Genomic DNA, 144,179 nt, shown 5'->3' with positions numbered 1-144,179 from the left:
TACCCATATAATTATATAAGCATGTTATCACATAAGCATACAATACATACTAACGTCTCAACCAAGCGAGACAAACCTATTGTGGTACTAACCACTTCCTACGTATCCAAAGTATTCAAACCCAGTACGCTCTGATACTAAGTTGTAACGCCCCAAAATATTACAGCAAATACAATCCTTAAAGCATGGAAATAATAGAAATAATATTCTTTCATTCATCAGAGCTCGTTTACAAAAGTTAACACATGTGATATACATTCACAAATTTTTGTCTTGAATCTACAGCATGTGTTGCAATGTTAGGAGAATTAAAACTAAACATATAGTCATCTGCCCTATAGGCTTACATCTTTCCAAGTCATTACTTGGTTTCACAAAAGTGAGCCTCAGTACAATTTAAGCCCTTGGCTATACAAAAGAATAAAACAAAATAAAGAAGCTCTTGCTCCCAAAAGTCCTTCAAAGCAATTGCCTTGGCGGAGGCATGTCACCAACACCTGAAAATGGTTTTCCCAAATAAGGTGAGCCAAAACCCAGTAGGAGTATATGAAATTTAACAAAGATATAAGTACAATGTGCATATACAATGCTGGTGACAAAATATTCACATTTTATATAACCGTAAAGCACCAAAGTTCATATTTCAATTCAGTCTCCTTCAATTCATTTCAAGTTCATTTATTCTTCTCAATTTATGAGTCAAGTTCATTATCTTTCAACAACTCAACTGAGACTATAACTCAGTGATTTTTTCAATTCAATACGCTACCACACAAACACTTCAAATTTTGCCATTTTACGAAAATTTCGTTTGCGGGATTGGCACCCATGTATACATACGATTTCAGGACTTTCACCTTGGATACTCTGGCCAACTTAATTTCAATGGAGTCTATCTCCTATGTCCTTCTAAACAATGGAGTACATCCCTTTTCTCCTCCTAAACAATGGAGTACATCCTATTTCTCCTTCCAAACATTATACATATACAATGTATTTAAGAACATAATCATATTCAATGATAACCAACATTAGATTAGTTTCGATTTACCTAATCCTCGTGCATTTTCTACAGCAATCATTGCTATCCTCCACCGATATCCCAATACAGATATTTCTAAATAAATATACAATCTTCTCAATAGATAAATTATTCAAATTTCCATAGGTGAGAGACAACACATGTCCAACTCCACCATTTACATCAACAATCATCTAATTGCACAATACCATTATCAATTTTAGTTATTTGTACAAAATAACAATTTGACCCATTTATGGCAAAACTCCCTCTGTTCATATATCAACCCAAGTGTCAAAATTAACTATTTTAACACAACATAACCTCATATTCAAACTCCATACCCACTTATTTCACATCCACCAAAAACCTCTCTTTTTATTTCACACCCAAACCCTAAGTTTGTTCAAACACTCCCAAATCCCACCATGGTTACACAACAACAAATAACCAAGATAAAAACCATATGAAAGTGTAGAAAAATCCCTACCTCAAAGAGAGAAGACAAGCCAAGCAAGAGTGAACCTTCAAGGATGCCCAAATCCAACTCTAATCGGATAAAAATGAAGATCTTGAGATGATCTACCTTTTTATCAAAGAGATTAGGGTGAAGAAATTACTAGAACTAGGTGAAAATGTAGAGAGAGTGTATTTTAGAGAGAAAGGGTCCCAACTTTAGGTTTTAGGGGGAAAAGATTTGAAAAAATGATGTAAAAAGTCATTTTCGCGACCTGATATACGCACAGTCCGCTTGAGTGCAAGAGTTGACGCTCAAGTGCAGATACAATAAGTTGTTCTGCTCGAGCGCAAGAAAGGCCGCTCGAGCACCAAGACACAATGAACAAGACTCTTACTGTTCGAGCGCAAAAAGTGATGCTCAAGTGTAAAAAACACACATCCAGTAGTTTTGCAGACAACAGACCAACGTTCGAACGCCAACCCGCTCGAGCGTAGAAATGACTCTCCCAGTAGTTTTGTAGACTTGCAAAAGTACTGAGAGTTTGCAAAGCCTGCTCGAGCGCAGGAAGTATCGCTTGAGCGGAGGACCAAAATTTTGAGCAACATAAGGTTTGAAAAAAAAAGCAACCAACCTGCCCAAACGCAACCACAACAACCCAAAAGAAAATTTCAAAGAGACACAAAGGTAGCAAGAGGTAAACAACAATATGAAAGAATTAAACTCGAGTCCAGGATACCACAAGAGTCGGGTCAAAACCGGATTGCTATAATAAGTATGCTATGAAGTAAAGATAAATGTATTGAAAAACTCTTAGTCGAGTTGTTGTTTGAGGATCTTTTAAATATTGCACTTAGAGCCTTTATATAATGTTGGAAAAATCCTTATTTCTACTTAACTGCAAGAAACGTGGCAGTCTCTCTTGGTGACATGTGTTCTTGATGCTAAGCTTGATCCCCCAAGAATAGAAATGGTTTTGACCTCCACAGATAATGCCTATCTTTATAACTTTGACTTCATCTATCAAGCTCCTTGAAGCCACCACGTGTCCCTTAACAATCAAATTGGAATTTATTTTGCATGATTTAGGGGGAAAGCTCCTTTGTTGTAGCATGAATTGATCCTTAAAAGCCTATTCTCTTATTGCATATGTTTATCCACAAAAATCCTCAAACTCAACCTTGCGTGATTTGGAGAATTTGGTTTTATATATTGTAGCCTTGTCATTGATTTGCCAAATCTTCAAATCACATGTAATTTTTATCCATAACAGCCATCTGGCAACAAACTAAGAGATAAGACACCTTGTTAGGTAATAAGCCTTAATAACCTCCTAATCATTAGGAACAATTGAGGCTCCATTATTCTTAAATAATTATTTAATTAATAAGTCAACCAAAACTTAGTTAATTAATTAAATTTAAATAACAAAATAATCTCCCTTTTCCCAGCCGCCACTTCCTGTATCCTTGGTAGTGAGTCCCAAAAAATCTTTGATTCCTCATCTTTCGTTGCCATGTGGCATTAAAATTTAGAGAGTTGTCACGTGGCAAATTTGTCAAAAAAAAGGTGCAAACACAAACATAAAAAGTCATAACTAAATATCTTAAAATAATGTCATAATTAAATAAAAAAATGACGTAACTAAGAGTACATATAGTATGGAAGTGTATATAATAAAATTCTCCTTTACTTTATAACATCTTGAACTTTGAATTCCTAATTTTGTCACATTAAACTCCACAATTTTAAAATGGTTTTCACCTCTCCTTTTATTTTCCTAGCTACATTCTACTTACTTTTCTATCACCACTATCATCATCTCTTATTTTCCTTCTATTTCACATATCTATTTTTCTCTTTCCTACCAATGCTACATATTTCCCTTATATTTCTCCTACCATCTCTTTCTCTTTCTATTATGGTGATGCTTCATATCTTCCTTTATTTTTCATATTTGGAGCTACTTTTCCATGCTCTTTTACTATCTTTTCTATCTAATAATATTGATATTGTCGCATATATACGATTTGTACATAGTAGTGAAAGGAAATGGAGTGAGGGCGATATAAAGAAGTTGCAACTTGCAAGTATGGGTAAGGAAGGAAGAGAAAGGGCTTTCAAGTGATGGCATTAGGTGTTAATAGTGTATCCAAAAAAAGATAGGAGTTGCATTTGGTAGTAAGGAGGCTTTGCTTATGCTACAAGACTTGTTGAGGTAAGAAAAAGGAGAGATTGTGGCAATTGGCAATGGAGATGCCGATAGTAAGTGGTTACTAATAGGAAAAATGGTATATGTAGAGATAATTTATAAGTCAAAATTTTAAAATATATGTTGTTAATAGTAAATTTGGTTAGGAGATAAAATTGTAATAAAAATTTAAAAAAATGTACCCATAAAAAATTAGGGGCGCTGCTATTAGAACTATCTTTTTTTCTTTGGACCCTTATCTCTTTTTTATTTTTTTTAATTCCAGTTTTATCTAAACATGAAATTACATTTTCAACCACATCTCTAACATTCTAACCCTAATTTTCTAAACCTTAACCCTAACCATTCCCATCACCTCTAGCCATCGCCCACCCTCCCCATCATTGTTTGCCACGATCTCCGATCGATCATGGCGACACTTCATTCCAACACAATGGTATTTCTTCAACAAAAAAAAAAAAAAAAAAACAATAATTCAATCCAAAAAAATCAACAAAGAAAAAACAAGCCCGCTATCTGTTCTCTCTCTACCCATTCCCTATACTCAGATCCCCGTAATGGCCACTACCAAACCTATCATCATCACTCTCTCCTTCATCTTATTCTTCTTTTTCTTCGTCATTATCTTCAATTCTCAACAGTCCAATCTCAACCCGGATTGCTCCAACCATTGGATCCACATCCGAAACCTCTCCACCCAATTCAACCTTGGCCTCCTCTCCACCTGCTTCGATTTCCCTCTCTTCACCGACTTCTGCCTCTACCTTCCCAACCACGGCCTCGGATCCAAGACCTAAAACCATAGCCACAGTTGGTTCCGCACCAACCTATTCATGCTCAAACTCATTTTCTACTGCCGCATGGCGAGACTTGTATGGAATTTCAGCCAACCCATCTCGATTGGTCAACCGCTCATTTTCCGTCGGAGAAACCAAAGCCAATCGACCCCCGATCTCTATGGTAGCGAGGGAAGTCCTTTATTTTTACCCATTCCATTCCCTTCTCTTTTTTTTCTTTTTCTTCTTCTTCTTCTTCTTCTTTTTTGTTTTTGTTTTTGTTTTTTTTTTTTTCTAGGAACCATTGGTAGCTCTTATTCTATTTTTCACCGTGGATGGTTTATTGTATGTAGCTCTTATCTTGGCCTTGGTTGGTTGATAGTGGTCAAAAGTAAGCACTAGGGTTTGGTATATAATTGGTATTAAGATAGGAAATTCATTTTGTTAGGTGGGGAGTTTAAAGAAATGGAGTCAAAGTAAAGAAGTGGGTGCTAATAACATATTAAGGTCAAGTTTAGAAAGTTTTAAATAATTTATTTTTTTATCTTTTTATCTTTTTATTTTTTTTTATTACATCACCTCTTTACTTTTCTGCACATATTTTCGTAAAAAGATAAAAAGTACACTTATTTAGGTCATTCCAAACAACTCCTAAAAATATGAGTTAATTTATTGATTTTTCGAGTTATTTAGTTTATATTACTTTTTTTTTTATTTTTTACACGTCTTTTTATAATAAATAAAAAAATAATTTATTTAATACTTTCAAAACAATTCTAAATAGAAGATAATGCAAACTAGTCAATTAACTTTATAACAATAACATAATAGGTCGTGCACATAATTTTTCCGGTAAAATTTTTTCAATAGGCACTAACAATTAGTTCAATTTGACACATGGTTCAAAATTAAAGGAAATCTTCATGGACATATATCATAAAGAGCGAAGCATACTATAGGACCATCAATTTAATTTGCATTTGAAGAAACTAAAATGTCAAGAGTTTAATTTTTTAGGACGTCAAGTAGGTTATTTTTTATTTTTTTTATTTTCAAATTTTCACATACATTTATTTCAATTTTTTATTTTTTAATTGTGACAATCAAGCAATCAAAGTTTAACTATAATTATGGTCTTTTAATCAGTTATCATTAAAAAATTAAACATAAAATTTCACGCGAGTATTATGTGTAGAGAAAAAAAATTGAAGACAAATTATATTTTGAGGAAATTACAAAAAAAAAAAAAAAAATTCCTAGAGTTTTTTTTTTTCTTGATTAGAAAAAAAAAACCCTAGAGTTTGTTCCTTGTAACAATATAAATTTTTAATTTTTAATTTTCTCAATTTAAATTTAAAATTTTTCATTTGTTTTCAATCTAAGTCATTTGCCTATTTTAATTAAGTAAAATCGATATAAAATAGATATTTTAGTTATTAAACTCAATTAAAATGAATGTTTTAGACATTTTATATATACCTATATTGATTTTAATGATTAAAGTAAAATCGACATAAAATGGATACTGTAGTCATTAAACTTAATAAAAATAGATATTTTAGACATTTTATATATACTTATATAGAGTTTAATGATTAAAATATTATTATTTTTTTTGTTGATTTTAGTTAACAAAAGTAGGCAAATGATTTAAATTAAAACAAACAAAAAGATTAATGTTCAAATTGATAAAATAAAAAATTTGGCCTTTATATTATTAAAAAAGTCAAATCCATAGATTTTATTTATTTGTTTATTTATTTTTTGTGTAATTGTCTCTAATATTAATATAAAAGGTCCAATCTTGAGATATTTTTATTCAAATATACTTGGTAGCCCGAAAAGGAGGGGCTCAAATGGCCCGAATAGGTGTTAGTCGGACGTCTGCCCGGACGACTGGGTGAAAACTTGTCTACCGCGGTTGTCATTTTTGTCGACTGCGGCTGTCAGCCTTCTCGCTGGACAACTGACAAGACGATCGAGTGGACGTCCGCCCTAATAACCGGCAAGATGAATTTCGAGTAATTCGAACCAACCTCCTTTTCGAACTACCAAGCATTGCTCTTTTTTATTTTATTTTATTTTATTATTTTTATAATTGTTCCTTATATCTTATATCTTTTAATTTTCACTTAAATTTTAAACCATAAAATGATGGAATGACCCTATTGCTAGGGGTTGATTTGGGATGTGGGCTGACTTTTTGGTTATTTTAGTTTGAGGCTAAAAAGTCTTGTTTGTGATGATTTTTTTTTTTACTTTTTTAACTTTTGTGAAAGAAAAAATATAATGATTATGAGTTATATGTGATGTTTTATCTCATTAGAATAAAAAGTTTATTTTATTTTTGTAACCAACAAGTCCCAAACTTTTTCTTCCTAAACGAACCCTAATAATTGTTTTATTTAAATTGGGAAGGATTAAATTGAAATTTCACATTAAAATTTGAGGGGTGATAGTAAAGATGAAAGTAACGCCGAAAGATGTGAAAACTCCTCCAATTCAATGTTATATCCTGTTAGGCTGTTAGCCTCTCAACCAAGATTAAAATATCGTTACAACACTTCCGTGTCTCCATCTCTCTCGATCTATATTAATACCCATATTTCCATGTCCCTCGTCTTCTGTAAAATCCTTCAATTTCAGGTACACAGTTTATAAAAGCAAACCACCTTTGGATCTCTTTCTCTTGGTATGCTTCTAAATCTTTTTTATTCATTCATTTCTCTTTCTTCCCGGTATTCAAATCGAGGATTCTAAAACTCTATCGAAACTGCTTCGCTTACCACATTGATATTTGTCTTTCCGAGACGTGAATGCATTGGAGCTGTTTCAGATTAATTGATTGTTCGTTTAATTGTCTTCTTTTGAATTTGATGCTTAATCAACTCTTCTATTTATTGAAGATCCAATTTTTATACACAAACTGAATGATGTGAGGTTGATTTGGGTTAGGACTCATGGAATTTGTACACGCATGGATCTATTCAATATCATTTTGTGTTATTACAGGTAAAGTTGGGATTTTTTTTTTTGCAATTGAAGCGCGTAAATTGGTGGGTTTTGACAGAGTTTAGTTTATTCGATCAAAGTGGCTTTTGAGTGTTAGAATTTGAGGTGAAAAAATGGAGGACGAAAAGAAGAAGAAGAAAAACAAGAAAAAGAAGAACAAGCAGACTAAAACAACAGGTGATGTGGTCACCCATGGTATTGGAGAATCGACTTATGAAGATCAGAATCATGTCATTGAGCATAATCATCACTATCAGGTTTTGGAGACTACAGATGTTCAAAATGAGGGGCCAAAAACTGATGTGGATCTGGATCTGGATAGACGTTGCATAAATGGTACCAAAGATGTAAGTTTGGTTTCAACTGAAATAACTTTTTGATCTGTACTTTTTTTTTCTTTTTTTTTTTTTTGAACAACCAAAAACTATATAGAAGCCATCAAGGCCAAGAGGAAGTTACATCGTCTCTAAGAATAGCAGTAAGAGCTCCAGGTGGGTTGGCAACCCAATCCAGAGCCAAGCTATTACAAGCATGAGCTTTTGCCAACCAGTTGGCTGCCCGATTGTTTACTCTAGAAGTCCATCGCGACTGCACAGGTTAATTTAGTTAGCATTGTCTGTCTTGTACATAGTTGAGAACATTCGGATATGGTCGCAGCTCGTAAAAGTTTATAGTGTCTTGATTACTATCTAGTAATTTGTCCTCTAGCCTCTAGGAATCTTGCAACTGTTTTTTAATGCACAATTATTTTATAATAATAAAGTTCCTTTGCACACATGCATCAGATGTAAATCAAATATTAGACTTGTATACAGAAAGTTGGTGGTGAAATCTAGTTCTCCAGTTTTATGCCTATTGTCTGCTGAGGACAGGGTTAGGCCCAGATCCAAAATATTGTCATGATCAGTTCTAATTGTGTTCTGAACATCTAGCTATGCCTGAATTTTTGTTGACTCCAGTGTAAGTGAGTACTGCTATTTCTGGTTGAGAGAAAGTCCTGTTATTAAAATTTTAGTAAATATTTGACAGAATTGTTTGTGTGAGCCTCCATGCAGTTATATGCATTCTGGCGTAAACATTAAAAGAAAGCACAGTTTTCCCCCTTCTTTCGATTAAAACGCATAACTGAGATGATTTGTGCTATTTATTTTTCATTCCCTAGAAACTAGAATCTCCTTGTGTTTTGACTCTCTATTTTTTGTGATAATTTGTCACCTTCTCTCATCTGTTACTTTATCTGTACTTCCGCAAACTTTTGGTACAGTCATCAGTATTTTCTGAAGCAGAGAAGCTGTATTGGATGGACAAAGGGGTGAGAGTTAATCAACCTGCACAATGATTTTTCTCTTTCCCATTATAATCCTGAGATTTAATTTCTTTGATTTCAACATTTATTAGGTAGAATTAGTAATCCATTGGTTTTTTTACAGGCTAGCTTGGAAGAGACAATCAAAAAAATACAAAAAGAAAATGATACACACATACAAAAAGGGGTAATAAATTTAGTGGGAGGAATAGATTGGTAATGATGTGATAAAGGACTTAGAGATGTGCTTTATCTTTTGGTATATGAATTGCACTTTTCTTCTACTTGCGTTAACCTGCTGGGTGTTTGACGGGATGTAATGTACAACTTACAGGCTTGCTTGGAAGAGAAAATAACGACATTACAAAAGGAAAATGCTGCGCACATACAGAAAGAGGTAATAAAAATTTAATATAAAAGGAGGAATAGATTGGTAGTGCAATCTTTCTTCTTCCTGTGTTATCCTGCTAGTTGTCCTATGGGAAAAGAAATCCACTCTTTTGTATGTCTTACAGGCTAGCTTGGAAGAGACAATTAAAAACTTGCAAAAGGAAAATGATACACACATGCAGAAAGAGGTAACCAAAATTTGATTTACTGGGAGGAATAGTTTGTTAATGTGACGATGAACTTTGTAAACATATTGCATTTTTCTTCTACTTGTGTCAACGTGCTGGTCATCTGACACGATGATAGATCCATTCTTTTGTATGACTTACAGGCTTCTTTCGAGATGAAACTTTTGCAATTACAGAGTGAGAGAGGTTCTTGGCTTCAGAAAGAGGTGTGTGTGCTTTATGTTGGATAATGGGATTATCTTGAAATTTGTAGATTTTTGGTAGTCAGCAGTTTATTTTTTACCACAGTTTTACCTATCAGAAAGTTCACTGCCCATAATCATTTTGTAGTAATCTTGTAACGGCTACTCCCCTTCCCACAACTCTGAAATCATCCTGGTTGCATCTTGAAACCTGGTTTTTTGCGGTCTTGAAAATTTTCAGGATGCTAGTGTAATCTAAAGTATTGTTCTGTACAGGCTGGCTTTGAGGAGAAAATTAATAAGTTGATAGATGAAACAGCTATTTTGAGTTTGAAAGGGGTAATTGTTTTTTTACTCTGTAATTTCATTGGTAGTACTTTTACTTGCCTCATTTCACAAATTATTTTTTGATGTTTCTCTGTTTATTATCATTGTTTGTATTCTACCTTTTTGCAAGTCATTTATGAGAAACATGTATTGCATAAAAAAATTTTACTGTACAACATTTTACAGTTGAGCTTAGAGGAAAAAATCAAACAAATGGAGGGGGAGAGAGATTCTTGGGTCCAAAAAGAGGTAACTTTTTCTGTGTATGGTTTTTGGTATGATTTTCTGTGTATGGTTTTTGTTTTTGTTTTTTTTTAATCACTTTGAAGTACAGTTAACTATCTAATGAAAAAAAGAAAGAAAGTATCTAATGAATTCAAAACTTGTAGATGGAATCAATAGTTGTTCCCCACCCAGCAATTCATCATGTTATCTTTTAATACTTTCTACATAAAAATTGGGCCTTGCATTTTATTTTGCTTTAATATAATTTATTTATTCTTCCAAACTGAAAAGAACCGGGCATATATTACGTATATGGTTTTTTAAAGGCATATATATTTTACATTTCATATTGTCTTATGAATCCCACTATTCTCATATGGCAAGTAAATAGATAGTTTATTGTAGAGATCCATCTCAAAGACATGTCCCTGAACTCTATGCTGCTTGTATGTGTGAAAGTGTTTACACTTATTTGGCATGACAGTTTTGCCAAGTGGATTTTAATTTTTTGCTAAAAAATAACCAAGTTCCCATAGATTTGTTTCCTTCTTCCTAACCCACTCTACTTACTCATATGAACTGCATCCAAATTGGGCCTTGCCTTTTGTTTTGCATTTATATAATTTACTTAATCATCCAAACTGAAAAGAACCATGCTTATGTTACTTATATTGTTTTAAGGTGTATCTATTTAATATTTCATATTTTCGTATGAATCCCAGTGTTCTCATGTAAATAGTTTTCTGTTTCTAAGACTTGTCCTTAAATCTATGCTTTGCTTCATGTATGTGTGGAAGCATTAACACTTGTTTGGCATGATAGTTATACCAAGTGGCTTCTCCCTCTCTCTCTCTCTCTCTCCAAGAAAGTAGTCAACAATTTATGTAAGATATTAGTTTGGTTGCTGTGCCTTATGAATTGTTTATCTCTGCAATTAAAATTGCTTGCTTTTTCTCTTCAATAATTCATAGAAAACTAAAATATAATGACATTTATACTGTTTTCTATATTTTATTTTGTGTTCCTCGTTTTTGATAGAACTCAACGAAAGAAACAGTTGATAGCCTTAGTGGTGATAACACAAGACTGCAAGCAAAGGTACATAGCCTTATTGTCAATATGAATGCAACTTGCCTGCAATCCTTTAAGCTTTGTATATGTTGCATGCTTTCATGGTTACTTGGTTCACCTATCAGAACTTAGTAAAATCAGATCAAACTAATTAAATGGTTCTGCCTCGTTTGGCAACCGAACTTTTTAGCCAAAAAGTCAAAAAGTTACTAAATTAGCCAAAAAGCTAACAACCCATACCAAAAAGTCAAAGATTCTCTTTTCTCTCTACTTTTTGCACATCTTTTCGTAAAATACCAAAAAGTCATCCCAAACATACTAGTTTTTTTTAGCACATATTTTAGCCAAATAGCCAAAAAGTTACTAAATTAGCCTGTTCCCAAACGAGGCCAGTGGTGATAACACAAGCATTTTTGTGCATGCAGAGAACAATTTGGTGGCATTACGATATTAGGTGTTTTGTTCTTAAAATTGTTTGGACAAATTTTGTCCAGAAATGCTTTGCATTTTATTGTTCTTTATTTGGAAATATAAGAGAATATTGATCTCCTCCTAACTTGTATAACAATAACAGGTAGGAACATATTGAGAATAAAAGCATGTTGGTACTTTCATGCTTCTAAGATAGATAGAATTAGACCACTAATTGGTGGCATTACGATATTAGGTGTTTTGTTCTTAAAATTATTAAGCCTTCCCGTCTTAGCTGTACATTTTCTGCATTTACAAACTGCTGATGAGGTTAGTAAAGTGTACAATTCTGTGGGATCCTTTGGTTTCATGGTCTTTTTTCTTTTTCTTTTATTTCTTTTTTTCCTTTTTCCTTCTTATATTCCCATGCCTTTTTGTCTGTGTTGTTCTGTTGCCTACAACAATCGAGCTGGAAAGGATGTCATAGTTCGTGTACAACTTATCACTCATTTACAAACCATTTAGAGCAAGCAGTAGTATTTGTTCTGATATGAATATTGAAATCAAAGCCTGGCAGGTGATGGAGTTGGAAGAATCCGGTAACTATCTCTTACGAGAAAACCAGCAGCTGGCAGAAAGCATGTCTGGTCTTCAATCTCAGATCCAGAATCTTGAGAAGAGTATTGCTTCTGCTCATACATCAACTTTGCAGCCAATGGTATGTTTCCAGTATCCTAGCTGATTGTCATATTTTGGACTGGTCATCTGTTTCTGCTGTATGTAGTTAGTTCTGGGCTTTTGGCGCCTGCCACAGGACCCGAAAAAGGGGGAAAAAAAAAAAAAAAAATACTAGAGGAAAAGTAGTAGTTACTAATAGAAACCTTGGCAGCACATCGGAGTAGTAGTTACTAATAAATAGTTCATCTGTTTCACAAATGAACATTGGAGTAGTAGTTAGATGAACTATTTATTCTGTTGAAAATTCATTCTCTCTTATTGATGTCTCTCTTCGTATGTTGATATTTTTACATGTACTCGTACTATAGCATGCTTTTGGAGGTGAGGACACAAACACTCAGATGGATGCTGCACAGCAACTGGTTGAGAAATTGGTTACCGAAAATGCAGAGCTTGTTGAGAAGGTGATAAACAATCCCTTTGAGATTTCATATATAATAAAATTAAAAAAGAAAACTTCTGAAGACAGTGTCTCCTTTAATCGTATTAGGTTAGTTTTGTTCACTTGGTCTTTGTGCATTATTAGACTCTAGTTATATACCCTATGCTAAAATTTTACATGTATATTTCCCTTGTTTTTCTTTGCACATTTTTTAACAAATCAGGTATAGTTTTTTTGATATATTTTTATTAGATTTACATAATTCTTGTGCTATTTTCTGTTTCAGGTGAATGAATTATATGTCAAGCTCGATCAACAGGGCGTAACATCTGACCTCTCTCCAGATGTTGGATCTGAACCGACTGCTGGAACTGCCGAAAAAATCTATGTTGCCGATTCTATATCTGAATTTAGCAAGAGGACATCTGCATATGATGAGAGACCAGATTCCCCCAAACATGTTCTGATTAAAGACACGAGCGATTGTGGTGATGGTGTGAATGCCGAGGATATTGCCCATATTGCTGGCTCCATAGCTGATTCCATGGAAGATGTTGCTATTAAAGCCGAGGGGGACGATGGTGAATATATTTATGCAAAGGACACAGCTGTTATACCGAACTCTCCAGATACAGTGGACTCTGAAGAAATTGTGCAGATTCCGTTGGATGAGAACGAAGTTGGGGATCCTGGGTTGCAGCTGACCCATGATGATCAAACGATCCATGTCCCAATCACCGATGCTCCACTAATAGGGGCTCCTTTCCGCTTAATATCTTTTGTTGCTAGGTATGTTAGCGGTGCTGATTTGGTAAGCAAGAGCTCTGTGAATTCAGAGACAGTAAATTCGCACGAGTAATTTGGGATGATTCATTCATTGTCATTGTAGCGAGAGTGAAATTTCACGTACCTTTGATTAGAGAAGGACCCAAATGTGGTCATATACATTGTTTTGTGATAAACACATGATAGCTGTTTTGGTAAAGGATATACTGCTAAATTTTACGAACATTGTTTTGACTTGTACTATCGTTGGATTCCCTTGGTTTTGCAGTGGCCCAATATGTGATATGTAATGTATTGCTAGTGAATGTGAAATGATATATGTTTGATGTGATTGTGTATGTTATTGGATTGCTTAGATTTGGATTCAGTGCAACAAACATATATGTTCAGAAAATGACATTGAATTTGTTTTTATTTATTTATTTATTTATTTTTATAGCATTAACAGTACAAACAAGCTGTAACAAGACTCCAAACAAAAAACTCAACTAGAAAACAAACCAGAAACTGTAGTAATACTATGCTCTCACAGCTACCATTTTTGAACTCACACAATGTTATTACCTTAAAACATAACATCAATGCTTTCAAATGACTGGCAAGAATTGGAAAACAAGAGAAATTATTGGTAAAAACTAATTTAAATTGATAACACATCGTAAACAATCTACCTGTAGGACACATTTCATTGTCAGAAAGAACTCGCATATGATGTTTTGAATACAATTCACTGTTGAAACTGAACTAAAAAGAACTGCTTTAAGTACAAACCTACGAATATTGGGCAGCAGTATCATTGCCATCATCAAGGTGTGTTTGAGTAGTTCAAGCTGGGCTTCTGTTCTGTGAGTCAGATGGTCGGATTTCTTCAATCATCCGAACAACTTGGTCCATCTTAGGCCTCATATCTGCCACCTTCTCCACGCAAGCCATTGCAATCTGAAGCATCTGCACCATCTCTTCTTCAATATTCTGATACTTCATTAGCTCAACATCAAAAACTTCAGCTGTCCATTCCTCTCTAACAACAGACTGGACCCACCTTGGGAGATCGACCACATCATCATGGCCCAGTGACTGAACTGGTGCTTTCCCTGTCAGCACCTCAAGGAGCAGAATGCCAAAGCTGTAAACATCTGATTTTTGAGTAAATTTCCTAGTTTCAATTGTCTCGGGGGCTCGATAGCCTGCAGTTCTAGGTGAGACGGTAGGGAAGCCCATGAGAGGAGTTAGTCCAAAATCAGAAATGCAGCCTTGGAGGCTTCGGGTGAGGAGGACATTGGAGGATTTGATGTTTCCGTGTGTGAGTTTCCCACCACCAGCAGAGTGGATATGGGCAACACCCTTTGCGGCTCCAAGGCAAATCTTTACTCTGGATTCCCAGTCAAGCGTTCTTCCACTCTCCCTGTTTCCTGTAGCCATTACAACACAAACAAATGGTTGATTCATGTTTTAAAGTGATTCACAAATTAGAAATGAGAAAAACATAAAAAGAAAGTAGTAGTGTATACCATGCAATTGTGCGGACAAGCTGCCAAGCGGCATGTTGTCATAAACCAGAAGTTTCTCATCCTTGGAATAGTAATAAGCACGAAGAGTCATGACATTTGGGTGCTGACCGACCACCCTCCCCACCATCTCCATCTGTTGTTCAAACTCTCTTTTACCAACCACCACTTCCTTCAGCCTCTTTACAACTACTGTTGTTCCCTCTTCCAGAATAGCCTTATAAGTTGTCCCATAACTCCCCTTTCCAGTAACTTCAGCAGAGGCTCTCAATAAATCCTCAAGATCAAAAGTATGCAAACAGCCTTCAAAGAAAACCAACTTGTTCTTCTCAGCATCTTGCACCCCACTGCTGAAATCCTCCTTAGGAGGCTCATTCCTTCCAACGCTGTAGGCCACCTTCGCTTTCTGCACACGACCACTTCCACCATCTTTTTTCTTCAAGCAGCATAGCGCCATGATCAGAAGAGGAAGAAACAGCACTGCAAAACCCCCAGTTGCAATTGCGATAATAGCTCCTGTAGTCAATTTCGTTTTGGTTTTTTGTTTTTGAGGGAGTGTCGGTGAGGGTGGCAAGTAAGCTGGGGCAAGAGAAGGTGGCAAGTAAGTTGGGGATATAGAAGGTGGGAAAAAAGATCGGGAAGGAGCGGGTGAGGGGCTCATAGGGCACTGGTTCAGTGGTGACCCACATAACAAAGAGTTCCCTTCGAAAGAGGAAGCAGGAAATTTCTTGAGGGAAGATGGAATTGAGCCATTCAAATGGTTGTTGCTCAAATTAAAATGCTTAAGATTTGAGAGATTGAGATTGGGGATGGTTCCAGTGAGGGAATTGTTCTGGAGATTCAGTCCAGTGAGAAATGTCAAATTCTGAATAGAGTTTGGAATGCTGCCCGTGAAGGAATTGAAGGAGAGGTCGAGAAAGTTGAGTTGAGGGGGGAGAGAGGAAGGAATATCTCCTGAAAAGCTATTCTGTTGAAGGTATAAATAGTGGAGGGAAGGAAGGGAAATAACATCATATGGAAGATTCCCATTGAGGTTGTTGGATCGAAGGCTGAGGATCGTGAGTGCATCCAGCTTCCCAAGGGTGTTGGCTGGAATTGGACCATAGAATCCAACACCAGGGAGCCGTAGAGAAATTACTCGAGCGCCATTTGGGTCACAAGATACACCAGCCCAAGAGGTGCAGATTGGTGATCTAGAATTCCAGTTGAGTTTTCGGCCATGGGGAACAGCGGCAACAAAATTAAGGAGGGCTTGTTTGTCTGTCTTGAGGTCAGCAATAGTTTGGGAGACAAGAAACAAGAATAAGAGCAAAGGTAATGCTGCAAAAGAAGAGAGTAGCCTCATGGGGAGTTGTTGGTGATGTGTCTGTGGAGATGATGATTATTATGAGTCTAATCTAAGCAATTCCTCTTGCTCTCCTGGGACAGCCATGGAATATTACTACTCATCTTCCACCTTCCTCCTACCACCATCAAACCATAGTAGCTGAGCATACCTAAAAAAAACAAAAACAAAAAATAAAAAAAGATGTAAATACATATTAAAACAGATTGAAAAGAATTATTTCTTATTTTGCAGAAAGCAAGCCTTATGAAGTTGATCAATGCCCCCATAGTTACTTAATAATGAAGCAAATAGGATGCACTTGATAGAAAGAATGATTTCTAAAGAATGGAAGTTCTTAATTTTTCACCTTAAATGGTTGATGCTTTTCTATGTTATGCTAACCATAGACTTGAAATCATGACTGCAGAGAGCTACCTTTCAATGAAAACTGAACTATTCAGTACAGAATCAAAATTTAAAGGAAAATTAAAATTTTGGTTTGGCATTTTCACAATGTAATACCAATAAATCATCAAATATATAAATATATATATAAAGTGGTATAGTAGCAATCTATACCGTCCTTTTCTTTAAAACATTTTGTGCATGATGACCTGATCTTGTGAAGAAGTAATTTTATTAGTATGCGTGCTTTAGGTGAGGATATACAAGTCCAATAGCTTTTGGCTTGTGTACTATAAACAAGAACAGGCGAGGGAGCTGCTACACCATATTCTCTCAACTAAACCAAGAAAAACACAACAGAAAACAACAGACAGCCCCTTGCCCCACAAACCTTAAATAAAGAGAGGAAATCAAAAGCGGCACACGTCATGGCTTTAAAAAATTCAGCTGAAACGTCAGATGTGGGCTTTTCAGTGAAGCAAAGTGTGGAAATAAAAAACTCCAGAATAGCTAAACCCTTTGTTTATGGCGGGGAAGACGCAACAAAATTGTCTTTTCAACCCAAACTCTTTGTTGAGCTATTCAGATTAAAGACATGTAAAGGAGAAGGCAAGTATTATTTTTCTTTGCAAAAAAATTCTCCCTTTAAGAACTCCTTATTGTTCCTTTTAAATACTAAGAAGTTCATGGTCATGCATTTTCTAATACGAATTTGGCATTACCAGGGACAATATAATGGACAAATTAACAAACGGCCTTGCTATAGATCAATATTCTTACACTAAACAAAAATTCTTACACTTAAACACTGTTGTTTTGCTTCGGTTGCCTTGGCTCACTCAACTCTATCCCAATACAAAATCAACCAAATCAGCCCTAAAAAGTAAAAGCCATAAAAAAAAAAATCAATTATTCTCATACAAGTACTCATTCATCGAAATAACAACCTCATAGTTCGCACCCCCTTATTTTCTATCGAAAGTAATTTTTAGTTCTAGTTTTCCTGACAAGAATGTGAATTCCACTGGTGAAGGGAAGTATTAACACTTATCCTTTCAAGCATTTGAATCTAAATCAAAGTGTCTGAAGAGCAAAGCTCTGGCTCTTCATTAACCATAAATTGTATTGTGATAATTTATCATTCTATTTTTCTTCATTGTTACAATCCCTAGTTGTGGAAAAGTGCAATCAGTGAAAAACAATTGGATATGCCAAAGTTTTTGTCAAGGTCAAACGAGTGTAGAACGCAAGGTTTACCGTTGATTTACTGGCATTTACTTCAACTGAGGCTCTGATCATCCACCTCTAGATCGAAGACTGAAGCAGAACAAGAGACATTGCACAGAGAGAGAGAGAGAGAGAGAGAGAGAGATGTGAAGTGTAATCAGAGTTGAGAAAGCTAATGCTATGTTTTGGATCTTGTTTTGTAATTTCTTATTATTCATATTGAGTAAACAGCCAAAATTAGAATTTTCTTTTTTTTTTTTTTGACAATTATATATTGTTGATTTTCTTCTCTTTCACTCAATCCAACCCAAAAAAAAAAAAAAAAAAAAAATTACTTCTTTCACTGAGTTTTCTTTCACCATCTTTTCATTTTCTCTCAACAAATCTAAGATCTAAACATAACAAGTCAAATTTTTTAGCGAGACAGTAAAGACATTCATATTTCGTACAAAAACTCTCTTGGAGGCATGGTGAGCTACACCAAACCTCAACAAGAAGCTTCGCAAATTAAGACTAGTACAAACCAAGCAAAATGGAGAGAATGCAAAATTACTAACATTAAAAAAAATAATAATAAATAAAAAAGCATACAAATACTCATAAATTTTAAACATTCACATCTACATATGCACACAGAGAGTGAGAAAGAGAGAGAGAGAGAGAGAGAGAGAGAGAGATTAGACCTTGAATTTCTCAAAGCTTTAGTGATCTGGAAATCTAAAGCTCACAAAAATCCGGAACAGAGAGAGGCACTATTATGTATCTCTAATTCTATATAAATATAAATGTATTTTGGTCACTAACTTCCAACGGCATTCTCATCTCTCTCTCTCTCTCTCTCTGAGAACAGAGGGGGAGAGAGAATATGAGTGATGAGAGACAGAGAGAATAAAAGCTTTGGATTCAAAGGTTAAAAAGACACTTGCTGAGAAACGAAATTCCACAGCTTCTTCGTCAAGCAAACGGAGGAAGACACAGATCTCGATGATAAATTACTTTATGCCTCAATATGTATATATATTCTCTTCTTTCTACAAGCTTTAGCCATCTCGCTTCTCTCTCTCTCTCTCTCTCTCTCTCTCTTAAATTGTTGGCGAACTACATTTTGAAGAAAACTAGTAGCGCCTTTGCTCTGCTCATAATGTAATCATTCGTCTTGTTTGGTGAGAAAATAAAAATAAAAAAGAGATGCAGAAATTAGTTTATTGACTGTGAATGAATGAATGTGATAATAAAAATGAATTATATATATATATATATATAAATGTAGTTTTCGTATCCCTGTGGATTAACCATTTGTCTTCGCTGCCTCATCTGCCACTACCCCTGCCCCCAAGCAACCAGGTACGGACTCCACGTTTAAAATATAAAAGGGTGAATATATAAAAATTCTAACATTGATAGAGATCCCTTCGATCACCATCCCACTACCCCTCCTTCTACACACACATGTGGCAGATAATGATTGATAAAGAAAGAAAAAAAAAAAAAAAAAAAAATTAGCCAATTGAAGGGAAAGGGGTCAAAAGGGACGGAAGGAAAAAGGAATTTAAAACATTTTTCATAAAAATTTTAAGAACAAAAACAAACAATTTTTATTTGTAATGAAAAGTAAACTTACCTTCCGTTTGGCATGTCGGGTTTTGTTTTTGATTTTTTTGATTATTTTAGTTAAGATAAAATAAATTTTTTAATTTAATAAGATAAAATATCACATTTAAATTATAATTATTTTATTTTTTTTCTTACAAAAATTTAACGTTTTAGCCCATGCTAAAATAACCAAAAAGTCTAAAAATCAAAAAACTAACTCACATTCCAAACGAACCCTTAATAATAAAACAAAATTAATTTTCTTATATTCACGTTAGAAAATCAAAGCAAATGTTGACAAATAGGTTAATATTAAAATTAAGTTGGGTTTGATACTCCATCGACTGTTTTGGAAATTTGGTGATTTTTAACTTATTTTGAGTTGTATCACTTATTTATTTTTTTATATGTTTTTTCAAAAAAAAAAATTAGAAGGCCAAAAAATAAGCTTTTAACCTAGTATAATTAATATTAAATTTTTGAATAATGTATTTCTTAATTGATGGGATCAAAATAACCTGTTGATTTCTCTAAATTTTTCTCCAACAATGCTAGAGGACCACAATTTTTGTGACCACAATGGCTTAAAACTGCCAAAATAACGTCGTTTTGGGTGCAAAACATGCCAAAACAACGTCATTTTGACAATTTTAAACCATTGTAGCGATAAAAATTATGACCCTCAAATATTTCCCATTTTTCTCTTATCTGCAGCTTAGGATTTGTAAGTGTCAGAGGGTTATGAAAAGCTTTAGTACATATTTTTTTATTTTTTAAAAAAATTATACTTTAGTCCACATGTTTCATAATATAAAAGGGTAGCCACTTAAATTTATTTTAAAAACTTAAAGGGGGGGGGGTTACTTAATTTTAAAAATAACTTGGAAGGACAAACTTATATAATTTAAAAATAATTAATAATAAATACTAATATATATATATATATATATATAATAAAAGAGTTTTTTTTTTCAAATTCTAAGAGGGTGATGTCTCCCTTGGGCCCTATGGGTACATTCTTGGCCCAAAACAATTTAACACAACTTTAGCTCTGTAGTTTTAAAGTTTGAGGTATAATAAATTCAAACCCTAGCTAAATTGCCATCTCATAAAAACTAAAAAAAAGGACAAAAAAAACAAGAAGCTTACATAACTCAATGGCAGATCTTAAGAAAAGTCTATGCATATGCATGAAAGCCGCACAATGACAATGCATTATTAAAAGGTCATATAATTTGCAAGTATTACTACAATTATTTACTTTGTAGAATTTTATGTGGATCATTTATGAAACATTCAAATAATTTGATATTCATAACTATATGATTTTATTATATTTTTGTTAAAAAAAAAAGAAAAATTAGTCTAAGGTCCCTCTCATATTTTTAATAATGAAAGAGACCCACAATATTATTTTTTAATATCTAAAGTCCCTAAACCCACACTCATATATCAGATCAGAGAAATTTGACTATCTTTCTCTCTTCTCGATCTTCATTCTATCCAAACTAAACACTCTCTCTTTGTGCACATTCCTCTCTCCCTCTGCTCATTTCTCCTCTCTGTCTTCATCTCTGACGTCGCCAGCTTCACTGTTAAAACCTATCACCTACTTCACCCACTTAAACCTACTCCACTAAACCTAACCCACTACACCACTACCACCTCCACTTCACTTACTCCTTATCTACTACACACTCACCCTCTTCTATATATAGGAATCATGAATCATTGTAATAAATATAACATTATATCAATCAATAATATCAATCATCAATACATATTTCATTCTCTCTATTTTTCCATACATCAAATTTAACATGGTATCAGAGCAAACATCCTCACCTTACCCATTGCATAAGCATTGACAACAGCATTTTGAAGCTTTTGTCCTCCGCAAGCTGCAGTGTACTGCTGCAATATATATTGAGCAGAGGATGATTCAATGGGGGTGTCTTTGATGCTAAGATGAGGCAAAGGGTCATTGATGCTAACGTGCACCGGAGCCAGAGGCGCACCCAAAACACTGAGCAGCAACCTCAGATCGGACCGTTGATAGGCAGAGACCGAGCTGGCCCTTCATCCAGTGGCCCCACCTCTCCATCCTGGAATCCCCACCGTCCGATTCATCAGGATCAGGCCCTTCCATTAACGGCGACAGCGCCTCCGCAGGCCTCAAGCTCTCGGATCTCGAAATGAACACGTCTGGGCCCGCCACGTGGTGGCCTGCGGCGGGTCTCCTCCGGCGCAGAAGACCCGACCCCGGAGAAACACTCCTGGATGGACTCCTCCCCCTAGACCTCCCCGGAGACAGGCCCCTGCCGACTTCGTCTTTCAAAGCCGAGAAAATCCTTGTTTTCTCTCCATCTTTTGGTCTCCCTCAAACAGCAACAAAACTCAGCGGGCACTATAAAAAGAGGTGCAAAAAAAAAAAAAAAAGCGAAGCAGGCACTCACGCTCACTGCACTGTTCTTTCTTAACACAAAAAAAAAAAAAAAAACAAACAAACAAATATTTGCACATATTAATTTCCTGAAATCAAATTAATATATCTTTCACTTTGCTTAAAAGCAGGCACTCACTGCACTACCCACATTAAAAGCAGGCACTCACTGCACTGCACCTATTCTCTCTCACTTTACTTTTTTCATCACCCATGTGACCCATTCTACAAAACTATATCTTTTGCCGGAGCAACCTGTACTCTTGTTTTCCTGAAATCCCCTTTCTTTTCTTTTCTTTATTTTCCACTTTCAAACCCTTTATTTTTTTATTCTCTTTAATCACCCCCATGGCTGACCCAACACCACTCTTCTATTATTTCACATTTTTTCTTTTATTTTAAGATATATATATATATATATCTATATTTTTTATTATACTATATTTCTCCTATCCCTACTTTTATTTTATTTTATTTTATTTTATTTTATTTTATTTTTATCTTTCTTTTTCCCTTATCTTATTATTATTTTTTATATTCCACAAAAAAAAAAAAACAAAAAAACAAAAAACAAAAAAAACAAAAAAAAACAAGAGAGGAAGAAAACGAACTGCACACCATCTTATTTTATTCATGTCGGGGCTCACCCCGATCACAATTTTACACAAAAAAAAAAAAAAAAAAACCACACAAGATCACCATCACAACAACAGATTTGTTTTCTTTTCTGCAGACAGCTACCCACCGACCTACTCAGCCGCCGGTCTCTTCTTTTTGCCTCCGTCCTGGGCGGCCCTTGACGGTGCTGCTTCCGTATTTTTCACGCCGCCGAGCACGTTCACTCCCCCATACTCCTCCACTGCAGCATATGGCGGCCCTCCAAATCGAAACATCACGGTGGCCTTCCGCTTCAGCTCCTTATTTTCCGCCTTTAGCACACTTATCTCTGCTCGCGCATCCTTATACATGCGTTGGAGCAGAGCCAGTTGGGCGTTTAACTGTTGCACCTCATTTGTCCTACTCTGCAGCCGGTGCGACAAGTTTGTGACCGCAGTCATGGTTTCCACACATGACTTCAAGGTATACTGATTGGCCTCAATATCAGTTTGCACCGCCATTTTTTGCTCCACCGACCACATCGGAAAGTTCAACGGAGCAAAACCAGAGGCGCTTGGTTGAGGTTCACTGGCCACCGCACCAGTTATCTCTCTTGTTGACTCGTTGAGGTCGGGAAAGAGAGTGAGCAGACCACGGGACGAAGAGGCCATGTTCTGGGTAGCTAGACGGGAAGAAGAGGCCATGTTATGGGTTGCTGAGTGTTTCAGAGAAGGGTTGGTTACAAAATGGCAACAGAGTGTTACAGAGTATCTCTCTCAGAACACAAAGAGTTTTTCAGAGGTTTCAACTGGTTTGTTCTGCTTCCAAGCCTCAGCCTCCGCTTCGGTTTATAAAGACCATGATGAAGAGGCCGACATGCCACTCTGTCGCTCACGTGCCTCGCCGCGTCTCCGGCTCACCTTTTGATGGCTCGACGCTTTCTGTCGGGCACGCCTTTTGATGAAGTGGGCGCGCCTTTTGAGGGCGCGACTTTTGAGGGCTCACTATATATATATATATATTCATATATATATATATTTGGGTAGCCTATATACACCATCATACAGTGTATTTTTTAGGGGTCCGACAAGACTCTGTAAACTGTCCCGACATTGATTCCGGTTAGCTCCTTCAAGGGTCCGACAAGACTCTGTAAACTGTCCCGACATTGATTCCGGTTAGCTCCTTCAAGGGTCCGACAAGACTCTGTAAACTGTCCCGACATTGATTCCGGTTAGCTCCTTCATGGGTCCGACAAGACTCTGTAAACTGTCCCGACATTGATTTCGGTTAGTTTCTACAAGGGTCCAGCAAGACTCCGTAAACTGTCACAACAACTATCACAACATTGTCTGCTACAACGGTCCGACATGACCCCATAAACTGTCTTCTACATCGGTCTGACACAACTATCCAGTGTCCTCTACAACGTTATGACACCACCATACAGTGTCTTCACCATTGGTCTGACACGACCATACAGTGTCTCCTATCCGCTTTTCTTTTATGTATTCGTCTATTTTCTTGTTTTGTTACTCTCTCCAAACTCAAGTTGGCTAGTTCCTATCCCCCTTGAGTTTGCGGGGGGCTGTTAAAACCTATCACCTACTTCACCCACTTAAACCTACTCCACTAAACCTAACCCACTACACCACTACCACCTCACCTACTCCACTAAACCTGACCCACTACACCACTACCACCTCCACTTCACCTACTCCTTATCTACTACACACTCACCCTCTTCTATATATAGGAATCATGAATCATTGTAATAAATATAACATTATATCAATCAATAATATCAATCATCAATACATATTTCATTCTCTCTATTTTTCCATACATCAAATTTAACATTCACCTTCGCCCTTGTCTCTACCACGCCGTCGTCAAAATATCACAATCTGAGCCGGACCACAACGATCTGAGCTGCGAACCACCATGATCTGAGTCTAACTATCGCGATATGAGCCGCGAACCACCACAATCTGAGTCAGACCACCGCGATCTGAGCTGAAATCAACGCTGACGATCGAGTTGCCTTGTTGATGTCGTGGCTGTCTTCATCGCTGCTGCCACCAGCGCTGTTTTTGTCGCCGCCGAGCACCACCGCTTGATGGTGGTAGTGGTGGGGTCACGACCCAAACCCCCCCTGTAGGTTTAGCATCGTAACCGGCCAGTAATCCTTGGATTACCAAAGGCCTCTGACAAATTAGCAAATAGTAAGGGGTTGCGGAAGTAATTATACAAAATAGACAAGGTCCAATGAGCTGTGATGACATACATGGGACAAAAGATTTCAAAACTTATATATATATATACATGAGCATGCCGGTTGAAGGACACCAATATTTACAAACATTTACAAAAGTGTAATTCCCAGGACCCGACTTTACAAAACAGACAGAGACTAGCATAAGTACAAAAACAGCCATATAACTAGACTTCGATCGGAACCTCCTCGAGAGGCACAACAGTTGGCTAACAAAAACAGAGGTGAAGGCCGTCAACTCTAGCCCTGATCATGCGACGGCTCACCTACATATATAATATAAACTGTGAGCGAAAGCTCAGTGAACAATAACATAGTAAAAGGGTTTCAATGAATGAGTCCGTACAGATTCAGAAATCATAATTCATAATTTGTCCAGATCATATACAGAAATCATGAGGTATACATAAATATACGTGATACATCTGTTAGCATTAACAGAGTAGATACAGAACAGATGCAGACACGTGAGGGTTACGAATAACCAGTTCCATAAAGGAACCTCCGGATCCGGGTAATAGAGAGTAAACACGTTGAGCCCCCATGACGGGGCCTCCGGTACGGGTAATAGAGTGCAGACAGATTAAGTTCCATAAAGGAACTTCCGATACCGGGTAACAGCCAACAGATATCACATGATGCTAAGGATGTCACGAATACATAACAAAAATTGGACAATTATTCATTGTACAGAACATATCATTTCAAAAAACAGTCTTAATTTATCACACAGAAAATAAGTAAAGTTGAACATATCTTTACTATGTTATTACTCACAATTGGCCTTGAGACAGATAGACGGTGCAGGTTGGTCAAACAGTACGTAGCACGTGACCTACATAACCCATAACAGATACACACTTGAAGCACACGTTCTAATTGTTCATAACTACTTTGTTGGCTCTTAGTGTATTTCTAACCTTTAATCCTCATTATGGAATCTTAAACATGGCCTAGGAATGTCTAGGATTGGATGAGGAAACAAGAGTGCATTGGAAAACATTTCTTAAAATTTGTTGAAAATAAAGTCCACGCTCGAACGTGGGTTTTCCCGCTCGAGCGGACATGCAGACAATGAAGCCCCGCTCGAGCGCGGACTTCCCCGCTCGAACAGACTGTAAACCTCAACAGAAGTACTGGATGTGTGTTTTCACGCTTGACGGGCGCTCGACCTACGCTCGAGCGTGAGACTCAGAACCTCGCTCGAGCGTGGATTCCCTCGCTTGAGCAGACTGTAAAACACAAGAACTTCTGGGTATATGCATTTTACGCTCGAGCGTAGACTTCCACGCTCGAGCGGAGTGCATGTACTCAGGGTACACGCTCGAGCGTAAAGTTCCACGCTCGAGCGTAAATCAAATTTCTGGAAATTCCAGATTTGATCACCAAGCTCAAATTCGACCTTAAATGCATCAAACTCAATTTTCTTGGACCAAAACTTTGGAAAACACCTAGAAACTCATAAAACAACATGTTTACAACATCATTTCAAGAAATCATGGCCCAAGAGTAAACCAATTGTACAAAATTCAGCTTTAAACTCAAAATCAATTTATAAACATGACATGCATGTACATTTTTGAGCTAAGGCTCTCCAAAACATGATCAAATGCTACTAAATAACATAAAACTCATTGTTTTCCCAAAATTAAAGTGAACTCAACACATGCATGAGGGAATTCTTGAAAATCATCCTTCAAAATGCTATGAAACATGCATGCATGCATGGATTGACCTTCTTCTCTAGCCCTTAAGCTTGATTCTCATATCTTATAGCTCAATTAACTTGAATTCATGCATGAACAACTGAAATTCATAAACAAAATGGTGAATTTCCTACCTCAAGCCTTGAATTCTAAGTGTAAAGGCCCAATCTCCCAAGTCTTCTTCAAACTCCTCTAATTTTTAAGCAAACTTTCTTGTTGTCAATTCTCCCAACTCTCCCTCTCTCTCTCGGTTCTCTCCCTTAGAATGAGCTCAAATATGATCAAAATAAATAAAAAAGGTGAGTTGGGCTCAATTAGCCTAATAAGTAGTAATTTGTTCAAAAATAAACAAATGACATTATTTTAATCAAATTTAATCGTTCCGAACCGAATTTTAATCAAACCTACCATAAAATCCTATAAATCCTAACTAACACATAAATCAAGTCAATTTCTGATTCGGTCGTCGATAAGGCTTTCAATTCACAACCTGAAACTAAAATGTGAATAGATCTTTCCACACCGTACAGATAAAGACACAAAAATAATGCAACACACATGTAAATTAATTCCAAATCTCTCCTAAATTACTGTTAGGCATAATTAAATACGAACTAATAATAATCAGAGGTCAGGGTTGTTACCAGTGGTAAGGTGGGAGTTTTGGCCATCTTCTTCTTCTTCTTCAACCTCCTCTTTGCAAGTACATGTGTGATAGTGATCATATTAATTTCTAGAGTAGGCAATTTCTGGAGATAATCCACATGAGTGTATGGGGTAAGACACCGTAAAACACTATTGCTTTTCGATTTCATAGTTCATTGTTGGTCTTGCTGATCTTCTCTTTGATGAGAAGAAATTGATGGGTATTATTATATGTAGTTTTTGAAGAAAACCCAGATGGATAGTCTCAGTGAAATTTGTTTGTTTGGTACACTCAGTGAAATTGGATTGAATTTCTCTAGTTTGGACCTGAGAAATTCTCTGACTTAGATTGAATTTTCTATGATTTTGATTGATTTTCTTTGATTTGAACTAGAGAAATTCTCTGGGTTGGATTGAATTTTCTTTGGTTTTGATTGAATTTCTCTGGTTTGAACCTTAGAAATTATCTAATTTAGATTGAATTTTCTATGATTTTGATTGAATTTCTCTGGTTTGGACCAGAGAAATTTTTTGAGTTGGATTGAATTTTCTCTGATTTTGATTGAATTTCTCTAGTTTAGATTGAATTTTCTTTGGATCAATTTGAGAGACTTTAGACATTATGAAAAATGAAAAAAAAATCCCCCTAAAAAAAGTAGACGAGGAAAGTAATTTTAAAAATAGATATTCATTTTTTAAGATAAATATCATAAAACATATAATTATAAATATAGGATACTTATTAGTATTATTATTTTGATGAATGATGCACACACAATACCTTACAATATGCATAAGTCAATATCATATCTTAAGTTCGATTTTATGCACTTAAATGTATCCAATATTCTTATGAGAAACTTATTACAATAAAATATGTATAGACAGGGAGTTGTCTTGCCAATGAAATATTTGAGATGGTTGACCAAGTAGGGTGGTGGTTTGGGTTTGTTAAAGTGCATGCTTCTATTTTCCTTTCTTAAATTAGTTTTAAGAAACCCAATAGTTAAGGGGCTGATCCCGCTGAAATTATTATTAACTTCTAAAAAATATTAACAATTGCGAGATGATTTCAAACAATATATAGTGTACTTGCTCACCCACTTTGATAGAAAATTATTCCAAGTGTTTTAGGTAGTATAATCTTGTTCACAATATTAGACTCCTTCCATTTTCTAATTATTTCTAGGATTAGCTTTGTAGAAATATATATAAAATATATATATATATATATATAAAAGATAAAATAATTAAGGGAGAGGCCATGATGGCCTAAGTTCATGGGAGAAGATCAATACATAGCACTATTTTACTCACTCAAATGAATACACATAAATATAATCGTGTTTATCCATCTTAGAGATGGAAATACAATTGTTTATATTTACTATCTTTTATGCATTGTCCTTATTTATTAATCGCTAGAGATAAAATTAGCATTGTGTAGATCAAGTTTCTCACCAGTTAATTGAATATTCGGTTTAATTTTTTGTGAGAGAAGCCAATCTTTTTTATTTCTAAACTATACAAATGACAAAAAATATAGATACAAATTTACACACATGTCAATGTTGAAAACAAGTTAGAGTTCTCATTTCATTTGATTGGGTTATTTGTTGCAACTATAAGTTGATTATAGCTTATTTTAATTTAGAAGTCTGTGTCAAACTGTTTGGTGTAGCTTCTGTTTATAACTTATTAGGCATAAATAGCTTAAATAAGCTGGAAAAATTAATTATTTAGAAGCAGGAGAGGAGTGCTTTTAATTTCTGCTTTCTAATTATCAACTTTTAGGTTTAAAAAAAACACTACCAAACAAAGTTGATATCACCATGTAAGTCTCTCAATCCAAAGTTCAATACCATCCTTTACTAGTCAATTTTTTTGTTGTTGTTATTGTTGTTGGTGAACATAAACTAATACTATGATTTTACTATTATTATTTTGTTGTGTGATGATATGATGGGGTTAATTTAATATATAGACATATAATAAAATTCTTGCATCATCCAACATGGTTGAAATTTTTGATTTTGAGTTTTTGTTATAGTATTAATTGACTGACTTTAGCTTTGTGTGTGCTCAAAGCCTCAAACTAAAATAAGACAAGATTGAGCCTTGCTGTTATGGGTTTGAATTCCAATTAACAAATTAATGGCCTATTAAACTAGCTTAGAATCTCGGAGATGGACCATACATGAATTTTGGAGAAACTTTGACTAATTATTATATTTATAAGGGAACATCTAATGGCATATATGGACTCAAATCAATCTGATTCAAATTCATTTTAAATATTAGTTAGTATTACAGTGTAAGAGTTTAATTTGATCTACACGTCACTTTTTTACTAGTACAAATTCTGGATATATGTAGTTTTATGCCATGAATTAGATAGCATTGACCTAAACATTTTGTCTAGTTCATTTAAGTATAATCTGGGTGCAAGGATATTGAAACTCTACATTAAAATAGCATTACATTAGCATTGTTTAGATGTGCTACTTCAAGCATGAAATATATATGTAACTTATTAACTTGGTAAATGGTGAATTGGTAATCCGATTCTTACCAAATTGGATAAGGGTAGACTTGGCAGCTCACCCAACAAAACCCACCCATTGTTCAACACATTTTCCAACCCTCAAATTAAGCAACTATTTTAAACCCAAAACTTCAAATAAAATACTTTTCGTTACCCATTCATGTTATATTATATGTTAATGCCATTAGTGGCTAATAGCTATATATATTATATGTTAATACCATTAGTGGCTCCGTTTAGGAAGAAAAAATTTGGATTTTTTTGGCTAAAACAGTTACAAAAAATAAAATAATTTTTTTTATCCAATAAGACAAAATATTATATTCAACTCATAATCATTACATTCTTTTTCTTACAAAATGTTAGAAAAGTCAAAAAGTCTTTCCCAAATCAAGTTTTTTAGCCCCAGGTTAAAATAGTCAAAAAATCAAAAAGTCAACCCACTTCCCAAATCAAAAAGAAAAAAAAAAAAAAAATTACACAATATAGAGGAGAATTGAACAGTGAGCACCAAAACATAAAAAAGGCTATGACTTTAGCATTCTCTTATTTCAAATCAATTATTGCAGTTTGGTTTTTGCTGAAATGATCATTATTTTTTTGGGTGGACTATTTTAGTAAACAAAATTTGGATGTTTTGGGAATCGGTATTCCAAGTTGAAGCCTCGTTTTGACTTAGTTACTAGATGTATATGATTCCTATCTTAATGTTCCACGTATATATCAACTTACATAGGTACACATACATATAAAAAAACGGTATGGCTTCTGTCCAGTCCGGGATCAGATTGGATCGTACTGTTGGGCCTGTGAGGGTCCACCACAGGTCCCGTTTTGATAATCTAAACCGTTCAATATGTAGAAATCGTCGAGTACTATATATCTGTAAAAAATCACGTTGATCGGATATCGATAGTTATGTGATCAAAACAGTTTTTTGTCAACCGTTAATTTGTTCACCGTCCAATTTTTTTAATACGAAACTGATTTGATCATATAGCTATTGATATCCGATCAACGTGATTTTTTACAGGCATATAGTACTCGACGAGTTCTACATATTAAACGGTTCAGATTAACAAAATGAGACCCGTGGTGGGCCCCCACGGACCCAACAGCACGGTCCAGTCTCGGACTGGACAAAAGCCATACCCTAAAAAAAATATTTGGAAACTCTACAGGAGTTCTAGAGAGAACTTTAATGGTAGATTCTACTATGTAATGTGAAATTTTAACTTATATTTTTATTAATTTTTTTACTTTGTCACATCACTAAAACCTATATTAAAACTCTATTTTTAGAATCCTGGATGATTGCTCTACATATAATTCAGATTCTGGGTAGAATCATGGAGAAGGGGAACAACACATGAATAAGGGGTGCATGTTTGAGTGCTATATAGGAGTATTTATTTAATGGGGTCATTGAGTGATTGGGTTTGGATTCATGTGGATGTGTGTGTAGGTGTGGCACATATGCACATGCGGTGGCAACTTGAAGCCTGGATTTATGGCCATGCTCTTGCATTCCCTCCATCCTCCTATATTCATGTCATGTGGCACATGCTCACAACATGTTGCTTTTACTTCTTCTTCTTCTTCTATTATTTTTTTTTTTTTGTTATTATTCTTATTATTATACTATTATTTTAAGTGTCAAATACTTTAGAATGAATCAATTTGTTTGGTTTCAGAATTGGTTTCTGTTTTTTAAAAATTGAGTTTTTTATTTTTTACGTTTTTTTTTTGTTTTTAGCGAATATTTTTAAAATTTTAAGTAATTTTTTTTGTTAGATGCACATTATTTAAATATATCTAAATATATTTTAAAAAATTAATAAATACAAAAAATATGAAAAATATATGAGAAAATTATTTATAAGTCCTATTAGGGAGACTTATACTACATATGATCCTACTAAAAAACTTATGTTCCCATAAGTCATGTGGGAAGTTTGTTGACACATTTACCCTCAATATTAGTTGTTAATATCATAAATAATAGTAAAATCATATATAGAAAATTGAATGTTACCATAGATCATAAGTGTCACGTTACGTTTATGTAGGTGTCACGTTACGTTACGTTACGTTTATGTAGATCATATCAACATAAACCAACAACATTTTCACATTCAATTTAAAAAAATAAAAACTCATTAAGTTTGCGAAACGTAACATGACACGTTACGTTACGTTTATGTAGGTGTCACGTTACGTTTATGTAGGTGTCACGTTACGTTTATGTAAGTGTCACGCTACGTATAGGTATCACGTTACATTTATATAGGTGTCACGTTACGTTACGTTTATATAGGTGTCACGTTACGTTACGTTTATGTAAGTGCCACGTCACATTACGTTTATGTAGGATCTTGTGAAATACATTTCTATCTAAATAGGACTTCAGACTCTGTAAGAAATTACACAGGACTTAACCTAGCATAAGTGTCTGAAAAATAACTTATAAATAAGTCTCCCAAAATATATTGAATTTTCGTATTTTTTTAATATTTTTGGAATTTAATGAATTTTTTAAAGATTTTTTTCACAAATATTATACTTTTTAAGTGTATTTATGATAGGTGTGTCTAAAAATTCAAAAAATTGCTTAAAATATTAAAAAATTCATTGGAAATAAAAAAAATTAAAAATAAAGAAATAGAAATTTAAAAAAATATTTTCTAAAAACCAAAACTAAACAAGCTGAATGGAATTTTTCTCTAACAAAAGGAAGGAAAGTGAAATTCCTTATACAACAATAAAGATAGATTTCCGTGATTCAGTGTCTTAGAGCATCTCCAACGGTGACTCAAATTTTTCATCAAATTTGAGTTAAAAATGACCCATTTCACTAAATTTGATATCGCTCGCTCCAACGGTTCATCTTTCACCAAATCTATCCCGGGACAACCGGGTGGTCGACCGGCTGGTTGACCGGTTAGGCAAAATTTTTTTTTTTTTTTTTTTTTTTTTTGCGAATTGTCTGAACTTTTTTTTGAACTTTTTGAACTTTTTCGGGACGACCGGGGTGGTCGCCTGGCCGGTTGACCGGTTAGGCAAATTTTTTTTTTTTTTTTTTTTTTAACGGTTTGGACTTTTTTTCCTGAACTATTTGAATCTTTTACTGGTTGACCGGTTGGTCAACCGGCCGGGCAACCGGCGGGTTGACCGGTGTACCTCTTTCAACGGTTAGTAACAGTGATTTGGTAAAATCTGTGTCTCGTTCTCAGTTTGATACTTTTTTTGCTGAAATCTCATTTTGATATCAATCTGGTGCAACGGTTGGAGCTTGAAAAAGTAGGTTTTTCATCAAAATTTGAATTTGATGCTGGGTTTGGTTCACCATTGGAGATAGTCTTAGAGCATCAACATCAAACCCATACTTATTTGTTAACTATTTTATAACGCATACTCACGAAAGGTGTATTCTATCAAACTCATTATATTTAGAATAACCTAAATAAGTGTTGAGAGGGTGATTTATGATCTGGAGTTGGGCCGAGGTATCGACCGAGCAGGTTGAGAGCCCAGCAGTGCATTGGGCCGAGATGATCGACCGTTCGCCCAGAGAAGGGCTGCCAGAACTTGGGCCGGGCAGAACTTGGGCCGAGTGCGTCCCGCCCTAGACCGTAAAGAAGCAGCTCGGTAAGGCAGAGCTCGGTCGGACCAGGATGCTCGGTCCGAGGTTAGCCGAAGCCAGACAAGCCGAGTGACCGGCGCCCGGAATGGCACGGTCGGCCGAGGTTACCGTTTGACCGACATGAAAGCTGACCACGGGGTGCTTCGGGCTAGGCTTTGCCGAGATGCCGCCTAGCCCGGTCCCCCCTTGGAGTTTGCCAGGGAAGTGCTTGGGTATGAAGCACGGCACGGCGCAGCAACGCATAGGGCAGCTCGGCTGCCGAGCCCCAGCTGTGATGACAGGCAGTTGAGATTAGGTGATGTTCAGCAAGATCTATGCTGACAGATGGGATAGCAGAGCCACGTGTCAGGAGATGACTAGGAGTGGATATGGGGCTCAGAAGGTATATAAGCATGTCTGCGCCCCCCATACACGACACACGAACATCTCTGTAAGGAATTCTTACACTCAAATACTCTCTCCCTTCTCTCTATCCATCCTAAGGTGTGTGCTAACTTGACCGTCAGAGGGTTTGTCCAGCCACACACCGCCGGGTAGCTCACCGTTGCTTGCTCGCAGGTGATCGGACATCGACGGAGCTCGGAAGAAAGGAGTACGGGCTAGCCGAAATATTTGCCCCCCGTACAATTGGCGCCGTCTGTGGGAAGCTTGACAGACAAAACCTTGTCTTCCAAGTTCATCTGATCGCCGTCCATGGCGAACAACGACGAGTTTCCGTTGTCCGCCATCGACGGAGCCACCCCGGAGTATACCCGAAGGAGAGAGGGACCTCCTGCTGTCCATCCAATGGCTGACTTGGGAACGCCCACTGGCGGACAGTCAGGAGACGCGCGGGACAAGCGCAGACGAAGTCATGGACATTCACGGAGTCCAGACGGTCACCGGCGGAGGAGAGACTCGCACGCCAGGCGACTGGAAAGCAAGTTGAGGGATCAAGATGCTGTCATCCGGCGAATGGCGGCGGAGATGGAAGATCTCAAGCGGCATGTTAAAGGGAAGGGTGTAGTTGGAGTGGGAGACCACAGTGAGCGCACCCCATCCCGCCGTTCAGGCGGTCAGAGTCAGCGACGTACTCAGTCAATATCCATTACCAGAAGTTACCAGGTTGGTGATTCCGACGTGGGTGCAGGGAAGTCTAGCGTGCAAGACAGCACCTACAAACCCTTACGTCCGGAGACGACGTCGAAGTACTCTTACTCTGCTCAGTCAGAGGATTTATGGGCGATCTTAGAGGAGCGGGCCCGCCGGTGCGAAGCACAGAGAATACCGGCGCTCCAGCGGTTATCTTATGGGGTACACGCCAGTGAGGATGTCGGAATGCCTCCACCCCGCCAAGCAGTGCCGCTCTTTGAAGATACGGACTTGGCCAGGCTGAGCGCCACCCCATTTTCCCTGGATATAGAAACAACACCGCTTCCGGCAGGCTTCCACCAGCCAAAGTTCACACTTTACGACGGGAAAACCGATCCTTACATGCATGTGAGTCACTTCCGACAGGTTATGGCCGGACATAGGCGGAATGACGGACTTATGTGCCTAATCTTCCCGTCAAGTTTGGGTGAGCTGGGCTTAAAGTGGTTCGAGTGGTTGCCGGAAGGGAGCATACAGAGGTGGCATCAGTTGGCCGAGTCGTTTGTTACACGCTTCAAAACCAACACAAAAACACCAAAGGAAGTTGATCATCTGCTAAGTGTCAGGATGAAACCGTGCGACACACTGAAGGTATACAACTCAAGGTACTGGGAAACCTTCAACGAGATCTTGGACTGCCCGGTCAACCTTGCAATCACACAATACAAGCGTGGTCTCCCGGTCGGACATAGACTGCGGGACTCGCTTACCATGCACTAGCCGACCTCCATGGGCCAGCTCATGCAGCGCATTAATGAGCACATCCGAGTAGAGGATGACGCGTCAGCCTCTACCGTGAAGGCCACTCCGGTAGCAGCAGACAAGAAGACAGCAGGCAAAGTGCATGCAGTTGGGCAAGAATCCAGTCGCTCAGGTGACCGAGCAGAGGAATCGGACCGTGGCTCGAGTCGTAAGAACCAGGGTAGAGGACGTCGTAATGACCGGGATGACTACCCCCGAGATGATGTAGCGGACACGAACAGAAGGATGAAGGCAAGGACTGGCATAACCACGGTCTTCAAGATTCCAATCTATCGCATACTCAGTGAAATCCGAGACGAGGAGTATGTCCGGTTTCCTGCTAAGTTGGGTGATGGACAAAAGGGCTATAATCCGCGGTATCGTTGCACGTTCCACCGGGAGATAGGCCACCGGACTGAGGATTGTTTGCCTTTGAGGCAACACTTAGAAGAGCTGGTCGCGGCCGGGCATCTAGACCTTTACATTGATGGCGGCGTGAAGCCGAATCAGGCTCCGGTCGATCCCAGGGGACAGGATGACCAAGACGCTCCACCACAGGGAGTTATTAATGTCATCCACGGCATTGTGGAACTAGAGCGTGTTTACAAACTCCGGGGCATGATCAAGAAGGCAGAACATATGAGGGAAGTTTTGTCGGTACAGCCTGCCATAAAAAGGGGGAAGACTGAAGAAAAGGATGTGATCAGTTTCACCTCAAGGGATTTAGAGCGTATCCAGACGCCGTACAACGATGCTCTTGTAGTAACACTACGCGTCAAAGAATTTGACGTTAGACGGATCTTGATCGATCAGGGAAGCTCGGTCGAGATCATGTATTATGATGTGTTCATGCAGCTCAAACTCCGTGAGACAGACTTGGCTCCGGCTACTTCGCCACCGGTTGGATTCAACTCGCAACCGGAGTGGCCTTTGGGAAATATAATCCTGCCGGTCAAAGCGGGATCCGTGGTCAAGCAAGTTGAGTTTTGGGTGCTGCAAGTGCCTTCGACGTACAACCTTATCCTTGGAAGGGGATGGCTACTCGCCATGCAAGCCGTGGCATCGACTTTTCACCAAGTAATGAGATTCCCCTCGGCTATGGGGGCAATCGAGGAGATTTGGGGCGATCAGGTCATGTCCAAACAGTGCTTCGTGGCGGTCAACGGAAGCCGGGCTGCCAAAGGATTCGTTCAAATGATCGAGGGACCGGAGGACCAGGGTGTCTTGGATGATGTGGGCACCAAGGCCGAAGATAAGGCTGTTGAGGAATTGGTTGAAGTGCGGATTGATGCCGAGCAGCCGGACAAGTTCTTCTTGCTCGGTTCAAGTCTCACGGTCATAGAGAGGACCGAGATGATTGAGTTTTTGATGGCGAATATCGAAGTCTTTGCATGGTCGCCTTACGACATGCCTGGCGTCGACCCAAGTTTTATCTGCCATCACCTCAATGTCTTCCCTGGAGCAAAGCCAGTCATCCAGCGAACAAGGAGATCGGCGTTGCATCACGCCGAGGTAGTTGCTGAGGAGGTAAAGAACCTGCTTGAGGCACGAGCAATTCAGGAAGTGCACTATCCTCGATGGATTTCCAACATTGTAGTGGTGCCTAAGAAGAATGGGAAGTGGCGAGTTTGTGTCGACTACAAGACAGTCAACCGAGCTTGTCCCAAAGACAGCTTCCCATTGCCGCGCATTGACCAGCTAGTGGACTTAATGGCTGGACACAATAGGCTCAGTTTCTTGGATGCGTACCGCGGCTATCACCAGATCGCCATGCATGGGCCTGACCGAGAAATCACCTCTTTCACGATCTCCAAGGGGACTCTTCTGCTACCGAGTTATGCCCTTTGGTTTGAAAAACGCCGGGGCAACCTTTCAGAGGATGGTGACCAAAATGTTTGCTCCTTTGCTCGGCCGGACCATGGAGGCTTACATCGATGATATGGTGGTAAAGAGCCGACATGAGGCAAACCATTTGTCTGACTTAGCCGAGATGTTTGCCATTCTAAAGAAGCACAAGCTGCGCTTGAACGCCTCAAAGTGTGCCTTTGGCGTGGGATCCGGCAAATTTTTGGGATTCCTAGTCACAAACCGAGGCATTGAAGCAGACCCTACTCAGATTAGAGCCGTGCAAGAGTTGAAGCAGCCCAGCTCGGCTAAGGAAGTGCAGTATCTGGCCGGGATGGCCGCCGCGCTTAATCGATTTATAAGCCGGTCATCAGATCGCTGTTGCCTTTTCTTTCAAGCATTGAAGTCAAAGTTTTCATGGGATGACGAGTGTGACCGAGCTTTGGCCGAGCTCAAGGACTATTTGTCTTCTCCGCCGCTGTTGGTTACACCAGAGCCGGGTGAGGAACTCTACCTTTACCTTGCCGTCTCCCAGCACGCAATAAGTGCGGTGTTAGTCCGGGCTGAAGGAGTCAAGCACCTCCCAATTTTTTATGTCAGCAAAACTTTGTTGCCAGCAGAATCACGATACTTGCCGTTGGAGAAGCTTGCCCTGGCCTTGATGATGGCTTCAAGAAAGTTGGCGCACTATTTCCATGCCCATACCATCATCGTACTGACCGAGTTTCCCCTCAAGGCCTTGTTTGAACGCGCGGACTTTTCAGGCCGAATTCTAAAATGGGCGGTCGAGTTGGGACAGTTTGATGTGAAGTTCCAGCCGCGCACCGCAATCAAAGCCCAAACCTTGGCAGATTTTGTCGCCGAGTTCTCACCTGGCACTCATCCGGTATGCCCGGTCGACATTGCCGAGGCAGATGATGAGATGCACGCAATGCCAACCGAGGAACAACCAGTTGAAGGAGGTAGCGCCGTGGAGTTAGCGCGCACCATCGAAGTTCCCTCAGTTTACACGGTCATACCACCCGGTGATGCGATGACGGAGTTGTGTATCACCAACCCATCCACTCTGTCCGGTACCGCATCACCAAGGGGGGAAGAAATTGAACCACACCGCTCAGAACTTGATGATTCGCCTACGGACTTGGGCATTTCGAACCAACTTGCTGATTCCGGTGCCGAATCATCAAGGGGGGAAGGAATGGTTCCACACAGCTCAGAACCTGCGGCCGGCTTCACACCGCAACCTGATGATTCGCCCACGGACTTGAGCATTACGGAACAACTTGCTGAGTCCGGTGTCGAATCACCAAGGGGCACTGAATTTGAACCGGTCAACACTGAACTTGACACCGCACAGCCAAGTAGTTGTGATCCCATTGACCTTCGCAACTCTCAGGACCCATCTGACTGCTGGAAGCTTTTTGTGGGGGACATGTGGAAGCTTTTTGTTGATGGAGCGTCCAACCGCCATGGTGCCGGCCTAGGTATTGTTCTTATATCCCCGGATGGCCTAACCATTGAACATTCTATCACGCTTGGCTTCCCGGCGTCTAACAACGAGGCTAAGTACGAGGCACTTCTCGCCGGGCTCAAGAGCGCAATTCAAATGAAGGCTGCCGAGCTCCTGGTGTACAGTGATTCCCAGCTTGTGGTTAACCAAGTTTCTGGGATTTATGGAGCAAAGGACGAAAGGATGGCGAAGTACCAAGCTCTGGTCAGGGAGCATATCCAGCAGTTTGAGGCAATTAGAGTCCAACAAATTGGCCAGGAAGACAACAGCCGAGCTGATGAACTGGCCGGTCTCGCTTCTATGGTGGATAATACTTTTCCAAACCCTCTTTTGATTGACTTTCTTCCGCGGCCAAGCATTGAACTCGCCGGGCAGACAGATGTACTCTACCCCGCGCTTGGTCCCTCTTGGATGGACCCCTTGATTTTGTTCCTCAGAGACCGGACTCTTCCAACTGACAAGAAAGAAGCACACAAAATCCGGGTGAAGTCAGAGCGGTTTTGGCTCTCTTCATCTGGTGCGTTATATAAGAAGTCCTTCACTAGTCCTTATTTAAAGTGCGTGCACCCGAATAGTGTGGAGGCCTTCTTGTACGAAATTCATGAAGGCATTTGTGGCAGCCACATAGGAGGCAGGTCCTTGGCCTACCGTGCTATTTCGCAGGGATACTGGTGGCCGTGCATGCAGGCCGACGCACAAAAATATGTCCGCAAGTGCGAAAAATGCCAGAAATTCGCCCATCAGATCCACCAGCCTGCTAGGGAACTTCTTCCCCTCACCAGTCCTTGGCCTTTCGCCATGTGGGGGCTAGATATAGTGGGACCACTGCCAACAGCACCGGGCAACCGAAAATTCTTCATCGCGGCCACAGATTACTTCACAAAGTGGGTTGAAGCTGAGCCCTTGGCAACCATCAAAGAGAAAGACGTGAAGCGATTTGTCTGGCAGAACGTGGTCACGCGGTTTGGCATCCCCAAGATTTTGATCTCTGACAACGGCACCCAGTTTGACGGTCGCCTATTCAGAGGATTTTGTGAAGATTTGAAGATAAAATTCTACAACTCTACCCCGGCCTACCCGCAGTCCAATGGTCAAGCCGAAGCATCGAACAAGACTATACTGGATAGGTTGAAGAAACGGCTGGAAAAGGCCAAGGGCAAATGGGCTGAGGAATTACCTAGCGTCTTTTGGGCATACCGAACAACCCCGCGACGTTCTACCGGGGAAACTCCATTTGCTTTGGCTTATGGCATGGAGGCGGTCATACCCGTGGAAGTTGAAATGCCCACCCTCAGAAGCGAGAGTTTTGAGCTCGAGCTGAACACCGAGGCTATTGCCTTGGAGCTGGACCTAGTGGACGAGCATCGGGAGAAGGCCCTCATCCATGTGGCCGCCTACCAACAGGAGCTCTCAAAGAAGTATAACAAGACGGTGCACCCCAGACCGTTCAAAGTTGGTGATTGGGTTTTGAGAAAGATTATGGGCAACACCCTGGTGCCAAGAGAAGGCAAACTAGGGGCAAATTGGGAAGGTCCCTACATGATCACTGGTCTGGCGGGCAAGGGGGCTTACCACTTGGAGGATTTAGAGGGAAGAGCAATACCCCGGCCATGGAATGCGGCCAACTTGAAATTGTATTATTTTTAAGCTTCTGCTTTCTTTGCTTGTGCAAAGCAATTTTTTGGCTTGCACCACAGCATGTAATTCTTTTTGTCAATTTATAGAAGTAATTTTGCTTTAGCACTTGGACTGTTGTTTTAATGTTACGAACCGAGATGATGTACTCCGGTTAGAAGAGTTGGTGTTTTGTCCAACTTAGGATTCCCAACCGAGATGATGTACTCCGGTTGGAAGAGTTGGTGTTTTGTCCAACTTAGGATTCCCAACCGAGATGATGTACTCCGGTTGGAAGAGTTGGTGTTTTATCCAACTTCGCATTCCCAACCGAGATGATGTACTCCGGTTGGAAGAGTTGGTGTCTTGTCCAACTTCGCACTCCCAACCGAGATGATGTACTCCGGTTGGAAGTGTTGGTGTCTTGTCCAACTTCGCATTCCCAACCGAGATGATGTACTCCGGTTGGAAGAGTTAGTGTCTTGTCCAACTTAGCATTCCCAACCGAGATGACGTACTCCGGTTGAAAGAGTTGGTGTCTTGTCCAACTTAGGATTCCCAACCGAGATGATGTACTCCGGTTGGAAATGTTTTGTTCAACTTTGTTACAACCGAGATGGGTATTTCGGTTCATGAACTCGTTTTGCTGAAGTGCTTCGACCGTGTTATGGATTCCGGTCGACAAAGTGTTGTTCAAACGATGAGTTATACCGAGATATTTTGCTGAAGATGGAATTGATTACTACCGTGCAAACACTTAGAAAAATTTCGAGTTTCTCATTGAAAAGAAAATCATTACAAAAGGTGGGGACAGAGCCCGGTTACATCAAAAGAGTTGGAAGCAAAAATACAAAAACAAGGAAAAAGAGAACTAAACTAGGGGGGAGAGATTGGTGAACTCGTCCTCGCCAGCATCAAGATTGATGGTAGGGCTGACGTCTTGGGCACCGGGCTCAGCATTGCCGGGTTGCTCTTGCACCTCGGCCTCCTCTGCCTCAGAATCTGTGTCATCCTCTCCATCTTCAAGTCCTTCCTCGGCCTCCGCTTGCAGAGCGCTGAATACGTCGTTTGCGTAAGGCACAAGGTAGACCGGTAGCGAAGCTGGAGGAGGGTTGGCAAATACGTCGGTGTCGGAGCCTTGGCCGAGGTGTTCGCAGGCAGACTTCCAGCCTGCTTTGAAGTAGATGTCTTGCGTTGCAAAGACTTGCTTCTTGTAGCTCTCCTCGGCCTCGTTAAAGCCGGCGGTGTTTGCAGCCCGGCAAGCTTTCTTCTTCGACTTCTTCAGGGAATCCACCTCGGTCTGGAGCTCGTTTTGTTTTTTCTCAGCTGCATCCAGCTGGCCGAGCAGTCTGTTGTTGTCGGAGTTGGCCATCTCAAGAGAAGACTTAGCCCGGCCGAGCTCGGCTTGAAGGCTTTCTACCTGGCTGGCTGTGTCGTTGGCCTTCTGCCTAAGTCTGTGGATACGCTCCAAGACCAGGTGTTGTTTTTGAATGGCCTGCAAAAACAAAAGCAAAATTGATTAGATAAGAGACCGAGCAAAAACGGAACCGCGCAAACACTTGCAAAATTTTCAAAGGAACATCGACTTACCCTGGCCATAGACTTCACCGACGACTTGACCAACTGAGTGTCGGGGACGTGGTCGCTGCCGACCACGTCGCTCGGTAGTAGCAGAGCTTTGGATAGATCGAAGGTGAGCAGATGTTCTTTGTCAGCCTTGATCGAAGCCGTTGCCGGGATATCTTGACCCCAATGCTTCAAATGTGGGCGTCAGGCCGGCACTGGGGCGGGGGAGTCTGTTGGATGTTCGGTGGTAAGCTCGGTGACTAGCTCGGTGGACGGGTCTGCCCGAGCTCTTTTGCCGGCACGTCGAGCAGAGGGTTCTCGGCTGGATTGCCCGGCGGATTGAGTGGCAAGGGCAACCACGGCGCCACTGGATTGACCGGCGGCTGGCGACCGAGTTACTACGCTCGGCACCTCGGCGGATGTGGCGGTGAGCAGATTCTTGATTCTGCTGCGCTTGGCCATTTCTTGTTCTTCGGTCAGGCGAATGAGGGGAACGTCAGGAAGGGAAGGATCGGGAGGCGGCGAAGGAGCGCGAAGGAAGTCAGTTACTCTACTCCGGCGCGGAGCAGAATACCTGTATGTCGGTGTATAGCCAAGTAAATCGTTGCAATCTCGGTGACGGTACCTAAGCACGGTCCGAATTGCTTCGACGTTGGGGAATTGATAGTTGGCTTGCAAGGCTTGGATTGCTGCAAAAGAAACAGGAAAACCGGTTAGTGACAAAGTAAAGAATTAAGCTAACCAAGCAAGTTTGAGTGGCTTACATGAAGAACCGAAGTCCTTGTTTATGAACCAGCCCGGCACCTCAGCTGTTTCGTAATTGCCCGACACCCAGAAAAAATCATCGTCGTGAAGATCTTTATCCGGGGTGCCGGTCACAATTTTTTCTTTGCCCGGTCTAATCTTCAAGTAATAAGCCAAACCGTCCCCGGTATGGCCCATTGTGTATTGCCTTAATATCTTGGCTAGACCCAAGTTGGTGCCTAGCCGATTGTTCAACTCGTGAACGCCGTTGATTATTCTATAGGTATTGGTGGACACTTGGGTGGGTGCCAGCCCGGTGTGGCAAAGGAACTCGGTTATAAGAGGGTTGAGCGGGAAACGGAGGCCCCCTCCAACGATTGAGAGCACGGTGAAGGGGCATTGGTCAACTCTTCCCCAGGGTGTGGTCTCCTCTTCAGCCAGTTCGAGATGAACATCGGCCGGAATGCCGTAATCCTCTCTGAAAGCAGCTAGCACGGCCGGAGTTTCCACTAGGAAGCGGAATTTCCCCATTTGTGGCCGGCTTAGTGTATCCCGGCTGAGGGGTTTGGCACTGGTTATTGGATGCTGCTCGGTCCTGAGAGCCTCAGGAATGACAGTGGTCCCCTTGGACTCTGCAGGAAAAGGATGGCAAGTGTTAAGTGTTAGCGCGGTCGCACAAAAGGAGCTGGATTTTAGCTCGGTCATTAAGGCTGCCAAACCACCTCGGTTGTTTATTCTATCTAAGGAGCCCGGTCGCCCAAGCAGACCAGATGTTAGCCCGGTTGAGCGACCAAGTCCTTTTGTTATCTCGGTTTTTGCTGGGGTCGAGACAAACTTGTTATTTGCTCGGTTGGACTGGTTTTTTGGATCAAAAGATGATCAGGAGCCCGGTTCACCCCAGTTTTTCAGTGTTCTTCATGAATATGAAGAACACCAAGAACAATGGGAGGTTAGGTGCGGATTCTACGACCTATGCCCTAATAGCTATGTTTTTGTGCCCTAATGTGTGTATTATGAAAGAAAATAGCAACAAAGTGAGGGTGGAATGACTTACCAGTGAAGGGCAGGACCTAATCCTTCAAGCACGAAGAATGACAGCAAGTCTGGATGAAGATGCAAGAGCTCTGAGGTCAAATATCGAAGTGGCAGTAGGAAGATTTGGAGTTTGAGAAGGGCATGTATGTATAGGCGAAGGAGACCGCCCAAATTCAAATTCTGGCAAAAACGGCGGGTTGGCTGCCCGATGACCAATGGCAGCCCGCCACGTGTCCCCATTTATGGCTATGACAGGACTGAAGCGACGGGTTGCAAATACGAAGAGCCAACCGAGCTACTTTCGACGAAGAGGATGTCAGCCGAGGAATATAACCGGGCAAGTTCGCAGACAATTATGTTAACTAGCCCGGTTGAGGTTCGGCGTCTTGAAGACCGGAGAAGTGTTATCTCGGTCGAGGTGAGTAATCCCAGTCACGCTTTCGCGGACGGAATTAAGGGGCAATTGAGAGGGTGATTTATGATCTGGAGTTGGGCCGAGGTATCGACCGAGCAGGTTGAGAGCCCAGCAGTGCATTGGGCCGAGATGATCGACCGTTCGCCCAGAGAAGGGCTGCCAGAACTTGGGCCGGGCAGAACTTGGGCCGAGTGCGTCCCGCCCCAGACCGTAAAGAAGCAGCTCGGTAAGGCAGAGCTCGGTCGGACCAGGATGCTCGGTCCGAGGTTAGCCGAAGCCAGACAAGCCGAGTGACCGGCGCCCGGAATGGCACGGTCGGCCGAGGTTACCGTTTGACCGACATGAAAGCTGACCACGGGGTGCTTCGGGCTAGGCTTTGCCGAGATGCCGCCTAGCCCGGTCCCCCCTTGGAGTTTGCCAGGGAAGTGCTTGGGTATGAAGCACGGCACGGCGCAGCAACGCATAGGGCAGCTCGGCTGCCGAGCCCCAGCTGTGATGACAGGCAGTTGAGATTAGGTGATGTTCAGCAAGATCTATGCTGACAGATGGGATAGCAGAGCCACGTGTCAGGAGATGACTGGGAGTGGATATGGGGCTCAGAAGGTATATAAGCATGTCTGCGCCCCCCATACGCGACACACGAACATCTCTGTAAGGAATTCTTACACTCAAATACTCTCTCCCTTCTCTCTATCCATCCTAAGGTGTGTGCTAACTTGATCGTCGGAGGGTTTATCCGGCCACACACCGCCGGGTAGCTCACCGTTGCTTGCTCGCAGGTGATCGGACATCGACGGAGCTCGGAAGAAAGGAGTACGGGCTTGCCGAAATATTTGCCCCCCGTACAAGTGTATTTTTTATCTTTTTATAAAAAGATGTGTAGAAAAGTAAAGAGGTGATGTGATGAAAAAAAATAAATGGATAAAAAGATGGATTATTTAAAGTATGCCAAACTTGGCCTAAGATTTTATAAGATAATGGATATATAATATTTTTATAGAAGTTAAGGTTCCTCAATATTTTTATAAAGAAAATTTGACTCAGAAAAATTTCACCCCAATTTAGAAAAATTTTAATCGGGTGAAATTTCTCTGAATTGGACAAAATTTCTCTAAATATAATTTTTTTTTTGTGAAAATGTTGAGGGACTTTAGCTAATAAAAAAAAATATCTTAGACCTTTCATACTACACAAAGTTAGAAATTGATGTTTTATTAAAATTTCCAAAAATAAATATATGAGATTATAAATGAAATATAATATAAAAAAAAACTATAGAAAAAGAAAAATAAAAATAAAAAATATTTTAACAAAATAGAATTTTAGAATAGAGTCTTATAAAACATGTATATAAAAAGGGGATTAGTTAAAATATAAAAATAAATTATAATTTATCTCAAATTTTATTGAAATTGATACGAATACTCTTAATATTAGATTCAAAATATGAATAGTTAATTAATAAAAAGTGCCGACATGACAACTATGGGTTTCTCAATTGAAAAATATTTGGATTCTCACAATGGGGGATTCCCACGACCTGATGTATTTAAATTTTTTTGAAGTTATATACAGTAACATAAATAATTTAGATTATTTTGAGAATTGTAAAATTATATTTTGTGAAGGTCTCCATTATTATTGTTCTTAATGTCAGTTCTGAACTGGAGAGAAATTTGGGTCGGCTCAATTAATAACAATCACTGTGTTTGATTTGAGTTTTTTGGATTAAAATTTTTTGAAAATTGACTTTTTGATTTTTGTGTTTTTTTGTTTTTAGTGAATATTTTTAAAATTTTAAACTTTTTTTTTACTTTTTTAGATGCACCTTACTTAGATGTATCTAAAAAGTAAAAAAATTGTGAAAAAATATTTTAAAAAATTAATAAATATATAAAAATACAAAAAATGTACTGAATTCTTGTATTTTTTTGTATTTTTGATATTTAATGAATTTTTAAAAGATTTTTTTTATAATTTTTTTACTTTTTAGGTGTATTTATGTTAGGTGTGTTTAAAAAGTAAAAAAATTACTCAAAATATTAAAAAAATTTAATAAAAACAAAAAAATACAGAAAATAAAAGAGTAGAATTTTTTGAAAAGTGTTTTGAAAAATTGAAAACCAAGCAAGGTTGTTTTACTTTTTTCTGGTTGTAGGTGAACTGATCGTGAACTCTATCTTGACATGTATGAAAGCCAAATCTAACTAAAAAGTAGGTGATATCTATATATATATATATATATATGAAAAATGATTTAGACCTTTAAAAAGAGAGTTTTAATAGAACATTAATTTGTCTTTTTTTTCTCCATATTTTGTCTTTTACCTCATTGTTTTTCTTTTCTTTTTTTTTTTTTTCTTTTTTTTTTTTTTTTTTTTTATGGCCAGCTCATTAGAGCTGCACTGTAGCAGCTCTAATTAGAGCTCTGCAGCAGATCTGTATATATATATATATATCAAAAATGGTTTAAATCTTTAAAAGAGGAGCTCTAAATAAACATTAAATTGTCTTTTTCTTCTTTCTATTATGGTTTAAATCTTTAAAAGAGGAGCTCTAAATAAACATTAAATTGTCTTTTTCTTCATAAACATTAAAGAAAAATGCTTGGGAGCACTAGAAATGGAGCACTAGAAAGACTACTAATGATGTGACAGTGGGCCCCGCCCACTTTTTATGCCTTGTTTCTTCATTTTATTTATTTTTTTACCAATCCCAATGCATTAGTGCTATTAGTGGTGCATTTTTTAGTGGTCTAAATCATTGTTGAAACATTAAATTGTCTTTTTCTTCTTTCTGTTTTGTCTTTTACCTATATATATATATATATATTTAAAAAGTGTGGTGCCAGCTCAGTAGCGCTAGTGCTCTGTAGTACTGCTATGTATATATATATATAAATTTTGATAAATTATAGGAAAATATTAGGAATTTTAAATATTTTATTAATATTTTTATTAAATATTTTAAATAAGGGTGAAACTCACATCATGTGAATCTTATGTAAATCTTATACTTATGTGAAATATTTTGTAAAAATATTAATAAAATATTTAAAATTTCTAATAGTACTCTAAATTATAATCATAGACGGTAAGAAAGGAGATGGTTGGTCCCCTGCTATATAGTCTTACAACAATGCTTGGTAATTTGAATTTTTATGGTCTGAATGGCTCAAATGTCTCAGAACGACATCGTTTTAGAAGTAAAATGACGTTATTTTAATACATTTAAGATATTTAAATTATACAAATTCAAATTACTAAGTATTTTTGATAGTCTTAGGTACTATTTGTTGAGGGAAACATTAGACTGACAATTGCGATGTTCTTGCTTTTTAATTTCAACAATTGGATGAACCTCTCCTTTTAGATTTAAAAACAAAAAACAAAAAAGTCTGTCAAAAAAAACAACACTAGTATTCTGACCTAACTGAATTACTAAAATTGCCTTCAACGATAATTCATTTAACTTAATTTTTTAATTGCATACAATGTACATTCTCATTTGAAGCACTTCATAATTCTCACCTCAAATACTTTATGATCTCAAGCCACATAGTCATAACCAACTTTATTAGAGCATTTCTAACGTTATTTTTTTCTCTTTCTTTTTTATTTATTAAATTTGAGGGAAAATTTAAGTTAAAAATCTCAACTGATACCAAATATTTCAATGTCAATTTTTCAATTTTTATTAAACAATCGGTCAACTGGGAAGATGTCCGAACAGTCGATCAGCTTGTATAAATTGTCTGGAAGGACATCTTCCCGGTCATCCGTCCTTTTGATTTTGCAAGCCAAACAACCGACTAATCGTCCGATGTGCAACTACCTACAATAATTTGATGAAACGCTAAAACTTCTCTCAATTTGATAAAAATTTTGAGTTTTCTCTCATTTGATATTGATTTGATATGGTGGTTGAAATAACAAGACGGTACTTATTTCATTAAGGGTTGGTTTGGAATGTTCTAAAAAATTGTACTTTTTGACTTATTGACTTATATGGGTTGGATTTGATGTGATGTGTTAAAGAGGTGATGTGATTTAAATAAGATGATGTGACTTAAATAGGATAGTGACTTTTTGACTTTTTGTATTATTTAAATTATGCCAAACTTAGCCTAAATTTAAATTTGATAAAAAAAAAAAAGAATAAGCATTGAAAACACTCCTACTTCAAGCCATATATCAGTATGTATTTGACTATTTAAAATAGAAAAATTTTATAATGCATGTCATAATGTCCTGTTATTTTTTTTTTTAATATTCGGTCTTATCTTAATGAACTTCTAAACGCACAATAAGAATTGTATAAAACAAAAATCTAGAACAAAAATGAGTGAAATCCCAATTGGGAGTGACCCCCACCACCCTTAGTGAATGTTGATTGATCCAAAATTTTTTTTTTTTTTTTTGTCCTCTCTTTAACCCCCACGTGTATGTGAGAGTGGCAAGGGCCTGTATCAGTTTTGAATCTAGAAATATGATGATTCAACTGAAAAGTGCAACACAAAGGCTTGGGAACACACACACACACACACACACACACACCAAAACAAAAAAAAAAAACAATTCCATACCAATTTGGTGCTCTTGGTCTCTCCTTGGTATATGGTTTTTGCCTCAGCACTTAAAATCTTCTTGTATTTGTTTCGTTTCCTACCAATCAATAAAGTTGATTGACAACAATTTTCCTCTTTATTCAAACCAAACTTTCAGTTTTTCTGATCTTACAAACATGCATTGGCTACTCATTCTTACTTCACCTCCCCACCCACCCACAAAGGACTAGCAGCACACACCACTTGAGCTAAAATCCTTTATGCACAAACAGGGACACATACATACACAAACACTCTCTTCAAAAAAATAAATAAATAAATAAAGGGAAAAGAAACATACTCTTGCGACATTCCAATGCCATCTGGTGTTAAATACAAGTGGGAAACAGCTGCTGTCATACTTAAATTGGAAACACAATTCTACTTTGCATCAGAAATTGAATAATTCCAAAAAAAGGAAAAAAGAAGATTAAAAAAAAGGATGCACCTCACTCTCATAGTTGAGGAAATAACATATAAAGGGCAACAATATATATAGAAGGGAACCCTCTTATCACCTTAGAGAGAGAGAGAGAGAGAGAAGCAAAATTGAAAGATTTTCTTTAAAATCAAGCAAGTAATTTAAAAAAATAAAATATTGAAAAATGCATAACATCAAGAACAAACACTTAACATGGGTTATAAGACGTCAAAAGGTTCAGGCAGATGCTCAAATCCATTATCAAAGATGGGTCCTTGATCAGACTTATCATCAACACTGTGCAGCCAGTTTGTGTTCTTCAAGTCTTCCTTGAGTAGAATTGCATCATACCGGGAGCTCTCATAGATGTCCCCTTCAGTGAGTTTTGCTGAAAGTCGACACTTCTCTTCTTTCGTCCCATTTTCAGGAGACCTATTGAGATAGTCTCCGTTTTCTGAAATGACACCATTATTGCTTATAGGCAGGTTTCCGTTGACAGAAGCTGGAGCACTAAAAGCACGACCGGTTTGGCCTTTTTGTTTGGCAGACCGAATGCTCTGAGGGAAGAGGGTGGTACCCGAAAGTGGACGAATGGCACCGTTACTATTTCTGATGTCCTAAAGAGTAGAACAGAAACATATTTAAGATTTTTATCCGACATGATAAAGCTTATGTCCCCTACAACAAGAAAATGGTAATGTATTTTATAATTTAGATTCCTAGAATTACTTTGAATTTTGAAACACCATAGAAAGACCTGAAAACACGAATATCAATCCACGCATGAACAAGTCTCCTTTTTGTATAATGTAATATAGGCTAGATAAGTGCAGATATTATTTCCCAATCTATCACAAAATGCCAGGAAGAAAGAGTATGCATACCATATGTCTGATAGCCATGTCCAGTGATTTCTTTGAGATAGTCCTCCCAAATCCTGAGCTATCTGTGGATGTTGCTGAAGTCTTTATAGGTTTCCGCGTTGATAGTTCTGAGACAAGTGATGATGCCTTACGAGACTCCACTGTATCAACAGCTTGCCCATTGGAATGTGAATGGCCCCTTACGGAGGGTTCTGTGAGTCTTCCCCTAGAGACAATGGGTGATGGTTGTCTTCTTGGTAAATTTCCAGGAGTTGACATTTCTATATTCCCCTTCACAGTAACAGCCGCACCAGGCCTGGACCTACCAGCAGAAAGTGGCCTGTCCGGCAATGTTGTTCGTAGGTTTGGTGGTGTCTCAAGTGAGAAATCAGGAAGAATCATTGGCTGTGGTAGGGGCCTAACTCGTGGACTAGGGGAGCTAGGCCTGGATGATGTTGATGCATTGCGCTCATTAGATAGAACACGCCCAGATGATGTTGAAGGTCTTGTTGCTGGAGATAATGGAGATGAAGAAGGTACTAAATTCCGACGAGTAGGCGTTGAAGGCCGAGAAGCTGACCGTGTGGTTGGGGTATTCAAGTTTGCAGGAATTTGGGGCCTAGAACTTAGAGTTGAAGGCCTTGAATTTTGGGATGGTTTGGTTCTCTCAATGGAAGAGCTGGTGGGTGCTGGACGAGCTCTAGAAGGAGTTGAGGATCGGGATGTCACTGAACGGGCAGATGGAGTGGAAGGTCGGGCAGATGGAGTGGAAGGTCTGGAAGATTGAGTGGAAGGTCTTGCAGTAGATGAGGAGCGAGTCGTGGGGGTAGAAGGTCTTGTGTAAGATGAGACTGAAACTGAGCTTGTGTTGAGGATTGAGGTAGATTTATTTGAGTAGGTACTATATTGACTACTAGAGATTGAAGGGCGTGTCGCTGAAATGCTTCTGATTGATCTCATGTGATTATTGCTCTCTGATTGCGATACTGAAAGCTGAAATTGAAAGATTGGCCATTTATAATTTCTAGCTCACCAACCAATTTATGAAATACCATTTACCATAAACAAATCTTTATTGAATAAAGATCTATGCTAAAAATAGATAATAAAAAAGAAAATTACTGAAATAGGACCTCGATTGTTTGAAAAAGGGAAAAAGGAGGTATTACGTTAGGTTTACAATCTACCAAAGAGAGATGGTACTGGCAAAGGTTTACAATCAACCAAAGAGAGATATTACTGGAGAAGCCATTAGTTAATTTACGTGGGTAATCCATGGTGACATACAGTGCTTTGTTCAGCAAGGTTGGCTTGCAGCCAAATTAGTGGAAACGTAAAAATAGAGAAGCAACCTAAGACAGCCTAAACCACATCAAAAGAGTCAGTTTGGATTAGTACCATGGTTGACCAGACCCCCAGCTGGTCTCCAATCCATTGTGTGGATTTCACCCCTTGACAAAAAGAATGTCTCCACTGTCCATAGTATTCACTTTCATAATTTTCTAGTTCCTACAGACCCTTGAGCCCTATATATGTTTTTGAATGCTCTCAGAAATACCAAAACAAATAATTAAGGCTAGTCTGGAAGTCAGCTTAAATACATCGTCTTGGACAAGTATAATCTCTCAGACGATATACCAATTGACCAGTTTTAATAAGTTCCTTAGTATTAGATTCCCACAGGAAACCTATCAGTCTCAGCCTTTAACAGAAAGGATTCAGAATTCACTCTTTCATGATCAGGCAAGGACAACTGTACTATATCAGATCAGAAGAGACAACCATTTAATACTATCACTGCACCATTGTCTCTGAGAGACCAAACCAGTTCTATAGATTGGACAAGCTTACTAAAATAGGTTGGCTTTAGGATCAGCAAGTTCTGATATCAGGCAGATTTCTCGGTTTCCAAACAGCTAGAAGAGGGAAAATTGTCTGGAGGTGGGTTACTCTATATGCATCACACGCAGATAAAAGCAGAGGCAAACGCACCAGAAATGTAGAAGAAAAATCTTATATAACTTATAAGAAAGAAAACACAAAGTTATACCCTTGAAGCCTTAGTTGTAGAAATTGATCTAACCAAGGAACTGCTTCTTGGAGCTGCTGAGGGTGGTTGAGACTCACTTCCATCTGATGAAGGAAAAAGAGGAGTTCCAGGAGGAGTGAGCAGCCTATGAAATGAAATGGTATAACAATAAATCAGAAAGCCACAATAATGAGTAGTTGCTTGGTATTTCAATCAAGTTTCACCAAAGTAACTATCATAGCACAAGAAAGAGCTTCATAGAGATGTCAAATTTCCAATTAACCAAAATAAGGACATCCAGTTTTAACTTGTTTGTATCCTCAAAATACTATATAATAATAAATAAAAATAAAAACTAGTATCTTCAAGACAATTGCGAGTAGAGAACTTATGCATTAAAGATATAAAAAAAAAATAGAAAAAGAGCAGAAAGATGTATTTCAATTCCAAAATCATCATTCAGAAAGAAGTTCATACAGAATTATGTGGAGAAGGCTTGAAATTTTTTTAAAGTTTACTGGGAGACATGCTTCAAGGTGTTTATCAAAAGAAGACCCTCTGAACAGCCAGAAGCATTAGAACAAAGTAAAAAAAATAATTGGCTGTACATCTGTTTCCCAAAGAAAAAGCTGTGTGATGTTAATGTGAACATGCCAGGCGAAACTTGGTCTGGGTGTGAAGATTAGGCAGTTTGACAACCAATCCCCAAAGTTTTGTCTACAGAAATTGCCAACACAAAAATATACTAACATGACCGAGGTGTAATTATTACCTTCTTCCTCAGTTCCAATAAAGTCTCTCAAGAAGCGAGTGCATGTGTTGAGGTAGGGGGAAGTCGGATAGCGCATTATAGTCTGACCCAAATTCTATCTTTAATTTATGACCTTTAGTCCTTGGCTCTATCCCATACAGTATACATACTTATCAAATCTGCACCTGAACACCTTGAACTCATTCCAGGCCCTAGGCCACGAAGGTACCACTGTCTACCTCTAGGCTTTTGACATTCACTTCTAGGCTTATTTTGTCACCACTACTAGGTCTTGATATTCTGAACATATTCTCTGTTAAGGCTTTAGGAAGAAAAAAACCTCTCCATTCCACCCCCAAAATGACATTTTCTTTGCAACTCTCAACCTTCTATGTGAGGGGTGCCGTTTTTCGTAAAAAACATCTCACAACTAGCTTCATCTTTCCAGGGGGTTCAACAGTAACATTTCTGTTGTGTTTTATTTCATCTCTGGATTATCTTATATGGTTGTCTATTCCTGCCCGATTGCCAGTATGTCGAACTTGTGACAATACATTTAAAATAATATCATGGTCAACTTTGATTATGTTGGGTTTTTGGGAATATAGGCTAAGCCATAGAATATTGTTCTTTATAGAGTGGAATAGCCATTTAGAATTCAAGTAAGTGACCCCAACTGATTGGGACACACGACTTTGGTTTGGTTTGGTTTGGTAGAGGGAACAATTGATAGCTCTCTGTTTTGCAATTGTCTACTTTTCAATGGTTTCATTGGCAGGAAAAAAAAAATGCTTAGATTCTGCGAGGGTTTTCTACATTAAAAGACAAACTTGAAATAGAAAGCTCACTAGAAAAGCAATTCTCATTAAAATCTCTACCCTGCTTCTAATACATTCCCAATTCCTACAACTAGTGCCAACTGTTGGAACTACACAACAATCAATTCAACATATACACATTCTTTATGTGGCAGCTTAGCAAAATCTGCCTATTTAAGAGAAACTATTGCTATTTATCATTAGTTTCAGAGTGACAACTGGGGACTCTGGATGTTAAAATAAATTTCCCAATCAAGATAGCAAGAGTGGCTTAATAATCGGGCTTCTGCTAATACCACATATACACATCTCGAGTGGTTGAATAAACTTCGTATCACATATAAAATTGAGAGCTGACAAATCAATTGAAAAAAAAAAAGTGCATACTGAGAAAGGTTCTCTACTTGACACCATCAATTGAGTCAGTTATGCTTTCAACCAAAGCAGACAAAATACAAAGAAGATTTGAATCTTAAAATTAACAGAGATGGCCCCTGATCCTTTCATAACAAGTGTTGTCTCTGAAGGTGTTGTATTGTTAATCATATAAGGCACGAGTATAATTGAAGAAATTATTGTGCCAGCACAATCTCACTTTAGCATCAGTGATTAAGAGAGATTGAACAAGAAGAATAAAAGCGATTTCCTAATTTCCATTAGTTCAACTCGACATGATCTATGATATTGTTGACGACAATCAGGTATTCAAGAAGTCAGATCTGAATTTAGATAGTGCAGTTAAAATAAAATCAAGGAACATATTTGGGATGTTACCAATCATAGTCATGCTTTCCTCCTTCGGTCGATGACAATAGATCATCCATTCCACTCCTAGCCAATTTTGCAGACCCAACTGAAAGTCTCCCAAGTTTCACTGAAACACAACACAATAGCTATTCAATATAATATAAACCATTTCCAAGTCTAAAATAAAACCAACAATTGGAAAATTTATGTTAATAATCCAAAAAAATATATGTATATATATACATATATATTAAAAATTAAAAGTAATTTGGATTCATTATGAACAACCGACTCAGAAACGGCGTCGTGATAGACGTTTTCCAATGAAAGAGGACACCAGAGAAGTATCATTTTCAGCTTGTTAAATCACCCAATCTCTGTGAAAAGAAGCAAATAATGCTAACTGGAAGCCGACAAATCAAATCAGAATTAAAATGAACAAGTTTACATGTATTTTATAATATTATCAAGTATCAACGGACCAGTCATCCTCCAAATTAAAACAAATAAATCAAAGTTCATGAGCGTGTTTCATTCAGTAAACAATAACGAAACACAGTGAAATGGATGAAGATTCGTACAGTCCGATTCGTCCGAGGAAGCGACGGAGAGACTCCGACGGTTCCGAGAGAAGAGATCCAAGTTCTCGTCGGTATCCCTGGAGATACCGGTGAGGCTGAGACCACGTCGGTGCTGCGCTCTCGTCGGAATATTCCTTCCGGCGGCCAGAGATTCCTTCAAAGTCCGATTCATATCTAGGAATGGAGGACCAAAACCATCTCCAAAGCAGAATATGTGAAGAAGAGTACGAGAGAGAATCAGTTATTAGAGAGAGAGAGAGAGAGAGAGAGAGAGAGATGCAGTAGATGCAAAGCCACACACGGAGCTTGTTGTGATGTTTACGTCACCAAATTTTGAGAGAGAGAGAGACAGAGAAGAGAGAGAGCGAGTATAGATCTATACTGGGTGGGAGGGAGCGGTTGGGAGTTTTTGAGGGCGAAGAGAATAATGAGAGAGAGAGAGAGAGAGAGAGAGAGAGAAGTAACCCCTAACCCAACTGTATGGGGGTGGGGTGGCATGGTTACATTACAGATAAACTTTTGATAACCAAAATAGTACCAACGTGTCACACACACGCTCTCTCTCTCTCTGCTAAGCTAAGCTGTCTCCATGTGATTAGTACTTCAAATCTCAGATCCCCAACCTTACTGCTCATTTGATTTTAATTATTCTTATCAAAGTATTAGTAATAATGTATATCTTCACGGGTTTATTTGCATTTTTGTTATCATATAATCATCATCCTGATTATTTACACAAAATCAATGTCAGCTGTTGTCATCCTAACTAGTCGATTGAGGTTTTGCTCCACATGAGTTATTTTAATTAAATTAATAAATAGCAATGTTAAGTATTATAAAAAATATTTTATGAAAATGGTCATGAAATATTTTTAATCCTTAGATTAAATATATAATAAATTACAAAGTGTAATACAAGGATGAAGATTTATTCATGATCATTTTCATGAAGTATTTTTCATAATACTTAACATTTTTCATAAATAAATAAAGATAAAATGTATTAAAATTATATTATATTTAAATTATAAGTATGTTATTTTTTTTCTTTAATAATTATCAAATCAATTATTAAAAAATTAAAATTTATCTTAAATATAATTTTTTTAATCAAATTAAAATAATTAAAAAATCAAACTAAATTAACTCATCCAAACGAAGGCTGAGTTAGGACCATTTATTATTTATACTTTTTTAAGTTTTTGTAAAATTTAAAACCAGAGAAATTTGAGATATATATTTGGCGTTTAGATTAAAATAGTCATAAAATGACAAAATAAATTAAAAAGTAAATAAGATAAAATATCACATCCAAACTATAATTATTTTATTTTTCTCAAACAAAAGTAAAAAAAATTAAAAAGTATATTCCAAACGAGATTTTTTAATCTGAAACCAAAAATTAAAAAGTCAAAAAACCAATCCACATTCCAAATGAAAACATAATTGTATAATTTCAGAAAAAAAAATATTAGTGATTTTAATTATTAAAATTGAGTGTTTTTCACACAATATAGTGTATATTTAGACACAAAGAGGCCTTGTTGTGTAACTTATAACCATGGGATCAAAAATTGGAAAAAACCTCTCATCGTTTTTTGAGCATTTAAATATTTTATGAATAAAATCGAAATTAAAAAATGGAGATTTAGAATTACTTTCCATTGCAGTTGAAAAATCAATATGCATGATGATGGCCCATCAAACGACTTACCCCCATGGGGCATAGGGGGTGACTTTATACGCTGCAATAAAAAATTGGGATTTTTTATAGGCAGTATGACTTAGCTTAACTTAAAATGCTTGACTACTTGTGGTTAGTAGGTAAAAATAAGGTGGATGGTAGCGATAGATGAAAAGGACAAAAAAATAAAAATAAAAATTAAAAAATTAAAAAAAGATAAAAAATAATAATACATTGTGAATTTGAAAAAAAAAAAAATCAAATCAATGATAAAATTTATGAACTTTAATTATTAAAGTGTTAAACTTTTCCAACAATTTGTAATTATTTGAATCAAGCGCATCACTTATTTAGAATTCTTAACCCCTATCTAAAAATCTCGGGATTCCGGTATTATCGTACCATATCTCGGCAATACCATAACCATCTCGGCAATCTTGCTTGTCCAGGTGACACCTTGGCCAACACCTCAACCACGGCACGTGACGCTAAAAATACGTCCCCACAACTGCCTCCTAAGTTCCATTACCTCGGCAACCTAAAGTGATGGAACCTGTATCGTTTGATCTTCTAACATGTTGGCTAAATAACATGCTCAAGATGCTCCTCCAGCCGAGATCATGACTAGTGAGTTCAAGAATATCAAGAATCCCAACTGCACATAAGCTGTCACACATAATTATCTCAACTGTTTCATCCACGTGTCATCACCTGACTGGTTTGTACTTGTCACGCGTTAGGTGCATCACATTAATTCTGTCTCACGCCGCCTGATGTCAGCATAGGCACATCTTCCCAAACATTTGAAATGATTCATTGCTGCCTTTTCGTTTTTCAAAAAAACTGTTTCCCCTTCTCTCCGCTTTTTCACTTTTGCATTCACCATTCTCTCTTTTCTCAAACTTTCTCTCTCCAGACCTCCATTACCAAACTTCGAAGCTCTCTGCAACCAGGCCGCTCCACCATCTCCAGTACTTGTTCAACCATCATGTTCCAATCAAACGCACCATTTGACTTCGGCAAGCACGGTTCCGGCATTCGTTTCTTCAATTTCACTCTGTAAGTCTTCCATTCTTCTCAATTTCAGTTCCATTACACTTTTTAATTTCTTTATGTTCTTGAACTTGCCTCCATGTTTTCTAGGGAAATCAAAACCAATTGAATCCCGAAATCCCCTTAGTTTTCCAAAACCTTCATCCTAGTATTCCTTGGGGTTTTGCCGAGGTTCATAGGTCGCCACAAACACTTCTGAACAGAAAATCGTATCAAACTCACTTGACCAAGGTCATTGGTATGTTCAAATGAAGGGTAGATATAACAACCCCGACCTGTGATTAGCCTATAACCTATGATTAAGAATGCCTAATAAGTAATTAAGAAGAAATTCTGAATTAATTACATGTGTATTGCATTATTTGTGTTTATATCTGTTTGTTATAGAAAGATCTATCAGTGTTTCTGTTTCTTAATGCGAATTGAAGGCCTTACCGGCATCCGATCACGAAATTGACTCAGTATATGTGTTATTTAGAATTTTTAGAATTTTATGATAGATTCAATTGAAATTTGATTCAGAATCAAATAATTAGAATAAAATAATGCCAACTACTTAGGCCTAAACCAAGCTTAATTAAGAAAACATAATCAAGCCTATATAAGGCTCCTAGATTACAAAACACTCTCATTTTGTCATCCTTGAGAGCAAAAACGTGAGAGAGAAAGAGGCCAAGAGAGATTGAAACCAAAAAGGAAGAAGAATAAGGAATTAGCTTGAACTAAGCTAGAAACTAGAAATTTGGAAAGAACAACTTGGAATTCTTGCAAATTAAGACTTAAAGGTAAGACATCAACCTTTTAGTTATGTAACTGAGTTGTAAAGCATGTGAAATTAAGTGAACTAGGTGAGTTAGCATGAGAATTGAGCTTAGATTTAGAAATTTAGGAATAGTTCATGCATGCTTGCATAATTCATGAAGTTTTGAATTCAATTCCAAACATTCACACATGCATGAAGCTTTACTTGCATACTTTGAAGAATCCAACTTGGTTTCGCTTGTATTCCTTCAATTGTTCATGTTTTAGAAGCCTTGAACTTGCATCATTACATACATGTTGTATATACATACAGTTCAAGTTTGTTTTTGGATAATTCACTTGCTTTTGGGCCTTGATTTTGCAAAATGATCTTTAATTCATAATGTTTTATCAGTTTGTATATGTTTCCTCAAGTTTTGGGCCCAAAAGGATGTGTTTTCTTTGTTTGAATTTGAGTTTTGAAGCTTGGAAAGCAATCCGGAAATTCTAGAATTCTGCATTGCTGCTCGAGCGACCAAAGCTGTGCTCCAGCGACCACCCTTTGCTTTTCATCTCAACTCGTGCGAAAAGAAGTTGGCTCGAGCATAAAATTCATGCTCCCAGAAGTTTTACAAAATTTTGCAGACCACTTAAGCGACAAAAGTTATGCTCAAGTGAAGACCTTATTTACTCAGTCTTGCGCTCGAGCGACCGTCAAGCATCCGTCGAATGGAAAAATCATGCAACCAGTGCTTTTGCAAAGTTTTACAAACCGCTCGAGCGACCAAAGTTGCGCTTGAGCGACCACCCTTATTTTTGAACCTTAGCTCAAGCAAAGGAAGTTGCGCTCGAGCGATGATCCTATTTTCAGCAAATTTGACTAAGTGTTTCAAATCACATTTTGGCACCCTCATTGCATCATAGGTATTCTTAAGTCCTAATTAAGACATAATAATGAGGATATGGCTTAGAAACACACTAAGAACGAAACGTAATGAATTAAGTATTTTTCGAGTATATGTTTCAGTGTGCATCTGTTATCTGTCTGTGTAGGTTACACGCCGTAGGCTATTTGATTTGTCTGCTCTGTCTGTTTACTTCTGGAGCCATCTGTGAGTAATAACTTAGTAAAGCTATGTTCAACTTTATTTATTTTTTTATGATAAAATAAGATCTTTTTTCTAAAATGTTATGTTCTATACAATGAATGATTGTTTAATTTTTGAAATGTATTCGTGGCATCCTTAGCATATCTGTTAGCTGTTACCCGGTATCGGAGGTTCCATTATGGAATTTAGTAAATCTGTAATCTGTTACCCATACCGAAGGCTCCATCATGGAGCTCAGCATATCTATTATCTATTACCTGGATTCGAAGATTCCTTAATGGAACTAGTTGCTTATAACCACCATCTGTTCTATATCTGCTTTGTATTTGTTTTGTATTTGCTCTGTTAACGCTAATGGATGTACCACGCATGATTAAGCATGAACTCTAATTTCTATATATGATTTGAATAAGAATGTGAATATGGATATGCTTTTGTTTCTGAGATAAATATGAATCTGCTTTCCGAATTTGATATGGGACATCATTCATTTAAGTCCTTTTACTCTGTTATTATTCACTAGGCTCTCGTCCACAGTATTATTTATATATGTGAGTGATCAGGTGCGCAACCAAGCCCAATGATGAATCCTTGGAATTCTATTTAGTCGACCAACCTTTGTGCCTCTTGAGAAGGTTCTGAAAAAGTCATGTGGTCGTGTTTTGTGAACTAAGTTTAAGACTTCGCTTTCTTTTTGTAAAATTTGAACAAGTTTCTATTTATTTGTATATTGGGCTAAGTTCCCTTTTGGTTTTACCTGTAAATGTGTGTGACATAAGACTAATGTAAATCTGACATCACATGTGTGTACATAAAGTTTTAAATTTATGTCTCATGTATGTCTGTAAGGCTCAATAGACTATGTATGTTTCATATATCTGCTTCCACAGCCCTTTATTATGTGTTAATTTGTTCACAGGCCTTTGGTAATCCCAGGATTACTGGCCGATTACGGCGCCAAACTTATAGAGGCGGGTTTGAGTCGTGACAGTAGATTTCCCAAGTAAATTAGAGTACTTTCGTCAAAAGTTTACATTCCAGCCAATATCCACATTAAGTTAGTAGGTGAGAACGATTTCATAATGCTTGGGGACAACTATATACCCTTTCCTGCTGTAAGGCTCGGGAATTTTGTAACAAATTTATTAAATAAAAATTATTTTTTTCTTGAAGAGTTATTCTAATTTAATGCATAAGGTATAGAAGTTTGGCACACTTTAAATTAATCATTGTTTAGAGGCCTTGATTAAACTAAATCCTAATTAACACTAATCCTCATAATTAGATTAAGGAAGCTTCTAAAGGCAATATAGAATTTTGTCCTCACTTGATTGTCTTATTCATGAGTGTGTATATATAAAAATAAATAAATAAATAAAAAGAGAGAGGGGAGGCTGGCCAAGTCAACTCTCATGGAGAAGGGTTGATTTTGTCTTAAATAAAGATTCATCTCAAAAGTTGTAGACGTCCACGAACGTCCCGGGAGGATGAGTCCCGTTCTGTTCATTTGGGCTCACCACAGTTCAGGACTCAAAGTCACGGTCCTGTATCTAATCTCGCAGAATGCAATGCATGATCGATGAATCATCAAAGAGTCCAAGTCCGGCAAATCGTTTTTGAAAACAGATTTTTTGAAAGAAGTGCCAAACATGGACTACTTTGCCAGATACAGAGTCCCCACCTAAATATTTTATTTTGGAAAATTTAGGAAACCCTGACTCGTTGCCTAAGGCCACGTGTCCGTCATCACCAAAGTTGTCTCGGCTCGGGAACTTGGATACGATTGGGGAAGGTCACTTCGTGAGCACCCTCGCTCGCCCGATCAAAGATCGGCCTCTACTATCCATGATATCAAGTTTTGAAAACGTTATGCATTCTTATTCCGGTTATTAGCCTAGATTTACTACGTGATGCGCACAGCATACAAGTATAGACTGGGTCACCTGAATTGGAACGAAACATCTCATGTTTGTTTTGAAAACGGTTTGCTACTCGCAAGCAGGCTAAAATGTGGATTTGTCACCCTTAGGTTGGCTTAGAAAACATGATGATTTGTCACTCTCAAGTGGGCTTAAAACTCACAATTGATGAATTATTCCAATCCAAATAACCCAACCTTCACCCACAGGCATTCAGGCAGGTATATCACATAAGCAATTAGCCTCATGGTAAGCATGCTATCATGGCAGTCACTCACACACATGCGGGGGTGCTAAAGCATAAACACTTACCGAGTACTCCAAGCCAAAACAGAAACTAGTTAGAAATCAATGCATGATCCTAATTATACAAAAATGCCTAATGCAACACATGCAAAAATGCAACTGCAATAGGCTCGGCTATTCTAAGATGGCATATGATGATGCTACAGCTAACACGTATTCAATTTGGAATTGAAATACAAATGCAGTTAGTATGATGCGCCGAGCCCTGGTGCATGCAAGACTGATGAATGATGCAAACATGCAAGCATAAGTATGCTAATTGAAACATGCCATAATCTAACCATCATAAGCTGGTAAATAAAATGGAAAAAGACGTGGGGTTGGAAGACATACATCACACACACGCACACTTATTACAATTGTGCCCTCGCTCGGAGGGTCCGAAAGAATAATACAGTCCGAATAAATAATTAAATATTACAAAACTCTAATTAATTAACAAATTAACTAGGAAAGCGGATAAACTAGCATGCAAGCTTATGGACCGCCTCAGCTCTGTTCCGAATGATGAAAGACGCATGCTTGAGTTGCCTGGCGCGGAAATCCATTGCGATGCCCCGATTCGCCTCTGTTTGTAATTAATCCCGGAATGCTATGCAAAGCTCTGGAAGGCTGTTGATTTCTGATTTGCTGCAACATAGAGCAAGAAAGGGGCACAACAAAGTATTTTCACATATGTATGCATGACTACTCTTTAGGGAGTGTAGTCCTCGATCCTCATGCCACCAATCACGCATCTCGATGCATGATGGCCGAGGAGTCGAATTACACGACTTGATGTGATATGAATGCACATGAAAACACAGCAAGACCTAAACTCCATCATGGGTAATCTGGAGTGTCGGCGACCGGGAATTGAGACACATTCCGTCACTCGGAGTACAAAACGTCCCTCGTTTCCCGTGCTTGGGCTAACTCCTATCCCAAACACAATGCAAATGAGAAGGCATACACAGTACGACTAACATACAAACTAGCATACGCAATGCTATGAAATGGCATACAAAATGCTCGATGTAACATGGCATACACAATGCTCTAACATGCAACCTAGCATACGCAATGCTATGGACCGAAATGGCATACACAATGCACGATGTAACATGACATACGCAATGCTATGGACCGAAATGGCATACACAATGCACGATGGACTTACACCAAAATGAGTGGACCTCAACCACACTCACATCAGTGGCCATTAGATGAAAATGAGACAACCGAAATGCGTGCACACATGCACAAATACCAAGGACCGAACCTAAGGCATCAAATGCCACTCTTCCAAAGCATGGCAAGGGATGAAAGATGGCATGGAATAGCATAAATTACAGCTCTGAAACAGCATGAAATATGGCACACAATGCAAGCTAGGGGGCCCGGGTACCGAAACTAGTGAAGTGCATTACACTAAGGGTACCCAAAGCAATGCACCAAAGGCAAAACCAACCCCAAAAAGACCCTAGGCAGGTCTGAAACAGTGGGAAATTGAACTAAAATGATGACTCAGAATACAACGAAATGGAGCTCATTCAATGGTCGGTAAATGGGGTATACAAGCCCGACTCTCAGACGCATTTATAGAGATGAAAACATGGCAACATGGCATTCAAACAAGCTTTGAAATGTGATGAATAATAGGCTCAAAACATGAACACACCTCAGTATATGCATGGAATGGATCTCAAAACTCAAAGCTAAGCATGGACCTTGAACTACAAGCATGCAAAACTAACATCATCCGACCACAAGACCCAAAAACAGACTAGGGCAGTCCAAAATAAGCACATTATCAGTTTAAGGCATAGCCAAAATATGCTAGAATCAATGGCCTATAAAGCATGCAAAGAAAGTTAGTGAACCATGAGTTGTTCTACAACTATATGAAGCATATGAGGGCTCACCCAAACAGCCAAAAACAGAAGTATTTCATGCCAAAATATGCCCAAATAACCACTGAAACTCAGTCAACACATGCAAGAATGATGAGCCCCTTTGGAAAGCCATGCGAGGGGTTGTTCTACACATACATGATAGACAAACAAAAGGGAAAAACCACCTCTAGAAATAAGTTATGACAGCCCTAAAACTCACCAAAAAGGCCCTAAAATTAGTCTAGGAAACATGCAATGAAAGGCCCCTTTGAAAGGCCTTGAATGGGATTGTTCTACACATGCATCATAGATATAAAATATGGCCAAAGGGGCTCCTGACAGAGCTAAGGCAGACCTCAAAACTCACATAATAGGGCCTGAAACAAGACTTCAAAGCATGCAAGATGGGGCCCCTTTGGAAGGCCAAAAAGGCCAACAAACAAGACAAGGAGAGAGGGGGTCACCCCCTTCTGATTTTGGAGCCCAAAAGCACATATTGGCCACTGAAAATCCATTGGATTTCAGTGGCCAAAAGGCCAAACCAAGGCCAATGCAAATGCTCTAATGCATAGCCCTAAACATGAGGAAATGGAGCATACAAGGGGGAAGATGACCCCAAACAGAAAAAGGTTTTTAAACAAACATGTTTAGAAGATAAAAACAAGACTTTTTTCAGTTTATGTCGAAGTCCAAAAATGCTTGCAAATAGGGCCAAAGAATGGAGTAAAATAATGTCAAAATGGGGAAAATGGAGACTCACCCTTGTAGCACAGCAATGCAGCAACTTCTGGACCAAGAAAGTGAGCTCTCAACCTCTGAAAATCAGTCCAAAGGTGGTTGAATAGATGGTGGAGGTGGTAGGCTAGGAGGTGTAGTGTAAATGGTGCAAGAACAAAGGGGTTTTGGAGCTTGGAAGAGAGAGATATGGAGGGAAGTGTATGTATGCTCTAACCAAAGGGTTTAACCCTAGCAATGGAAGAGGGCCCTTTCCTTTATAGAGGAGAAGGTCTAAAGCTTCTCCAAGAACCTTCAAAGCTAACTTAAACATCCTCCATACACGTGTTTGGAGGATGCATTCTGAGGCTTCCAGCTGGCACAGCTGGCTTCAACTCAATGAGACAAAAAAGGAGAAAGCTGGCTAGCCAGTTCAGGTGGTCGGCCGACCACTTGCCTTGGTCGGCCGACCAGGTCAAAAGGTTTAGGTGGTCGGTCAGCCACTTTTTGTGGTCTGCTAGCCAGGTCAAAAAAGTCACTTTCAAAAAGGTGGTCGGCCTACTCATATTGGTGGCCTCCCAGATGAGCACAATGGTGGTATGAAAAGTCAGAAATTGTGGCTCAAAAGTGAGAAAAATCAGCTTTCTGTCAGAAAAATCGACTTTAGGAGAGAGAAAAAGAGAAAACTGGTTTCCAAGGGAAAAAGGTGGCCTCCCACCATATTACCACATCCCTAACAATGAAAATAGGGTCCCTACCAAAAATGGACCAAGACGGATGCAAAACGAGGGTTCGGGGGCCAAAAAGCACAGTTCGGGGCTCCGAAAACAGGCTGTTAGGCACCGGAAGTGGCGTATGACTACGAAGGTGGTCTCCCAGGCTACAGTGTCCCTCTAAAGGGAGGAAACAAGGTGTGTGCCAAAAATCGGAGCAAACGGAGGTAGTTAAGCGGTCCTGAATTGAGGCACACGGCCGATGGCTCCGAAAATCGGAAACTGGTCTCCAAACGGGAAAAATGGCCTACGGCCACGAAACGTAGCCTACGACCACTGAGAGATGGTCTATGAGACCTCTCCCTCCCTTCGGGAAGAGAAAACAGAGAAAACAGGACCTGGTTCGCAAACTGAGGCAAAACACAAAAGAGCCCCGAAGTCTGGAGGTAAGGCTCGCAGCCGAGACTCTAAAACCTCAGAACAAGCACAATATGCATCATCACCGAGCACTCAATCGGTGACGTCTGAATCTTAAGGTCGGTCAAAAATGTGGTGTCTACAAAAGTGCAGCCCTCTTAGTATACTTAACCAGCTTTTTTCTTACCTTTGATTGAAGAGATGGGTTGCCATAAGTGTGCTTGTTGGGTAGGCAACCCCCTCAATGGCCATACATGCATGGATTCTTTTACCAAATATTTTCTCCAAACTCTCTCTCTCATTTTAGTATGTATATGAAACACAAGCTCCCCCAACTCCCCACTTACAATTTTCGGCTGGAGCTAGAGAGTAGAGAGGGATAGAAAGAAAAAAGAGAAAGGAGAGAAAGAGAGGAAAAAAGAGAAAATGAGGGAAAGAATGACTCATCACTTGAAAGGTCTTCAAAGCTTCACTAAGGTAGGATACTTAGAAATACTCCACTTCATTAAGTTTTGGAAAAATGTATGCAAAGCAATATGATATGTCTTATAATACATAAAGGAAGCAAGAATAAACTCAATAGGAGAGGTCTCTCTTGCATGCCTTCGATGAACTCACTTGTCTTATTTCTTGTTGTTATTTTTATATTCTCTTTGCTCTATTGTCATAACCTATAGTACCTCTTGAATGCAAGAAAAATACCTCTCCATAAATAATGTAGCCTAGCATGCCTAAGTAGGGAACTAAGGAAGACAACCCATTGCTCATTCGAACAAAAACGGCACTGTGCAGAATCTGTTTTCACTTCAAAACCATGAAATAAATCCCTTATTTATTATTTTGAAAATCTGAAGCTACTAGAATTATTTTAGGGTCTTATTTATATGTGAGAATTCTGCGAAAATTATTTGACACTATCTTATAGCCAAAATATGCTTTATGTTCACCTCTGTTGTTAATACAGCAGCAAGGCCTACTTTACATGGCCACGGTTTCTTCCACAGAATGAAATTTTGAGTGATTCAAATTGAAGATGTGAGGTTTTTAAGTTATCTTTCCAATTCCACAGGTTTCAACTCATTTCATAAAGTATGGGGTGAGATATGTCTATTTTTCAAAAACGTAACAAATCTGGAGCTACCTATTGTTTTTAATTTATTTGGACATCTTCCAATGGCCAAATGACTTCGTGCCCTCTTCAAAAATGTTCCCAACTTAATAATCTATAACTCCACCAAAAATCAAAATTTTTAATTATCATTTACTATCATTTCTATAATTTTATTTAAGGGAAGAGTTTGCTGGAAACCGTTCAAAATCTGGAATCAAGTTGGTGATGGTTTAAAACCTTTTTGTATTGCCTCATTCTTACATATTTTGTCTTGTGTGCACTTAAATATGCTTGATCAGTTGGAATGAATCATGATATTTGTATTTTCATCAAGAGCTATTATAACCATAATATGGGAAAAATGAAATGGGTGGTTTTGGACCATGCGTATGCGGATGAATACAAGGAAAAGGTATTTCGATGTTTTGTTGGTGCAGGGTGCGCCCTGGTTCTAAGGAAATGTGATTATTTAGCTTGCGAAGCCTTGACATGGCCCGGATCGTATTCTGACCTCACAGATTTGGTTTTGGGATAAGGGTGGGAGTGAAGGTCTCACACAGAGAGAGTACCTCTGATGGCCGGTTCTCTTGAGAAGACCACTAATGATACACCCTGAGTATTTAACTCAGCATGTAGCATCTTTAGATCCAGTGCCTCATGATCAAAAGGAGGTGCAGAATAGTCCCTAGCCAAGGTCAATGGTTGGGTAGGACGACACTCCACGGGGAGTCACCGTAGGCTCACCGAATTTACAATTAAATGAGATTACATTATGAACTCTATGATAACGTGACATTTGCATTGTGAATATATTCGTGATGGATCATGTCTATATATATATGTTGTTTTTGCTGTGCTATTATCTTTTTCGTGATGATTGTATATTTTTAAATGTTGTTAACTAACTCCACTGTGTTATTATTGCATAAGTTTTCAAACTGTAAGAAGTGGCTAGTTTTTTTTTTTTTTTTTGGTTTCTTGTATCCTATTGGGCTTTGCAGCTCACGGCGTTAATGCCAGGTGAAGAAGAAAGAGAAAATCTTGGGGAAGATTTTGTCTAAGATGCCGAAGTTCAACCATGGTTCACTTCAATACTTAAGGCCTGGCGATTAAGGCATGTCTTGCCCACCTTCTTATTTATTTTGATGAAATTTTATATATTAACGTAACAATGTTCGAAGATGGGTATAATAAATCAAACATTTAGGGTTGTATTAATATTTAGCTTTGGAACATACTTCTTTAACTGTTATATCGAAACTTGATACTTAACCATGTTGAATTATTTACATTAATATATGATGCCCAAAAGTGGGAGTGTCACAGTTTGGTATCAGAGCTTAGGTCTAGAAACCCTTGAGACCTTAAGTAGACTTAAGCACATGTCTCTTGGTACACTTCAATTAAAAACATTTTATAATCTAAAACCTTACCAATAGTATAATAGTGTTGTATTTTTTTTGTAGGATGTCGAGCCCACCCCACAATGATGACTGGCTCTCGGATCCAAAATCTGAGCCAGAAAAGGAGCCATTACTGAGTGATCCAAAAATAGGGGCAGAGACTTCAGAGTCTAAACTAGAGGAAGAGGATCCAGAAGAATAAGTGAGGAAAGAGGTGAACGAGGAGGTTGATGTGGAAATAAACTTTGTGGAACCCTTAGTTGTCCTTCCCCCTGAAGAGTCTGAAGGAGAAAAGAGCGACACGGAGTCGGACCCCATCTCCTCCATAGAATATGTCTTCGAAGAAGGAAAGGCGGACTCGGGAAATGTGGCACAAAATATGGCATTCCCAATTGGACTAAGGGTGGATATTAGGCTAGAACCAATAATACCTTGCGAGTGGAAGCATCGAAAGGATGACGACAAATATGCAGGACCTGTAAGAGTCATCCGGCAATTTGCTGGGACCATGTACGAGGTCGACCCTTTACCACCAACCTTAGCTGACAATTACACCAACTTCTTCCACCAGCGGGACATTTTCTTAGCAGCCCCACTGTAGACTCGACTGTCTTCGCGCGCCCCCCTTTCGGAGAGGCGTGAATTGGTCCTCTACAATTCGGACTCTTGTCACGGTTCTGAATCTAATCTCACAAAGTGCAATGTGAGACTGATAAACACCAAAGAGACTAATCCGGCAAATCGTTTTGGAAAATCAGATTTTAAATCAAATAATTCCAAAACTGGACTGCTTTGCCAGATTACAGAGTCGCCACCTAAATATTTTATTTTGAAAAATTTAGGAAACCCTGACTCTTGCCAAAGGCCACGTGTCCGTCATCACCAAAGTTGCCTCAGCTCGAAAACTTGGGTACAAGAGGGGAAGGTCATGCAATGAGCACCACTGCTCGCCCGATCAAAGGATCGGCCTCTACTACCATGATATGTTGTTTTATAAACCATGTGTTCTTATTCTGATTATTAGCTAACTTTACTATGTGGTGCACACATACAAGTATAGACTAAATCGTAAGAATTGGAACAAAACAACTCATGTTTGTTTTTTAAAATAGTTTGAAAGTGCCACTCGCAAGTGGGCTAAAACGCAGATTTGCCACCCTCAAGTGGGCTTTAAAACATAATTTTGCCACTTCACAAAGTGGGCTTAAAACTCACAATCATTGAGTTGTTCCAATTCAGGCAATCAAGCCTTCACCCACAGGCATTCATACAGTTTATCAAGTAAGCACATAGCCTCATGGCAAGCATGCTATCGTGGCAACACTTACACTCATGCGAGTATGCTAAAACATAAAACTTACAGTGTACCCCGAGCCAAAACAAAAACTAGTTAGAAATAATGCATGATCCTAACTATGCTAGATGCCTAATGCAACACATGCAATAATGCAACTAAATAGGCTTAGCTATCTAAGATGGCATATGAATGCAACAATGTGATACACGTATTTAATTAAGTATTGAAATACGATGCAGTTTCAATGATGCGCCGAGCCCGGTACATGCAAGACAAATGAATGATACAAACATGCAAAGTATAAGGTATGCTAATCAAAATGTGTCCTAAACTAACCATCGAAAGCAGTTAAGTAAAAAAGAGAAAGAAGTGGGGTTGGAAGACATGCATACACACACGCACACTTATTACAACATTGCGCCCTCTCGAAGGAGGATCCGAATGAATAAGCTAAGCTAAGCTACTAATCTAATTAAACTAATTAGACTAATTATTACAAATCAAAATAAAGAAATAGCTCAGCTAAGCTACTTAATTATTATAACACTTAATTAATTAGCAAACTAATTAATTAAATTACAACATCATGCTAACTAACAAGTAAAGCATTAAACTATACTGTCTTAGCTCTGGCTTAAGAAAGTTGAGCATGCATGCATTCAGTTTCTCGCCCCGAAAAGCCCACTGATTTGCTCTTGAGAGGCTCTATTTGCAGGGTTACTCCAAGAACTTTCTGCTCTGCCTTACCAATTCCATGCTGAGGAATGCACCAGTGGCTTGTCGGCCATGAGAAGCTGCTGCCAGCCACCTGCTGGCCAAAAAGAGGCACTGCCGGCCAAGGATGAAGCCTTGCTGGCCATTGATGAAGCACTACCAGCCACTGTTGTGCTGAATCACCATTCTGCAACAGAGCTCAAACAGAGGAAAATGGAGGTTGTACTGTGCCATTCCTTATCATCTCAAAACATCAAAGGAGTGGTACTCTTGCATCCAAAACCACCAATCAAGCATTTTCAATGCATGATGGCCAAAGATCCAAGTTGTACGCTTTCAATCAATGCACAAAAACAAGACTCAAAGAGCCTCCACCCTATCATGCATGATCAAGGGTGTCGGCAACCAAGAAACGTGACACGTTTCATCACTATGAGTATGAAACGTCTCACATTTCTTGTGTTTGGATTAATGTCCGATCCAAACACATGCAATGCAACACAAATGCGTATCTTGCACAAGTTTTACTTTGCTCAATTCTTGTTTACACATTTTACATTACCGATTAATCCTTTAACCGATTAAGTTCAATGTGAAAGTCCTCTAATGAGAGAGGGGTTAACCAAATGATGGTCTAAGACATGAGAGAGATCATGCCTTTAGCTGGGAGAAACCCTCAAAAGAGAGTTAAAGCCATTGAGCACAAGCTCGATCTCAAGCTTAAACACAATCATAAGGTTAACCAACCCTCAAAGCAAATCAAAAGTGAAGAAATAAGGGAGGTTGCAGAATTTCAGTGCTGAAATGGCATGGAAAATAATACTACAACATGCAAGCAACACATGCACAACATGTTAAGAGCCAAAAGCATTAAACTAGTGAAGAGCACTACACTAGAAGCATGCAATATCAAGCTTAAATGACCAAACCAGCCCTGGACAGAGCTTAATCATGCCAAAACAGTGGCTAAAATATGTTGAGATGGAAGCATAAATGACAAGAAAAACATGCTCACATGTTGACTCACAAACGAGGCACAAAGCACGACTCTCAAAAGTAATGAAAGAGTGAACTAATTGAGAGTGTGATAGAGGTATATGCAATGAAATCACATGCAAAATGATGCTATATCATGCAATCATCTCATACAAAGCATGTTAGAGGCCTTAAAACACTAAGCTAGTGAAGGCATTTGCACTATAGCTATGCAATACATGGCTCATATAACCAAGACCACTCAAAACAGAGTTAAAGCATGTCAAAACATTAGCAAAAATGTGCTAGAGTCAAGCTAACACAAGCTACAATGATAGGCTAACTAATTAGGCATGCTAGGCTAGTAAGCATAATTACACTACAAGTGCAAGAAACAAGCAACAAGTGACTAAACCAGCCAAAAACAGAGTTGAAACATGTCAAAATAGAGCCAAAAACATGCTTGAATTAAGCTACAAAAAGGTAGAAATACATGCCCACATGTTAGGCTATCTACACATGCAAACAAAATACAAGGAGGGGAGGCCACCCCCTCCTATTTTGGACCTCAAAACATGGTTTTCACCACTAAAATTCCTCTAGAATTCAATGGTTAAAAGGCCAAAAAAAATTGGCTTGAAATGTGATGAAAGATGGCACAAAAAGCTACACAAGCTAAGGAACAAAAGGGGGAGACAACCCCCTAACACAAAATAGGCTCAAACTACCATTTTTAGGACTGAAAAACAAAATTTTTTGTAGTTGAAAACCAGCTCAAAAATAGCACAAAAGGATGGCAAAAACAAGTATGAAAACAAGCTTAAAGGGTGATAGTTATACCTCTTGAAGGGAAGAGTGATTCTTGGCACCAATTTAAGCCAAAAGCCACCTAAGGAGCTCCAAAATAGCTTCAAGCAACTTCAGCCCAAAGATGAACCACTTTGGCTAAGGGTTGATAGGCTAAAGTTTGATGTATGCAAGTTTCTAAGCACAAAAGCTCAAGGGAGAGAGAAATGTAGAGAGAGAGAGAATTGTAGAGAGAGAGACTCCCCAAAATATTTCACTCCTAAATTGTTCTAACCCTTTAAAACCATAGAGAAGGCTCTCTATATATAGAAAAATACAAGCTCAGGTCGAAAATATCCCAAAAGGGACAGCTGGAACACAAATATCTGCCAAAAGCTGCCTTTTTGCATCGATGGCCGGCACTGCTTCATTGATGGCCGGCATATGATCATTGTTGGTCGGCATGGATCACTATTGGATAGAAGGGGGTCGGAAAAGGCCATTCATGGCTGGCACATGGCCAAAAAAACCCATTTATGGCCAGCATCCTCCACCTCTGATTGGCCAGAAAAATCTGCTTTTTGGGTCCAACTTCAACCGGACATATCTCCTTCATCCGGACTCCTTTGTAGGTCATTCTTGAGCCTAAATTTAAGCCCTGGAAGTCTTCTTTCCAATGGTTGCATCTTCACATCAAAATTCCAAGTGTGCTAAGAGATATGCCTCTTTGAGTGAAGACTGCTCAGTTTCAATCCTACCCGGATTCATGCCGAACTTCTCCCAAACTAGTTTTCTTCTCTCCTCTCCTCTCCTCTTTTCTTCAACTAAAAACCCCTAAATAAGGTGTTTTTAAAGATTTTTCAAAAATCTCACCTCTCTTTCATTCATTTTCACTTTGTCCTTGCTCAGTTTACCGAAAAGCGCAACATTTAACAAAATGCGAGCGTTGGAACATCGTAGAAACTCTTTCGAAAACTATTTTGAAAGAGAGGGTTTTAAGGTCTAAAATATTTTGGTCAAAATCATTTTGGTCCAAAAAGGGGTGTGAAGTTGGGATGTGAAGCTCCTCTTGCCGAAGAAATCGAATCTTTGCACTGCACATCTTCATCACCAAGTAAACAATCAGTAGCGCCCAAGTCTTAAGGGCGGTAAAAAATTGGGTGTTTACACCCACCGACTGGAAAGATTATCCCTACAGATGGGATGGTGAACTTCCATGCCCACTCACTTATGAAGACGTCCCTGTGAGAATTCTGGGCCAGCACATGGAATTGGAAAAACCTAGGCTGTTAGTCCATTGTAGGTGCTACAAACTTTACGATGAGAGCTAGGAGTATGTCTGACAAGTACATCAGTTCTATCCGTGGCTCTTCAATTAAGAGGGATTGAAGGGGGAGTAGACTAGGCTGCTTAACAATTTTGTTGCGATCTCATTATAAAAGCCTAGTCTTATAGTTATTAGTAATGGAGTGAGAGAATTCCCTCGGTTATATAGTAGTTGTAATTCCCAGTCATGTAATCGATCTTTTAATGCAATGAAGAATTTCAGTACCAATTGAACCTATCGAATACTTGTCCACACAAAATAAACACTTACATAATAACAATAGTATAAATTAATACCCTTGCAGAATGTCAAGAAGGACCATGAATGCCGGGCGACGATAGGACCCTGAAAATGTAAACCTAGCAGTAAATAATTTACTGAAGGCAATCACTGATGGTGTTCGAGGCCTGACTAGACGAGAGAGACATACAGACAGATTGGAACTGATAGCAAAATTCCACAAGTTAAATCTACCAAAATTTTTCGGTGATTCTGACCCTCTAGTGGCCGAGTCTTGGATAAAGCAGACTAAGACCGGATGAACCTAGGCCTACCTAGAGTGGTGTGTGAATATGAAGACATCTTCCCAGATGAGTTACCAGGATTGCCCCTGAAACGAGAATTGGACTTCACAATTGAATTAGAACCCGGGACATCAACCATATCCATGGCACTCCACCGTATGGCGCCAACAGAGTTGAAGGAGTTAAAAACTCAATTACAAGAATTATTGGACAAAGGGTTCGTCAAACCAAGCACTTCGCCGTGGAGAGCGCCGAACATTATTCACCAAGAAGAAAGTTGGCACAGATTGTGTATCGACTACCGTCAACTCAATAGAGTTACAATCAAGAATAGATATCCGTTGTCCAGGATCGACGACCTTTTCGACCAACTTCGAGGGTCTAAGTGTTTTTCTAAGATCGATCTTTGGTCCGGATACCTTCAACTTAGAATCCAAGATGAGGACGTCTCCAAGACCGCATTTCGAACCCGGTATGGTCATTACGAGTTTGTGGTCATGCCCTTCAGGTTAAGTTTGTGGTACTATTAATTTACTCGCATGTCGAAGAGGAGCATGAGAAACACTTAAGGATTGTACTGTAAGTTTTAAGAGAGAATCAATTGTATGCCAAGGCCAGTAAGTGCGAGTTCTGGTTAAAGGAGGTGAAATTCCTGGGTCATGTCGTCTCCGAGAATGGAATCTTAGTGGACTTGGCAAAGGTTGAAGCGGTAACCGAATGGAAGCAACCCAAGACGGTTTTTAAAATTAGAAGCTTCCTAGGATTGGCTAGCTATTATAGAAGATTCATCTAGGATTTTTTAAAATTAGCCAAATCGATGACTCAACTGACCCAAAAATGGGTAAAGTTCGAGTGGAATGACGCTTGTGAAAGGTTCTTCCAGGAGTTAAAGAAAAAGTTAACAAGTGCCCCAATTTCGTTCATCTCCAAGCGTGATGTTGGGTACAGTGTCTACTGTGATGCCTCTAAGGAAGGATTAGGAAGTGTATTAATGCAAGAAGGGAAGGTTATAGCCTATAGGTCTAGACAATTAAAAAGCCAAGAGAAGAATTACCCCACTCACGACCTAGAGTTGGTAGTCGTAGTGCACGCGCTCAAGTCTTGGAGGCACTATCTGTACAGTGAAAATTTTGAAGTTTTTACGGACCACAAAAGCCTGAAATACCTATTCACCCAAAGGGATTTAAACATAAGGCAGAGGTGATGGATAAAGTACTTCGAAGATTATCATTTCACATTGTTTTATCACCCAGGGAAAGCTAATGTGATAGCCGATGCATTAAGTCACAAGTCAAGGGAAGTCATGGCTAGTATTGCAGTAAAAGAATGGGAAATGGTGGAGACTCTCAACAAGTTTGGAGTCCGATTAGAACTACAAGGCGAGAGGACCTATTTGTATGCCTTGGCCTCTACTCCCAAATTACTCCATAAGGTCCTAGAAGCCCAAAAGTATGACCATGAGGGAATTTTCCTCAAGGCACGACTTACATCAGGCGAGCTGTTACCTGGTTGGGACATCTCTAAGGATGATGGCTAAGATTTCAAGGTTGGATGTTCGTGCCTGACATTGATCCCTTAAGAGAAAAGGTGCTAAATGAATTTCATCAGTTAGCCTTTGCAGTACACCTATAGGGAACAAAGATGTACCAGGATCTGAAGCGTCAGTATTGGTGGAATGACATGAAGAAGGATGTAGCAACACATGTGTCAAGATGCCTCACCTGCTAACAAATAAAAGTTGAGCACCAAAAAACCAGCAGGAACACTTCAGCCGCTTCCAATCCCAGAGTGGAAATGGGAGCACATCACGATGGACTTTGTGTCTGGATTGACAAGAACCCCTATGGGACACGACTATGTTTGGGTAATTGTGGACTGACTGGCCAAGACCGCCCACTTCTTCTCCATAGGGATAACCGACAAGTTGAAAGCGTTAAGTCGGTTATTTATCAAGGAAATCATCAGATTGGATGGGGTGCCAGTTTCTATTATATCGGACCGAGACCCTTGTTTCACATTCTACTTTTGGAAGAGCCTACAAAAAGCCATGGGCACAGAACCATGCCTTAGTACCGTCTTTCACCCGTAAAGCAATGGACAGTCTGAGAGGACCATTCAAACACTAAAAGATATGTTGTGAGCCTGTGTGATGGATTTTAAAGGAAACTGGGAAAAACATTTGCCCTTGGTGGAATTTGCCTATAACAATAGTTTTCAGGCCAGTATCGACATGGCACCATATGAAGCTTTTTATGGATGACCTTGCAAGTCACCGTTGTGCTGGACAGAGGTGGGAAAACAGCTTTATTAGGTCCAGAGATAGTTCAAGACACCACCGAGAAAGTGAAGTTAATACGACAGAGAATCCTAACAACTCAAAGCGGCAGAAGAGTTACGCCAACCAACGAAGAAGGCCGTTAGAGTTTGAAGTAGGCAACCATGTGTTTTTAAAGGTCAAGTCACATCAAGGAACATTCCATTTTGGGAAGAAAAGCAAATTAGCACCTCGTTATGTAGGACCTTTCGAGATTTTAGGTAAAGTGGGAATTATGGCCTATCGGCTGGTGCTGCCTCCCCAGTTTGTCGGAGTGCACATCGTTTTCCACGTCTCGATGCTACGAAAGTATAAGCCTCATGCATCGCACGTCATCGATTGTAAGGAGATCAACCTGGATGCTGATGCGACATTTGAAGAAAGGCTAGTGGAGATTTTGGATCGGAAAAACAAGGCTGTGTTTGGTTGTATCCTCAAAATATATTTCCACTCCTCCATTTGCGCTTCACGTTTGGATACAATTTTCAAATCATAATTCCACCATGCAATTCAAAATACATCTCCACTTCCCGTTTGGCAAATTTCTTCCTTCATTTCTCCAATGTGAAAAGCTTTCAAAGGTATATATTTTGTGTCTTCGATTTTCTCCATTTCTAAAAAGCTTCACGTGTAATGAAAATCTTCCAAAGCTGCATATTCTGTGTCTTCGGTCTTCTCCATTTCTGAAAAGCTCCACGTGCAAAGAAATTTAAAACTGAACTTCACTAGTCGTCTTCCTCTCTTTGAAAGATCACAGCTAAAGATTCTTCACGGGTCGTGTTCCCCTCTGTGAACTAAGACCTTCAAATCTAAACCATGTCTGTGAACCCCCTCCCCACCCATAAAATCGCATCCACCAGCTCTCACAAATCAAGTGAGTTGCAGTTTGTGCGTAGTGAAAGATTCACTCTCCGGGCAATGAAACAACGATAAGACCGAGGTCAAATAAATCACAAATTTCTCTCAAATTTTAAATTACAACTCACCAATTTCCTCAAACATCCCCAAATTCATTCCCAATTTATCTGTGTCAGGCCAAATTTCTGAAGCGTATTCTCAAATCAGATGCCTACCAAAGAAGCGCACATCCACCCACTGTACCCACTCCGTAACCAGTGACAACTATTCCACTCCTACTGCTCTAGTACGTATACCCTTCAATCGATCTGCTAGTACGTATATCCTACCCTTCAATCGATCTGCTATGCAATAGCAGAGAAGCAGAAATGGGTTATGATCTGTGACGCCCCAAAATTTTTTAAGGACATCATAATAAGATTTAGAACTTAAAATCAATGTTACCACCAATATCACTAACATCCATTAATTAACAACCTGGAAATTGAAAGTTTTCAAATTAAAATTCTAATAAAACTTAAAACTTAGTCTCAGTACAAAAAAATATATATATATACAAATATAAAAGGAAACTAGAGAAAACTAGGAAACTTAGAAAATGGTTCATGGAACTTGGGGACACTTCAAGCTAACCAAGGCTGAATGTCACCTTGCAAGGCCTAGGTGTTTCCTTCATTTTCTTTGGTACCTGGCATAAAACGCCAGGGCAACGAGAATGTCAATGAGCAATGAGCTCAATAATATACTACAACCCGAAAATGCCCACCTCGATAATAATGCTCACAATTAATGAATAATGCGTAGTAACATAATAACAGGTAGCATTTAATAAGTATAACATGAATGCCAACAGTTAAAATAATAACAATAGATAAATAAATAAATAAAAAATGGCAAACGGAAATAGTAATTCATCATAAGGAAAATGCACACTTTTCTTTTTAAATTCTCATAGATTTAGTTTATCAGATAAATTTATGTAACTCCCCGCGGAGCACTATTTCCACTCAACCGCTAAGCAATGGCCACGGGAAATTCTGACTCTCCCTTGGTCAAATATTCAAATGTTACTTGTTATAACTACCAATGACACCCACGCACCAGGGTTACAGACCTGAGTCGTGACATCACGGTTTGCCCCAAAGGAACGGTCTATGTTGTGACACTAGCACCACCAACCTTATATCACCTACACCGATAAGAGCCGAAATACCTTCCCGTGCCATGTTAGGGTTCGCAACTCACTGGCGCAGGCTTCTAAACCGGGCTCACCCCATCACTTTTAAATTTCTAATGTATCATCGGTTCAATTCCATGTTTCTTTACTTCGTCGAATTCACATTTTTTATGCATGTGCGAGTTTTAGCTTGATAACCACAGTGATATAATGTTTATATAGCACAACACAATCATATATGGCAACCAAAATAAATGTGATAGAATGTCTTAGGAATCATCACAAAATTTCTTAAGAATTAACACACTTCTTCTTTCAGCACTGTATGGTCAGACAAAAAAAATATGAAATACATACCAAACGAAGTTCAACCATTATAATATTTTAACTGGTGCTAGTTCATCGAGTTAGGAAAATATTTTGAGAGAATACCAGGGCTAAAAACGATTTTAAAATGGAGAAAACTAGACAGATTCTGTCATATTTTGGAAAAATTGGCGTTTCTCTCTCAATACTTAATTAAAAATTATGAAACCAGTGGCATTTGAAAAGTAACTTAAAAATCTAACTTTGCCGATTTGAATCACTTGAAAATTCATTCTGTGAAACAAATAGTGACCTGGTAAAGTCAGCATTTGTTGTTGCCTCCAAACAGCAATGAAGTTAAAAATATATTCAGGCCATGAAACGTTGTCAAGTAATTTTCTTCAATATTCTAGCACCATGAAAACATGTTAAACAAACTCCCGTAGTTTCAAATTTTATGAAAGTGTTCTCATGAGTTTGTTTAGGGTTTATTCAAAATGGATTAAAAATCTGTTTTGTTGGAAGTTCATTAGTTTGCGAAAAACACACTTTGTATCCACCATGAATCACATGCAAGACTTAAAAAAATGTTTCTTACTATTATTCCATGTGAAACTCCAACCCTTCATATTTACTTTCATTAGTGATAACAGAAAGTAATATTTATGAAGAGTAAACACAAATTCAAAATTATGCAAGATTAATTCAACAATGGATAATACTTGAACACATAAAGAGAAAAATCAGTAGCTAAGCCATCTAATCCATACTTGTAAGAAGGATAGAAATCACATAATCATAAGATTATCATTCTATCAAAATATAAACATGCATTGAGCATTTATGTATTATCAATGCACACTCTTGCATATTTTTAATATATAGATTTAGTTAAGAAAAATATCTAAGGGAGGATAGGGGTTGAGTATTTTTTTACCTCAAGAGCTCCTTACAAACTATTCTCAAAAATTTGTTTTGAATTGGTGACCACCAAGCACCCTCTCCTCTTCTTTCTTTCTTTACTTTTCTGCTCTCTCCCTTCTTTCCTTACTCAGCCGTGTATCTCCTAAAGGTGGCTGAAATGGCGTTCTTATGTAGGCATTGTGAAAGGGAAATTGGTGTTTAAATTATATTTGTTTATTCTATGATTTTACTTTATTTTATCTTTACCAGAATTTCCTATTGTCTTGATTTCTATCCTAAGGCATGCTTGCTTCCCCTAATGAGGTTGCGTGTTGTTGGAGAGGAGCATGCTCATACTGTACATCTACTACAAGCCTAAGGAAAGGCCTTAGGAGTGTGGCAGTAAGCATGTTGTAGCATGCATTGGAATTCTTGTTCAACATTCCTTGGGAAAGAAGGGTGGTCGGATCCTTCTGCCCAAAAATTCTGATTAAATTTTTTTTATTTTTTTTTACATTATAAGAATCAATGTATATATATATATATAACATAGTCACTAGATGTTTTGCTTCCTACTATCCTCTAACTTAGTTATTATTTGATTAACTCATTTAGTTTCCACAACTGTATTTAGATACAAAAATTTTTATCACAGAAAGATAAATAATTTTATTTAAAGGAATCTAATATTGATGTTAACCATGATGCTATTAACATTATAATTCGATAATTTAATAATCACTGTTAACTGACTTAATATTATTATTAATCAAACTAACTTGTTGTCTAAAAATTCAGGTTCTTACATGATCTGTCTAAACCGGTCAACCACCAGGACAACTGGTTAGACGTCCCTTCGATCTTCTGGCCGGTCGACCGCTATTCCAACTCTCTCTTCTTTGGGTCGACCTGCACTCACCCCCTTTGATGCTTCTCTTCTTCTGCTCTCCTTTTGCTTATTTATGCTTATTGTCTACTGTGTATACTTCTTTCACAAACTTTCATGCATGCAATATTCTGCTTTTTCTTGTTGTATCTGTTTTTCCCAACACTGTTAACAACTTCAATTAATGAATCTTTTATTCCTACCGAAACATAATTGTACATGATTCTTGCACTGTTATTTTTTAATATCCACTTCAGATTAGTTTAGATATAAATTGTGTGTTGTTAGATGAATGGAAACAATTCAGATAACAATCAAGACACAAGAATGTGGAGTTCCAGAATTGAAATGAAGCTAATAAACATGCTGAGAGACGAGGTACAAAAAAATTAAACAAAAGGTCGTAATACTATGTGGACAGTTAGGCATTGGAACCATTTTGCAACTGAGTTACAAAATTTGTATGGGTTTCGATACACACCAAAATAGGTGAGACAAAAATAACAGTGACTGAAAACTGATTAACAAACCTTCAAACGATTGCTGGCACATACCGGTCTGGAATGGGAGCCTATTGTAGGAACGGTTGTTACACTCATTGAATTTTGGGATAAAGTATTGAATTAACATGTACCATTTTCAAATTTTTGTAACATTTGATCACACGTACGGTATGCTTATTTTCAATATTTTCAATTGCTCTAGGCAACAAAAAATGTAAAGAAATTTAGGACAAAAAGATTTGAGTATTTTCAAGAAATGACCGAAATTGTTAAAAACTGTTATGCCACAGGAGCCTTGGCTCGTGTATCCACACAAGGAGCTCCTGACTCTAATGAAGAGGATGAAATGCTTAATAAATTTTGGTCGCTTAGAGTTGGTGGGAGCAATGCGGCTGAACCTATTACTGTTGACTCATTCGGCGATGAGTACATGGAACCATCAAAGGGCAAAAGTCACAAGAGGAGCCCTACAAATAGCCAGACTGACAGTGGTCGTTCTAAAAGGCCACAGTCAAGTGGCTTTGATGATGTCTGTGAAAATTTCACTACCTACGTACAGGCAAAAACGGAACATTCTCATGCACGATCAACAAACACAGAGGCTATAAGTGCAACTAAATAGGCTCGGCTATTTATGATGGCATATGAATGCAACAGTTTGATACATGTATTCAAATAAGTATTGAAATACGATGCAGTTTGAATGATGCGCCCAGTCCGGTACATGCAATACAAATGAATGATGCAAACATGCAAAGCATAAGGTATGCTAATCAAAACGTGCCCTAAACTAACCATCGTAAGCGGTTAAATAAAAGGAAGGAAGAAGTGGGGTTTGAAGACATGCACACACACACGCACGCTTATTACAACATTGCACCCTCGCGAAGGAGGGTCCGAATAATTAAGCTAAGCTACACTAAGCTAAGCTGATTATTACAAACCAACTAATTAACTAACTTAGATAATTAATTATTACAATCCAAATTGAAACAAATAGCTATGCTAAGCTAATTAGAATATTACAAAACACATTGAATGATTAATTACACAAACTAATCATAAGTAGTGAAATGGCCTCGAGGGCGAAGGAGACATGCATGCTCGGTTGGCGTCGTCCTAGAAATCCATTGCTTTGTCGTCAATTGCCTCTGTTTACACTTGCCTTCATTGCTGAACATCGAACCAACTTCCACACTGCCTTTGCCTCAAAACAGGAACATTTTGGCACAAAAATGGACTGGTGGCCGATCGGCCACAAAAAGTGGTTGCTGGCCACCTCAACTGGCCGGCCGGCTAGTGAAAGTGGTCGGTCGGCTACCTCAAATGGCCGGTCGACCACTTGCTTCTCCAGACTTCTGGTTTTGCTGCAACAGAGAACAACAGAGACACAACAATGTATTTTGCAGGAAATGTGTGTACTGCCACCCTCCTTATCATGTCTCAAGCTCAAAGGAGAGTGGCACTTGGTTCTCAAGCCACCAATCAAGCATCTCAATGCGTGATGGCCGAAGTACCAAGCTTGTACAAGCTTAGTGAATGCACAAACAATACACAAAAAGCCTCCACCCCATCATGCATGATAAAGGATGTTAGCGACCAAGAAATGCAACACGTTTCATCACTTTGAGTATGAAACGTCCCACATTTCTTGTGTTAGGTTTAACGTCCGATCCAAACACATGCAATGCAACACGAACGCTTATCTTATTCATGATTTACTTGGTCCATCTCTTGTTTACTCATTTTACATTACCAAACCATTCCTTGCTTGATTTGTCCAACGTGAAAGTCCTCTAATGAGAGAGGGGTCAACCAAAAGAATGGTTTAAGGCATGAGAGAGATCATGCCTTTGGCTAGAAAGAATCCTCATAAGAGGGTTAAAGCCATTTGAGCACAAACTCTATTAAGCTTAAACACAAGCACAAGGTAAATCAACCCTCAAAACAAATCAAAAGTGAAGAAATGTGGGAGATGGCAGATATTTTAGTGCTAAAGTGGCATGAAAAACAATACAACAACATGCAAACAACACATGCACAACATGCTAAGGGCCAAGAGCATTAAAATTAGTGAAGGACACAACACTAGAGGCATGCAATACAATGCTCAAATGGCCAAACCAACCCTAGACAGACCTCAAACATGCTAAAATAGTGACCAAAACAATCTGAAATGGTAGCATGAAAAGCAAGAAAGACATGCTCATGTATTGGCTCATAAACAAGGCACAAAGCACACCTCTCGAAAGCAATTAAAGAGTGATATATATGAGAGTGTGATAGAGGTATATGCTCTGAAATCATATGCTAAATGATGCCATACCATACAAACATCACAAGCAAAGCATGCTAAGGGCCTTGAAACACAAAACTAGTGAAGCTAACTACACTATAGCTATACAAAACAAGTCTCAAGGGACCAAGACCACTCAAAACAGAGTTTAAGCATGTCAAAGAAAGGCCAAAAACAAGCTGGAGTGGAGCCAACACATGCTAAAATAATAGGCTACAACATCAAGTAAACTAGGCTAGCAAGCATGATTACACTACAAGTGTAAGAAACAAGCAAGAGGTGCTCCAACCAGTCCAAACCAGAGTTATAACATGTTAAAATAAGGCCAAAAACATGCTGAGAACAAGCCATGAGATGTTAGAAAAACATGCTCAACTACAAGGCCATTAACACATGCAAACAAGATGTGAGGAGAGGGAACCCCCCCCCCCCATTTTGGTCCTCAAAACCAACTTTCTACCACTGAAAAACCTCTGAGTTTCAGTGGTAGAAAGGCCAAACAAAGGGTGTTTTAAAAGCTTTAAAGGATGACACAAAGCTTAGCAAATAAAGCTACAAAAGAGGGTGGACCACCCCTAACTCCAAAAGGGCCTCAAACAACCATTTTTAACACTTAAAAATAGAGGGTTTTGTAGTTGACAACTAGGCCAAAACACCATGCAATGGTGGCCCAAACTAGTGTACAAAAACAAGCTTAAAATGGGTAAATGCCTTACCCTTGAAGTACAGTAGCAAGGAAGCAACTTCTGAGCCAAAACCAACCTTTTGAGCCCAAACAAAACCTTCAAGAACCTCAGCTCCAAGGTAGTGGTGTTTGGCTAAGGGGTTATGTGCAAAAATGCAAAGAAAACTCACTTTCAAGTAATACATATATATATATAGAGAGAGAGAGAGAGAGTGTGTGTGAAATTTTGCTTCTAAATTTTCAGAACCCTAAAATAGGGGGAGGGAGCTCCCCTTATATAGAAAAAGCAAGCAAAAGCTTGCTTCATCCCTCCATACACGTGTATGGAGCATGCATTCAGTGCTCAGCAGCTGGCTCAAAAGATCTGAAAATATCTGAAGAAAGAGAAAATTGGCCGTCAGCCACCTCCCCTAGCCGATCGGATATTCCAAGTGGCCTACAAGGAAGAAAAGTGGCCGGCAAGTGCCAAAAGTGGCCGGCAAGGCCTTCCCCCCCTCCTCCCCAGGCAAAAGGCATCAAGGTTTGGCCCAAAAACAAGGCCAAAACACAGAGAGTTTAGAGGCCCAGAGACAAGGCGCTCAGTCGAGGACTCAGGCGCTCAAAACAAGCACAAACATGCGCAATCATCGAGTGCACAAACGATGACGTCAAAGTCTTGAGGTCGGTCAAAAATGGGGTGTCTACAGCAGCAGACAGGTTTGTTGAAGGCTAAGCTAACTATGTTGACATGTCACAACATGGGTTGACGTACCGATCGAACTTGAAGGATACAATTGCTACTGCTATGTGGCAAAATCATGTTGGCCATGGATGGATTTGTGATGTGAAGAAATAATATGAATTTGGTATTATTGTATGTATTATTACATTCAACTTTTTTTTTTTTAATGTGTACAATGCAATTGTAGTTTGAACCGTACTCTTTTAAAGTGTTATCCAATTTTAATCTTCATCCACGAAGAACATTTTTTTTTGGCTAAAAAGCAGGACAATTATGTAACTACTTTTGTCAATTCTTGAAAGTTGGTAACGATAGATTAATTTAACCTTTCAGTAAAACAAAATTGTTAAAAAAAACATTTTAAAATTCATCTACCCCGAATAGAAATAAAAATTCAACCATAATGTAGGAAAAAAATATGATTGTAGACATATTTTTGTTGTATATTTAATAATAAAAAAAGTGACTTATTCTAAAAGGTTACGTAATATCAAATGTGGTATCAACTTGTAAATCAGACATACATTCATATACCTATAATTAGGTATGCACAAGTTACATATTTTGAGAAACTTCCCATGAAAAATTAATGGGTAAAATACTAATAGTGTTAATAGTTACATTTAATTCAATTTAACTTTTATTAAATATTTTCTTATTTAATATTTTTTTGTTATAACTGTTATTTTACTGAAAATTTTACTAATAGTGTTAGTAAGAGTGTTATTTTATTGAATATTTTATAACTGTTATATCGTTACTAATAGTGTTATTTTATTTAAAATTTTACTGAAAAGTTGTGCAATAGTGAAGGGAAAAGTTTGGTTATAACTGTTATTTTTTTGTTCATAATTCAGTTTTTCAATTAAATTTTAAGAGTTTGGTTAACAATGTTTTTTTTGTTAATAATTATTTTTTGATTTGAAATTTGAAAAGAGTTTTGTTAATAAAAAAACCAATTGCAGCTGCAGTATATAATTTTGAAGATGATACTCTTACACTATGCTTCATAGCCCAACGGGTAGTAATTGAAAAAACAAAATAAAATAAACAGATAGGTGCATCATTTAAAAATAAAAACAGACAACAATAAATTATACGGAAAAAAGAAAAATATAATGACAAATAGTGCTTACATCCATGAACCAAAAAATTAAGAAAGAAAGAAAAAGAAACAAACAAATAAGAACAGAAAGTATTAGTACATCTGTAACACAACTAAAAATCACAACATGCGTCAACCATTTAATCGCTCATCAAAACAAGTTAAGCGTCATTGTCAGGTGGTGGTGGAGGTGGAGAAAAGTAGTGATGGTAGACCTAAGTGCCACGATGGTCAATCTAATCAATGCGGTTGCTTGTCGTTTCATCACATCTTTCAGTGTCTATACGAAACTCACCAAATTGTTGAATTAGTGAGTTCTGAGCGGCGGCAAATGCATTGAACCAATTACCCAATGCATTGAACTGATTAGTCATTTGTTGTTCCCATTGTACACGCTGATTGTGCCGTTCTTGTTCCAGAGCCAAATAATCAGTCTAGTATTGGGGTTGTTGATTTGGTGGCATGGCATTGTCATTGGTAGGGCTGTGCAAAATACCGCCCAATCTACTAAAACCGCACCGATCCACATCTATCCACACCGCTTTAACCGCTAACCGCAATTTAAACTTTAAAATTTATAATCCACCAACCGAACCGCTCCGCTCCGCTATAGTTAATACATATATATTTTTTAACCTCCAATGAAATATCAATGTAAAAATGAGTGTGAGAAAGATTTAAAATATGAAATTTATTACAAATTAGTGGTTATATATATGAAACATATTATGTAAAATTACTTTGTATTATATATCTAAAAAATATTATACAAATTAATGTTATATATTATGCAAATGAATGATAATTAGTTAGAATATTCTTCAATCCGCCAATCTACCAAAAACTGCCCAAACCGCAATTTATCAATCCGCCAATCCGCCAGCACGCCATTCGATTTGTAAATTTACTCTCAAACCGCCCGAATCGCACCACGCACACCCCTAGTCATTGGGGTCTTCGGGATATCAGCTATTGGTGCATTTCCAACATTAATAGATCCTAATAAGTTTCAGCCCCACCAGTTCGGGTCAATGTATACTCTAAAATTGGTGAAGTGATTTTCATATCTACTTCACCTACAAGGCTGACATGATAAGCTTTGAAAATTTTGGTTAGCAGAGCTCCAAAAGGTAGTGACCGGCCACTGAGAGTACCTAGATTTTCAACCAATATTTCCTCCAGTAGCATGTAACATAAATCATATGTTTGTCCAACTTCAAAACAATATAACAAATGAACATTATATAATGGAACAGCATCAAAATGTCCCTTTTTAGGAGTGACATTTTCGAATATCCATTGATGAAGAATACGATGGTTGGGTTTCAAATGTCTTGCTTGTAAATTAGTGCCAGTAAATCGGTTCTCACAAATTGTAGTATAAATCTCAGTTACATCACCAACAATATTAACTAGGTTAGACTCACTCTGAAAATGACTTTGCAAATCCCCTGACTAAACTCCAATAATTTGTGCTAAACTATGAGGGTTAAGTGTGATTAGTTAACCTTGGACGTAAGATGTCAAACTATTCTCTCCAACTTCTCTCTCAGTAGGTCTCAAGTGAAGGTAAAATAAATACACAAGACGTGGATATGCCTTTTGTGATAAATTGGTTAAAAGTAGTCATCCCATCATCTCCAGTCTGCCAACCAACAAAGGATCATATTGAGAAGGTAGAATTACCCTTCTCCCAGTAACAATTGGTCGGTTGGCAAAATTTGGATAAGCTTGTTCATGATTGTATGTAAGAAAACCAATAGTTGGATATGTCTGCTCTTGTTGGCGTGGTGGAGGGTTAGAGGTTTTGCCACGTTCTGGTCTGGCTCTTTTTGTTCTCGGCATAACCTAGGAAGGTAAGCAAAAGGATAGCAAAAGGTAACAAAAATGTATGAAAAATGTATTACAAAACGTATGAAAATGGTGTGCAAAAGGTAAGAAGCAAATAACCAAAGCTCAGCCTCAGGTTAAGTCTTACTGGAAGTTGGGAACAGGCGAAGCCGATTGACCGGCCGAATGACCCACCGGTTGACCGTCGGGTCGACCTGTTTGGTGAACTTTTCGGCTTACATCTACAACTCTGAAATTGTGAATAGCTCTGAAATTGTGAAGCTCTAGTGTTGTGAACCACTGATCAAAGCTCTTCGTCTCTTCTTTTACATGGATATGAATTGTAAAAATATACATTGAATTTTTTAAATTAATTGATTGTGAAATTAATTGAGATAGGTGGTGGAGGAGGTGGTTGTATGGTTCGGGTCTCTAATGTGGTTGTATTGATACTATTTAAATAATGAATGTAAATGAAGATGGTGAAGAAATTGGTAAAAATTGCTGAAAGTTGTAAGGTGAAGTTGTTGGTTAGCAGAGTGATATAAAGCCTCAGTCAAACAAATGGTCAAAAATTTGTAGCTGAGTTTTGGCTTCTTTTTTTTCCTTTTATCGAAAGCTGACCAACTATTTTGGCTTTTTTTTTTTCCTTTTATCGAAAGCTGACCAACTGAGGTTTTGTAGGAGTGATGGCTCTGCAGAACATAAGTTAAATTATGATGTTGTCCTTTATTTTTTTTCTAACATACCAATTTAGTATTCTATAAAAGAGGGGCAACTTGGTCATTTGTCATTTCAATGTCAAAAACATCAATGAATAGCCACAACAATATTATTGATGTACAGAACTTCATGGGTGAGAACTTCACGGGTGAAAAGGACGGGTGAGGCACAATAATGAAGGTGAGGACAACGGTACAGGTTCACGGATTTTTCATCAAAGTGGTAAAATTTAACAAATGAAAAAATGTTCTTTATTTTTGGAATAATATAAACTACAAACACGTTTGGTTTGAACAAAATATTTATTGTCTAAATTTAACAAACATAAACAAAAAAATATGTTTATTTTTTATTATTTTATGACAAATCATGCACATTATAATTGAAAAAAATTAATTAGAAAAAAATATTAATTAAAAAAAATAATTGGAAAAAATAAATTAATTGAAAAAAAAATTAATTGACAAAAATTAATTGCAAGAAAAATTATTTGAAAAAAAAAATTAATTGGAAAAAAAATTATTTCAAAAAAAATTAACTGAAAAAAAAAATTATTAATTCATTTTTTGAATTGAATTTTAAAAAGAATTTGGTTGACTGTTGATCAAAAATTTCAATCGAGTTTTGAGTTGTGTGTTTGAATATTAAGTGATAACTTTTTTAATTAAGTTTTGAAAACTCTTTTCAAAACTCATAACCAAACAAATTTTCTTATTTCACATATCACATTAAACTTTCAAAACTCAATTTCACGCTCAATTCAAAACTCAATTCCACGCTCTATTCAAAAATCATAACCAAACAAATTTTCTACACTCAAATCATAATTCCAAAACTCATAAACTCAAAATACAACTCTATTCTCAAATCATATTTAGAAAACTCTACAAAACACTACCCAAAATATTACGAGGAATGGCAAATTTGCTGGTTCGAGTACTTTGGCGACATCGGGGAATAGAGGAATCAACATAGGAGAGAGAGGACGCTATGCGCCTCAACTATCCTCAGCTATTCAAGTAAAAAGGATGTAATTTCGAGGACAAAATTATTTTTAAGGGGATAGGTTGTAAGGCTCAGGAATTTTGTAACAAATTTATTAAATAAAAATTATCTTTTTCTAGAAGAGTTATTCTAATTTAATGCATAAGTGTAGAAGTTTAGCACACTTTAAATTAATCATTATTTAGAGGTTTTGATTAAACGAAATCCTAATCAACACTAATCCTCACAATTAGATTAAGGAAACTTCTAAAGGCAATCTAGAATTTTGTCTTCACTTGATTGTCTTATTCATAAATGTGTATATAAAAAAATAAAAAATAAAATAAAAATAGGGAGAGGGGAGGCCGGCCAAGTCAACTCTCATAGGGAAGGGTTGATTTTGTCTTATATGAAGATTCATCTCAAAAGTGTAGCCCTCTTAGCATGCTTAACCAGCCTTTTTCTTACCTTTGAATGAAGAGACGAGTTGTCATAAGTGTGCTTGTTGGGTAGACAACCCCCCTCACCCCCAATGGCCATACATGCATCGATTCTTTTACCAAATATTTTCTCCAAAATCTCCCTCTCATTTTAGTCTGTATATGTGTAGACCGCCTGAACTCCGCTTCACGCGCGAGGGCGCGAATTGGGTTCTTAGCTACTACAGTTCGGACTCCTGTCTCGGTTCTGAATCTAATCTCACAAAGTACAATGTGAGATTGATAAATCATCAAAGAGTCCAAATCCGGCAATTGGTTTTGAAAAATCAATTTTAATCAAAAAGTGCCAAACATGGACTGTTTTGCCAGATTTTAGAGTCACCACCTAAATATTTTGTTTTCGGAAATTTAGGAAACCATGACTCGTGCCTAAGGCCACGTGTCCGTCATCACCAAAGTTGTCTCGGCTCGGGAACTTGGGTACGAGGGGGAAAGGTCATGAAATGAGCACCCTCGCTCGCCCGATCAAAGGACCGGCCTCTACTGAACATGATATGTTGTTTTTGAAAACACATGTATTCTTTTTCCGGTTATTAGCTAGCTTACTATGTGATGCGCACAGTACACAAGTATAGACTAAATCGTAAGAATTGGAACAAAACATCTCATGCTTATTTTTCAAAAATAGTTTGAAAGTGCTACTTGCAAGTAGGCTAAGATGCGGATTTGTCACCCTCAAGTGGGCTTGAAAACATGATTTTGCCACTTCGCAAAGTGGGCTTAAAATTCGCATTTGATGAATTGTCCCAATTCAGGCAATAAAGCATTCACCCACAAGCATTCATGCATTTAATCATTTAAGCACATAGCCTCATGGCAAGCATGCTATCATGGCAGTCACTTACACACATGCAAGGATGCTAAAGCGTAAACACTCACAATGTACTCCGAGCCAAAAATGAAGCTAATTAGAAATCATGCATGAATCCTAACTATGCTAGATACCTAATGCAGCATATGCAAAATGCTACTAAGTAAGCTCGGCTATCTAGCATGGCATATGAATGCAACACTCGATAACATGCTTTGAAACACGTATTTAAGTAAGTATCGAAATACAATGCAGTTTGAATAATGCGCTGAGCCCGGTGCATGCAATACGAATGAATGATGCACGCATGCAAAGCATAAGTATGCTAATTGAAACATGCCCTAATCTAAGCACTGAAAGCGGGTAAATAAAATGGAGAAATACGTGGGGTTGGAAGGCATTCACACACACACGCACACTTATTACAACATTTGCCCTCTCGACGGAGGGTCTGAATGAAAGCTAAGCTATTCTAAGCTAAGCTACTTAACTAATCTAATAATCTAATTAGACTGATTATTACACAACCAAATCGAATAACTAGCAAATCAATTACTAATTATTACAATACTTGTATGAATGAAATAGCTAACTTATTCTAAGTTAACAAAAGCGATTAAATGGCCTCAAGAATGAGGGACATGCATGCTCGGTCGGCTTCCTCCTGGAAATCCACTACCGTGCCTCATGATGTCTCTATTTGCACTCTTTTGGACTTCTGAAAATTGTGCCAACTTCTAAGATGCTTCTGACCCACCTTAGAAACATGCTGAGGGATGGCCATCGGCCAACGTTGATGACCATCGACCACTTCTGATAGCCGATCGGCAGCCTTTGTGGCCGGTCGGCAGCTTTGATGGCTTGTCGGCCACTGCTTCCTGCAATTTCTCCTTTTGCTGCAACAGAGCACAAACTGAGGCATGGCAGTGTATTTGCAAGAAAATGTGTGTGCAACCACACTCCTTATCATGTCTCAAGCTCAAAGAAGTGTAGTGCTCGGTTCTCGAGCCATCAATCACGCATCTCAATGCATGATGGCCAAAGAGTCAAGCTTGCACGATGTTGATGAATGCACAAACAACACATAAGACTCGATGAACCTCCACCTTATCATACATGATCAAAGATATCGGTGACCTAAGGAATGAGGCACGTTTCATCACTTTGAGTATGAAACGTCCCCCATTCCACATGTTTGGATCAACGTCAGATCCAAACACAATGCAATGCAACACACAAGTAAACAACATGTTATGCAAACCACATGCTAATCCTGACATGTTAAGGTGGTATGCATAAGACTCTTAACATGCAAACAATACATGTATGTCATGTTTAGGAGTTAAGGCATCAAGGCAAGTGAAGTGTATCACACATGAAACATGTACTACAATGCTCAAATGGTCAAACCAGCCCCGAACAGAGGTCATGCATGCCAAAACAGTGGCCAAAACTCAACAAAACTTAGGCACGAAAAGCAAGGAATGCATAATCAACTCATGGCTCACAAGCAAGGCATAAAGGCACAACTCTTAAATGTAATTAAAGAGTGATATGCATGAGAATATGGCAATGCTATATGCTCTAAAATCAAGTCTTTAATGATGCCAAATCACACAAATAACACAAACAAGGCATGTTAGAGGGTCTAGAGCATAAGGCTAGTTAAGAGCATCATACAAGAGGCATGCAATACATAGCACAACTAACCAAACCAGCTCTGGATAGAGCTCAAACATGCCAAGTTAAGGGCCACGAACATCCTGAAATGGAACCCAAGAGCTTAGATAAGCATGCATGCAAATTGGCTCATGATTAAGGCATAAAGCATAACCCTCCAAAGCATTGAAAGAGTGATACACACATGGGTATGACATTGAAACATACTCTGAAATCATTATCAAATGATGCTATATCATGTAAATAGCCCAAGCAATGCATGCTAGTGGACCCAAAACACAAAGCTAGTAGAGGGGCTTTACACTATGGCTATACAAAGTAAAGCATACATGATCAAGACCACCCAAATCAGACCTAAAGCATGTGAAATCATGGCAAAAAACATGCTAGAGTGTAGTCAAAATAGGGTAGAACGATGGTCTAAAGCATAGAGCATGTTAGGCTAGCAAGTAGAATTACACTAGAAGTGTATGAAGCATTCAAGAGACAACCAAACCAGCCAAAAAAAGAGTTATATCAGGTCCAAAAACTCAAAAAAACATGCTCAAACTAAGCCTTAAGAGGATAGAAATACATGCTCACTTGGTAGGCCCTCTATGCATACAAACAAGACATAAAGAGAGGGGACCATCCCCTCTCATTTTGAGCCTCAAAACCAACTTTCTACCACTGAAATTCCTCTAAGTTTCAGTGGTAGAAAGGCCAAACAAAGGTCACAACAAAGGCTAAGAATGGTGGCTCAAGAGGCTTTACAAGCCATAGAGCAAAAGATGGGAAACATCCCCTAACCAAACAAGACTCAAACCCACATTTCAAAGCCTTAAAAACAAAGTTTAAAAGAGGCTAAAACTAACCTTAAAGTAGCATGCAAAGGTGGTTAAGCTATTAATCAAAAGAAAGCTTAAAAGGGGATTACCCTTGAAAACCCTTGAAGAACAACAGCAAGCTAGCAACCTCTGAGGCAAAACCAAGCCAAAATCACTCAAATGCAACCTCCAAGAACCTCGGCTCAAGAGTGAAGGTGTTTGAGTAGGTGTTTGTGTGCAAAAGTGTAAAGAAAAGACACTTTTGGTTCAAATATAGTGCAAATATAGAGAGAGAATGAGAAATATATATAGAGAGAGAGGGATATGTTAACCCTAATCCAAAATTTCTAAACCTCTAAAAGGGGAGAGGAGCCTCCCCTTATATAGAATCACAAACTTCAAGCTTGTTACAATCCCTCCATACACATGTATGAAGGATGCTATCTGTGCCAAACAGCTGGCACAGCTGGCACCAAAATATCTGCAGAAGCAAAGAAAAAGACCTCGGCCAAAAGACATGGCCGACCGGCCATTAAAGGTGCCGACCAGCCATCAGTGATGCCGACCGGCCACCACTGATGGCCGATGGAAAGAGGGCATGGCCGATGGGCACAAGGCCTGGCCGATGGGTTGCAGGGATGGCCAACAGGCCACCCTCTTCCCTCAGAAACAAAGCCACAAGCTCTTGGTCCACAACCAAGCACAAAACAGACAAGTCGAGAGGCTCCAAGGCAAGGCGCACAGCCGAGACCTTCAAGAACTCAAAACGAACATGAGCATGGATGATCATCGAGTGTTCAAACGATGACGTCCAAGTCTTAAGGACGGTCAAAAATAGGGTGTCTACAGTATAAAACACAAGCTCCCCAAACTCCCCACTTACAATTTTCAGCTGAACCTAGAGAGTGGAGAAGGATAGAGAGAAAAGAGAGAAATGAGAGAAAGAGAGGAGGAAAGCGGAAGGAATGAGAAAAATGACTCATCACTTGAAAGGTCTTCAAAGCTTCACTAAGGTAGGATACCTAGAAATAATCCACTTCTTTAAGTTTTGGAAAAATGTATGCAAAGCAATCTGATATGTCTTATAATACATGAAGGAAGCAAAAACAAACTCAATAGGAGAGGTCTCTCTTGTATGCCTTAGATGAACTCACTTGTCTTATTTCTTGTTATTATTTTTATATTCTTTTTGTTCTATTGTCATAACCTGTAGTACCTCTTGAATGCAAGAAAATACCTCTCCATAAATAATGTAACCTAGCATGTCTAAGTAGGGAACTAAGGAAGAACCCATTGCTCATTCGAACAAAAATGGCACTGTGCAGAATCTGTTTTCACTTTAAAACCATGAAATAAATCCCTTATTTATTATTTTGAAAATCTTAAGCTACTGGAATTATTTTAGGGTCTTATTTATATGTGAGAATTTTTCAAAAATTATTTGACACTATTTTATAGCAAAAAATATGCTTTATGTCCACTTCTGTTTTTAATACAGCAGCAAGGCCTACTTTACGTGGTCACGGTTTCTTCCATAGAATGAAATTTTGAGTGATTCAAATTGGAAATGTGAGGTTTTTAAGTTATCTTTCCAATGCCACAAGTTCCAACTCATTTCATAAAGTATGGGGTGAGATATGTTTATTCTTCAAAAACGCAACAAATCTAGAGTTACCTGCAGTTTTTAATTTATTTGGACATCTTCCAATGGCCAAATGACTTCGAGCCCTATTCAAAAATGTTCCCAACTTAATAATCTATAACTCCACCAAAAATCAAAATTTTTAAATATCATTTCTATATTTTTATTTGAGGGGACAGTTTGTTGGAAACCGTTCAAAATCTGGAATCAAGTTGGTGATGGTTTAAAACCTTTTTGTATTGCCTCGTTCTTATATATTTTATCTTGCATGCACTTAAATATGCTTTATCAGTTTGAATGAATCATGATATGTATATTTTCATCAAGAGCTATTATAACAATAATATGGGGAAAATGGAATGGGTGGTTTTGAACCATACGCATGCGGATGAATACAGAGAAAAGGTATATCGATGTTTTGTTGGTGCAAGGTGCACCCTGATTCTAAGGAAATGTGATTATTTAGCTTGTGAAGCCTTGACATGGCCTAGATCATATTCTGACCTCATGGATTTGGTGTTGGAATAAGGGTGGCAGTGAGGGTCTCACACAGAAGGAGTACCTCTAGAAGGCCGGTTCTCTTGAGACGGACCACTAATGATACACCCTACGTATTTAACTCAGCATGTAGCATTTTTAGATCCAGTGCCTTGCGATCAAGAGGAGGTGCATAATAGTCCCTGGCCAGGGTCAATGGTTGGGTAGAACAGCACTCCACGGGGAGTCACCGTAGGCTCACCGAATTTACAATTTAATGAGATTACGTTATGAACTCTATGATAACCTGACATTTGCATTGTGAATATATTTGTGATGGATCATGTCTCTCTCTCTATGTGTGTGTGTGTGTGTGTGTGTGTGTGTGTGTGTGTGTGTGTGTGCGTGTGTCATTTTCACTGCGCTATTATCTTTTTCGTGATGATTGTATATTTTTAAATATTGTTAATTAACTCCACTGTGTTATTATTGCATAAGTTTTCAAACTGTAAGAAGTGGCTATTTTTTTTTTTGGGTTTGTTGTATCCTATTGGGCTTTGCAGCTCACGAAGTTTAATGCCAAGTGATGAAGAAAGAGAAAATCTCAGGGAAGATTTTGTCGAAGATACCGAAGTTCAGCCATGGTTCACTTAGAATTGCCTTAGCCTGGCCATTAAGGCCTGTCTTGCTCACCTTCTTTTCTATTTTGATGAAATTTTATGTATTAACGTAAAAATGTCTAGAGATTGGTGTAAGAAATCAAACATTTGGGGTTATATTAAGATTAAGCTTTGGAATGTACTTCTTTAACTGTTATATCGAAACTTAATATTTAACCATGTTGAATTATTTATATTAATATATGATGCTCAAAAGTGGGGGTGTCACACTCGTGGTGTCGATCATTGACGGTGGAATCAAATTCCCTCTTGATATCCTCTTTAGAGAGGTGATGCACTTCTACAAACTCAACCACGTGCAACTAGCCATAAACACATTTAGGGTCATTAACGACATAGCCAAGCCAAGTTATGTCGCCGACATAACGTGAGGCTTACCCTACCCGACATCCAGTACTGTTACATAGTTTGTAGCCTCAAATCCACCAATGGCTATACCTACTTCCTCAAACCTAGGTCAACCTCTTACAAGTTGATAGCCGACCTTCTAAACTCCAACAAAGGTGCTGGAGAAGACTGTCTTATTGTCCGAGTAATTAGGAGTTTGCACCCAATGCTGATCTTCGCCTCTTTTCCTTATGTAGAGGGATCTTTAGGGAGGATGAGGGTAAGCACCTAGTCATCCCAAACCACACACTTTTAACATTGCTTCTTATACTCAGTCTAATTCTGACATTTTCTCTTATTTTTGTAGAGCTTTTTCACCCAAGCAAGTCTTTCTGTAAGTCCTACGCCAAACTGCAAGACCTCGTCTAGCTTCTGGAACTGCCCATCAAGGACCACAAGGCACCCAATTTGCTTAACTATGTGCCAATGTACCAGTCTCTACTGCTCGACGTTCCATCCAAGAGAAAAACTCCACCATCTATAACAACTTCACCAGCAACATCTTCTCCACAAACAAACCAAGCCTCCACATCTGATCCAATGAACCATCTTTTAACCTCGACTCCATTCCAACATATTCCACAAACTCAACGACAGCGTTGTTGCCGACCTTCAAATACTATGGCTGGTAAAATGCGCAGCAGAAAGCGCCAAGATTTAGACACATCGGCATACAATCCTGCCAACCCACCTCATGCTCTTTTGGCATTCAAACTCGGCACCGGAGTTACAGTCGCTACCACCTTTGAAGAGATGAGTCGCAAGCTAACAGTCGCCGAGAACCTACTGGCCAATTTACCTGAGGTTGTCACAGTCTAGCCCACTCATTTCCCTCAGTCTATCCAAAAACTAAAGAGGGTGAAGAAGGCCAAGACAAGGCCAAAGTCACAGCCATTTCTTCTAACGAGGAGAAGGACCTTAAGGACACCATGTCAATCTCGAACTTGGTCGAGGCCGTGAAGAGGCTAGCTCATAATGACTTCGCCGAGGTCCCTCCTACAAAGAAACTGAGGTCTGTCGGTCTTGGAAGTGAGAGGGAAGTCCTCCCCAAGGACGTTTGGCTTCCTGAGATCCGAGTGGTCGACCAACTTTTGAAAGTCAACAACAATGCTATTAACGATGTTGAAGTTGGGGCCGCCCTGACCACGAGCCTCCTTCTTCCCTCCGACATAAGCCAAATCAACAATACAATCAGTACGAAAACTTTGCCTTGATGATGAGGCTTTATGTTTTGGTAACTTCCCTTACTGTTCTTTTTAAATTCAGTCTTTTATACTTAGTAAAATACTATTAATTTATTTTTTTTCCTTGTGAACCATCCAACATGCCCACTCTCATACGGTCAAGGCCGAATTGATGAAGAAAAACTTGACCAAAAAGACGCAGGAGGTTGCAAACTTCCTTTCTCAACTCAACAAGGCCGAGGCCAGGATTAAAAGTCTGATGGATAAGGTCAGCGCTGCTAGGGCTACTGAAAACAAGGTCGAGGTCACTGTCAAAGTCGTTAAGGTTGCTGCCAAGACCACTGAAGAAAGGATTGTCGAGGCTGAGATTAAACTGAAGGAGGCCCTCGAAACCAAAGAGGTCAAGATTAAAGTAGCCAACAAAAGCCTACACGAAGGGGCAGGCCGACGTACGAGACCAATACAAGAAGCAAGTCAACCTGGCCTGGAACAAGGGTTACTACCTTAGCTGGGTTACCGCACTGAAAAAACTTTATGTCCCCGAGGACTCCCTCATTCGGGACATTGGCCAACTTAACATGCCCTTCTCACATCTCCTGTCCAATCTGAGGAAAGCAAGGAAGTGAAAGAAGAAGAGGTTATTGCTACTGCTGCTGGAGCAAAGTCCGTAACTCTAAATGATCAGGTCTTGGACCTAACTGAAGATGATGGGGATGAGGTCTCCAAAAGCACCTCCCTAAAGAAGACCGACACCTCTGAGGCTGAGATTATTTCCACTGAGAAGAGCCTTGATGAGACTTTCAAGGAGATCGATGACAAAATAGCAATCGACGCCGAGGCTAAGAAGGCTGTTGCACTGTCTACCAAGGCGAACACATCGCCAACTGTCGAGGTGAAGTAAACTGAGAACACTACTCCAGAGTCTAGCACTTAGGAATTTTCTTTTTACAATTGTACTTTTCCTTGAACACTTTTGTTTTCTTTTCTAGGCCGAAGTGCCTTCTGATGTATTGAAACAAGTTCTTCTTTTATGAATGCAAGTTTGTTTTTTACTAAGTGTTGGGTGCTTGTTTCTCCATATTGCTTTCATATATTTTGTATGATGTTGCCTTCCTTTAATGAATTCTTCAAAGTATAACACCTTGACAACATATCATCTCGGGTTAATATATCTCGGATAGAACTACTATCAAACATCTCGAATAACTTCAACTCGTAAAATTTTAACAAATGTCACATTCACCCAACTTATTTATGCTCTCTGCCCATTGATCTGCGAAGATCCTCTGATTAGGGTTCCTTTGGTCTTCGGGGTTCGCTGGGACACTTCTCTCCGTGATTCTGTCCTCCCGGCGTTTTATGATGGCCGGTGCGAGTTTCCAAGTCTTTTCTCATGCTATGGGACAATTGGCATTGTGGTCTGTTCCTCCTTCTGGGCGCCGGTGTTTGTTGCCAGAGTTGGCGTTGCTGGTAAAGGCAACACTGGCTACATTACTTTGTTCTGCATTATGAAGTTCACAATGGTTTACAGGTCCGTCAATTTGTTTACCAGGTCCTTCAGCTCATCGTCTCTTTTCATGCATCTTTCTTCCATACCTGGAAGTCATTCTCATTGTAATATTTTTCTTGGTTGCCTCTTCTCGGGCATTATGGCCCCTGGCGGCATTGTTCGCTTCAAGGTTTACTTCTTGCGCTTCCTCGTCATTATTTCCTCCTCTAGCATTTGGATCTACGTACTTCTTTTTCTCACTATGTATGTCGTCCCCGACTCTCACCTCTTGTCCAGTGTTGGCCATCCATTCTATACTAAGTTCCCACAGACGACACCGAATTGTAGGTCTTGATTTTTAACCTAACAACCAAACAATTTTTTTGCCGAGATCAAAGGAACTTAGCTAGAGAGCACGCGGCATAATAGATTAAATCGAACATCTGCACATAAGAAAGTGAGAAATATAGCAGTGGCTCGTCCACCCAGGGACACTCTAACGATCAAATCAGTCAACTTATCTATCAAAGATATCAAACAAGTAACACAACTCTCAATTAAAACATGCCTTAGACTCACGGGGGTGCCTCACCTAGATAGCCATCAATGCCCTCGTCCTCAAGAAGTCTTACTTCACAGGATTCAAGCATAATCTTAGTTAGATATGAATGAGTGAACTCAAAAGTTTCATCCTTATCTGAACTAAGCGGATCACTTATCTAGAACTCTTATCCCCTATCCAAATATCTCGGGATTCCGGTATTACCGCACCATATCTCGGCAATACCGTAACCACCTTGGCAATCTTGCTTATCCAAGTCACACCTCAGCCGACACCTCGACCACGTGACGCGACCCTAAAAATACGTCCCCACACAAATCAATAGAATTTGCAAGAATATTGACATATTTAATAAATGTGTATCTATATTATCATTATAAATGTATTGATACAAGTAGAAAGGAAGCTGTCCAATCTTAACCACTGTTTAAAAGACTTTTTAAGTAAAACAAACAATTTCCAATTAGATCTGGCCTCTCACAGTGATCTTTGGGATTTGTCTCACTAAAATTTTTGTCCAAATGACGTGTCCACCCAACACAACCTGAGATTATTGCTTTCTTTCTTTTAAACTCATCTTCTAAAACTGCATTCGATTTGGAGAGTTGATGTATGCAATTTCCTCCTCAGCAATGCGAGCTATACCTCTTTTTTACATTTCTTCCTGTAATTTTTTTTTTTTTTTTTTTTTTTTTTTTTGTGGTCATAGAGAGAGTTAGGTTGATGTTGTTTGTTTTGCACTATTTAACTGTTAAAAATCTTAGATACATGGAATACATATAACTGGAGTCATAGATAAGTGGCCCAACATAACAGTTTTATTAGGAAGTGTTGCAGACCCAGTCTAACTTGACACAATGGAGTACTGTGGTGTGGCTCCATAACTTTTTCCATGACCAATTATAATTAGTATCTTGTTCTATATATCCATGATGAAGGGTGTCCCAACACCATAAACATGGCCCCAAATTAAATGCAAATCTTGACCAATGATCCCAAATTTTTATGTAGCATATATATTATTGGAATGAAACATAAGAGAAAATGATGTGTGCAAGGCTATCATACTAACCTCAACATTCACATAAATATAAGAAAAGAATGAAACAGCAGTACCCACCTTTAAAAAAAAAAAAAAAGAAAGAGAGGATGTTTTATGATTTTGATGTATCTATCTAGCATTTCTTTTATTTTGGTAGATATATATGACACTGAGAGGACAGTGGCTAGGTACAACTTAGTCAAAAGAAGTGTCTATCCAATTTTTATCTATTTATTTTTATAGAAAAGAAAATGGTAAGAAGCTGTGAATGAATAGGAGGCATTCATTCATTCATTTTTGTTAGAAAAGCAAATGTAAAAGTGATCATTTTGGACAAAATATTGTTGCAGAAATTAAATAAGGTTCCTGCAAGAGAATTGATGATGAGCACTATTAACCAACTAACTAGACAGTTACTCTGAAAGAATGACTCTGTTCCCACAAAAACAAGCTAAAAAGGGTCACCCAGTACGCTTCATTTTATGGAATTTAAGCCTCCCACCCACATTCAACTGCTGTGCTTCTCTCCACTTTGTTTAGATTCAATGTTCACTTTGAATTTTGTGGGAGAAGTTGTGGGCCTCCACAACAATGGACTCCACTGTGATCCTTACAACTTCTCTCTCTAAATCTGAACTAGACATTCACTATAACTACAAAGAAGTTAATGTCATAATTAAATTACTTGTAAAAAAAAATTATAAAAAAAATCAGTCTAACTATATTTCTATACTATCACCTATTCCGACCTTTTCATTGGGGCACAAGAAGAAAGAAAGAAAAAAAATGAAGAATACAAAGTACTTTCCATTAACTTCAAAACAACTTTTATTGATTTCAAAACTTCTTCTAATCTTTTCATAATTTCAAGACAACTTTTATTGTTTTCAAAAGTGCTTCTAATCTTTTCACAATTTTTAAAACACTTACACCACAGCATTTCTCTTTACATTTTGTAGAAATAACAATTATTGATAATATTTCTGGGTGCATCATAATTATCCTCTTGCTGATTTGGAGGATAGCCTTTTAACTTTGGAAAGTGAGTTTGCTTTTTTATTTTATTTTATAAAAGGCATTAGAAGTGTGATTTGTTTGGCGGAAAGAGAATTATGAATGGGTTTCCTTCTTGTTGTTGGAGACTCTTGGAGTGTACGTACCGAGGAGAGGAGGTATATTAGTGTCAATTAAGAGAAAATGACATATTTCACATTCATCAAGTCTCTCTCCTCTACTATATGTGACTTCCAATTAAACTCTTTCGGAATTAGTTGTCATTTTTTATTTTGTTTGTGTCCATAATCTGAGAAAAATGGAAAAAGAAGAATCTCATCACAACACTCTCACACCTACAGGTCTGTATGGAGCTCACTAACATGTGAGCGTTGTGTCTAATTCCGAGACCAAAATTTGTGTACCTTTAAAGAGTTTAAATTAATGTAAGTAGCATATGTAGAAATGCATATTGAGGGTTGTGAGTTGTGAACTACACACCAGAATTCCTTTGAAGCAAAGTTTAGAGCCTTCATGAAAACAACAGTGTCATATAGAAGCATATGAGAGAGTAGAGAGAGGCATACTTTAATGTGAGTGATATTGTCACCATGAAAAAGAGATGACAACAAAATAGGGTGACACAGGCCATCTTATTATAAAGCTTTGCCTTCACATGCCTCGCATGCTTAGAGAGACAGACCTTTTTTTTTCCCTGGGATTGGATTTGGCTAATTGAATAGTAGGAGAGTGAGTGAGTGACTGGTTTAGATCAAATCCATGTATGTGGTGATCATCTGTACTGTCAATTGAATTGCAGCAGAGATCTACGTTTAAGGTTTCACTTAATAATTTTTTTTTTTCTTCTCAAACATCACTATTCCAATCAACAACACACTTGCCATGATACCCCATCCCATAAAAATACAAAAATAGAAAATAAAAAAAATTAGAGTCAGCCAATTGATGTAGTTCACTCTGGTGGGTTAGTACCGGAAGGAAGGGTCCATTGCATAAGTGAGGCCCAAAAAAAACGTCCATTGCATTAGTGAGGCCCTTGAATTGGTTGTTGATTTAGGATTGATTGACCATGTTCCAAATATATATAGCCTATACCACGTCATCAGATAGAATTTGTCTAACCAATAATTGTTAACCATCATTGCATAAATACTAATATTAAAATCAAATACAATGAAATCCACAACAATTCACTTTGGTCAGAGAAATAACTCGTATAATTTACAAAAGCCACAATAAATAGTCTTAATGAGGAATCTCATAACCATGCTTGTGCCGAGAGAAGTTTCTCTATATTGTCGTGGATATCAACATAAAACCCTTGGAAACGTGCATTCTCATTGGTATATGAGAGAATCCATTTCTGAAATTACATGTGTTTCTACTTCTCATCACTTGTAGAACTCAAAATCAGTATCTGGCTTCTTTAACATTTGTCCGGTAACCCTTCTCAAAGTCCTTCGGAAGTATAACATTAATGGTTCTTGCATGCAGAATGCATGCATTCCTGCTTCTTGACATATAGCTGCTATCTGCGCATCACAAACTAAATCATAAGCAACAAAGAAGACAAAATTTTATGAAGACGACGATGAATAAGAAGATATCGGGCCCTGTTATCACAAAAATGATGAGACAACTGGATGTAATAACACTTGATCTATCCTTAAGTACATTTTCGTGATCTAATCTAAATGAAAGAAAGTACAGGAATAAGGGTCAATCAGCAAAACGTGGAAAGAGAACACAGGGAGCAAGACAACATTTTTGGAAACACACACAACCCGTTTAAAGCTATTAGTAGTATCAATGAAAAAATATTTTATCCAAAAAAAAAAAACAAGCGTATTTTTTCTTTTTGCCTCTTTTGTTTCTTTGTTGGTAAGCAAACCCAAGAGATATTTTCCAAAAAGTTTTCAGAACTAACAATTCAGATTGACACATTACTAATGACAAAAACAATGCAGCCAAAAACACAAACGCTTGCACATACATTCATTCTTCAATCAACGTGACAGCAGGAAACTACAAATTAAACAAAGATTAACCATTTTTTTTTTTTTTTATGTCGCAAAGATTAACTACTTAAAGAGTAAGAGTATCTACTGCAGGTCATATGATACGGAAAACAGAAGGGAAAAAACCAAGTAAGTAGATTTAAAGGGAAACAATCAACTAACCTCAGAAGCACTTATTTTATCAAGTTCAAGCCACAGTCCTCTAAGTCAACTTCATCACTCAAGTTCATCTTAGCAGTGCAAACCTATGAAGGAACAACCAGTAGCTAATATCTATTTAACTAACAATGAAGTCTAGCAAAATCATATATATATATAGAGAGAGAGAGAGAGAGTCCCACAATTTAGAAGACGATTACCACAGAATCAAGCAAAGTAGGCTGGAGATTCATTTTACGGCTTTCAAATTGACAGAAAAATTAAAGATGCTTTAATCAAAAGGATGTTACAAATACCAAAACACAACTGACCTGAAAAACAAGCCTCTTTTAAGGGAATTCAATCTTTACTAGGGCATAGAAGTGCTGGGTCCAAGGTGTCTGCATGGTTAGTTGCAATTATATCCTTCACAACTTGACTGACATAAAATTAGCCAATGATACACTAATATGCAGACATTTAGCACGCTTACTACATTAAATAGTCTCTAAACCAACCAAACAATAGTTTCATAAACAAGAGTAAAATCAAAAGCAGAAGAAAATATCTAGAATGATTAATATCTTCAGAGACTTGTGAAAAAATGTATATAAAAAAATAGCACTGCTCAACCTGGTAAAACTCAAAAAAGCACATGGCATTAGGTGAACAGAGTAGAGCCTGCATGTCATTCTCAACTGACCTCTTCTTAGGCTTGACTATGTCTTCTACTACTTCCACTACCCTTCTATACAACTACTCTCTCTCCCCCTCTCTCTCTCTCTCCAAACAACTACTATATAATGGCATCATCCGATCACTTCATTTACTAAACCTAATTTAGTAGCAACCTACAGTGCAAAGGCCACAAACATGGCCTTGTTCCTAGCTTTCTATTTACTCATGCTCAGTGCAAAGGCCACTTTGAATAGGCATGCATTGATGGGGGTAGTTTCCTTTTGCGGATTGGTGTGTACCAGGATAGCTGCCCAGAGGCAGAAGCCATTATCTACTCTTGGGTGGAAAGGGCTTTGTCTGAGGACCATAGAATGGCAGCTTCACTGCTTCATCTCCATTTCCATGATTGCTTTGTCAATGCAAGTCATGCTATATATTATGCTTATTATTCCTGTTTTCTTTGTAAAACCAAACCAAACCAAGCCTTAAGTCTCATCAAATGGAGTCGGCTACATAAATCCTTCTCTACTCGGCCCTATCAAAGGTCATTTCGTTAGTTAAATTAAGTAGGTCCATATCTCTATTTACAACGCTAGTCAACGTTAATCTAAACCTACCCCGTCCCCTAACACTCCCATCTACCGTTACAACATCACATCTCTTCACTACTGCCTCTATTGGTCTCCGTTGAATGTGACCAAACTATCTCAATCAATTCTCTCTCAACTTATCTTCTATCGATGCTACTCCTACCCATTCCCGAATATACTTATTCCTAATTATGTTATGTCTTGTCTAGTCTTGCCACTCATCCACCTTAGAATTCTCATCTCAGCCACACTCATCTCATCCATATATTATTTCTTGGTTGCCCAACACTCCGTCCCATACAACATCGCTTGTCTAATAGCCATTCTATAAAACTTACCATTTAGTCTAGTGGTAATTCGTTTATCGCGCAGTACCCCAGACGCACTTCTCCACTTACACTATCCCACCTTAATCCTATGGGCTACATCCGCATCAATCTCCCCCGTTGTTATGATAATTCGACCCTAAATAACGAAAATGTTTACTCTTAGACAGTTCTTGGTTCTCAATCTTCACTTCTCCTCTGTTTTCATTGTTACTGTTACTAAATTTACACTCCATGTATTCTATTTTAGTTCTGCTTATCCGGAATCCTTTAGATTCAAGAGCTTTTCTCCAAATCTCCAACTTTGTGTTAACTCCTTCTCTAGTCTCATCCACTAGCACAATATCGTCTGCAAAAAGCATACACCATGGCACGTCATCCTGAATATTTCTCGTCAACTCATACATAACTAAAGCAAAAAGATAAAGACTTAAGGTAGATCCTTGGTGTAACCCTATAGTGATAAGAAATTCATTTGTCTCTCCAACAGGCAATCTAATAGTGGCCACCACCCTTCATACATGTCCCTAATCATAGCAATGTAATCTTTTGTCACCCCTTTCTTCTCTAACACCCAGTGTTTTTAAAGGCTCAAGGCGCACTAAGGCGCTGAAGGTCTCTCGGGGCCAAGGCGCAAGGCGAGGCGCAAGCTTTATTGAAGCAATGCGCACAGTCTTAGTAAAAAATAAATAAATTACGATAGACTAATCATTTATAGTATTGAGACAATTTTTTTAAATAATATGTTCTTGTTAATCATTTATTTATTATATTTTTTAAATAATATGTTCTTGTTAATTTTTTTTTATTTTTTTTATTTTACATACATATATTTGTGTTTTTTTATTAATATGTATAAATATATATTATATAAGATATAAGATAATATATACTTATATATATTACATAAGATATAGGTAAAATTATTTTATACTTATATGTATATATATATACTAATATATATACATATTAAGATAGGAACCAAACAGAGGCTAGATAAGACAGAGAGAAGCCGAGAGAGAGAGAGAGAGAGAGAGAGAAGAGAGAAGCGAGAGGCGAAGGCGAAGGCGAGAGAGATAGAGAGAGCAATCGAAGTCGAAGGGAGGTCAAGTCATCGAAGTTGAGAAGATGAAGTTCACGGGAGGTGGTCGAAATCGAGAAGAAGAAGTCGGTGAAGTCGAAGGAAGGCCATCGAAGTTGTCACTGACCAAGTTTGTTCTCCTTTACTCTTCTCTTTCCTCTGTTCTCCTTTACTCTTCTGCTCTTTTGTGTACTCTTCTCGCTGCCGTGTCCAAATTTCGTGTCCAGCCGTTAGATCAAATTCAAAGAAAAAAAAAAAAGCCCCTCAGGCTCGCACCTTGCGCCTTGCTGCACCTGGTTTAAATCGCATCCAAGGCGCGCAACTCTTCAAACACGCCTCACCTGGGTCCCCTTCAGGCACAATGGGTGGGCCTCGCTGTGCCTTGCGCCTAGGCGCATTTTTCACAACACTGCTAACACCCACCATATTATATCTCGGAGCACTCTATCGTATGCTTTCTCAAGGTCGATAAACACCATATGAATGTGTCTTTTCTTTTCTCTATACTTTTCTATTACTCTCCTCAAAAGATAAATCGCTTCCATTGTTGACCTACCAGGCATAAACCCAAATTGATTCTCTGACATCTCTGTTATATCTCACAATCGTCGTTCCATCACCCTCTCTCACACTTTCATTATATGACACATTAGCTTGATTCCTCTATAGTTGTTACAATTCTGGATATCTCCTTTATTCTTATAAATTGGCACTAAAATACTCTTTCTCCACTCATCTGGCATGTTCCTAGTCAACAAAATTTTACCAAACAACCTAGCCAATCAAGCAACCCTCTTTTTGCCCAAACACTTTCAAGCTTCAATAGGGATATCATCGGGTCCTAAAACCTTATTTGATTTCATCTTCTTAAGTGCAATCTCCACTTCAAAGTACCTAATTCTGCGATAGAACCTATAGTCTTGGTTTCTAATATTACTGGTTATTTCTTCCCCCACTGTCATACTTCCATGTTCCTTATTTAATAATTCTTCCATCTTTTCTTAATCTCTTCATTTTCACTAATACCTTAGAATCCTCACTCTTGATGCACTTAACTTGATTAAAATCTCTTGTACTCTCCCGTATCTTAGCAAGTTTGTATACCCTCTTCTCTCCCTCCTTACTATCCAGTCCACTGTATAGGTCATCATAAGCTTTCAACTTAGCATTTTTCACTACTTTTTTGACCTCTTTATCAGCCAATCTATAGCTCTTAAAGTTTTCCTCGGTTCTACCCTTCTGCCACTTTTTAAAGCACTCTTTTTTTGCCTTAACTACCGCTTGAACCTCTTCCCTCCACCACAGAGTTTCCCTAGAGCTGGGTCCCGTCTCTTTCGACTCTCCAAACACTTCCCTTGAGATTCTCCTCATACAATTGGCCATCGAGTTCCACATAGTGTTAACATCATCTTCCAAGTCCCAAGTACCTTCCTTGTCCATTCTATTCTTAAATATTTCTAGTTTATCACATTTTAGGACCCACCCACCATCTCGTCCTACGACGCCCACCATCCTTTCTAACTTGGTATTATCCTCTAAAACCTAAATCTAGTACCAAAATCCTATGTTGAGAAGCCAGGCTCTCTCCAGGAATCACCTTACAATCATTGCATTTTAGGCGGTCTACTTTTCTCACTAAGAAGTAATCTATTTGCCTCTTAACTAACCTACTCTTAAAGGTTATCAAATGCTCCTCCCTCTTCTTATACATAGTATTGACCACCATTAGGTCAGAAGCCAACGCAAAATCTAAGATACTCTCTCCAGCCTCATTTCTATCATCAAAATCGTATCCACCATTTATCTATGCCTACATGGCCATTAATATCTCCACCTATAACCAGATTATCTCCTACGGGTATCTCCTGTAGGATCTTATCCATTTGCTCTCAAAAATCCCTCTTAGTCTGATCATATTATCCTACTTGAGGGGCAAATGCACTAATAATGTTCACTATATTCCTTCCAATAACTAGTTTAACTAACATAATCATATCCTCTTTCCTAATAACCGCCCATAAATTTTTTGGAAAAGTGTCCTCAATGCAATGTTGCCAGTACTGCATTATGAACACTTTCTAGTGGGATTTTTCAGTGAATATAGTATTACTATTTTGCTTTTAAAGCATTATAATACTAATGAACAAAGGTGGTCTGCAAGTTTTTCAGGGATGTGGTGCATCAGTGCTATTAGACGACACGCCGAGTTTCGTTGGTGAAAAAACTGCATCACCAAACTTGAATTCTCTAAGAGGGTTTGAAGTGATTGATGGAATAAAATCTGATCTCGAATCTATTTGTCCTCCTAAGACGGTCTCTTGTGCTGATATACTTGCTACTGTAGCCAGGGACTCGGTTACTCTGGTATGTGATGTCAGCAATTTCCACTCTCCTCCTGAGGAATGTGAACTTGCTGTGTGGTGTAATGTGGAGTAGGACTTCCATTACTTCAAATATTTGTGCTCTATATATGCACTAATCAATATGCAGTGACCAAATTCCAATTTAATCATGTCTTAACTGAAAAAATTTGCAGTCAGGTGGGCCAGGTTGGGAAGTCCAGATGGGAAGGAGGGAGGGACAGCTTGACTGCTAGCATAACAGCAGCAAACAAAGACATTCCGGAACCTAATTCTAGCATGGCCACACTAGTGACCAAGTTCCAAAATGTTGACCTCACACTTAATGACATGGTCACACTCTCAGGTAAACATAATTTTCATTGCAAGTAAATGTTTGGTTTCCAAAAGAACAACTCTCTTACTTCATTTGGGCAGGGGCACACACGATGGGAAAAGCTCGTTGCTCGACATTCAGCTCTAGGCTGAATGTTAATAGCAACTCAAATAACCCAGATATAAACACCGACTTCCTGCAGTCACTCCAGCAGTTATGCTCAGAATCAAACAGCGACACAACACTAGCACATCTTGATCTTGTGACCCCATCAACATTTGATAACCAGTACTATGTTAACCTAATTTCTGGGGAGGGATTGTTCGCCTCCGACCAGATCCTTGTCACTGGAGATGATTAGACACGGGAAATTGTTGAATCTTATGCAAATAATCCGGCAATCTTTTTTGAGGAATTTAAGAAGTCTATGCTGAAAATGGGAAACTTGGGACCTTTGACTGGAGAAGATGGTGAAACCGCAAAAACTGTAGGTCTATCAATCAAGTTTAGCTCTTCGACAACACCTACATGTAATGGCTCTGTTGTTTGGGTGATAAGATTTGGAAGCTTTCTGTAGTAGCCGGTCATGTAACTGAACTACACTAGCAATGTCAACATAAGTTGTGTGTGAACTTTCTAGGATAATGTTATAAGTTACAAATTCTCTGTGAGCAATCTATGATTATGTTATAACTTGCAAGTTCTCTGTGAGCATTCTATAGCCTACAACAAGTTATTGCATTATAAACCAAAAAATTAAGATTGCGTAAACTTGTAAAACCCAACTTAATAATATCCAAGACCAAGAATAAAATGAAGACAAGAAAGACCTCCACTAATAAGAGTTTTTCGAGGCCACATGAAGAGCAATGCTGCGTCGTCCAAATTTTGGCTTGCTCAAATCGTCTGAATTTTGGCTTGTCGGTTGTCCAGCAAGAAGGTGACAGCCGCGGTTGACAAGTGTGGCACCGGTCATCAAGGTGCTCATCCAGGCGATCGAGCAACAAGCACAAAGTCGGATTTTTGAGCAAACTCAAATTCGAGCTACCAATCATTTTTGATGAATAAAAACCTTCTATACTGTCGACAAGAATTTGGTAATAGCCAACTCTAAATTCTAGCTCTTTGGGAGCTTAATTAATCCCAAAACAGTAGGCTCTACCACAGTGACAGTATGTTGAGTAGAGCAAAAACTAAATATCCAAGAATTCAAAAGCCTAAATTTGAGGACTTAGAGCATCTCCAACAGTGCATCAAAATTTTCACCAAATTTGAGTAAAAGGTCTATTTGATATCAAGTGCCCCAATAGAGATTTTTGAAGCTCCATTAGAACACCGGTCGACTAGACGGATGTCCATCTGGTCGACTAGTCAATGTAAATTTTGTACAAATTTCTGCTTTGAGGTGGTCATCCGGAGGGTCCACCAGGCAAACGATCGGGCGGATGTATGGCCAGTCGACTGGCCAATGTAAATTTTTCACAAATTTTTGCCTTGAGATGGTCATCCGGTGGTGAAAATCTAACGATTATGAACAGTGATTTGATAAAAGGCACATCTATCCTCAATTAGATGAAAGATTTGAGAAGTCTTAGATTTGATGAAAGATTTAGTGAACATTGAAGTAGTAAAAAGGAAGTTTTTTCATCAAATTTAAATTTGATGAACCATTGGATGGTCTTACAAGTTGTAAAATATACAATACAAAAAACAGACTCAAATTTAAGCCAACAAAGCCCTATACCCACCACAATTGTGCCAAACCAAAACAAGTGGCATTTCGTTGTGTTAAACCCTAAATGCAAAATTGATCACATGTATATATGTATGAATGTATGTATGGAGGTAAAAAAAACAGTAAATTTTGAATTCTATAATGAGACCCGAGTTGGAAGCAAACTAATCCTCAATTAAGGGTATTCATAAGACGATAGCCAAAATAATAAGAATAGAAGTAAGAACATACATAGAATTTATACGCAAGATGGGGCTTCTCCGATACGATTAGCCTCAAACCTCGGAGTGGCGGACGGCTTCAAGAGGTCGCCTTTGAGGTCGTCTTCATACGACACCATATACATATATACATATACACACTGCACTAGTGCACTTTTCACTTCAGTTGAGAAGACTTGACAGTAACCAACCACCAAGAACAACAAACAACATCCAACTCAGTGCCCGCCGGATATAAGTTGGGCGGAGTTGAGTTTGGGCCGGACTTTTGACCCGATAATAAAAATAACTCTAATTTTGGATCTATATTTAAAATTTTCTTCGTCTAAGAATAAAAAACTAAACTATTATTTCTTTCTCTATCTTCTTCTGTACAATAATATAATATAAAACACCATTATTTATCCTCTCTCTCTCTCTCTCTCGCGCATCTCATCTCATCATGTGGAGGAGAGACCTCGCTGTGATGATCCGTGGCATTATCCGATTTCGATTGAACAATACCAGAGTTGAAATTACTGCAAGAAATCTGATCTCGTTGTTGAATTGGAATCAAATGATCGGCCGAAACGGATCTACCGAACAATCATGGTTCTCATCCTCTTCCTCCTCTCTCTCTGTCGCCGCCACAAATCCAACCTCAGTCCGCCAATCTCGAAGGAAATCCAGGAGATCGTCCACGATCACCGCCCAATCCAAATCGACATGGGGAAGGTTGAGCCTCAAGCAGCTGCTGCAGGGCTCCAATCTCAATGACTTACACGCCAATGTTGTTCCGCCTGTCGCCACAACCTTACTACTAATCTGCCATGGTTATGGAGTCCTTCAAGCGCTGGGATCATTCTTGTCTTTACTAGGTAAGGTAACTTTGCTGTTCGCCTCACCTCACCTAGTTATCTATATTTCTATTTAATTCTATATATATATATATATATATAAAGCAAAGGGGTTTAACCTGCATGGCTGTGGGAGTTTTAGTTGCGTTTGGGAAAGTTTTATAAATATATTTTAAAAGTATGTGTTGTATTTTGAATTTGTGAATTATGAAATTATGATTTGAGTGTAGAAAATTTGTTTAGTTATGGTTTTTGAATAGAGTGTTAAATTGAGTTTTCAATTGAATGTGGAATTGAGTTTTAAAAGTTTAATTTGACATGTGAAGTAAGAAAATTTGTTTGGTTATAAATTATGGAAAGAGTTTTCAAAACTTAATTTAAATTATTATAACTCATAACAAAATAAATTACTTTCACACTATTAAAAATTCTGATCAAGACTCATAATCAAACTCTTTTTGAAATTTAATTAAAATAATTTATTATTTACAAAAAATAACATTAATCAATTTTTAATTAAAAATACTACAAAGAAAATAATTTTTTTTCAAAATAAATATTCAAAAAACATAAATCATAAATATTTAAATAACTTAAATAAGCTAAAAAATTTAATAAGTAAAAAATTAAAATAAATATTCAAAAAATTTAATTCGTAAAAATTTAAATAATTTAAATATTCAAAAAAATTAAATAATTTAAAATGTTAATATTTTAAATTTAAAAGCAGCTCTACACTCAAATCGTAATCAAACACATAAAACAAAACTCAATTAAGAAATTATTTTTAAAATTTATAATTAAACACATAACTCGAAATTCCATATTACTTTCACAACTCTACACTCAAATCGTAACTAAATACATAACAAAAAAACTAAAATATTTAAAAATATTTTTATAAAATAGAGTTTGAATTTATTTTTATAAAATATTTTAAAATTTAAAAAATTAAAATCGTAATGTTTTGAAATTAAAATATTTAAAAAATTAAAAAAATCGTAACATATTTAAATGTTAAAATATTTAAAATCTTAACAAAATTAAAATATTTTTAAAATATTTAAATATTTAAAATATTTAAAAAATTAAAATATTGATTTGAATTGAATTTTGAAAAGAATTGGTTCTGAGTTTTGAAAAGTAATGATTATGTTTTGAATTGAGTTTTGAAAAATTTGTGTAGAATTATAATTTGAAAGCTCAAAACAAATAATACACTCAAATCAATGGGTGGAACTATAATTTGAGAGTTGTGCCAAACAGAGCCTTAATGTTTCAATCTTAATTTTTTATTTGTTATTTTTTTAAAAAAAAAATTAATTTTAACATTTATTAATTTTTCTCAACCTACAAGGCTTTTTTATTTTTCTTATAATTACTGTAGTACCTTTTTCAAAATAAATAATTTATATATTAAAAAAAATTTAAAACAAATATAAATAGGGCAAATTACAAACATTCCCTCGAGATTTGTTGAAAATATAGATTTTCTCCTGAAATTTAAGAAATTATATCCCGTCCCCTGAGATTTATATTTTCATAACAAATTGTCCCCTGAGGTTTTTATTTTCATACAGATTTCTCCCTAATTTTTCCTAATTTTTTATGAAAATTTGACCATCATGGGACAATTTGTAATTTCTCAAACCTCAGGAGAAATTTGTATTTTTATTAAATCTCGAGGGGGTGTTTGTAATTTGCCCATATAAATATCTATATCTATATATATCTCTAACCCTTAAGTTTTGTAAGAATTCCAATATCTGAACTTTAATTTCTTAATTTTTTTTGATTTTTTTTATAAAAAAAAACTTAACACTTATTAAATTCTTCTACATCTTTTCAACTTTTCCAATACACACACTTTTTGTAACTTTTCACATGTCTATTGTAAACAGTGAGTCTCTTTTTTGTTTTCTCATTTTTGACTTCTTACTTCTACACTTTCAACTTCAGTGACCACGTATACAAACAGTAAGTCTTCTTTTTGCTTTCTCCTTTTTGACTTTTCCTTTTACTTACTGTTTTAATATTGCAGTTAGATAGCGCATAAAAATATTTGTGATTTGTCTAGCGAATAAAAAATTATAATTTGATTTTTTTAATATGATTGAAGTAAGATAAATATAAACTCTCAAAAAGAAAAAAAAATGTGATTATAATTAGTTGAATGATTCTTTTTTTTTGATGTGATTGTAGTTAGTTTATTAGTTTTTTTTTTCATTTATTTATTTTATTATGTAAAAAATGTAATGTGATTGTAGTTTGTTCAATGACTCTTTTTTTTAATAGGATTGTTGTAGTTAATTCAATAATTTTTTTTAATGTTATTTAATCTTTTTCTTTACTATTTTAATTTTATTTTTAATATGATTAAAGTTAGATGAACATAAACACTCATAAAGAAAAAAAAATGTGATTGTAGTTAATTCAATTGTTCTTTTTTTTTAATACGATTGTAGGTAGTCAATGGTTCTTTTTTTCATTTATTTATTTTTTTTATTATGGAAAAAATGTGATGTGATTGTAGCTTGTTCAATGGTTCTTTTTTTTAATGTGATTTAATCTTTTATTTACTGTTTTAATGGTTTTTCTTTACAATTATTTATGAAAAAAATATTATTGTAGTTAGATAATATAAAAATATTTGTGATTTGATTTGATTTGATTTTTTTTCTAATTTGATTTTTCAAGTACCAATTATTGATATTGATTAGATTGTATTTTGAAAAAAAAAATTGTAATTGATTTTTTTAACTCACTATATTTTTTGAAAAAAAAAATTATTGTATTTTTTTAACTATCAATTCATTTAATTTGTGATTTGATTTTTAACTCACTCTGTTTTTTGAAAAACAAAATAGATTGTACTCATTAGGATCACATAATGTACCAATTATTGATGATAATTAGATTGTATTTTGACCCTAAAAAATTGTAATTAATCTTTTTAACTCATTATGTTTTTTGAAAAATAAATTATTGTGTTTTTTAATTATTAATTGACTTAATTTGTGATTGATTTTTTTAATTATTGATGATGATTAGATAGCATTAAAAAAATTGTGATTTGTATTATTGAAGTTATCTTTTTTTGTTTATAATTTTATTTTTTAATATGATTGAACTTAGATAGACATAAACACTCACAAAAAGAAAAATTTGATTGTAATTTGTTCAATGGTTCTAAATAATTTTTTTTATTTACTACTTTGATGGTTATTTTTTTCAATTGTTTTTTCTATTATGACAAAAATATCATTGTAGTTAAATAGCATTAAAAAAATTGTGATTTGTATGATTAAAGTTATCTCCTTTTGTTTATAATTTGATTTTTTAATATGATTGAAGTTTAACTCACAAAAAAAAAATGTGATTGTAATTTGTTCAATGGTTCTAAATAATATTTTTATTTACTATTTTAATGATTTTTTTTTTATTATGAGAAAAATATTATTGTAATTAGATAACATTAAAAAAATTGTGATTTGTATGATTGAAATTATCTTCTTTTGTTTATAATTTGATTTTTTTAATATGATTGAAATTAGATAAACATAAACACTCACAAAAAGAAAAATGTGATTGTAGTTTGTTCAATGCTTCTAAATAATCTTTTTATTTACTATTTTAATGGTTCTTTTTTTTAATTATTTTTTTTATTATAAGAAAAATGTTATTATAGTTAGATAGTATTAAAAAAAATGTGATTTGTATGATTGAAGTTATCTCATTTTGTTTATAATTTGATTTTTTAATATGATTGAAGTTAACTCACAAAAAGAAAAATGTGATTATACTTTGTTCAATGACTCTAAATAATATTTTTATTTACTATTTTAATGGTTCTTTTTTTTAATTATTTTTTTTATTATGAGAAAAATATGATTGTAGTTAGATAGCATTAAAAAAATTGTGATTTATATGATTGAAGTTATCTCTTTTTGTTTATAATTTGATTTTTTTAATATGATTGAAGCAAGATAAATATAAACACTCACAAAAAGAAAAATGTAATTGTAATTTGTTCAATGGTTCTAAATAATCTTTTTATTTACTAATTTAATTGTTCTTTTTTAAAAGTTATTTTTTTTATCATGAGAAAAATATGATTGTAGTTAGATAGCATTAAAAAAATTGTGATTTGTATGATTGAAGTTATCTCCTCTTGTTTATAATTTGATTTTTTAATATGATTGAAATTAGATAAACATAAACACTCACAAAAAGAAAAAATGTGATTGTAGTTTGTTCAATGGCTCTAAATAATCTTTTTACTTACTATTTTAATGTTTTTTTTTTCAATTATTTATTTATTATGAGAAAAATGTGATTGTAATTAGATAGCATTAAAAAAATTATGATTTGTATGATTGAAGTTATCTCCTTTGTTTATAATTTGATTTTTTAATATGATTGAAGTTAGATAATTGTAGTTTGTTCAATGGTTCTTTTTTTTAATATGATTTAATCTTTTTATTTTCTGTAGTTAGATAGTATAAAAATATTTGTGATTTGTATGATTGAAGTTATCTCTTTTTGTGATTTTTATTTGGTCTAACTAAAAAAAATTATAATTTAATTTTTTAATATGATCAAAATTAGATAAATGTAAACACTCACAAAAAGAAAAATGTAATTATAATTAGTTCAATAATTTTTTTAATGTGATTGTAATTAATTTAATATTTTTTTTTGAATTTAATTTCGTACATAACACAAGTAATATACTTAGTTAATTAATTATCACAAAAGACATGATGAATAATGAAATGCTTTTCAGTGGGGTTGGTTGGTTGTTCAACGGGGAGAATTAATATCCTATCCCAAAAAAAAAAAAAAACATTAAGAGTGAAAACATAATTATAAAATTATAAAAATAATTTATGTATTTAATTATATTTTTTTAAATTCAAAAATTAAAATTTAAAAATAATATATGATTGAAAAAATATAAAATAATAATTCTTTTTACATATGAATAAATAAATAATGCAAATTGCAAGAAAAAAAATAAATCTATTTATTTTAACCTAAAAAAATTCAAAAATAATAAACAAATTAGTTAAAATGATAAATTTTACATTGTTTATATAGTGAAGTTATCTAACATTAATAATGTCTTAATAATTTAAGGGTTTTATTTAATATTGTATGAAATTTATGAATTTTATTAAATAATGTTAAAATATGTATGAATTTTTGATAATATATATACAAAATCTCAGGAGAGGTAAGTGTAATTTGCCCATATTGATAATGAGGTAAGTGTAATTTGCCCATATCGATAATGAATGAGGCTTCTTGGTTCATGAATATTTTTGCCTTCTCACATGCAAATCAAAGGGTAATATGGTAATTTTTATTTCCAAGTAATGTCGTTTTTACAAACTTAACAGATTGAAGAGATCTTGATAATAGTTTAAAAAATACGAGAAATTGGTGCAATTATTAAAAATATAGAAGAGATTTCTATAATTGTCAAAGGCCTGAAGAGAGTTAAGTGTAATTTACTCTACAAATAATCCATTATGATATTATCATTACTATTAGCATGAGATCATGAAGCATTGCCATTTAAAAATTTATTTTGAATAAAATGTCAGCCAAATTCCCACACCACCCTACGTACCATCCAATCTAAATTAGTCTCGACTTTTTTATGGTTGTGACGTTTAATTATATGTATTCTATGTAATAATGTCTTCTCCAATGAATTTCATTAGTTTGGCATTTTCCTTCCACTAATCGAATTGCTTAAGAATGCGTTAGGGGATGTCATTTTTAGGAGTTGGAAAATATGTTGGACATTAATGGCATCGGCAAGTGAGGGAAGAGGTTCATTGACCTCTGACTGTATTCCCACTTTTGGACTTCCTTCTGTCTAATAAGTCTACAATTAGACTATTAACTCAACCGACCAACCAACCACTCACTCGCCACCAACCCCATTTTAATTTGCTATCTGATGCCATTACCACTTCCCATTTTTTCTTTGCTTTGTGATTTTCTCTCTTTGGTTCATTAACCTTCTCAACTAGATGTTACTGCAGTGCTATGTCAGTTGGAATGTTTTTAACTTGCCGGATTATAATAATTGGTATAATAGCTAGATATGGGGTGAACCACCAAGTTATACCATGTCTATATGTGTGTGACACATATTGACCATGAAAGCCACTCCACAATTTCTTTTCATTACTTATTATTACTATTGGTAACATATATATATATATATATATATATATTTCTTTTCATTTCCGTATGGTTTGCATGATATGCCTTTCTTTCGAGTGAGTGTAACATATCGGTCATCTTTGTTATAATCATTTATATTCATTCATGCATGCTTCTCAGCTTATCCTCCCTGAGGACCTCTTTCGAGGTCATTGCTTGATTCCCAAGTAGTAATTAAATAGTAGACTTTGTAGTACATTATTATATTCAAGAATATGTCATTCTCATCAATGTGCTAGCTATTGTCCAACCGACCAAACAAGTCTTTTTTGCGTGCATTATAACTTGGCATCCATTCTCATATTCGATAGAGTCTGCCACACACCTAATTAAAATATGATTTGGGCATCTATTCTACTTTTTGATAGAGTCATTTTCAAGGTCACACACGACTTAAATTGACCAGTTTTATATGACAAACATGTTATTGTCTGGTGTTAGAAATTCTTACTAGTAAGTCAGAGAGAGAACATAACAATCCAAGCAGAAATCCTATCCTCAATTAAAAATCCCAAAGATATATCCCTATACCAGGACGACTCCATAAAAGCCTAAAGTATGCGTGAAAGAAATTTTTTTACTATTTACTCATGTTATCTCTAATCACATTTTCTATGAATTTGATGTCGGATGGTCTTTGGAGGACAACACAATGGCCTCAGACTTTTCATCTTGCAAGGCATCCGTACAACCGTTTTTTAATGAAGCTAAATTGAAAGCAATTGACAGTAAGGCTTCATTTGGAAACAAATTATTTTAGTAATTTTTTAGTTGTTTGGCTAAAATTAATATGAGGTAAAAAAAAATTAGTAGGTTTAGAATGATTTTCTGAATTTTTACGAAAAGATGTGCAAAAAGTAGAAAGAAAATAGAATCTTTGACTTTTTAGTATAAGTTGTTGGCTTTTTAGGTTTTTTAATGACTTTTTGAGTTTTAGACTAAAATATTGAGTGCCAAACGAGGCCTAAGGATTAAAGTTATTATGATTATAATTCAAACAGATACCAAAGAACAAAATTGAACAGAGTGATTTCATGTGATTGTGATCCTCCATTATATTATCTAACGGTAAGTGTAATGATATATTCTAATTTAAAATAATTATAAATTTTCATTCCTATTTTACAATCACTAAACATGTAATGGAGAGCATCAAAGTCTGGTTTTATGATTTCTTTTTTTCCACGTTAAAATTTGAAGGAGCCGTGAATTACCAGAACACTTCCACCATATTTATCAGTAGGCAACAAAATTCTTACACTTATAATTGAAAAGTGCTATAAATATATGTAGTGGGGCTGCAATGTGGGATATAAACAGAGAAATTGATCCTCCAACCAACAACATACATTGCAAAAGTTGTGGATTCAGCTACCCACTTCCTTCGTTCAAAAAAAAAAAAAAAAAGCTACCCACTAAAAAGGCCTAGATATGAAAATTAATGGAATCATTGATCAAGGACCTTTTTTTTTTAACTTATAAATAGGCACTTTGGGTTTCAGGCAACATAAAACATTCCTTCAACTCCCTCCCACAGCACTCCATGTCTGTTATTCTTTGCCATCCCCAGTGATCCATCTATTCCTGCTTTTCCTGCTTTCGTCCATCACCAACGATGCCTCCTATCAACCATGCTAATCCATCTCCATAAAAATCCCTCTCTTCTCCTCTCCAAATGCTTGTGTGTGTGTGTGTGAGTGTGTGTAGGCATCACCAAATTTGGATCGCCTGTCTAAAATTGAGGATTAAGTTGGCAAGCATCTTAATTTGTAAGAAAAACTACAATAGGCATACTTTTGAATAAAACTACTAGCATATGCATCGATACAGTCATATGTCATACTATTTAAAATGTGGAACAGGCTCAAATTAAATCAGAACATACTACTCTCTCTCACAAAAGAAGATAACAAAATCCATGCATGTTCTCTAACACAAATTACTAATACATGTTGAATTATTTGTTATTACCGTTGTACTAATGTCTTGTGTATGGATTTGTATTTGAAGGGAAAACAAACTCTAGCTAGCTAGCATATATATATATGGTTTCAGAAATGATGCAGAGAATATGGGAGGTGCTAGTGTTTTTAATCTTAGCCACTTTCACCAAGTCAGGATGCACAAGGCTGCCTTACTCGAGACCAAGCGACCCACTGGATGGCAGTGCAAGCTATTGTCTGAGCTGGAGGCTGGGCGTGGAGGCAAACAACGTAGGTGCATGGCGCACTGTGCCAACTCAGTGCTTGCAATACATCGAGAATTACATGACTGGCAGCCAATACCACCATGATCTCAATTTCATCGTGGAACAGATCACTAGTTATGTCAATGCTATAGATCTCTCTGCTGATGGCTTGGATGCTTGGATCTTTGACGTTGATGACACTTGCATCTCCAATCTCTTTTACTATCGAGAAAAGCGATTCGGGTAGGTAATCTAATTTCTCACCACACTCATTTTTCTATGGGGAAAAAAAATAAAAAATTTAATGGGTATATTACACCATTGGTACTTGCAACTAAAAAAATCTGAATAAGTGATCGAGTTTGGGGACCAACAATATAGTTAGTTAACCCTCCATTGTACATAATATATATGTAGGTGTGATCCATATGATCCAGAGGCATTTAAGGCGTGGGCACTGAGAGGAGGATGCACAGCGATACCTGCAGTTTTAAAATTGTTTAACAAATTGATAGAAAGCGGATTTAAGGTGTTCCTTGTTACGGGTAGAGATGAAGCTACTCTTGGCCAAGCTACCATTGACAATTTGCAGAATCAGGGATTCATTGGTTATGAAAGATTGATTTTGAGGTAAGATACATCTATATACATGCATTATTGTGGTGCAAAATATATATACACACAATGGCTTTTGTAAATATTATTAATATCGCAAATTCTAGTGGAGTACACATTCAATATGAAAGCCGCTTCATGATGTGCTAGCTATATTAATGAATCCGATTCTAGCTATTATGTATCCATGCAATGATCTAGCTATTATTCAAGAATTTCACAAGTACACAATAATACATGTTAATTTCCATTGGCTTTTGGCATTGGAAATGACAGAACTAGGGCGTACAAGGGGCAAAGCGCAGTGGTATACAAGTCTGAAATTCGAAAGCAATTGGAAGGAGAAGGTTATAGGATATGGGGGAATGTGGGAGACCAGTGGAGTGATCTTCAAGGGGATTGTATCGGCAATCGAACTTTCAAACTTCCCAATCCCATGTATTTTGTTCCTTGATTCACGGCAATGCACAAACGCACAAATAATAATAACAACAATACAAAAATTCAATGTATAGTTCAAAGCATTTATTTTTCTTTTCATGTAGTTTATTCCTTTCCTTGATTAATCCAAGGAATCAACAACCAATTGTGCAAATATTGTCTCTTGCATTGCATGGATTGTGTACAATAAATCTAGAGACATGAAAAGATGGACTTGAAATTTGCAATGAAAATACATTTAGCTATGGTTTTTTTTTTTAAAATTAAATAGTGACGTGGGCCTCACTAGACTTGGCCATCTGCATGTTTGAATAACAAAAATTGTGATCACTTTTTGTGGACTAAAACTCTGGGATTGTATAACGGGGATTTTTTATTATAATTATTATTATTATTATTTTTAGATCGGAACGGGGATTGGACATCTTATTGTTTTGTTTCATTATTTTGGTGGTCATATAAGTACAAGTAGGTCTTTAATTGGTTCAAATCGTCTTTAATTATTATAGTAAAAAATGAACCTCGAACCCTCAACTCTGAATAATGTAGGCTTAAAAACAACACTAATAGTAATACTCTGTGTGGTAGCTTTGATACTTTTTTTTTTTTTTTTTTTTAAATTTAAATTATATCTTGGGGGCTGTCACCGGCCCAGCAATAAATCTTTGATATCGGGGTTTCTATTTACATCAAAAAAAAAAAAAAAAAAAAAAAAAAAAAAAAAAAGAAGAAAGAAAGAAAGAAAGAAGTAGGCTTAATTAAAGTATTAAAATTTTAATTTTTATTATATTTTAATGTAAATTTATTAATAAGGACAACACATATTAAATTTTAAAATAAAATATATTTTTTTTGTAAGATTTAATAATACATGTAAACATTATAATAATGCGGAATTAAACTTTACAGGATCTTGAATTCAATACAACTCAAGAATAAAACGAACATACCTTTGTCAGCCATTGAATTAGAGAAGTTGAGAAAATACCCCTAATAGTTGAACCTTTAATTCTTGGCTCACCTTCTTCTCTCTGTCTCTCACTTTATTAGGATGACTATAAAACTTAGAGTGATGGAATAATACTCATGATATCTAAGGGGAGTCACCCATCCTTATATAGAGGAGAGAAGAGGGCCAGATAAACTCTATCAGAAGAATTCCTAATCCATCAAGGTTTCCTTCTTATCTTAGTGATTATATTAAAATTCTATTTACTGAACTTGATCTCAAATATTGGCTTTATCTATTTGTGGAGTTCAAATAAATTAAAAACATGTAGAAAATATGTAGGCTATTGGGCCACACTAGAAAAATAAATCCAACATTTTTATGATACACTCTAATCACATATATGTATTCTATATTTTCTTTTTTAAGTTTCAATTATTTTCTCTTCGTTTTCTTCTTCTTCCTCCTTACTATAGAACTCCAAATTACCCTACCAAAATTCACCATTATCATCAACATCAATTGTTTCTTATCCTTGCGGATAAAAGAAAATTTGAACAAAATCAAATAATTGACGAGAATAATAATGAAACCTATTTTTTTAAGTAACCCATCAAAGAAGGGGAAAGTATTCACATAAATATCAAAGTATAATTCTTGATTTTTATTTTTTTTTTAAATGTAAAAATGAATATTCAGCATGTTTAATCTCATTACTGTTTGGACTTTTAGATCTGAGCAAATTTACTTTACTACCGAACAAAGTAAATATATTCAAATATGAAAGTCTAAACCAAACAATATTATTCGATATTATAAATCTGAACATAGTGGCTTTATTTTTATTTGAATGTACCTTAAAAAGTAATTTAAGAAAAATTATAAAATATACTAAAAATAACATAAAATTTTAAAAGTGCACTTTTTGATTTATTGGCTTATATGGGTTGGGTTTGATGTAATGTATTAGAGGTGATGTGATTTAAATAAGATGATGTGACTTAAATAGGATAGTGACTTTTTGACTTTTTGTATTATTTAAGTTTATGTCAAACTAACCCTAAATAATTGAGTAGAATATACTGAGAAATTGAAAGTATAATATATATGTAGGGGAAATTATTCAATCCTCCCAGAACACCATGTGTCCATACTCCAAACTAATCACTAATTAGTTAGCCTCATATTGTTCCATCATCCCCAACATAAATTGTGGGTCCTTGTGTCTCTTCACCAATCAAAATCTTATGAAATACCACGTGTTCATATTCCGAGAATACGGAATAATCACCCATATACCCCTTTGATATCGTTGTTGGTATTGGGCCAACACACACACACACACACACACACAAAACATAAGTTTGGGACAAACTGCAACGGAAAATGCTATGGACCCCAAACAAATTACCAAATTTTCTACCAAACCTCTCACATAGGTGTGGGATCCACACAAATCAAATGTGTGTGGGTCCCACACCCATGTGAGAGATTTGGTAAAAAATTTGGTAATTTATTTGGGATCCCTAGCATAACTCAACTGCAACTGCAAGGGAGAGGATGGCCCACACGTGCGAGTGACAGTTCGATAATCAGAACGAGATTCGCTAGGAATTTGGATCGCTCCTATTCCCATTCAAAACCGGAAACTTCGTGTAGTCGCGAAGAAGACGAAACGAGAGTGAGAGTGAGAGAGAGAGAGAGAGAGGTTGCTACAAAAAGAAGAAGTAACACAAACAAACAAACAAACCAGTGCAACATCCGACTCTCGCTGCTCCGACCAACCGAACCAATCCTTTGTTTTTCGACTGACAAAGATAAAGAAAAAAGATGAACGATGCCGATGTATCGAAGCAGATACAGCAGATGGTCCGCTTCATTCGTCAGGAGGCTGAAGAGAAAGCTAACGAGATCTCTGTCTCTGCCGAGGAGGTCTTTCTTCTTCTTCTTCTTCTTCTTTTCTTTTTTATTTATATATTTATTTATTTTCTTCTCTTCTTCATACCTACACAACACTATGATATAAAAACATTCTTCGTTTCTTTTTGTAATCTATTTATATTTTCATTTTAGAAAGATAATCATTATTAAGTATAGAATTGAGCCTCCGTCTGTTGTTTGTTACCTGATTCATCATGATCAAAGCTCTTTGTGTTATTAATCACCAATTATGGGACACAATATATTTGTAGCTTCAGTTTATACTCTATGCTTCTCTGTTTAATTATTTGAATCACAATGTAACAATGAAACTTTCCAATTTAGAAACAAATAATTGATAGCTTGTAATTCTGTTGCATTTATTAATGATGATCATTTCAACAATCAGTTTCTCCCATATTCATATCTATGCTACCTAGTACCATCATAATATCACCCAATTTCATTCATTTAACTAATTCAGGAAGAAAGCAATTGTTGGTTGTATTTATTCCGAAGTTATTTTTTTGTTGTTGTGGGTGTCAGGGGTTACGTTAGTACTTTAAAGCCTACTTCTTTTTTACTTTTATTTCATTTAGATGATCTAATTGATTAACAAGTGAACTTAATTATTATACACACACATACATATTCAATTCTGGTCATTGTGGTGATATTTCTTATTACGTAATTAGTCTTTGTGTTCATGACAAGATCATGATTCCTTGTATATATCTCTCTCTCTCTCTCTCGCTCTCTCTAATAATCATTCTAAAGTTTTGTTTAGATCATTTTGTATAAAACTGTTGAGCATCTACACGACAATGAATAGTTGATAGGTTTTCTGAATTTATCTAAATTATTTCAATATACTTATTGATCATCTTGTAAGTTTAGAGAAGAGAAAGAGTTAGGAAATAAGTTAAGACTTTATTTCCTTTTATATTGATAATTGAGCAATTACAAGCATAATTCTGAGCAACTAAAAAAGAATAAGAATATTTCATATTCTAATATTTCCTATTCTAACACTCTCCCTCAAGCTGGTGCGAAGATTTCTCTCATGCTCAGCTTGTTGAAAATGCTATAAAAGGATTTACTCCCTAGTCCCTTGGTGAGAACATCAGTTAGTTGGTCCCCGGTCTTTACAAATGGAATACATATGGTGCCACTAGTGAGTTTTTCCTTGATGAAGTGTCTATCAATCTCCACATGCTTAGTTCTATCATGATGTAGTAAATTATGAGCTATGTTGATTGCGGCCTTGTTGTCACAGGATAGTCGCATGGAGTCAGTCTGATAAATTTTCAAGTCTCCTAACAATAGTTTAATCCATAGTAACTCACATACCCCCTGAGTCATAGCCCTGAATTCTTCCTTATCCGTAGCTCAAGCAACCACATTATATTTCTTACTTCGTCATGTGACTAGATTGCCGCCAACAAATGTGTAGTATCCAGAAGTGAATCATTTGTCAGTGACTGATCCTGCCCAATTTGCATCAGTAAATGCTTCCATACTGAGATGGCCATGTTTTGAGAAGTAGAGGCCCTCTCCAAGAGAAAACTTCAGGTATCTCAAGATTCTCATAACTACTTCTAAATGGGAAGTTCTAGGAGCATTCATAAACTGGCTAACCACGCTCATTGCAATGGCAATATCTGAAAGTGAGTGGGATAAGTATATAAGCTTACCCACTAGTCTCTGATGTCTCCCCCTGTCCACTGGCTCTCCCTCTTGATCCTCACTTAGTTTCTAACCTGGTTCTAGAGATATATCACATGGTCTATCTCCAAGCATCTCAGTTTCCTTTAGCAAGTCAAGTACATACTTTCTCTGACATATGAAGATACCATCTTTGAACCTAACTACTTCAATGCCTAAGAAATACTTCGAAGTGCCCAAGTCTTTGATTTCAAACTCCTTGACTAAGCATTCCTTCAACCGAGGGATCTCCTCAATGTCATCTTCTGTCACAACAATGTCATCAACATAAATAATAAGAGCTGTGATCTTACCATGTGAGGAGTGTTTTACAAATAAGGTGTAATCAGCTTGACTTTGTTTGAACCCATATCTCAGCATAGCTTGAGCAAACCTTTTAAACCAAGCCCTAGGAGATTGTTTTAGCTCATAAAGTGACTTCCGGAGCCTGCATACTTTACCTTTGGACTTAGCATCTGCAAAACCAGGGAAAATATCCATATAGATCTCTTTTGTTAGGTCTCTATGAAGGAAGGCATTCTTCACATCAAACTGATGAAGTGGCCAATCCAAATTAGCTGAAAAAGAGAGTAGTATTCTCACAAAGTTCATCTTAGCCACTGGTGCAAATGTCTTCTAGTAATCTACTCCATAAGTCTGAGTGAAGCCCTTAGCAACTAGTCTTGCTTTGTACCGTTCTATGGAACCATCAGGTTTTTGTTTTACAGTGTACACCCACTTACACCCAACTAGATTTTTTCCTCTAAGTAACTCCATTAACTCCCAAGTGCCATTCTTGTTGAGAGCTCTCATCTCTTCCATCATGGCATGTTTCCATTCAAGAATAGAGAGAGCATCCTGAAAATTAGTAGGTAGACTCACAAAAGACACTTTAGACAGAAAGGCTTTACATGAGGAAGACAGATTAGAATAAGAGACATGATTACCAATAGGATGCTGAGTACATAACTTAATCCCCTTCCTATTAGCAATGGGAACATCAAGATCAGAACAATCAGGAATATAAGCACAAGAATCAGAAGTTCCTGGACTCTCATGAGAGTAGGGTGACTCTGGACACTCATCCAAAGAAGAAGTTGGTAGTAGAGGAGGGAAAGTAGGCTCTTGTATCCAAGTGACTTGTTGTCTGTCCTTGTCCTTGATATAAACTTTGCCTGCGTCATTTTCCTCAACAACTGTTGGCTTATCATCCTCTATCTAGCCAACCACTAGCGGAAGGGGAACAGGAATCTCTTCACACCAAGGCGCCCCTGAAAGGGGGACTGCAAGACCGAGGAGGATGGAAAGTGAGGCTGAGACTCAAAAAAAGTAACATCCATGGAGACAAACCATTTGCGAGTGGGAGGACGATAACACTTATAACCCTTTTGAGTGGCAGAATAACCCAGGAAGACACACTTAAGAGACCTAAAATCTAATTTACCATGAGTGGGTGAATGATTATGGACAAAACAAACACAGCCAAAGGTTTTAGGAGAAATAAAGAATCCGGAAAAGGTGGTCCGAACAAAACTTGAAGAGGTGTCTGTTTTTGAAGGACTTAGGTAGAAAGACGATTAATTAAATAAGCGGCAGTGAAAACCGTTTCCCCCCAATAACAACGAGGAACCCACATCTCAAAGGATAGACAACGGGCCATATCGAGGAGATGGCGATTTTTTCATTCGGCAACGCCATTTTGTTGAGGGGTATTAGTGCATGAAGTTTGGTGTAGAATGCCATGAGTGGCGAAATAATTGGAAAGACCAGAGTCGATATATTCCCCCCATTATCAGAATGTAAAATCTGGACAACCACCCCAAACTGAGTACAAATCATTTTATAGAAGTTTTGAAACACAGAAAACACCTCACTCTTATCTTTCATCAAATTGACCCAAGTGGCCCTGGAATAGTCATCAATGAAAGTAACAAATCATTTTTTACCTTTTAAAGACACAAAACGGGATGGACCCCATACATCAGAATGGATCAAAGAAAATGGAATTGAACTTTTATTAATAAATGGAGCAAAAGAGGCTCAGTGTTGTTTTCCAAGTTGACATGACTCACATTGAAAATCAGACACATTATTTTTCTCAAAAACAGAAGGAAATAAATGCTTAAGTAATAAAAAAGAGAGATGTCCTAAGCAACGGTGCCACAACCAAACGTCGTCCTAATGAGCCAGCTTGTCTGTTTGATCCAAAATGTAGAGACCATGTTCCTCTCTACCACTGACAATCCTCTTCCTCGTGATAAGGTCCTAAAAACAACAATAATCAGGAAAAAAACGTCACACTACAATTTAAATCACGAGTAATACGACTCAAAGATAAATGATTAACACTAAAATTGGGAACGTGGAGTATAGAGGAAAAAGAAGGGAAGATGTGGCATGAATTAAACCTTTCCTGACACAGACGAAATAGTTCTATCAGCAATACGCACTTTTTTCTGACCTGAGGAGGGGTTATACTCAGAAAATAAATTAGAAAAGCTAGACATATGGTCGGAAGCACCAGAATCAATAATCCATGGTACAGATACATGAGATAGTAATGCACATGGGGAGGTAGCCAAGTTACCTGAATTAGCAAGGGAAGAAGAAGGGGCACTTGTAGCAGAAGTGGACGCTTGACGATCTAGCAAGTGGTGACGAGCAATCTCAAAATCCGAGGCAGATAACCTCGAGACATCAGCAGTAGGGGAAACAACTGGAGATGCAGATGGTGGCTCAATAGTGTCTAACAGATATGCCCGAGCATTGGCCCCGCGGCCTCGAGACTAACCAGACCTACCCCCTCGAGTACCAAGACGGTCACCTCGGCCACCAGAGATGCAACTTCCAACAAGTCTCTCGTATGTGTGTCGAGGTCTATGGCAGTAGTCACAGAAAAGATTATCCTTCTCGAAGGAAGGACGAGAACCACAAGTATCGCGAGGGGGTACAGAAACCAAGGCTGAGCGATCAGTAACAGCAAAAGGAAACATGGCAGAGTAGCAACTCTCCTCATTCTGCACAAAAGCAAAGGCTTCCTGGAGAGAATAAAGCACATCCATGCCAAGTACTCTACTCCGAACCAAATCATACTCCACATTTAGGCCTTTCACGAACTTGAAGACCTGTTTTTGCACCACAAACTTTCGGTAACCAGCAGAATCAGTGGGACAGACAGGCTTGTCATCCTGAAGGTGATCAAGTCGCTTCCACCCATTGCTAAGGAAGGTAAAATACTGGAGAATAGTCTGCTCACCTTGTACTCAACCTTTCAATGGAGCGACGTAACTCAAAAGCCTGTAAGAAGTTCCCCTTCTTGGAATAAGTAGTGGTTACGACCTCCAAAATATCCTGGGCAGTGTCCATAGACAAGTAGCCCTTTCCCATCTCCGGAACTATAGAATGGATCAACCAACCCATAATCAGAGAATTGGTAATCTCCCATTGGTCATAATGAGGATTGGTGATATTGGGTTCTGAACCCGCCCATCAACGTATCATATCTTTTTTTTTTTATCAACAACAAAAGCTTTATTGATAAATAAGAATCAACATATCATATCTTCTCCTTACTCTTTACGAAAATAGTCAGACTCTGCGACCACGCTAAGTGATTCTGACTATTGAATAGAGAGGTAGTGATTTTGAGGCCAGTGTGGAGGTTATTAGTCATAGGGGAAGGGATAACAAAACTCTTGTCCTGAGATGACGGAGAGGTAGTAGATTTACTAGCCAAATCTACCATGGAGACTCTACTAATTATTTCTCAAATACGATACCAATCACAAATCCGACATATAAGAGTTGAGAGAAATAGTAAACACTATTATCACGAGAGTATCATACGAAAAAAGGACCATTTTTATTTTATTTTATTTTTTCGTTTTGTTGTTGTTTTTGTTTTAAACAATATCTAGGGTGAAACCATTACAGAAGACAGAGAAGACCTGTCGGGAGGATGGCCGATAGTAGCCTAGGAGACAGGAGAGAAGCCAACGGAGGCCAACAGGGCCAGTGGAGCTCCCGACAAGCCCTAGGGCTGCCGGCTAAGCCTAATAGGCTGTCGGGAAGCCCAGGCAAACTGCCGAAGGCCTGGGCAAGGCTGTCAGATGTTTGATCTGGGTTGGGTGAGGGACGACGGTGGCTGTCGGAGGGTCTACAGTGGCCGACTAGACTGTTGGACTCAAGATAGGACTGCTGACAGAAGAGACGAAGTGTAAGGAGGGATGGGCTAGGATTTTTGGCTTTGATATCATGTAAGTTTAGAGAAGAGAAAGAGTCATGTAAGTTTAGAGAAGAGAAAGAGTTGGAGAATGAGTTAGACTTCATTCCCTCTTTTTATATTGATAATTGAGCAATTACATGCATAATTTTGGGCAACTAAAAAGGAATAAGAATACTTCCTATTCTAACAATTTCTTATTCAAACACATCTTCTGTGCTTTTTGTTTTCAGGAATTCAACATTGAAAAATTGCAACTAGTTGAAGTTGAAAAGAAAAAAATCAGGCAAGAGTTTGACCGGAAATCGAAGCAGGTTGAAGTTCGTAAGAAAATGTGAGTTCTTTCTATGCATACTCTACCAGTCTACAACTGTATATCATGTTTCCCACCCAACCCCCTATCCATGCTTCTTTTTGGACCATGAGTTTTATGCTAACACGGAACATGAGTGAATTGCTTTACCTCTCTGAACTATTATTGATACATATATGATTGGGTGATTGAATCCCAAGTTATGGTTTGAGATAGAGTTAACCATATTCTACTAAAAACAGCTTGAGGTTGTGTCCACGTATCCTAAATAAGCTCAAGTTAACGTGACTCTGGCATGTTCTCTAGTGCTCACGTGCCTCCATAACACCTGGATTAGACTTTGATATAATACTAGTAACGTAGTTTGTGTTGATTTCGTTGTTGGTGAATGAGAGTGATGTGTAGGACATGACATGATGACATTTCTTTATTAAACTTTTTTTCTTGAAATGCATCGGTTTGGGATTTTGGTGGCTAACAAAGCTTCTACGTAGTGAGTACTCGATGCAGCTGAATGCATCCCGAATCAAAGTTCTTCAAGCACAAGATGATGTGGTGAATGAGATGAAAGATTCTGCCAGGAAGGAGCTTTTGGGTGTTGCTAATAACAGGAATGTATATAAAAAGCTTCTCAAAGGCTTGATTGTTCAGGTTCTCTCTGTTAATCTATTTAATGCGCTTTTTGGTAGGGAGTGGAAAAATAATATGAAACTAATTTGTTTCTTGCACAAAGTGATACATAGGTGTTTTTGACCTTCCATACTGACCCATTAGTCCAAAACAAATAGGCTAAAGTAGCCAAAAAGCTAAAAATTCACGACAAAAAAGTCAACTCTTCTCTCTGTTTTCTTACAATTTTTTTTGTAAAAAGCCGAAAAGCTAACAAACATAGCCAATTCCCAAAACAACCCCTAGTCAGCTTCATCTATGTTGTTCAAAGACAAATAACATGAGTACTTAAGCATGATCTTTTTTAAGCCCTTGACTGATTTCAGTGTTAATGTGTCCTTCCTTTCCACTGTTCATGGATTTTTGTTATCCCAGCCATGTCAGATACTGTGAGGAATTATCACATGTTCTGTCAGGAAAGCATTAATCAGTTCAACTTGCTTAAGTTGGTGGTACCTTTTTCTTCATGCCCAAAATTCTATTTGTCCTTCCTAATTAATTTTCTTGCTTGTCACGGATATATGATCTTCCATACCAATTTCATTCAATTTCCATGGTGTTGTTTTGTGCTTATTTACCTGTTCTGCAACCTATATATATCCTTCACCTGTGTAATTCTGTTTGTGGGTCTGTAATTTTTTTGATTTAGTGACTTAATAATTTGCTTCTTGCAACATGTAGAGTTTACTGCGGTTGAAAGAGCCATCAGTGTTGTTGAGGTGCCGGGAGATTGATGTTGTGCTCGTTGAGTCTGTTTTGGATGATGCAAAACATGAGTATATTGACAAAGCCGGAGTACATGCCCCTAAGATTACCATTGACAAACGTGTGTATCTCCCACCACCTCCAAGTAGTGAAGACTCACATGGTCCCTCTTGGTAATTATTGCTGCCTTCATCTGCAAAATTCCTGCAAGCTGTGGTTCTACTTCAGTCACTGGACCTATTGCGCTGTCTGGTGCATTGGGTTGTACTTTCATGATAAAAGCTTCCTGTTATCGTAGCATTGAAGTGATAATATGTTGCTCCATATATATGATAACATCTTAGATCTTATTTACTGTTATCTGTTTGATTTCTTTGCTAGAGATGAGCCATTGCTTTCAACAGCAATAATAAAAAAATGAATTAGTCCACTTAAACACCATATTACCTATACACAAAGTGCATGCTTGATATATCTGCACTGAGAAATGCCAAACTTTCTTTGCTGAATGTCTGATGAAAGATGGGATGGTTCAAGATCAGAGCATTCTGATTTGTTTTCAATTTTTCTGTTTCTCGTTCTGCCTATATACATAATGTCATTCCCAATTTTCATGTGTCATGCTCATAACTGTTTCTTTGTAAATGGTATAAAAGCTCCGGTGGAGTAGTTTTGGCTTCACAAGATGGGAAGATCGTCTATGAGAACACTCTGGATGCTCGATTGGATGTTGTCTTCCGGCAGAAACTGCCTGAGGTATGTATCATCATCATTGAAATGTAATTTGATATCTTCTTGACACTCAAATTAGACAAGATTTTCTTTGGAACCTAGGCCCCAAGAGGGTGTGTGTGTGTGTGTGTGTGTGTGAGAGAGAGAGAGAATGCATCATATAGACTGATGCTCTTTGAACCTATGTTATTTTTCCATGCACAAATCAATGTCCACTAAGACAAATAAGTTAAAGACTCACTCAACTTTTTCAGTGGCAAAAAAAATTACTTATAAGCATTTTCCAAACCCAACAACTTTTTTAGTGACAACTTTATCCTAAAAAAGCTTTAAAAACTATTAAAAATGCAATTGTCAAACCTGCCTTAAGTGGTTAAGTTAGTGAGCTATGATGAAACAGGTTTTTGCCAGAAACGTTGTAGATTTCAGATTTCATTCAACATAATTTGTAGCTTGTTCAGTTTACTCCTGACTCATGAGTTGGTGATTTGCAGCAACTAGTCAGTAAGAACAAGAAGTCCTTTTTATGGCTCATTATTTTCATCTTGAATTGTGTTTTTCTGTTTTTCTGAAGACATTTAGAGGGATTTGTCTACAAGCTTTGCTGGAATTTCTGCTTGTATATTTGAAAGGCATTATATTGTTTTTTCTCTATTGTCATTGTTGAAATATTTTAAATGCTTTCTTCAATGTTTCACATCTATGCAGATTCGCAAGCACCTCCTTGGTCGCAGCACTGCATAATCAATGTGGTTTTCTCTGACTCTGGAAACAGGACCCCACATAGCCTTCTTCATCATGGGGATGGTTTTGAGCATCTTGGAGACGGATCATCTGCCTGTTAGATTATAATATATATATATATATATATATATCCATGATGTTAGGAAGTGATAATAATTGTTCTGTTACATTGGTTAAGAACATTATAGATATTGATCTGTGTTATAATAATTTGGATCATTGAATCCTTATTAAATGAAAGAATATTAGCCTTTATCCTCCATCTGGAGTGTATTCGTTTTCTTCAATTATCCCATCATTTGAACTTAAAATAATGCCAGTATCCTTTGTGTTATGATTCGTTGAATCTTAGAATATAAGTGACAAGCGTTACACATTTTGCCATAAAAGTTGGGGAGTGACATTTATCTCATCCTTTTCTCTTCATTTATTTATGATGCAAGATTTAACAGGTTGCTATTAAATTCTTAAGCCTCCCCTATGTTCCTCCTTTACACTAAACAAAAAAACTGACAAAACTACAAAATTGAATTGTAGCATGTGGTCAGTTTCAGCTCATCAACCAACAAAACCAAAGAATTTGATTTCAGTGCTAAATTTTCTCACTGAACTGAACCAATTACACTCCAAATTCCAAGATATCTACTGATCTCAACATGGGATGACTCAGCCATATAATTTTTACCAAACTACGAAGTAGACACTATTTCGTGAGCCAAAGGGCAAAATAATAAAAATACAAGACGGATCACATAGAAGAAGAAGAAACCAATGAAGTGCAAGTTGAAACATTGACTATTTTGTGCTCTGTTGCTGAGAGAGTGAACTAGGCTGAACTCTAATGGGGTAAATTAACTTAAGTGAAGGTTCTTGGTAGACATCCAACTCATCTCATTTAAATTTTTGAAGGTTTTGGGCCCAGATCATGTACGGTTTTGCATAAACTAGCTCGTTTCAACAACTACAACATAAAGAGTCGGCCACAATTCCTCCATGGACACCCTATTATGAAATCGAGCCTATGATCTGCCATCTTAACATCTACAAAACTTCGTGAACATCCACTCATCTATAAGATAGGATTATAACTCAAAATTAAGCTAAGAAACAGAATACCTCCGACTCCTCCCAGTTTTGCCTTCCAACACCCTGGATTTCCTCCCAGATTTGTGGTGCTTTCCACCCCCTGGACCATTAAAGATTCCAATTCTTCCGATCCCTCTAGAGAGTGAAGTTAAAAATGTCTTCCCATTCCCTGACTTCTCCATCATCCCTTGTTTCATGAACCCCTGTTCTTTTTCCAGTTCACTGAGCCTCACTCGCATCCTTGAGATCTCGAGCTTCAGCTCCCGGTTCTCCCTCCTCAAAGAAGCATAATTATCCCGAGGGGACATAGCTGCACTGGGGACGCCACTGCTGATTTTTTGGGAGAGGAATCCATCTCCAGAACTTCCAGACAATGCATTCTTCAGACGGATTTGCTCAAAATAGAGAACTCGCACTGTCATCTGGACTGGGAGCCTGTCATTCTGTGCAGCATGATTGCAGGCTTCTTGAGAGAGCTTTTGGCAGTCTATGTACTTACAGAGCCTCTTACTTTCATGCTCTGTTACCATTGGGTGGGCCTAATCAGAGAAAAGTCAGAAAATTAGAAGAACCACTAAAGAGCAGTCAAAATTTCATTGCATTCAGAGAAAACTTGGAACTGCCTCCCAATTTGCAAATAAAACACAATTTTACTATTTCAGCCAATATGTGATGCCTCCAGTTGGTTGCATTACATTTACCCTCTTTTCTTCTTCTTCTTCTTCTTCTTCTTTTTTAAGAAACAAGAAACATATTATTATTTTTCCGCCATGGACTTTTTTGCTTACTGTTTCTCCGTGTGTTTTCACATATTTTGGTAGCAAGTGAAAACACATTTTTTGTGTTTTAATTTTGGACCCTTAATTTAAAAACAAATTTCAAAAAATAAAAAACAAAAAACAAAAACGTGCACCAAACGTGTTTCTGTTTTGTGTTTTCAAAATTTTTGAAAACAAAAGCTCAAAAACATGAAACAGAATTGAGAACACAAAACAAATGGGCCCTATGTTAGCCAACAGTTATTATGAAAATCAGGTGGATGGAGCCGGTGTGGAGCTGATGTCGACTAGAAAAGATACTGTTCATGTTAATAAACAGATGAGATAGTGTTCTAACTTAATATTTATTTTGCATAAAGAAACTTAAATTCACCTTCAAATATATATCAACCGCTCTATATAGCCCATCATCAATCACACGAGCATAATCAGGCAGTACCTCAACCATAGCAATGAATTTTTGTAGACTCAGATATGGATCAGGAGCAATTTCAGCTAAATATGCATCAACAAGCCGTCCAACTATTAACACAGAGCCATGACTTGGAGAATCAATGGCTTCCGATTCATACTCACAATCATCATTTTCTTCTTCTTCAATCCGCTGCAGGAAATGTACCAATATACGATGTACGGTGTCAACATCAAACAAAGAGTCACCAACCTGGATGGATGGTATAAGCAGATCATCCAGCAAAACCATTTCCAACCTAAACGAAATCCTCCTTTCAAGCTCAAGCCTGCAAGCTAGGGTAGCATCCAACATGATTGCCATCCTCAACATCCCAAACAGAAAACTCAGAGGAATAGATGAACCCTTCTCTGTTGGCAGAAGACTCACAAGAGTTTCCACAATAGCTTTCTGACCATTTTCCATCACACTTGTTCTTGCTGGGTTCCAAATTTGCTGTTTTCCAATAACCTTTAAAGATACTTGGGCATAATGCATTAAAGACGCAATAATGCTATCTGATCGCACACCAGTTCTTCCCATAGCAGAGACAACTCTCTGATAAAAATCAATTCTTAGTCCTGAGAGATCTTCCACCCACCACTCAAGACATCCACCCTTAAGTTCTACAGATCCGCTGTCACAATCTAGGCGGGATAAGCCTGATACTAACTGCTCCTTACAAGCATTCACCGCAATGGCATTCGCACATCTATTTAAAATTCCCAAGTCCTCTGCAATAGGAAGCAGTGTCTCACAAGCAGAGAGAACTTGGACTGACTTTTCGAGATTTTGAACAACCACCTCATTCAGATAGGTTTCTGTTCGTGCAATGAGATTTTCTTCACGATAGTCTTCAGTCATTTCCAAGAATTCTGCAGCACAGCGAAGATGTGCTACATTTGAAGCAGTGATCTCAAAGTTCATGCCATAACAGAATTTTGCAGCTAGCTCAAATGCCCAGGCACCACCTGGTAAGCTAACAAGTTCCAACTTTGAAATATTTGAATCCTTAGCATCAGCCACCATTTTCCGGACCTTCCCACTTCGAGCTACAAGGGGAAACTTTCGTAAACAAGAGCCAAATAACACAATTTGATTAGTATTGGAAAAAAAACAGATGTTTTCAAACTTAGAAGTGACATTGATGTAGCAAATGAAGGAAAATAATCATTTTTAAGACGTATATATGAAGGGAAAAAATATTAACAGAAGCCTCAATGTGGACCTAGTAAATTAAGACACTGTTATCAAAGTATGTATGCGTCAGCATAATTCTGTATATATAATATGCATGCTGCATTGGAAAAGAAATATTTCATGTTTATGCTAGAGCTTATGGCAATGTTCTGCAGCAGGAACCAGTTGCAATTAGATCAAATTCAGCCAAGATAAATAAATAACCTTGTGTAGTAGAAAAGACTCTCCATCAACAACTACTGTAACATCCCCAGCAACATCTGAAAAAATACTGCACAGAAGGAAAAGAATATTATATACATTGTCATAGAACTCTAAATATTGAATTATATTCAACATCAAAAGAGGTCATAGCATATAATTCAGCATTTAACTACATATCTTGAATCAAAAAAGCATTTAACTACATATCCAAGAAAGCCATTAATGATGCAAAATTATTCCATACAATCAAACCAAGCATTGACAACTATTGGTTATCTATGGACAACTATTGGTCATGGTTACTTGATTCGGGTTTGGTGGAGTGGTGGTGGCTGCAAGTTGCGCCCTTCTAGGAGGTTTATTTCAACTGATTCACATGGGTTTGAACATGTTGCTTGGTGGTGGTTGCAACTTGCGCCTTATCAAGTAACTTGTATGGATTTTCCTAGTTGCCTTCCTTTCTTTCCGTTTTATGGTGTCATTGTTACTCTAGTTTTTTGCTCTATTTCCTACCTCTACGGGCTGTGTAGGGGGTTTTATTTTTGTTTTGCTTGGGTTGGTAGGGTGAATAGGATTCAGTTGGTTGCTGACTCCTGTTCAGGTTTGTATAGCTGTTTTGGGTGCAGGTGCTGTTACGTGGCTGCCCTGTTTTGATATGGATGGCTGGTGGTTGCTTCTTATTGTTGGCTACACAGTGTTGGTTTTTTAGCCTTAGTCTGTGTTTTAGTTTAGTTTTCATTTGTTTTGTTTGTGTTGGTGGTTTGTATAGTTGTGGTAGGGCTTGGGGCATGCCCCTTGTAAATTTGTAATTATCCTATTTTATTTTATGTCTTATTCACCCAAAAAAAAAAAAACCAAGCATTGACATTTTAAGCTGATGAATAGTTGTTAAAAACAAAGTATGAGGATTTAAATAAAGACGGTACATGTCATGCAATGCCAAATGCCCAAAAAGAAACAACAAAATATAAGGTATCATCAAAGTTTGACCATATCGAAACTAAGTACATGTCAAACAGAGTCAATTTCAAAAAGAATAACATTAGCTTTAAAGTTCATTAACAAAAATATTTAACTTTTAGCTTGAAGTTAAAACCTTAAAACTAATTTATTGGGTCTAAACGCTGAGCTAAACTTTAGAATGGTACTTCCTAACAATTAACAAAGACAAATTAGGAAAGGGCTAGGCTTCCCTCCAATCTGTGATCGGAATAGAGATACTTTGGGCCCATGGGCCCACCACGGGTCCCTTTTCAATAATCCGAACCGTTTAATGTGTAAAACTCGTCGAGTATTATATGACAGTAAAAAATCATGTTGATCGGATATCGATAATTATTTCATCGGATTAGATTTCTGTCGACCATTTATTTTTTCAACATCCATTTTTTATTTATTATAAAATTGATTTGATCACGTAACTATCGATATTCAATCAACATAATTTTTTACAGGTATATATAGTACTCGACGAGTTCTACACATTCAACTCAACGGTTTAGATTATCAAAACATGACTCGTGGTTAGCTCCCACGGGCCCATCAGATCACGGACGGGAGAGAAACCAGGGCCATTAGGAAAAGGAAAGGGGAAAAATAGAAAAAAATAAAATAAGAAATAAAAAGGCAAGCACATGACAGTACAAATAGTAACGCTAAACTTGGTCACAATACAACTCACAAACAAAACAAAGAAAAATTCTAAGTGCATAAAATCCGATCATATTAGACACAAAGGTGGATCTAATAAATGTGTGGATCCAACTCTATGTGACAGGGTTGTGTATGCACGTAGAAGAACTATGCAACAAAAGTCTCAAAGCTCAAGTTCAAGTAACCCAATCACAGCATTAGAACTCCCAAAAAAAAAAAAAAATCATGGAAAGGTTTACAAATTATGTCTATTATATGCTTTAAAATTTGAATTTCCTAGTTTAAAATTTTGCTTTGCGTGATCAGTTCATCAGTTGTGACGAAATCTAAACAGGGAAAAAATGGTAATCCAAAAAAGACCAACCAATGTATGCTACGCACATAATGTGTGTGTGTGAGTGTGTGTGTATATATATATATATATATATATAGAGAGAGAGAGAGAGAGAGAGAGAGAGAGAGAGAGAGATGGGTTACCGGTTAGAGAAGGAGTTGCAGAACTTGGGAGTGGGAGAGCGGCTGAAAGAGTTGTCGGACACCATTTTGCTGCTTCTCACTTCCAACTTCACTTTTCCAAACAGAACATGTCAAACAAACTAATAACTGGGAATTGGGAATTAAAAGGAATGGGAATGTGAAGACGTGAGAGAAGGAATAAGAATATTTTGGAATATTTTTGTATCTGAATTTACGCAAGTAACCTCGTGGCACACATTGATTTACGACAAAGCTTCTCCTTTTATTTTTCTGTTCCTGCACAGCTTCCTTTTGCTTTTGCTTTTCATTGCTTTGTCTTGTACCATCATCAATAATAGTAAAAATCTTCAACAATAATTGAAATCCCATTTTTTAAAGATTTTTACAACTCTTAACTTTTTTTTAGATCTTTACCATTAATGATGTAAATTTCACATATATATGATAAATTGTGTGAACCTCACGTATATATGAATGAGTCTCATTTATATATTAATGGTGAAAATCTAAACAAGATTGTGAGGATCTTCAAAAAAAAAAAAAAAAAAAAAAAATAAATAAATAAATAAATAAATGAGAATCTCAAGCATTTTTTAAAAATCACTAACTCAAACCCCAATTCAAAAAATATATATATTAAGGATTATTCAATAACTATTTTATTTTCAGTTTTTAATTTATATTTATAAAAATTAAAAAAATATCATAAATTTTTTTTTTTTTGATTTATAAATGGTTGTTTCAGTTTGTAAATTTGAGAAAAAACGTAAACTCAAAAAATGAGTTTACATTGATTTTTATACAACAATTAAAAAATTTGACTTAACAATTTTTTTTTCAAATAATTATTTTTTCAATTATAATGTGTATGATCTCATTGCCATAAATAATAAAAAATAAATATGAATATTTTAAGCGTGAACAAACATATTTTTTAGTTTATATTTTTAAAATTTTGCAAACATTTTGTTCAAACTAAATGCGTTTGTAGTTTATGTTTTTCTAAAAATAAATAAAAACCAGTTTATAAAAATTTTGTAAATATAAACAAAAAACGTAAACGTTATCAAACGCTACCTAAAGGTATATATTGTTTATGTTTTGAGATAAATTTTTAAAAGAAATTTTGGAGAGAGAATTTACGGCTGTGTTTGGTTGTGATTTCAAAATGTGATTCAACGTGGTAGTTTGAGTATAGTGTTTGGATGGAGCTGTGGAATTAATTTTCCACAGCTCTGCAGAACGCTCTGTCTGTTCTGTCAAAACTGAGTGCGTGTTTCAATTTTTTTTGAAAAACGGGACGTCCGACCGGTTGACCGGAATAGTGATTTTTTTTTTTTTTACATTTTTTTTTTTGCAATTGATATATAATCGAAAAAAATATTTTCTGAAATTTTTAAAATTTTTTATGTGCTTTAAAATAATTTTGAGTTGTATGAGTTGTAAATTTTTGTATCAAATTTCAAATGTCATATCAACAATTCCCCACTCAAATCAAAACTCTTTTCAAAACTATTTTCAAAACTCTTTACCAAACAAATTTTCTACACTCAAATCATAATTCCACAACACACAAACTCAAAATACAACTCATACTCTCAAATCACATTTACAAAACTCTACCAAACGCTACCTACAAATTTTTTTGGTTTGTTTAGTTGTATATTTTGAAAATAATTTTAGCAAAAATGCTTTAGACCACTAATTAGTGGTGGCTCTAATGATGTGGCAGTGGGTCCCACTCACTGCCACATGTGTTTTGTGCCTTGTTTTTTTTTGTTTTCTTTTTTTTTCAATTGCCACCTCACTAGTGGTGGTGTTAGTGATGGTAAATTAGTGGTCTATAACATTGCTCTAATTTTAGAGGTTGAGAGTTTGGAATGATTTGATATTTTATTATAATTGAATAGATGTGTATAAGAGAAATAATAATTGAGAATGAGAAATGAGAGAAAAAGATAGATTGATTGATTGATGTGTAGGAAAGAAAAAAATAATTTAAAAAAATTTCACCAAATAAAATTTTAAAACAAATTTATAAAAATTATATATGAACATACAAACCAAATAAATACTAAAATTTTTTTGAGTAGTCAGTTGGGAATAGAAGTCACTCACGCGATCCTGTAAAAAGTGAGCTCCAAAATTTTCGAATTGGCTTTGGCTATACTATAGAGACGTTACAGTCAGTCAGGCCACCAACGGGCGTGCGTTTCTAGGCTGCCTTTGTTCGGAGGAGCAATAATTTATAATTTTAAATTTGAATCTCTAACAATGATATTAATCATATAGGTGGAGTAAAAAAAAATTAGACACCTACCTCAAATTATTCGGGAGTAAAATCCACTATCACATAAGTAAAATTCTCATTAAAACTTTACTTTTAATGTTCTTAAACATTTTTGTTGTTTGGAGTCCTCCTTAGTCTCTAAAAGTCACTGTTGTTGTGACCCATGTGCTCCTTAATGCGCCTAAAACAGCACAGTTCTTTTTTTCATATTCTTACTATGTTTTTTGACATGATAATTTACACTTTACCTTAAACTCTAAACCTTAAATCTTAAAATAAAAATAAATAAATTTTAAGAATTAAATCTTAAGCCCAAAAATTTTTAAAAAAAAAATTATCCTAAACCCTAAAATAAAAATAATAAATTTTAAGAATTAAATCATAAACCCTAAAACCTAAAATATAAAAAAATATATAAATTTTAAAAATTAAACCCTAAATCTTAAATTCTAAAATAAAAAAAATTAAAAATTAAAGTAAAAAAGTGACCAAATATAAGGGCAAAATATAATTTATCGTGCCAAAAAACATAGTGAGAACATGAAAAAAAAAAAAAACTATGACGTTTTAGGTACAACAAGGGTCATAGCAGTGACCTTGTATTTTATTTTCTTTGCTTTTCTTTTTCAGGAGAAGTTATTGATGGGTTAAGTGTAGCGTCACGTGATCAAGGACGGAGTTAGGATAAGTAGGTGTTTCGTATGTATTAAAAAAGTATAATTTTTTTGGTATACTTATATATTTATTTGGATCACATCTATCAATATCTCTTCTTTATTTTTTTACATATTTTTTTTATAAAATGTCAAAAAATATACTTATTTAGAATATCTCAAACCATCTCTTAGTGGGGGGTTCAAACAAAAATAAATAGGATAAATCTTATTATATGAAAAATCTAATTAAGTCCGTTCTAATAAAATTTTGAATTACTTAAATAAAAATAATTTAAATTTATTTAAAATTTATTACTTATTTTATAATTTGTGTGTATATAAATTAATATTGTATCAATTTATTAAGATATTGAGCAAGTGAAGCATTATAAAATTGAAAACAACATAGTGGTTAAAATAGTTTGATTATTTCATTGTGTTAAAACAAATTCACCTGCCAACAAGCTTTTGACATTTATCTAAATAAATAATTATTGTGTCAAACTTAAATATATACTTTCCAAGTGGGTAAACTTTGAAAATAAAATTCAAAAAGCTCCAAATTTAGAGTTTAATTTTCTATTGATCTCATTAAAATGGGTCTGGTTTACTCAAAAAAAAAAAATTATATATTTTTTTATTATACGCATTTTATTGAGAGTGTACATCTCTTGCACCTTTAACATATATTCTACCCCTATGTTTGGTTCATAAATTTGGATAAGAAAATAAAAAAATTGGATGAAATGTGAATGAAATAGAACTATATTTCACATACATTTTTTTTTTCTTTTTTAAATCCCTATTCAAATCCATAAATCAAACACAACATGAGTAATAGATTAACAAAATCCAATAAAAATTACTACTAAATATTGCTTCTTTGCCACACTTCTCGTTTAGCAATATCACATTTTAGTTTAAAAGTTTAAAAATCATTAAAAAAATTCAAGAATCTAACAAACTATACAAAAAAGGTCAAAATATTTCTTTTTTTTATACTAAAAAATTAAAAAATCATCACAAACATACTAATTTTTTTATCTTATATTTTAACTAAAAAATTAAAAAATTATTAAAATAGTCTCTTTCTAAACAATACCTCAGTAATGTTTGGGCTCACCCTATCTTCTGTGAGATAGATATGTATGGTAGGGATCAGAATTTTTACAGGGGCCAAACATCAACAAACAGCTGCACATCATATCACATACATATACATAGGGTTCTTACAATTTTTGCAAGGCCACGACCCCGTCCCCCACTTCCCTCCAACTGCACGTGACCCTCTATATGTATTATGATTAGTGAAGACAGTGAGGCTCATTATTTTGTGTTTATTGATTAAAAAACATGAAAGGAGATGAGAATTTGTGATTGACCTAAAATATGGTCATGTGATGTCCCAAGATCAACTAATAATTTTTATTAATTTTTTTTTATGGCCAAACAAAAATACAAGGATACTCTAGAAAGTCTAAATTTATGAGCTTTAAAATGATCAATTTTTACAACTTTCTTGTTTTGTCTTTATTCATTTGAATCCTGTTTTTCTCTATTGTTAGTTCAATTATTTGATTTCCCTTATCTATTTGTATACAGTGACAAAATGTACATGAGCCCCTATTGCAAGCTACTCCAAAATAATAAAGTGTTTTAAGAAAATAATTTAAAATTATTTTTTAATTTTTTTAATTTTTTTGTAAAAAGGAGATGAGACTTAAAAATTAAGAAATAACTTTTAACCCACTCTCCAAAATAGCTACTACCAGAACATGTCCAAGAAATTTGACAGATTTTGTACAAGCAAGCAGGACAAAATAGTAGTAGTGTTTGAACCTGAGGGGGCAATATGGTTAATAGCTTAAAAGATATGAGGGTATTTGGAGGAAAGCAGTGTAAAGCAAGCAGGGGAGCAGCTGTGAGGAGGAGAAGGCGTGGACTGATGGGACACAAGAAAGAAGTTGTTGGCACGGAACTCTATAAAAACCCTCTCTCTCTCTCCCAATTATTTAGAATATGCAAGTAAAAGAAAAGTAATGTTATAGACCATTAATTTATCATCATTAATATTATTATTAGTGAGATGATAATTGAAAAAAAAAAAAAAAAACAAGGTATAAAACACATGTGGCAGTGGGTAGGACTCACTGTCACATTATTAAAGCCACTACTAATTAGTAGTCTAAAACATTTTTGGTAAAAGAAACCAACTAACCATTCAATTGTGGTTTTTTTTATTAAGGGCAATTTTTTTTTAATGGGTAAATACAAATATATATAAGTTAACTAATTTTTTATAAATAAATATGAAGAAGTAATGTTCACATTCAAACAAATTTTTTACAAATAAGAATTTACTTCTCATTCAAACAATTTTTTATAAATATATATGATATATAACTTTCATATTTAAACATTTTGACCTTGTTTGGTTTATATTTGAGAAACATATTTTAAGATAAAAAGTACGAAAATTTATTTGGTTTGATTTTTTTTTTTAAAAATGTTTTGAAAAATTATTTTGAGAGAGATTTTTGAAAAAAATGATTGATTTGATGTGTATGAGAGAGAGATTAGTTTATAAAATTTGTA

The 144,179-nt window shown here is 36.9% G+C and overlaps 8 protein-coding genes and 1 long non-coding RNA gene across 30 annotated transcripts; 5 read left to right on the top strand and 4 right to left on the bottom strand.

Annotated features, from left to right (window-relative positions):
* Positions 1-6,901: 6,901 nt before the first annotated feature.
* On the top strand, positions 6,902-13,822 carry LOC114297589 (Mitochondrial ATP synthase D chain-related protein). 16 transcript variants are annotated; one of them, XM_028242041.2, is made up of 14 exons: positions 7,028-7,158; positions 7,422-7,478; positions 7,559-7,825; positions 8,743-8,790; positions 8,909-8,971; positions 9,119-9,181; positions 9,300-9,362; positions 9,506-9,568; positions 9,821-9,883; positions 10,058-10,120; positions 11,135-11,194; positions 12,156-12,296; positions 12,625-12,720; positions 12,985-13,822. In XM_028242041.2, the coding sequence occupies exons 3-14, from the start codon at positions 7,592-7,594 to the stop codon at positions 13,555-13,557; spliced, it is 1,530 nt and encodes a 509-aa protein (XP_028097842.2). In that variant the 5' UTR covers positions 7,028-7,158; positions 7,422-7,478; positions 7,559-7,591; the 3' UTR covers positions 13,558-13,822. The 16 variants fall into 16 exon arrangements, with proteins under 16 accessions (XP_028097841.2, XP_028097839.2, XP_082775084.1 ...); XM_082918953.1 differs by having other exon boundaries at positions 7,053-7,158; positions 7,373-7,478; XM_028242040.2 differs by lacking the exon at positions 7,422-7,478 and having other exon boundaries at positions 6,902-7,158; positions 7,537-7,825.
* Positions 13,823-14,106: 284 nt separating this feature from the next.
* On the bottom strand, positions 14,107-19,289 carry LOC114297588 (putative inactive receptor kinase At5g58300). 5 transcript variants are annotated; one of them, XM_082918949.1, is made up of 5 exons: positions 18,635-18,700; positions 17,982-18,041; positions 17,524-17,600; positions 14,996-16,488; positions 14,107-14,896 (listed from the first exon to the last, which is right to left on the bottom strand). In XM_082918949.1, the coding sequence occupies exons 4-5, from the start codon at positions 16,335-16,337 to the stop codon at positions 14,310-14,312; spliced, it is 1,929 nt and encodes a 642-aa protein (XP_082775075.1). In that variant the 5' UTR covers positions 16,338-16,488; positions 17,524-17,600; positions 17,982-18,041; positions 18,635-18,700; the 3' UTR covers positions 14,107-14,309. The 5 variants fall into 5 exon arrangements, with proteins under 5 accessions (XP_082775075.1, XP_082775077.1, XP_082775074.1 ...); XM_082918951.1 differs by lacking the exon at positions 17,524-17,600 and having other exon boundaries at positions 18,635-19,184; XM_082918948.1 differs by lacking the exon at positions 17,982-18,041 and having other exon boundaries at positions 18,635-19,181.
* A 29,619-nt stretch (positions 19,290-48,908) lies between these two features.
* LOC114297570 (uncharacterized) lies at positions 48,909-55,452 on the bottom strand. 2 transcript variants are annotated; one of them, XM_028242012.2, is made up of 5 exons: positions 54,816-55,452; positions 54,262-54,361; positions 51,940-52,063; positions 49,911-50,882; positions 48,909-49,643 (listed from the first exon to the last, which is right to left on the bottom strand). In XM_028242012.2, the coding sequence occupies exons 1-5, from the start codon at positions 54,985-54,987 to the stop codon at positions 49,245-49,247; spliced, it is 1,767 nt and encodes a 588-aa protein (XP_028097813.2). In that variant the 5' UTR covers positions 54,988-55,452; the 3' UTR covers positions 48,909-49,244. The 2 variants fall into 2 exon arrangements, with proteins under 2 accessions (XP_028097813.2, XP_082775072.1); XM_082918946.1 differs by having other exon boundaries at positions 51,940-52,022; positions 54,816-55,301.
* Positions 55,453-75,292: 19,840 nt separating this feature from the next.
* Positions 75,293-76,292, top strand: LOC145820863 (uncharacterized). Its single transcript, XM_082917496.1, has 2 exons — positions 75,293-75,346; positions 75,645-76,292. Exons 1-2 carry the CDS (start codon positions 75,293-75,295, stop codon positions 76,290-76,292), a joined length of 702 nt encoding a protein of 233 aa, XP_082773622.1.
* Positions 76,293-102,165: 25,873 nt separating this feature from the next.
* LOC114297583 (uncharacterized) lies at positions 102,166-110,923 on the bottom strand. Its single transcript, XR_014363402.1, has 4 exons — positions 110,521-110,923; positions 103,536-103,604; positions 103,228-103,310; positions 102,166-102,579 (listed from the first exon to the last, which is right to left on the bottom strand). It is a non-coding gene; the product is annotated as an uncharacterized LOC114297583 (long non-coding RNA).
* LOC114297580 (peroxidase 40) lies at positions 103,777-109,064 on the top strand. The gene is given in 7 exon segments (XM_082917353.1): positions 103,777-103,799; positions 104,156-104,300; positions 108,048-108,242; positions 108,415-108,453; positions 108,455-108,584; positions 108,656-109,027; positions 109,030-109,064. Coding segments are annotated over 7 exon segments (939 nt in total).
* LOC114297579 (acid phosphatase 1) lies at positions 110,918-121,086 on the top strand. 2 transcript variants are annotated; one of them, XM_082918945.1, is made up of 4 exons: positions 110,918-111,367; positions 119,597-120,017; positions 120,192-120,404; positions 120,666-121,086. In XM_082918945.1, the coding sequence occupies exons 2-4, from the start codon at positions 119,632-119,634 to the stop codon at positions 120,841-120,843; spliced, it is 777 nt and encodes a 258-aa protein (XP_082775071.1). In that variant the 5' UTR covers positions 110,918-111,367; positions 119,597-119,631; the 3' UTR covers positions 120,844-121,086. The 2 variants fall into 2 exon arrangements, with proteins under 2 accessions (XP_082775071.1, XP_082775070.1); XM_082918944.1 differs by lacking the exon at positions 110,918-111,367 and adding an exon at positions 119,060-119,355.
* Positions 121,087-123,358: 2,272 nt separating this feature from the next.
* Positions 123,359-133,048, top strand: LOC114297568 (V-type proton ATPase subunit E). Its single transcript, XM_028242004.2, has 6 exons — positions 123,359-123,711; positions 129,859-129,959; positions 130,433-130,589; positions 131,289-131,485; positions 131,969-132,068; positions 132,753-133,048. The coding sequence occupies exons 1-6, from the start codon at positions 123,610-123,612 to the stop codon at positions 132,786-132,788; spliced, it is 693 nt and encodes a 230-aa protein (XP_028097805.2). The 5' UTR covers positions 123,359-123,609; the 3' UTR covers positions 132,789-133,048.
* Positions 133,049-133,367: 319 nt separating this feature from the next.
* LOC114297567 (Phototropic-responsive NPH3 family protein) lies at positions 133,368-138,796 on the bottom strand. The gene is made up of 4 exons (XM_028242002.2): positions 138,639-138,796; positions 136,509-136,575; positions 135,027-136,169; positions 133,368-134,413 (listed from the first exon to the last, which is right to left on the bottom strand). The coding sequence occupies exons 1-4, from the start codon at positions 138,701-138,703 to the stop codon at positions 133,889-133,891; spliced, it is 1,800 nt and encodes a 599-aa protein (XP_028097803.2). The 5' UTR covers positions 138,704-138,796; the 3' UTR covers positions 133,368-133,888.
* Positions 138,797-144,179: the final 5,383 nt, after the last annotated feature.

The sequence above is a fragment of the Camellia sinensis genome, chromosome 3 (genome assembly GCF_055761805.1).
Source record: "Camellia sinensis isolate YWXY chromosome 3, ASM5576180v1, whole genome shotgun sequence".
Lineage (NCBI taxonomy): Eukaryota > Viridiplantae > Streptophyta > Magnoliopsida > Ericales > Theaceae > Camellia > Camellia sinensis.
This window is presented reverse-complemented; position numbering and strand designations above follow the sequence as displayed.

What these genes read in the sequence shown, in the direction of transcription:
- LOC114297568 (XM_028242004.2), top strand. Translation starts at nt 123,610, where the DNA reads ATGAACGATGCCGATGTATCGAAGCAGATACAGCAGATGGTCCGCTTC. An exon ending in TCTCTGTCTCTGCCGAGGAG is followed by an intron (nt 123,712 to 129,858) that starts GTCTTTCTTCTT and finishes TTTTGTTTTCAG; the next exon opens with GAATTCAACATTGAAAAATT. An exon ending in TCCGGCAGAAACTGCCTGAG is followed by an intron (nt 132,069 to 132,752) that starts GTATGTATCATC and finishes ACATCTATGCAG; the next exon opens with ATTCGCAAGCACCTCCTTGG.
- LOC114297579 (XM_082918945.1), top strand. Translation starts at nt 119,632, where the DNA reads ATGGTTTCAGAAATGATGCAGAGAATATGGGAGGTGCTAGTGTTTTTA. An exon ending in TATCGAGAAAAGCGATTCGG is followed by an intron (nt 120,018 to 120,191) that starts GTAGGTAATCTA and finishes ATATATATGTAG; the next exon opens with GTGTGATCCATATGATCCAG. An exon ending in TATGAAAGATTGATTTTGAG is followed by an intron (nt 120,405 to 120,665) that starts GTAAGATACATC and finishes TGGAAATGACAG; the next exon opens with AACTAGGGCGTACAAGGGGC.
- LOC114297567 (XM_028242002.2), bottom strand. Translation starts at nt 138,703, where the DNA reads ATGGTGTCCGACAACTCTTTCAGCCGCTCTCCCACTCCCAAGTTCTGC. An exon ending in TGCAACTCCTTCTCTAACCG is followed by an intron (nt 136,576 to 138,638) that starts GTAACCCATCTC and finishes CCTTCTGTGCAG; the next exon opens with TATTTTTTCAGATGTTGCTG. An exon ending in CGGTTGATATATATTTGAAG is followed by an intron (nt 134,414 to 135,026) that starts GTGAATTTAAGT and finishes TTCTCTGATTAG; the next exon opens with GCCCACCCAATGGTAACAGA.
- LOC114297570 (XM_028242012.2), bottom strand. Translation starts at nt 54,987, where the DNA reads ATGAATCGGACTTTGAAGGAATCTCTGGCCGCCGGAAGGAATATTCCG. An exon ending in GGAAAGCATGACTATGATTG is followed by an intron (nt 52,064 to 54,261) that starts GTAACATCCCAA and finishes TTCATTTCATAG; the next exon opens with GCTGCTCACTCCTCCTGGAA. An exon ending in CTACAACTAAGGCTTCAAGG is followed by an intron (nt 50,883 to 51,939) that starts GTATAACTTTGT and finishes TTTCAATTTCAG; the next exon opens with CTTTCAGTATCGCAATCAGA.
- LOC145820863 (XM_082917496.1), top strand. Translation starts at nt 75,293, where the DNA reads ATGGACTTTGTGTCTGGATTGACAAGAACCCCTATGGGACACGACTAT. An exon ending in TGGGACACGACTATGTTTGG is followed by an intron (nt 75,347 to 75,644) that starts GTAATTGTGGAC and finishes TGGATTTTAAAG; the next exon opens with GAAACTGGGAAAAACATTTG.
- LOC114297589 (XM_028242040.2), top strand. Translation starts at nt 7,592, where the DNA reads ATGGAGGACGAAAAGAAGAAGAAGAAAAACAAGAAAAAGAAGAACAAG. An exon ending in ACACAAGACTGCAAGCAAAG is followed by an intron (nt 11,195 to 12,155) that starts GTACATAGCCTT and finishes AAAGCCTGGCAG; the next exon opens with GTGATGGAGTTGGAAGAATC. An exon ending in CATCAACTTTGCAGCCAATG is followed by an intron (nt 12,297 to 12,624) that starts GTATGTTTCCAG and finishes CTCGTACTATAG; the next exon opens with CATGCTTTTGGAGGTGAGGA.
- LOC114297588 (XM_082918947.1), bottom strand. Translation starts at nt 16,337, where the DNA reads ATGAGGCTACTCTCTTCTTTTGCAGCATTACCTTTGCTCTTATTCTTG. An exon ending in CTTGTCCGCACAATTGCATG is followed by an intron (nt 14,897 to 14,995) that starts GTATACACTACT and finishes TAATGGCTACAG; the next exon opens with GAAACAGGGAGAGTGGAAGA.